At 36.7% G+C, this 124392-nt stretch overlaps 9 protein-coding genes and 3 long non-coding RNA genes across 16 annotated transcripts; 5 read left to right on the forward strand and 7 right to left on the reverse strand.

The window, feature by feature from the left end:
* Positions 1-6878: 6878 nt before the first annotated feature.
* Positions 6879-9455, forward strand: LOC126594568 (serine/threonine-protein kinase-like protein CCR1). Its single transcript, XM_050260929.1, has one exon. It carries the CDS (start codon positions 7090-7092, stop codon positions 9415-9417), a length of 2328 nt encoding a protein of 775 aa, XP_050116886.1. The 5' UTR covers positions 6879-7089; the 3' UTR covers positions 9418-9455.
* Positions 9456-11271: 1816 nt separating this feature from the next.
* Positions 11272-14444, reverse strand: LOC126594570 (putative serine/threonine-protein kinase). Its single transcript, XM_050260931.1, has 6 exons — positions 13452-14444; positions 13248-13363; positions 12531-12747; positions 12178-12415; positions 11929-12079; positions 11272-11734 (listed from the first exon to the last, which is right to left on the reverse strand). Exons 1-6 carry the CDS (start codon positions 13522-13524, stop codon positions 11393-11395), a joined length of 1137 nt encoding a protein of 378 aa, XP_050116888.1. The 5' UTR covers positions 13525-14444; the 3' UTR covers positions 11272-11392.
* Positions 14445-22379: 7935 nt separating this feature from the next.
* LOC126594576 (uncharacterized) lies at positions 22380-23030 on the forward strand. Its single transcript, XR_007613332.1, has 2 exons — positions 22380-22667; positions 22828-23030. It is a non-coding gene; the product is annotated as an uncharacterized LOC126594576 (long non-coding RNA).
* Positions 23031-38666: 15636 nt separating this feature from the next.
* Positions 38667-41771, forward strand: LOC126594571 (probable E3 ubiquitin-protein ligase LOG2). The gene is made up of 3 exons (XM_050260932.1): positions 38667-39335; positions 40403-40898; positions 41286-41771. The coding sequence occupies exons 1-3, from the start codon at positions 38836-38838 to the stop codon at positions 41400-41402; spliced, it is 1113 nt and encodes a 370-aa protein (XP_050116889.1). The 5' UTR covers positions 38667-38835; the 3' UTR covers positions 41403-41771.
* Positions 41772-43103: 1332 nt separating this feature from the next.
* Positions 43104-45370, reverse strand: LOC126594569 (uncharacterized). The gene has a single exon (XM_050260930.1). The coding sequence runs from the start codon at positions 44784-44786 to the stop codon at positions 43311-43313; it is 1476 nt and encodes a 491-aa protein (XP_050116887.1). The 5' UTR covers positions 44787-45370; the 3' UTR covers positions 43104-43310.
* A 955-nt stretch (positions 45371-46325) lies between these two features.
* Positions 46326-47200, reverse strand: LOC126594577 (uncharacterized). The gene is made up of 2 exons (XR_007613333.1): positions 46881-47200; positions 46326-46809 (listed from the first exon to the last, which is right to left on the reverse strand). It is a non-coding gene; the product is annotated as an uncharacterized LOC126594577 (long non-coding RNA).
* Positions 47201-56961: 9761 nt separating this feature from the next.
* LOC126593376 (uncharacterized) lies at positions 56962-61029 on the forward strand. Of its 2 annotated transcripts, none has more exons than XM_050259425.1 (8): positions 56962-57294; positions 57970-58458; positions 59166-59331; positions 59504-59801; positions 59949-60021; positions 60088-60182; positions 60291-60370; positions 60572-60790. In XM_050259425.1, the coding sequence occupies exons 1-8, from the start codon at positions 57217-57219 to the stop codon at positions 60655-60657; spliced, it is 1365 nt and encodes a 454-aa protein (XP_050115382.1). In that variant the 5' UTR covers positions 56962-57216; the 3' UTR covers positions 60658-60790. The 2 variants fall into 2 exon arrangements, with proteins under 2 accessions (XP_050115382.1, XP_050115381.1); XM_050259424.1 differs by having other exon boundaries at positions 56964-57294; positions 60092-60182; positions 60572-61029.
* Positions 61030-61031: 2 nt separating this feature from the next.
* On the reverse strand, positions 61032-66020 carry LOC126593375 (uncharacterized). Of its 2 annotated transcripts, none has more exons than XM_050259423.1 (11): positions 65618-66014; positions 64917-65231; positions 64739-64847; positions 64550-64643; positions 63697-63784; positions 63510-63593; positions 62565-62661; positions 62360-62447; positions 62092-62197; positions 61915-62007; positions 61032-61743 (listed from the first exon to the last, which is right to left on the reverse strand). In XM_050259423.1, the coding sequence occupies exons 1-11, from the start codon at positions 65783-65785 to the stop codon at positions 61414-61416; spliced, it is 1572 nt and encodes a 523-aa protein (XP_050115380.1). In that variant the 5' UTR covers positions 65786-66014; the 3' UTR covers positions 61032-61413. The 2 variants fall into 2 exon arrangements, 1 of the variants encoding a protein (XP_050115380.1); XR_007612931.1 differs by having other exon boundaries at positions 61595-61743; positions 61915-62002; positions 65618-66020.
* Positions 66021-70157: 4137 nt separating this feature from the next.
* On the forward strand, positions 70158-71148 carry LOC126593766 (fasciclin-like arabinogalactan protein 11). Its single transcript, XM_050259883.1, has one exon. It carries the CDS (start codon positions 70283-70285, stop codon positions 71021-71023), a length of 741 nt encoding a protein of 246 aa, XP_050115840.1. The 5' UTR covers positions 70158-70282; the 3' UTR covers positions 71024-71148.
* Positions 71149-71494: 346 nt separating this feature from the next.
* LOC126593765 (dnaJ protein P58IPK homolog) lies at positions 71495-75950 on the reverse strand. Its single transcript, XM_050259881.1, has 9 exons — positions 75705-75950; positions 74711-74876; positions 73741-73942; positions 73408-73565; positions 73230-73323; positions 72816-73028; positions 72579-72659; positions 72242-72460; positions 71495-72102 (listed from the first exon to the last, which is right to left on the reverse strand). Exons 1-9 carry the CDS (start codon positions 75829-75831, stop codon positions 71917-71919), a joined length of 1446 nt encoding a protein of 481 aa, XP_050115838.1. The 5' UTR covers positions 75832-75950; the 3' UTR covers positions 71495-71916.
* Positions 75951-81447: 5497 nt separating this feature from the next.
* On the reverse strand, positions 81448-88224 carry LOC126594384 (uncharacterized). Of its 2 annotated transcripts, none has more exons than XR_007613258.1 (2): positions 87896-88224; positions 81448-81816 (listed from the first exon to the last, which is right to left on the reverse strand). It is a non-coding gene; the product is annotated as an uncharacterized LOC126594384 (long non-coding RNA). The 2 variants fall into 2 exon arrangements; XR_007613259.1 differs by lacking the exon at positions 87896-88224 and adding an exon at positions 82282-82528.
* Positions 88225-88585: 361 nt separating this feature from the next.
* LOC126594383 (zinc finger protein BALDIBIS-like) lies at positions 88586-91467 on the reverse strand. Of its 2 annotated transcripts, XR_007613257.1 has the most exons (4): positions 90878-91467; positions 90285-90681; positions 88925-90052; positions 88586-88809 (listed from the first exon to the last, which is right to left on the reverse strand). XR_007613257.1 is itself a non-coding variant. In XM_050260686.1 (3 exons), exons 1-3 carry the CDS (start codon positions 91026-91028, stop codon positions 89014-89016), a joined length of 1587 nt encoding a protein of 528 aa, XP_050116643.1. In that variant the 5' UTR covers positions 91029-91466; the 3' UTR covers positions 88811-89013. The 2 variants fall into 2 exon arrangements, 1 of the variants encoding a protein (XP_050116643.1); XM_050260686.1 differs by lacking the exon at positions 88586-88809 and having other exon boundaries at positions 88811-90052; positions 90878-91466.
* Between the last annotated feature and the right edge of the window lie 32925 nt (positions 91468-124392).

Below are 124392 nucleotides of genomic sequence, written 5' to 3' on the forward strand. Positions count from 1 at the left end.
AAGGTCCAATTTAACATGCAATAATCCATTAAGCTCTTTGAAAATGATAAATATACACACCATAAAAGTCCAGGTCTAACTTATATACATATGCAAATGCAATAATTAAATCATTGTGCTTCTATGTAACGCAAGATGGTAACTCAACACAAACACAATTGTATAAACGGAATAATGGTAGCTAAGCATCAAACCATAAATAATCAACGATAAAATTACGTTTAGAGATTCAAGAACACAAATATGAAAATTGCATCAAGTTCTCATTGAAATTGAGAAACTAAATCAAGTGTTTCATCCTAACCTTAGGATGATAGGCTTAGCTAGACATGAAATAAAATGCAAAGGAAATTTGTTCAACAACATAAGCAAAACACTAAGTAATACAAGCACAGGCATGAGATGGTGATATATAGGACACGATAAAAAGTGATGTTGGTGTAGAAGGAGATAGGGTTGATGATTGATGAAGAACTAAGGTCTTGACAAAGTTGAATGAAATAAAGGGCAGCCTTTTGCAAGATTATGGAATCGCAGAAGTCCCCTCAGTTCACCATCTGACTCTTTTAATTCACTTTGGACTCCTAAGTCCTCATTGCACAAGAAAACCCCAATAAAGTAATAATCTCTCCCAAGCCCACATGGTCAACATATGTGTAATATATATCTGGAAACATCGACCCGCAACTCGAAAGTACAGCAATCTTACAAATCAGCCACGTCGCGTATAAATTCTCAGACTTAGTAGTCATTAAAAATCCGATAATTTATTCTTCAGATTTTAGAATCTTAAACCGTAAAATTCTTCCAAAGCTAGACATCCGTGACTTTCCATCCATATATGGCTCACCATCTTGTTAAAGATAAACAAAATGTAATACTTATTCTATAGAAACTTAAACTCAATTGACAATCGAGGAGTAATCTCGGCCCCTCGTAATTATGATTTACCTTTTGGCTTTGTGAATGAAAAAAAAAAAGGTAATACTTCGTAATTCTAATATTCTATGGAACCTCAAGAACATCGCACATCAAAAAACACATTAGGCCGTCAGACTAGCCCATGAGCAACATTTTATATCATGAAGCACGTGTGGTCATTAGGTTTTCCCACATATCATAATATAAGTTAAAAGTCTACTCTAAAACCAATTGGTAATAAATGAGTAACCAAATTTCTTACAAAAACATTCCACATCCTCACAATAAGCTAATACAATTGAGCTAGTTTTTATTTTTTTTTCTTGAACTATGCTCTACTAGTATTCATTTTCAGTGGTAAATGAGAAGTTTTATATTTGATTTTCACCAAAAGAATTTAAACTACATTATTACTAGTTATTATGAAGCTTAGCCTACTTTATCATCCTCTTGGTGTGGATAATACCGCTTATTAAAAAACAAACAATTGAGCTAGTTAAGCTGATTTGTTTGATTTTAAGAGCGAATCAATTGTCCTCCCAATTGTCTCTTCCCTTTTAGAAAGAGGATGACCCTTTATCGAGACAATCAATGGTCTGACTAGATTTATGGGGCTTCCTTCAGAGAGAGGCAGATTGTCTGTCTTCTTGTTTGTGTGTCATTTTCATCTTCTTTTATTTGTACTGTCACGGTTAAATTATATTAACATTTTATATTTTAATTATTTTTTATCTTATTATCTCTATAAAACAATGAATATAAAATATTAACGTGACTTAACCGTGACTGCACAAAATAGCAGAAGATGAGAAGGGCATCCAAATAGAAGGGTAGACAATCTGCCTTCCCTTCAGAGGGAGAGAGGAAGTGACCAGGTGCTGGGAATACAGCTACACCTTTCTCTCTCTTATTTAGTTATTGTGCTACATTAAGAAGCAAATAACATTTTATTGTCAATTTAATTTAATTTCTAATTGAAATCTTGGCATTAAGTTAAAATACAAACTTAAACCTTAATAAAGACCGCGACCAAACAAAATTTTCAATAAAGAATAAGGCATGGCGATCACATACAGAAATACAATATTTTTATTTTTATATAAGCGATATTATTATTCTAAATTATATTAAAAAGAAGTTTAATTTTACATTTATTTTGTGTGTGGCTTTCTCAGTGGCCTATATCATTAATTGACATTGGTTAAGTTTATGACAATATAGTTAATAAGGATTAAGTTTATAGACACATGTACACAAAAAAGTTAGTACAAAAGATTTGAACTCGCTAAAGAAAGAGGAAGAATTTAATTCTATATGAACTAGTGAGTTCAAAAAGAAGATATAACGAAGTTTTAGAAAGACGGACAAAATGTTATAATGCAGGTGTTGTTCCCAACTAAGTCATATGCCCACGAAGTTGTATCCTAACTGACATCGATAAAATTATAAATAGAACCATATAATTATAAGTTGTAAATTATTTCTGTCAAGCTCTCGATGTATGTAGATAACGTTTTACCGCAATAGCGGAAAGTAATCATCCATATGCACTCTAATGAGGGTTTAATCCTTACCAATTTTTTTCTCACTAACAACTAATAATTTAACTCAATAACTTTATTGTTTTACTAAAAAAAAATCTAGATGTGCGATTCTCAACAAGCCCCTATCAAACAGGGCTCATGAGAAATACAATCTCAACAACACTGCAAAATGCTAGCAAAGAAAATCGAGCGATCCTCTTTGTGAAGATCTCTGAATCACATTCATTCATTATACATCGTACAGTCATAAATCATTGTAAAATTTTTTATTTAAAATTAAATATAAATAGTACCTGACGTACAGTTAGAAATCATTGAAATAAAATTTATTTAAAATTAAATATAAGCAGTACCTGACAAAAACTGAATGCACGATATATAATAAACATATATGATTAGAGGATCTTCAAAATCCTCGTAAAGTTGATCCGGCGAGGATCCTCTCTCAAGAAAATCTAAGATGAGGTTGTTGACTTGGTGCGCAGCATCTTCCCACGGCAGACCACGTGGAAAGGATGGGTGCTAAAGAAGCAAGTGGTCCCATTCATGTTCACCAAGCAAGCTGAGCTCCATCCCACTTTGATTTCTAGTATTTTATTCGATGGATCTTGTTGCCTCACTCATAGACTGTAACAAAAATGTGAGAAATTTTTTAGTATGACCGTCATACGAGGTAGTACATTATGTATTTTTATATAAATTATGGAATATATGTGTTAAAATGTTAACAATTTAAAAATTAAAATTTTTCATTACTTACATAAAAACACGTGTTACATCATCTATATTTCCATCACAACTAAAAAAAATTTCAAAAATGAGTCTTGCCGACTCTTGACTCTGGATGGCCTAAAAATTAGGGGATACAGACAATGCATGGTTTGCATGATTGCATCACAGGCTTTGTGTTGAACAGTAATGTAGGACCCTAAAGCTTCGACCATGTGGAGGGAACGGGATCCCCTCCTGATCATAGGATGGGGATCCTCTTGATCGGACCATATAAACTATTGAAATTTGATCCAATGATTACAAACAGAGAACTTTCTAAAAATTATAATTATTGTAGCCGTTTGATTAAATTTCAATGATCTAAATGGTCCGATCAGGAGGATCCCCACCCTATGCTCAGGAGGGGATCCGGTTCCCATGTGGAGAAATAGTAAATTTTTTTGAGAAATGATAAATATGTTAATTTTATATTTTACATATTTATGTTGAATTATATTTATTATTTTCGTTTGATTTGTGTATTTTGATATACAAAAATAAAGATGTGTTTGAGAAGTTAAGTGAAAATATGTTGCCATCTTTTGTTTTTTTTATCATGTGATTGTATCACTGTCATGATTTTGTGTCATTAATTAACGCGTTATAAGACATGTTTGTATTTTAGGGAGTGATATCAATTGCACGATTACTTTCTAACATCAATGTTTCGTTATAATTTTTTTATGAAAGATTATGTTAATGAGGGTTTAATTTTTTTATTTTCTCACATGGTTTAATTTTTTTATTATCCTGATCAATCACTTAATTAAATAGCTATGAAAAACAAGAAAGTGTTGAGGTATAACAAGAAGTACAAAAATGATTCTCCAATTAAAAATATACTTCTAATTAAATATGAATGAAATAATAATACTATGCCATGATTTTTTTTTTTGAGAACTTTAACGAAAACCACCCGGTATTGTTCACTTTAACGAAAAACCATATTTTTACACTAAAAAGTCAATCCTGGTACTATTCACTTTACCATTTATTTTGTCCTTATCATTAAAACTCAAAATTTTCAAACCCTTTTCATTAGTTTTTTTTTTTTTTTTTAAACCAAAGGCCGAAAACTTTATTTTGAAATCATAACATACATTGGATTGGACAGAATTTTTGGATTGACCAAAACATCGTTCCAAAGTCCCCATCTTAGTGCTCAATCTATATACCAACAGTATGTGATTTTGTAGGATATGAGACAGCCCCATAGGGTTTGTTTTGACAGAAAAGGGAAATGGTTTTGACCAGAGCCATTCCCAATAGAGGCCAGACAAATGTGACCTAGCAACCACGTGATATCATAAGATCACAGTTGAGAATTTCTAGGGCTTGATCTTTGGCAGCAAATGCTTTAATATATATTGAGATTTTGATCTAAATAAAATCTAAAGTTTGATTAAAATATTGAATTCATTGCTAGTAGAAATAATTAAATCAATTGTGGTTATCTTGTTTGTTTGTTTGCTTGTCAAGTGGGACACCTTCAGAAATAATGTCCATTACAAGTTTTCCCATCATGTCTGTTATGATTTTAGCCCTATACCTTAATATATTCACTCATGTGTAATGTTTATCATATATTCACTCATGTTAACGATGCATATTATTCGTCCTATACCTTAATATATGAGTTCATTGCCTGTATTCTTTATTAAAACCAATATTCTTAAGCTCAAAAAGTTGGAAGAAAACGCGGTGAAAGTTCTTTGTTCATGGTTTTTCGATACTAATTTTTACGGAACCAAAAGAATCCTTAAGTAGAATGGGATCGATTCCAACTCAACACTTTTTTTTGTTAAGATTTTGAGCTATCAAGAGAGCACAACGTAATGAGACCTTGTAGCCTGAATTTGGGGAGAATGTTATTGTTGTTAGAACAAAAATTAGTTAGTAGTTAAAGAAACGGTTGTTTAAATGGCGATGGATCAGTCCTTCAAATTCACTTAGCACCAACTCATTCCATAACAATATGTAAACAAGAGCAGATGTACATTGGGACCAATTTTTTTGATATCACTCATCAGATTGATTACGCATATGTTGTATCTATTGACATGTGCACAACATCGTTTGACTAACGACAACAAACCCACTTAGTGTTCGATCAAATACTTTAGTGAATAAACTGAAGTTTTTTCCGCGCTTCATACTGTATTTCTATCCAAAAAAAACTTATACTTTAACCTTGAGAACCCCTAAAGTTTGACCCGCCACTATATGTTAATCAGTAACACCATATATCAGTGATAAATGCAGAACGACTTGCTCAAGATTTCCTAGTTATAAAGAATTCTACTTGGTGGGGTTTTTTTCCTTCTTTCAGTTGGTACTAGTTATGATGTTTAATATGTAGCAACTTTTCAACATGGTCTCATTTACTATATATCAAATGCAAACCAACACGATTTGCTCATGCGCATTAGATCCTCCATTTTCATTTGGATCCACCAAATAGTTTCTGCATCGGTCCATTTTTTACACCAATATCTTCTGTCGCAGGTGTGATTTTACGTAACAAAAAATATTCATAAATAATGCTATCTTAGACGAGTGGACAATGCTAATGATATATTTTTATAAGAAATGAGTGAAATATATTTAACACATGAAATGAAATAGGAATTAACTTTCGGTTTAGCTATCTGATAGTCTGAATAATTAGTCAACTTGTGTATATCATATTAAATGGCTCACTATGACGAACTGGATCTGGTTTGAATGTTGGTGGCTGATTATTTTATCAGAGTGATATGTTATGTTTATAGAATATATTAGAACCATGGATGTTGGCTAAGAAAGTGATATATGTGGGAGGAAGGTGAATTGGTTGAAAAATGAACAAGCGAAAATTGTAATTTTTCCTCATGGTTAGGATTTTTTTTTCTTTTTAAAAAAAAAAAAAAAGAATATAACATGTATTTGAAACGAACATGAAATTTCTTCAAGTATTTTTCAATATGAACATGACAAGTTTGATTCAGTGTCGACGACAGGTGTTAGACTCAAACATGACACTTTTATAAAGTGTTACTGTATCCAGTATGAAGAGGACAATTAGAAAGAAGTGCTTATGACACATATTTGACTTGAACATGATACTTTCGTAAAGTGTTAACGACATGTATTTGACTCAACCATGACAGTTTTGAAGAAGTGTTGACGATACATATTTCACACAAACATGAACCTGCTATGAAACTATGAAGAATCAATATCATACACCTAGATGAAATTATATCTCATACAAACTTGAGAGTTCTAAAAATGTACTCATAACACGTATCAAATTACGAACATGACAACTCTGAAAATGTGATAATGACACTCGTTTGACACAAACCAGACAGATCTAGAAGCATTAATCCATCATAGATCACCACGTAAACAGCTAAACAATTCATATAAAGAACTCAAACGATCACAAATTAATTGAACACTAAAATTATATGGTAAAGAACTCAAAGTGATGCGGTAGTCAAACCCCCCAACTCTCCCCTCTTGTTTAAGCATGTACCCGACATAGTGGCGATCCGTAATCCATGTCTGACGGTACACACAGTAACTACATACGGCGCAGTAAACGAAAAGAAATCCAACCAATTATTAGCATTAAAATATCTTAAAATATAGTTAAACTCAGTAACTAGTTCTAGTACTTTGACGTTCCTTCCAACGGTCCACCAAAACACTGTAAAAATGGCTGCCACACCCACGTTCTTTCATCGTCACCATCCTCACACTCACAGCTCTAATTTCAGCAACCCAACAACAACATCACAGACATGCAAGCTCACCATCGAACCACTCCATGCTGCATCACTGATCTAACTCTAAACCCAGCAAAACCATGCAAACCCAGCAAGCCCTTTCTGGGTTATCTCGGTCCGTACCTCCTCTGCTTCTCCTCCTGCTCTTATGCTCCACCTCCGCATCTGGGTTCGGATCAATGGGACCCATCTCGGCCTCTTTCGGCAAAGATGGCTTCTTTTGCGCCATAGACGCTAGCGGGAAGCAGGGCGTGGTTTGTTGGGGGTTCAACAGCTCTCCATCGACGTCGTCTTCGGCGTCATCCTCGTCCTCCGCCTCTTTCAGCAACATTCCGTCGATGGCTGCTCTCTCCGGTGGTGAAAATTTTCTTTGTGGTATTTTAGCGAACACCTCGCAGGCGTATTGTTGGATCACCGTTTCCCCAGGTATAGATCTTGTTCCTCTACCATTCAAGTCCACCGGTTACTCTCATATTGCTGCTGGGAAGAGCCATGTGTGTGCTATTAGAGGGTCGTATTACTCTGACCATGAATATGGAACTGTAGATTGCTGGGAAATTTTTGAAACTTCGAATAGAAGTTTGAGTTCGAAACAGAGCACTCTGTTTTCTGACCAGGCAATTGCTAACCTTGTCTTCAAAGGGGTTGTTTCTGGTGAAGGGTTTAGCTGTGGAGCTGTTAGAGATGGAGGGCTGATTTGTTGGGGGCCAAATTCTTCGAATTTAGGTGTTTCGGGTCCGGTACTACAGAATTTCACAGCTTTAGCTTCAGGGAGGGCCTCAGTCTGTGGAATTTCAGATTTTGGTGAGTTGAATTGTTGGGGTGATGCTGATTTGTTGGATGGTCATCCAAATGGAACTCAGTATGTGTCTTTGGCTGCTGGTGATCATCATTATTGCGGGATTCGACAAGATAATCACAGAGTGGAGTGTTGGGGGATGTTTAACTCCTCTTTGATTCCAAAGGCTTCCGGATTTATGGCGATTGCCTCGTCGGATTATACCACTTGTGGGATCAGGGAAGATGATTTGGTGATTGATTGTTGGGCTGCCAATGCAACTGCCTCCCCAACCGATTATGATCCTCCATTGCAATTGTGCAGTCCAGGTCTTTGCACTCCTGGTTCTTGTGGGCAAGGTGAGTTTGCTTTCAATGCTAGCACACTCAATGAGGTTGATTTGACAAGCTTGTGTGTTCGAAAAGATCTTACGATTTGTTCCTCGTGCGGGTCAAATTGCTCCGAAGGATTCTTCTTGTCTAGTTCATGTACTCAACATGCTGATAGAGTGTGCACAGCTTGCTCTCTTTGCCAGAACAGCTCTTGTTGGGATATTTGTGGGCTTCAAACACCTCCAGAAATGAGGAAAAAGCTCTGGAATCATGTGCGTAGGTTGGTGATCATATTCGGGTCTTCTGCTTTGGGTTTTTTGTTGATATTAATTTGTTGGTGCCTTCTTCCCCGTTTAACTTCTCGAAAAAAAGAAGGGAGCAAAAAGCAGTTTAAATCTTGCATTGGGAAAGCAGAGTTGGAAGCTGACAATAATGAGGATCCAAACCCTCCTCCATCCGTGATTCCCTGTCCTGGGATTGCTCAAGTGTTCCGTCTCTCAGAACTAAAAGACGCCACCAACGGATTCAAGGAGTTTAACGAGCTTGGCAGGGGAAGTTTTGGCTTTGTTTACAAAGCTGTGCTAGCAGATGGACAGCAAGTTGCAGTCAAGAGAGCAAATGCTGCCACTATAATTCACACAAACAGTCGAGACTTTGAAATGGAATTAGAGGTCCTTAGCAAAATCCGCCACTGTAACATTGTAAACTTATTGGGTTACTGCTCAGAGATGGGGGAAAGACTGCTTGTATACGAGTATATGGCCCACGGGACGCTTTATGATCATCTCCATGGTGGGCTTTCAGCCCTGAATTGGAGCCTTCGGTTGAAAATTGCAATGCAGGCTGCTAAGGGGCTTGAGTACCTTCACAAGGAATTTGTGCCTCCCATTGTTCATCGCAATGTCAAGACCTCGAACATTCTTTTAGACGCTGAATGGAGTGCGCGGATTGCAGATTTCGGACTCCTTACATCTAATGACAGGGATCTCAATGGAGATTTAGCAAGTGATGTTTACAACTTTGGAGTAGTACTGCTAGAGATTCTCAGTGGAAGGAAAGCTTATGACAGAGATTACACTCCGCCAAGTGTAGTCGAATGGGCACTGCCTTTAATCAAACAGAACAAGGCAGCTGCCATAATCGACCGTTATATAGCTCTCCCGAGAAATGTTGAGCCTTTGCTCAAGCTTGCTGATATAGCAGGACTGGCGATAAAGGAAAATCCAACCGAGCGTCCTACAATGTCGGATATTGCATCTTGGTTGGAGCACATTGTGAAAGATGGTTTGACCTTGTAGTTTCTGAACCAGGTCGCCGGCTATTCATCAAAGATTAATTGAACAAATATTTGTTACAACTGTTTCAGTAAGTACTGCTCTAATCTTCCTCAACTGTACATCTATTTATGAGCTGCTTGTAAATGAAGTGATTAATCTGCTTGTCTCGGATAATTTCCCTTAATCCTCACAAAGCGAAGGGAACATGATTTTTGTACCATTCCACACTAGTTTTCCACTTGATACTCATCCAATAATTTCCCTTCTCATGTAAAGCATTGGAGAGCCATCCCTACTTGAATTTGGGAGCCACTATTTTAGATTTAATGCATGATTATGCCCTGAACATTTCATTTTATACGATGGTTTCGAGCATATGATTCATTATCAATTTAACAAATTCTTTACTTACTACCACATTTTCTGTGGTTGCGTTTTGTATTAGCAGAATCTTCCATTTCTTTCGTGTATTTAGTCATGACGGTAACAATTTAAATTTCTGAACCATCATCATCATACTTCGATGATTTTGTTCATATTATTCATTGACTAGTTCTACTTATGATTTGAGGAGTATTGAATCATTCACTGCATTAGATATAGTCTCTTTGAACCGCGATTTTTCGGTCATTTGATATAGAACTCATTATAGAACTCAGAAGTGTGAAAACTACAGCAGCATCTTGTGAACTGAATCAACGGAGAAATGGAAATCCAACTCATCCAAGCACTCTTACGACGAGTCGGTTTTGGAAGAGGGAAATAACCTTATCTCTGTGACTTTTGCATTGCAGCTTCTCTCATAGCCCCACAGTGGCCGTGCATACCATAACCAAGTTGAAGACAAAAACTAGAAAAGGTAAGTGGCCTTTCAGTGCTTTGTTGATTGGTTGAGCTTGTTTTGTGCAATTTGACAACTCAAAAGCTTGTCAATTGATTGGTTTCTGAGGTGATTCGAGTAAATAGTGGGCAAAAAGTTGAGGGACATATATGTGGCATATAGTCCCTTTCGCCAAAAGGCCCCTCCACTACCAGTCAAGTAGTTCTTCACATTTCTCGCACTCAAAAGGTACATGTCCTAGTGACTTGAGGCACTGTCTTGGCTTGGAAATTGGGTGGTCGACAAGTGAGGCTTGGAAGTTAGAGCCGGGTTGGACCGCCTGTCGCCCGCTTCATTTTTGGTCGACCAGCATTATAACATTGACTAAATTGTAGCAATGGTCTCTCAACTTTAATCAAATTGAAGTAATGATCTCTCAACTAAAAATCCATTACCATTGGTCCCTCAACTTATCAAAATGTGTAGCTAGTCTTTTTCATCAATTTCATCAAAATTTTGTCAAAATAAGTTACGTTGGAATAACCATTCATATAATTAGGGTCCCTCAACTCGTGTATTTATGATCATTTTCGTCAACTACGTCAAATTTTTTGTCAAAACGAGTTATGTTGTAATGACCATTGCTACAATTGAGTTAAAGTTAAGGGATCATTTCTCCAGTTGAATTAAAGTTGAGGGACCAATGGTAATGGATTTTTAGTTGAGGGACCATAGCTGGACATTTTGATGAGTTGAGGGACCAATGATAATGGATTTTTAGTTAAGGGATCATTACTCCAATTGAGTTAAAGTTAAGGGACCATAGCTACAATTTACTCTTATAACATTTGTGATTTTCTGTTTTTCGTTTAGATTTATATTAAATCTCGTACATTAACATTCGGATAAGAGAATTTTGCATGTAGCATACGTATAATGCATGTCTGGTTCTTGTTAGAACTGGTTTGGATGTCATAACCATTCGGTCTGCAATGTAATTTTTGCCTTTTACTTCTTGTTTATGAACTTTTGGCACAGTAATTAACAGAAACAGGTCGAGAAAAGCTCATCATACATGCTGGTTTTCGCATTAATTTACTGGGAGCTCACTTTGTACACATGTACTTTGCAAAAGTGCTATCAACAAGTTGAGAAAAAATAAGCCTTGCAGAATGGTTACAAGGACAACACATAATCCTCAGATTTATACTGATTTTGTGTGCTGCTAGATGTAGAGGCCTTGGAGAAAGTGCTATGATCATATGAGTTCTCTTGCCTCGTTTTGATATCCATGAAATCCGAAACAAGTCCGGGTTGCGAAATATGAGAGTCCTTGATGTCTTCCTTGTCGGACAACATCTCAACCACCCTTGACATTCGCGGCCGGTGGTTGGCCCTTTCTTGCACACAAAGTAGGCCTACCTTCAAGAATCTGATGGCTTCGTCCGAAGGAAAGTTCATCTGAAGCGTAGGATCAACTAGTTGTACATGGGTTCCGGCCATGTGTGCTTCCCATACCTGCAAGTTCACAAACAACATTGCTTCAGTTCAAAAGTTACAATCGAAAGTGTGTTCAAGGCCACTTTGCTTCAGTCTAATATTGACTGTTATTTGAGGAGCTAATCTCGCCAAATCCTCTTATGTTTATACCAAAAATGCATCCAAAGGCACTATGCAAGTAGTAATTAGATGCTCTAATTTAATTTGTTTACCTTCTGAACCAGGTACTGCTCCCCAAGTTGCATGTCAAAATCCACAACTGCTTGGCCGCTGACAATTTCCAACAACAGCACTCCGAAGCTATAGACATCTGATTTTCGCGTCAAACGCCCGCTAATTGCATATTCTGGAGCAAGATAACCTCTTTTGGTTATTGTGAGACACCCCATTAGCAACGCAGTAGCATTTCAAAGAGTAATCCAATCACAACGCAAGAAGATTTACTGATTCAAACAACTTACATTGTCCCGGCTACACGAGTGCTAACGTGAGAATGGTTGTCCCTTAACAACTTCGATAACCCAAAATCGCCTACTTTCGGTATGAAATTCTTATCAAGAAGAATGTTGCTGGATTTAATGTCTCTATGCAGAATGTGAGGATCAACTTCCTCGTGTAGATAGGCGAGTCCTCGAGCTACTCCTATCGAAATACCCCGTCTTGCCTCCCAACTAAACCTCATCCTGTTTTTCTCTCCACCTATTGATCAATATCAAATCGTTAATTCCTTCACAATTTGCCTAATAAAACCAGTTAAAATGTGGATTATTCAGGTAGAAAATGAGAATTTAGAAGCGGATGAATGATTATTTACCAAGTAAAGTGTGTGTGAGGCTATTGTTTTCCATGTAATCGTAGACCAGATATCTTGCAGCTCCATCAACACAACACCCTTGAAGCCTAACAAGATTCTCATGTCTGATTACAGACAGAGCAGCCAATTCTGCTATGAACTCCCTCTCTCCTCTCATCGATTCCAGTTCAACGGAAAGAACTTTCACAGCCACAAGGCTCCCATTTCTAAGCTGACCCTTTATAACTCAATCAAAATCAACCCCATATCAGCAAACATAATCTATATTACATACATATATAGGGTAAACTGCAGGTTTGACCCCCTAAACTATTACTCCAATTGAAATTAACCACCCAAACTATTCTTTTGCTAAATTAACCCCTTGAACTATTTGAAATAAGCCAATTCAACCTTTACCGTCAGATTGAATGAACTTTCATTCATTTTGCAGTCAAATACTGCCATGACTTTACCCCCTCAAGAATGAGGTGGTCAAGTACCAGTATTGGACGGCAAAGTGAAAGAAATTTCATCGAATTTGACAGTAAGGGATTATTTCGCTAATTTCAAATAATTCAAGGATTAATTTACAAGAAAAAAAAATTTCAGGATCAATTTGTAATAGTTTGGCGGTCACACAGCAGTTTACTTTTATGTATATAAACACACACATAAATCATAAATGTAACTGGTTTCAATATATGCAGAATTTGATGTTGCAGGTGAGAGAAAAACCTTATAAACAGAGCCAAATCCGCCTTCTCCAAGCTTGTTAGAGGAATGGAAGCCATTGGTGGCAGACTTCAACTCCTTGCAAGAGAAAATTCTGAAGTTTTCTGGATTTTGACCATCTGGGTTGTATAAAAAAAAGTACCATAAAGCAATTAAGACCACAGTAAACTGCGGCAAAAACCAAGAACAACCAAACCCTAATAATACCTTGCATACTTCTTTCAATGGCCTTTTTAGGTGAGGAGGAGAAGCAATCTGTGCAAGGAAGTGGGAACTTCATGTTCCAGCAGCTGGATGCACTTTTTTTGTTGGGTTTTTGCTGCTGAATCTTGGGTTTGCTTGAATAGTGAAATCTTGAAGTTTGGGACTAATTAAAATTGGATTAAGGAGAGCAACCCAAGAAACAGGAACGGAAAGAACAGAAATGGAGACTCAGCAATATAATATTGCCCGCGGGTTTTGACCTCAATTCTGCAAAATTCCCTAGTTTGAGTTTCGACTTAAATTTTCTCCATTTGAATATTCTAAATTATCGACCAAAAAAAAATTATTCTAAATTAGAATTCGACTTGTTAACTATAGTGTCGGAATATTACACACGTCAACAAATTACGAATATAATTACTTAATAATATCAAATGTACCTTATGACATTGACCTCAAAATAAATTAGGCCAAACACATAGATAACAGATATGAAAAAAAAAAAAAAAACAAAAGTCATACTAAAAAATAAATACGTTACAAATTTAAAATTATTATTTACAAAGTAAACAAATACATATTTCACAAAGATAACGTGTTAGTGTTGTGTTTTGTGAACAAGCACATTAGTAATCATGACAAACCATTATAAACCCGTCCAAACATGGCTCGAATCTAACGCTTAAATATTCATACGTGTTCGTATCATATTATTTTGTATACTTTTGTCGAGTCTAGCATTTATGGTGGCTTAGAAAATAAAAAGCATAATTAGTTTGATCAAACAAAAATTTCCTTTTCATTCAATTTAAAATAATATCATATGGATGCAGTTTCAAATGTATGTGGTTATGTAGGTGCAAAAGTAAACACGTTATAACTAAATAAGTTAGCAAAAGTGCCTAACTAGCAATTTAACGATTCAACACGTCTAAAAGAAGCAAAAAGGCAATCATCAAAGACTCAAATGTGCAAAGAATGAGACATGAGCACCACATCCCCCTATGACTGCTTGGAGACCAGTTGAATATTACAGAGTTTTCTTTGGAAGGTCTTTGGAGAAAAGGCTTTTATTGGCCATAGCCTTTGACCCTTTCTGCCTACTAGCAATTGACCATTCTTTCCACAGAATATTCCTCCGTCTTGTTGACGCGTATGCGCAAGTTTTTCGTTTTTAGGTATGTTTTAACGATTTGTATATGTTCATGTGTCAATTGAAACTTACATTGCAGATAAAGAAGAATGTTCGTCACAATTAAGGAGCCAAGCCATGTTCATACATGAACGTGCTATGTTTAGATGATACGGCCTGGGCCGCTTGGCGATCAATACTCACAACAAATAATCAACCGTTAATTAACAGTTCAACTTTCACTTCATGTGAGTTTGTGATTAGTTAAGAAAATTAAAAAATAGGTTGCACTCATGCGTAGAATTGGCTTATTGCCACGTCAATGGAAGGTCATGGTGCCATGTGGTGATTCTATCAATCCAATCCAACGTGACAAAAACACCCTTGTTGGTTTGTTCAGACATTTGAATGGATCAAAGTTTGAACGCGAGGATTGGAGTTTGGGGGATGCGCATAGTCAGCAAGCACTCATGAGCAGTCTAACAGATGGTTCCTTCCTTCTGTATCCAGAAGATTTATGTCTGGGACTTGTGACCAGTCTTGTAGTCTAGTCTATGGTGTTTACCACATCCTATATATATTCTAACGTACGTGTATGGTGTCCTGGTGTAGACAAAACCCTAATTCCTGTGTATAATACACGGTGGATTAATTGGATTTTAATCTCATGGAATTCTGTTTTAATATTAGTTCAACTGTTAGTGTGGATGCAAATTTCTTTCTCCTTGATCTTGAACAAAATTGCACCTACAAAACAATTAACACCTTAGGGTCAAGGCCAAGAGCCTCACGCGCCCACGATGAATGGGGGGGGCTTTGGCCGAAGAACCTCCAATGTCGAAGTTAGAATTTAGAGAGAAAAATGTTTGGAGAGTATTGAGAATTTTGCAAGTGTGTTGGAATTGACTTTTTGGTGAGAATGGGAGTATATTTATAGGGATAGGAGGTGGCCGGCCTAGCTAGGGTTTTTTGGGTTTAATTTAGGTTTAATTAGGAGTTACAAAATAATTAGCCAATAACTCCCTAATTAACTTGGCTAATTATTTGTCATACAAAGGAAAAAAGGTAGAAGGAAAGGCTGATTTCTTTTGGGGATGAAAGATGGCTGGCCTTTTTGTGGGAGTTAGGGTAAAGTGAATGGTCTAAATGCTAATTAAGGGAATAATTAGCTAATTAACCCATTAATTAGCTATTTATCATTATTTTAGAAGGAATGTTTTAGGAATTATGGAATAAGTATAGTATTTAGCTAATTGATTAGCTAAATAATGAAATAGGAAATATATGAATAAATTAGGTTTTAAGTTGATACCTATTTTGGGCACTTTTGACTTGGTTGAGAGATAATTGTCTGCTGCTTGCACGTAGGAATCTCAGTATGCCCCAAGGGTAGTTTTGTCTTCTTTTGTCAAAAATCCACGTGTCGCCTTATGAATATTTTTGGCTCCACAAATGCTCCCACACCTGTTGGGCTGCTCGCAAAAAATGGCAGTAGATGTAAAGATATTCTTGCTTTAGGAAACTTAAGACTGATTCCTATTTTGATGTAGATTCTCTCTTTAATAGGAAATTAGATCCTTCTAGCAAAGGGAAATAAATTTCTCTCAAAGCCTATTTAAGTCCACCTTAAGTGGGTTATTAAATCAACTTTGGAGAGCGATTTATTCTACCCTACAAGAGAGGGATAGCTTAGAGGCTATTTGGTCCCCTTCCTCTAGCAATCTTCTACATCTCGCCCATGCAAATGATCGTCTTTCATTGCTTTCTTCGTCTTCTTCGTGCCGCACTGAGGTAAGAAAAAATTAATTTTCCTTGTCTTCTTCTTGGATGGTGCTACCGCAGGCCAACCGTCGGGGTGGTGCGGCACGTCGGCTGGCATGGGCCAGGAGTCGGCTTGGCATGGGCCGATAAGGTATTGTGGCAGGGACCACTACTTTAAGCTACTCAACTTGGCTAGAACCAAGGGCAGCTTGTGTGGCTGGGGCCGCGAATTGTGGCACTGGGGCGCAGTACTAAGCGAGTCACATGGCTCATGTCCTTTTAGGCTTTTGGACATAATGCGAGCTAGGCCGGTGATTGAGAGAAATGAAGAGGTTGCGAGCCTCATGAGCTACTGGAATGTTGGGTTGAACTCCCCTGCTAGGTACCACGAATGGCGTTGGCTACTTTAACTCTCTTCATCAAGAGAAAAGTGGGCTGCTCCCAAAAGATGAGGTGAATAGGATCAAGGCGAATGCATTGGCTCGTCCAATCACTATTGTGGATCCTGCTGCAAGTGAAAGTGGGAAAAGGGATCTTCCCTGCCTGCTCAAGAGATGCCGGTTGAGAAAAAACCAAATACTTCTTTCGCTGCTCGCGCGGGTTCGCCGACTGCCTCCAGGCTTGTGATTGACTTGACTTTTTCCAAGGGGACGAAAAATGAGGCTGCTAGATCTGAGCATGTGGCACCTGCCATGTCAAGAATGGCTAGTACGATTGCTGATAGGATTGTTCGGCATAAAGGTCCTATCATGCCCCTAGTGCCGAATTTTGTACCAAGACGTCTGTTGGGAGCTAAGTCCGGTTCACCTTTGAACAGGCTTGCTATTATGAAGAGCGATAATGTGGACTCTGCTGGTAAAGTGGCGTCAAGGCTCATTCCTTATGCTGCTGAGACTGATTCGCCTGCTGGGAATGAGGAAACTGCTCGCGTAAGCAGCTGTGAGAAATCCACTAAGCCTGCTTCTGGGGAGGCTGCTGAGATCTATGTGCTTTTGAAACCAGATCTCTTGAAAACATGAATGCTTATGCCAAGTTTGTAATGGCGTCAGAAAGGTGTTTGCCCAAGCTTGTTTGCGAAGCATACGACCCAATATAGAATGACTGTTCTGCTTGCTATGATGCAGATATAGCAAGGCTGCTAAGGAGATGGCAAATACTATGGCAGATTCTGAGCTCGTTGCTTTGAAAGGGTCTAATATTTCTGCCCCCACTTCTTTGCAACTTGAGACCGCTCGCCAAGAGATCATTAACTTGAAGACTAGGCTTAACGCAATCCAAGTTAAGCATGAAAGTGCAAAAAATGAGATCGGATGTCACATACCTTAGATTCAAGATCTTAAGCATGTCGTTTCTGAGCTTTGTTCTGCTGCAAATGATGAAGAGTGGATTGCTGCTTATAACCAAGTGATCCACTTCAAGAGAATCATCGATATGCTTGAACCCCAAGTGTTGGAACTTCAAGGTGTACTGAAGATCAACAAAAGTCTGAAGAAGGAAGTGGATGAGCTGCAGAGCATCCATGTTGGTCTACTCGGGGAAGATGAGCACCTGAAAGGTGAAAATGTTAGGCTCGAGGTTTCGAACCTTCTCTATTTATCCTGAAGACTTGCTTGATTTTACTTTTGAGGCTTCCATTAGTGAAGTAGTTGGAGAAGTTAGTGCCCAGGCTGGGGCAGCCGGGGGTGAAGCGCCGGATGATACCGCTGCTAAGAGCGTCGCGGCTGCTGAAGGTGTGGCGACTGAGTAGTCGTGGGATATCCAAGCTGCTATAGTCTTCTAGGTAGCCTTTAGGATTTTATTTGTTTTTCCTTGTAGCTCTTGTTTTGCTTGAACTCCTTCGGCTTTTGCTAGTTGTTTATAAACATGTTTTCCTTCTCTTTTCTTCATCTTCACTTCTTTTGTTCATGCCCTAACCTTTAGACTTGATAGACCAGTGGCAAGCATGCTACTTTTTTTATAAGCAGACAAGTCCGCGTAGCCTATGCAGCCGTAGGTGTTGGTGTAGAACTTTGCAAAGTTGTTAGCCATAGGGTTGGCAGCCGGATGCCTTACTTACCGAAGCAGACAAGTCCGCATAACCACTAGGTTGTTAACTTGACTTTCTCCAATTCTGTAGGTTGCGTAGCAAGTATCACAACACTTTAGGACTTGGTGTAGGTTGTTCCACGATTGGCAGAGGTGAAGCTTATCGACTATGTAGCATGTCGGCAGTGGATAAAACTTCATATATGCATGCTAGCTTGTTTAACCTTTCACAAGAATGTGCGGTTGTATAAGTCTAATGCGGTTTTACTGCTCAAAGGGCAAGCCGTAGGTAGTCTTCCAGAATCTGTACCTTAGTGCAATCGGTAGTAGCTTTAGGATTCCAGGGCAGTCGTCCATCGGATGTACTGCGTAATGTGCCCCCTCCGTCTCTAGGGCCCGGTTCCCCACGGATTAGGCCAAGAGACCCAAAATCCTTCAGTTAGCTAAGCCTTGAAAAAGATCATTGTGGCTACTTCTAGGAATCTTGGCGCAAACCATTGTGCATCTAATTATACTAGAGCAACCAGGCTCATCCACGTCTGGATATTCGAAGTGTAAAGTTTATCCTCCCGTCTTGGAGAGCTGACCCATGTGGGTGTCGGGGAATTGGTTTACCATCTCGCATTAGAGAGCAATTAGTTTACCCTCTCGCACTGGAGAGCATGGTTGGTCTCTCGGAGGGCGCAATTCCTGCGATGAGTCTCTAAGAATAGTACGGTCTTCTTCTGAAGTGCAGGAGTGATCAATTGTTGTAAGCATGCAGCTGATCCAAGTTGTGATTACTTCTGAATTCCTCATTGAAAAACGAGTGAAACGAACGAGAACTTAGCTATAAGGTAGGAACTGCATAACAACTAGCTAGTTCTTGGCTTGTCAGGTGTTGCTTGTCGAGCTGTTCGAGTCTTCAAACTTTGATGTAACGGGAGGTCACACATTGTTGTTCCTCAGATTGTAGGCGTTCCACTGTTTTTCAATCCTTTTGTCGTTTCATGTTGGCGAATGTATAATTACTCTTGTCGCCTACTCTGCTGATCTTGTACGAACCTTCCCGGATAAGATCCATCTTTTTGGAGCCTTCTCTGCAGGCAATGATGAAGGCTTTTCTTAGGACTAAATCTCCGGGCTTGAACTGCCTGATCTTGGCCCTTTTGTTGTAACTGGTGAGGAGCTGATGTTAGTAAGCTGCAATGCAGGTGATGGTCTGCTGGCGCTTATTCTCTGCCAAATCTAAGCTTGTTGCCATCTTCTTACTGTTATGCTTAATGCTTAGTAGTACAGCGATGATACTTGGCTTGATGACATTGGGATGAGTGATTGCTTCTTAGCCAAATGCCAAAGAGAAAAAAATCTCACCGATTGCTCGTCTTTTAGTGGTACGATATAGCCATAGACATTTGGGAAGTTCGTCTGGCCATTTTCCCTTCTTGTTGGTTAGGGATTTCTTGAGGCAGTCGAGCATCGTCTTGTTGGATGCTTCGGCCTGCCCATTTCTTTGAGGATATCTCGGCATGGACATGTGCTCCTTGATGCTGTACTTTTGGAAGAACTTCGCCAAATCATTGCCCATAAATTACGGGTCGTTGCCGGTGACAATGGATTAAGGGATGCCAAATCAGTAAATGATGTTCCTTCATATGAAGCGCTCTATGTCCTTTTGAGTCGTGATCATCATAGGCTCTACTTCTACTCATTTGGTGAAGTAATCGGTTGCCACGATCATCATGCCTATTTCCCTAGTAGTGGGAGGCATTAGCCCTACCAGGTCAATCGCTCACTGCATGAATGGCCTAGGACTTGTCTGCGGATGTAGTTTGCTAGCAGGCAGCGCTGGTACCGGCTTGTAACGTTGGCAGCGATCACACTTTAATATTAACTCCTTAGTATTTGGGTGCATGGTAGGTCAGTAGTAGCCTACGTTAAGAGTCTTCTGTGCTGAGGATTAGCCTCCGGAGTAATTCCCACAAATGCCTTTATGGATTGAGCTTAGAACCTTCAAGATATCGGTAGGCGCTAGGCAGGGGAGATGCGGCCCGGTGTAGGATCCTCGGATAAGAATGTCCAAACGAAGTTGATTTAATCCCCTACTAGTAAGGCCTCGTACTTTGCTTCGTTGTTGGATGCTTTGAAGCTTAAAGTGATCGCCTGCTCAAGCATTGAGCCGTTTAAGGTGACAAGAATCATGCCTGATCGTGAGCCTTTGTAGTTGGATGCGCCGTCGACATGCAAATGTTGGAAGTTTCCATCAGGTGGAGTAGGCGCGGCTAGAGTGTGCTTGGCTACTTCTGAGGCATCGTTGGGCCACTCTGTTGCGTCACCTAGGCTCGGCGTGAAGGCGTAGTAAGGAGCTATGGAGATGGGGCCATGTCGCACGCAACAGGAAATGCTCCACTGCCGGTATTGGGCCACTCTAGAGTTGAATCATTGAGCAAAGGTCGGCTAGGGCCGTGTGGTGCGCAGCAGGAAGTGGTACTCAACTACCAGTACATGTTGCTCCTATGTAGAATCTTTTAGGGTGACGAGGACAAACTTGCTTCCGAATGTGTCCTTCCAGTGTTCGTCTACCCTTGGCGTGTTTTTTGGGCCGAGTTGTTGCATTCGTCAGAAAACTTTACATCCGCCAGGGTCTACGCCTTTATTGTCGCGCATCTAGATTGGGCAGAATAGTACGTCATGAGGATGACTGCATGCATTTGAAAGTACAACTTGTGTTTCCGGGTTGCAACAACTATCGCCAAAGTTAGTTTTTGAATTTCTGATAACATCAATAAGAGCTTTTAAAATGTGGAATACAACTGATAGCATCGATGAGAGCTTTTAAACTGTGGAATATAGGTAGTCGGGCCCCCAGCTTTTCTCGTATGATGGTAGAGCTTATTTCTGCTTCAGATGCGACTACTCGTCCAATCAGACTTTGAATCTCCTTCAGAGTAGTAGGGAACTTCATATTCAAGATCACTTGGATTTGCCTTAAATGGGCATCAGTGAACTTCGTCCCAAAGTGCATGCTTTTCTGCCAGAGTGAAAGAGTCTGCTAGAGTTAGATATTCTTTCATTATCAGTTTTCTGAACAATGGGTGGTCTGCTGGAAGTCCTTTTTGGAAGGCTGCTCTAGCTATCAAGTCGTTGCATCCAACTATTTTTGCCTTCTCTGCTTTGAACCTCCTCACATAATCGCGAAGCGACTCCTTTGGGTTCTTCTTGACGTCGAACAAATGGTTAGACTTCTTTTTGATTAAGCGATAGGATGAATATTCTTTGGTGAAAACCAAAGAAAGGTCGTCAAAATTTCGGATGGATTGTGGAGGCAGGGTGTAGAACCAATCTTGCGCCTCGCCTTGTAGAGTGGTGGCGAATATCTTGCTCATAAGATCATTGTTGTTTCGATAGAGGATCATTGCACTTCAGTAGTGCTTTAAGTGTCTCTCCGGGTCTTCATCCCTTTTAAAAGATGTGAAATGTGGCATGCTGAACTCGCGTGGAGGCTCTGCCTGCTCGATCTTGTCCGTAAAGGGTGACCTGCTTATATTGGTCATGTTCCATCATAGTGCCTTATCGGTGACCTCATTGCGTTGGAAATTGCGCAATCGTTTAGTCAATAGTCTCTCTACTTCTTCCTGAATTTGCCTTTGTTGGGGTAGCGGAGCTCTCAGCTACTTTCAGCCGTGACTTGCTGGTCTAGGCTGCTCTTCCATGTGTTTGGCTCGTCTATACCGTGGATATAATGCGTGTGGTGTGTTCCTAGCAGGCGAGCGAGTTCTTCGGAGGCTGCCTGTTGAACTTGAGCCTGATTGAGTGACTTCTTCTCTCCGTCCGTCGTGCTGCCTACTCCGATGTGAGGTGGAGGATGCTCCTCGCGGGCTTAGCCGCAAATAAACACTTCGCTTGGAAGGTTGCTCAAGTTGACTATCGGAGTGTGACTCTAACCATGAATGTATGCTCACCTATGGGCCTAATCGAGAGTGCACGCTTCTCCGCGCTTTAAGACCGGAGTATATAGTATAGATGATGGATGACTTTATACTATGAAGTTGTTTTTCAATATTGATATATTCAATGGTTTTATACTTACCTAGTGGTCCTTTCCGCTACGGGACGTAAGGATAGATTCCGGTCCGTCCCGGGCGATGGTTTGGTGTTGGCATAGGGCCTGGAGGGTGTTTCCTCTGGCATTTAAGACCAGGGATGGGGAGCCGGCAAGGGGACTATATTGTATTTTCCTCTGACTATCTGCTCAGAGATGGGGAGCCGACATGGGGCCTGGGGGTTATCGGACAATTCACTAGTGTTTATTACTTATACAAGTTATGAATTTGAGATACTGCACATCATGCTAGGTTTCGGAAAACCTATGTTTTACATTATATATATGTTTTCATAAACCTAGGGGTTAGTATGTTGATAACTGTTTTATTATATTTATATCAAATTGATTCACTCATATTTGTTTTGTGCCCCCTTCAGGACTTAGAATCAAGGCATACAATCTCGGCATCTAGGCACTTCTGCATCGGCATCTTCGAGTCCTCTCGGTGTAGGACCCACTTCTTTATTCATTTAATTTTATATTATTTCTTTTAGTGTTCTAGTTAGTAGTATGCTCTGAACACGTTCCTTAAATGCATATTCATTATTCTTTTATATTTTTAAGTCTTATATATCCCTTATTTTCAGCATTTGCACTCAATAAATGGTTTTCGTCACCCTCGGGTGTCGGCCAGCACATGCCTATCCTGGTATTCGAGGAATATCGGGATCGGGGCGTGTCAAAAATAGTCACTTACTATTGTTGGTCATGCTCCTAGCAAGGATTTCCTAACATTAGGCAGCTTTTTTTTTTTTTACGTAGAGGGCAATAGACCAAAAACACACTAACATCAAATTACAGTCCTCAGCTGAGGTAGAGATAAACATGCAGTAAAATTTTGATTTGCAAACGTGCCAACTAACACGAATCCTTCGAGTTTTACTCTAAAACTAAACTCCTTTAATTTACTGATCCACTTGACGAAGACGTCAACCGTAGAAGAATATGTGTATGGCTTGTTGTGGCAGGTCAAAGCAATTAACAAAGTATCTTACTCTCAAACTTGTTAAATTTAGTGGGGCAAAAGTCGAGCAAGCAATTTAATAAAATTGGGTTTGGGGCCAGTTGCAAGCTAAATATATCATAAGCAAGTTTACCGTGTCAAGACTCCAACTATTCCCATATAAAAATACGAAGGAAAGTTTTTTAAGAAATTATATGTCGATACATAAAAGGATATTGGACGTGGATATATATCCCTTTTAATATATTTAAAGTTACATTATGTGTTTTTAGGTGAATTAGGTGCGTATATCTAACATGTTGGCTCGGAGTTGGACTGGATTCTTAATTATATGATTTATCTTCTTCTTTTTTCTTTTCTTTTTTTGCATTAGAGTATTATACAAGTTAAACTAACACTAAAAAGTATGGGTAGTTTGGTGAAATGGTGATCCTGATCATGTCTTGTTCATATATTTGGCTTAGTCTTGTTTTTCGGTAAACATTTTTTTTAAAAAGCGTTTTCAATCATTTTAAAAGAAAACGAATTATCATGCACGATATAGATTGTGTATGAATAGAGCAATTCCTTATTTTGACCCAAAAAAAATACAAAATCTTCAATCATGGTCACAGGATTATATATAGAAGACACAAATCAGCATTTGGATTATTAGTTTGTCTGGCTTTGTATTAATTTGCCATTTTTTCTGTTACATTGTCCTTATCCTTGACATTGGCTACTAATGAATAATCAATAAAGGTGTGAGAGCTTGCCGAATAAAACAACACGATAAAACAACATGTTGAATCATTCGAAGAACCTTCATGCACGGTCTTAATAGACAAAGGAGGCACTAACTAATGAATAATCAATAAAGTTGTGAGAGCTTGCCAAATTAAAAAAACACGATAAAACAACATGTTTAATCATTCAAATGACCTTCATGGTCTTAATAGACGAAGGAGGTACTAACTAATGAATAATCAATAAAGTTGTGACAACTTGCCAAATTAAAGAACACGATAAAACAATATGTTTAATCATTTGAAGAACCTTCACGGTCTTAATAGACGAATGAGATACTAACTAATGAATAATCAATAAAGTTGTGAGAGCTTGCCGAATTAAATAACACGATAAAATTACTTAATTTTCAAAATCAAAATTACTTAATTCATCGTACACATAGCAGTTGGTTTTTAGGACCCTCAATTTTCATCACAGTAAAAACATAACCCCTTTTGAAGTTTCAATTGCACTTCATGCTACGTGTGCCCAGTCGTACCTTTCGGACAATTGGTTGATTTGGACAAAAGAGAAAAAAAAAGAAAAAAAAACTCCAATATTATTTCTACCGTGATGCCTGTTAAGGATAAAGAAGGTCCACCAGTTAAATCCTATCTTAGCTATTAAGATAAGATTGTTAGGATAGTCAGTTAGTTGTTATGGTGACTCAGCAAATATTAAAATGTATTTATACATGTGTACCCATCCATTGAATGATATGAAAATACAACTTTAATTACTCTCTCTCTCTCTCTCTCTCTCTCTCTCTCTCTCTCTCTCTCTCTCTCTCTCTCTCTCTCTCTCAGATTCATGAGTTTCTACATGGTATCAGAGCCTTTGTCCACCGACTTCGATCCTTTGCTTCCACCGACCTAAAATTTTCTCCCATTTTCCCTCGTCCCAAACAGGTCATATCTCCCTTAATTTCTTCGATCTCCTCTCTAATTTCACCAATCTTCTGTTCAAATCTCCTAAATTTCTATGGCTACTGCTACAAATTCTGCAAATTCTTCTCCAGGTGCTTCCTCTAATTCTCCTGGAGATGTCTCTCACTCATCAATCGCTTCAATTACTTCAATCACATTTCAGAATATAACAGGCATGGTATCAACAAAGCTCAATCTTCATAATTACATTACTTGGCGTAGTTGTTCATCCCTGTTCTGAAGCGATTCAAGCTTTTAGAGCTTGTTAATGGCACTGATCTATGTCCGCCTCAGCTTGTATGCAATTCGTCTGGTTCTCGAGCTCTTAATCCGGCTTTTGATCTTTGCTGTGAAAGAGATCAAATCTTGATGATTTGGATTAACTCGACGCTTTCTGAAGATCTCCTTCCTCTCACGGTTAGTATGGATGATTCCCGATCTCTCTGGCAATCACTTGAACGCCGTTTTGCTAGTGATTCTCGCACTCATGTTCATAGCTTGTGTTCAAAGATTCAGACCATTTAAAAAGGAGACTCCTCTATGTCTGATTATCTCAATTCTCTCAAAGAAATTTCTAATAAGCTAGCTGCTGCTGGTGAACCAATTTTCGAGTCCGATCTGGTTGCCTATACTCTTTCTGGTCTCTCTGATGATTATGAGTCTTTCATCTATTCGATTGAAATGAGGACTGAATCCGTGAATACTGATGAATTGCATGGAATGCTTCTCAGTAAGGAAATTTCTCTTCAAAAACGCAAGACACGAGCATCATTATCCATTACACCTTTTCATGTCTTTGCTGCTCAGCGAGGTTCTAATTACTACAAAGGTAATTCTCGTGGTAGATTTCAGAATCGAAATCGATTCCCTCATAATTGCAATTCTGGTGCCAATCAGTTTCGCAATTTTGGTGCCAATCAGAATCGTAACCACAACAACTCAAGGAGCATTCTAGGACCTGGACCTGGTGCAACCAACAATGTTCACAACTTTGGACAATCTGGTGCCAATACCATTAATTACAGTTCTAGTCAATCCTCTCTTCTATCTGGCTGACATCTTCAATGTCAATTATGCCTTCAATTTGGTCATGAAGCTCTCACTTGTAATAGGCTTCCTCAAATTGTCTCTCAGCGATCTCAACATGGATCTCATATCGGCATAACTGCTACCATTTCTTCTCATCCGAGTTATTGGCTTGCTGACAGTGGTGCGTTTCATCATGTCACTCCCAATCCAGCCTTTCTTAACTCTGTTATTCCCTACACTGGCAGTGATCAACTTATTGTTGGAGATGGTAAAGGTTTGTACATCTCCCACACCTGCTCTACTTTACTTAGCACACCCAATGCTATCCTTAAACTTAATGATGTTTTGTTAGTTCCTCAAGCATCTCATAACTTGTTGTCAATCTACAAATTTGTGAATGATAAATGGTGTTCTCTGACCTTTGATCCATTTGGATTTTATATCAAGGATCTAAGCACTGGGAGGATGCTTTTCCAGGGCCCCTGTTAAGGTGGCTTATACCCTTTCTACTGGAAAGCATCCAATGGCATTTCTGGTATTGCTATCTATCCTCAAGCCTTGATGGTTGCTAAAGCTGATGTTCACACATGGCATAAAAGACTCGGACATCCTTCTAGTCTTATTTTACATACTATTGTCAATAAGAATCAGTTAGCTGTTATTGGTTCTGATCGTAACCTATCTATATGTTTTAATTGTTAATTGGGGAAGGCCTCTAGATTTCCATTTTCATCTTTGCCTTATACTTCCACTAGGCCATTTCATTTACTACGTGCGGATGTATGGGGTCCTTCTCCCACCCCTTCATGTACTAGATATAGATTCTACCTTATTTTGGTAGATGGCTATACGAAATACAGTTGGCTTTATCATATGGTCTATAAATCTGATGTATACTCTGTGTTCAAGATTTTTGTTTCCAAAGTCCAAACTTTGTTTGAATGCAAGATTCAATGTCTCAAATCCAATTCAATAGGTGAATTCTTAAGTAAACAATTTCAACTTTTTCTTAATGATTAAGGTATCATTCATCAACTGAGTTGACCTCATACCCCTGAGCAGAATGGGTGCGCAGAGAAGAAACATAGACACGTTGTTGAGATGGGCAGAACTTTACTTTCTCAAAGTGGTTTACCTTCCAAATTCTAGATAGAGGCTTTTCAAACTTCAATTTATCTTATCAATCAGTTGCCACCACAGAATTCAACCATTAGTCCTTGGGAACTGCTTTTCCATGTCACTCCCAGGTATCATACTCTGAAGGCTTTTGGATGTGCATGTTATCGCTGGTTACAACCTTATTCCTCCATCAAACTGGATGTTAAAAGCAAACAATGTGTTTTCTTGGGCTACAGTTTTAATCACAGAGGTTATAGGTGCCTTGATCATGTGACTAACAAGGTCTATATTTCACGACATGTAAATTTTGATGAGCAGTTATTCCCATTCAAGACTGGTTTCTTTTCAGTTTCTAATTCATCTACAAAGCATTCATCCACAAGTCCTTCTTCTACAAGTGTTCCAATTCCACTTAATATTCTAGTTACTTCATCACCCATTGTTCCACATACTTCAACAACAAATATTTCAGCTCCTTCATCAGTAAGTCTCTCATTGGCAATCTCTAATCATTAGCAAGTTCCTTGTCATATAGAGATTCCTTCCTCTAACTCTGATCATCAGCAATGCTCTATTCCGGTCAATGTTCATCTTATGATTACAAGAGCAAAAGTAGGAAGTCACAAACCTACGTTTTTACTGCAACAAAACATCAACTTCTAGCTACTGTTGATTCTCTCACAAGCATTCCTCATACTCTAACTACTTTTTTGCAAGCTTCTAAGAATCCTAAATGGATGGCAGCCATGAAGGATGAGTTTCAAGCCCTACAAACTACCAAGACTTGGGATCTTGTTCCTTTCAATCCCAGTTACAACTTAATCGACTGCAAGTGGGTTTTTAAGATCAAGCACAAACCTGATGGTTCAATTGAAAGATATAAGGCCAGACTCGTAGCTAAGGGATTCCATCAACAAGAAGGTATTGACTTCTCTGAGGTTTTTAGCCCAGTTGCAAAACTTACCACTATACGGATTCTATTATCCATTGCTATCAATTATGACTGGTTAATTCATCAACTTGATGCGAGCAACATATTCCTGCATTGTACATTGAAAGAGGCAGTCTATATGGTTCAGCCCCCTAGCTTTGTGGATTCTGCTCGGCCAACTCATTTTTGTAAACTTAAGAGGTCTCTTTATGGCCATAAGCAAGCACCTCGGGCCTAGTATGATGCTTTCTATTATGTCATCTTATCATTGGGTTTCTTTTCATCCTTTTCTCGGACACTAACATGTTCATCAAGAGAGATTCCTCCATTACTTTCATCTTGGCGTATGTCGATGACATCATAATAACTGGCAACTCTAGTTCAATTTGTCAATCTCTTATTTCTCAACTGCATATGATGTTTCCTATCAAAGACTTAGGTGACATTCATTATTTTTTTTGGCATCGAAGTTCATAGATCTGCCAAGGGATTATTTCTGAACCAATCTAAGTATACATTGGATCTTCTTTCCAAAACTGATATGATTGGGGTTAAACCATGTTCTACACCTGTCAGTTCTGCAAAACTTTATCACTTTGGCACCTTGCTCTCTGATCCTACCTTCTACACTTCAATATTTGACATGGACACGACCAGATTTAGCATTTGCTGTTAATTAAGTCTGTCAATACATGCATGCACCACGGACAATTCATTTATAGGCAGTTAAACGAATCCTTCGATACTTAAAGGGCTTCATTGATTCAGGCTTATGGTTTACTAAGGGACCTTAGTACTTAACTGCTTGGTTCGATGCCGATTGGGAAAGATGCCCTATTGATAGAAGGTCCACCAGTGGATATTGTGTTTTTCTTGGTCCAAATCTTATATCTTGAAATGCAAAGAAACAAAACATAGTTGCTAGGTCATCTATAGAGGTTGAATATAGATCCATAGCCAACACATCTGCTAAGCTTACTTAGGTGTGTAGAATTCTACAAGATATCTCTTTTCCTTTTGTTGAAAACTCCAGCTATCTTCTGTGATAATCAGAGTGCTATTGCCTTAGCATTCAATCCAGTTTTTCATGCTAGAACTAAACATGTAGAGATTGATTATCATTACATTCGAGAAATGATTCTCTCTGGGCATGTCATTGTGCATCATGTTGCTTCTCTACACCAACTTGCAGATATCTTCACCAAATCTTTGCATGCTGATCATTTTGCGGATTTGACTTACAAGCTTGCAATTAGATCACCTCCATTTAGCTTGAGGGGGTGTGTTAAGGATAAAGAAGGTCCACCAGGTTAAATCCTAGCTTAGCTATTAAGATAAGATTGTTAAGATAGTCAATTAGTTTTTATGGTGACTCAGCAAATATTACAATGTATTTATACATGTGTACCCATCAATTGAATGATATGAAAATACAACTTTAATTACTTTCTCTCTCTACAATCTCTCTCTCTCTCTCTCTCTTTCTCTCTCTTTCTCTCTCTCTTTCTCTCTCTCTCTCTCTCTCTCTCTATCTTCAATTTCTCTTAGATTCATGAGTTTCTACAATGCCAAGGGGTTAGTACCTTTTGGGTGACTGGATCGTGTTTTGTCTAGTTAAACCAACATCTTTTCATAGATTTTTTTGTTGTGCCTTTACGAGCATGTAAATTAGCTCTCAAAATATCTATCTATCCTTGTAGAGTGACCTCCTTTCATCCTCTAGCCTCTATCCCATCTCCATCACATACTGCCTTACTGCCTTGCCTGTATAGGGATTGCTCCATCTCAACTTTGCTAATTGGTGAAAATGCTAAACTTTGAGTTCTTTCCCACACAAATGCTAGTTTAGTTCATCTGGTTCATGGTAGGAGTCAAATATGAGATTGATCATGTCTTAGTTGTTGGTTTTGTTCTATATGCTAACTGAACATTTAGGTTTTGGTCATGCCCATGCTTTCTTAATTGATTTAGTCATTTGGAATAACGAAAGTGAAATTTCTTCATCTCTCTTTATTGATTCATTTTAGATGACAAGTTCTTTAGTTTTGCATATACTGTATACACACATGTTGACTTAGTTCATCTAGATTCGTAAAAGATCGAGTTGTTCTTGACAAATGTAGCTTTTTTTATTTGTTAAACCTTGATCATCTCATACATTCTGTATTTGTGAATTAGCCAAGAAGGAAGGAGGTCATCACTTCATGTGAAATTTGTGCCTTATGAGCATCATGAAGATTGATACCACTTCAAGAAGATAAGAGGAATAAGTTTGCTTGAAGATTAATGAAAAGTTGCACATGGTTAGGTTATTCCGATTTGATATCTTGTGAAAGTGTGTTCTTGTTGTAAGTGTGCTTTTTTGCCTTCATTTATGGCTAAAGCTTGCTGGCATGTACTTGAATTTTTTACGAGACTTGAATATTGTTTGTGGGGTATGCATGGCATGCAGCAAGGTTAGCATTCTTGTGTCCGCAGTTTGGACTTGCTTCTCGAGTGAGATGTAGGCAAATTGGTGGATATTTTGCTTTACTGACAGCATGGATCAACGAGCATTTTCATAATGTTATTACTTTCCATATAAATGTTAAGATCAAACATGTGTGCATCGGTTGACCACGCGAAAAGGATTCAGGGTTATCACTAGAGCAAAAGACTTTGCGACTCACGAATCAATGCGACGAATCAATCTTATAGCAAAAGACTTTGCTGCCAATGCCACGAATCAATCTTAGCAAAAGACTCTGTGATTCACACAAACAATACTCATTTTGTGGCATCAAACCCGTGAAATGGGGGGCCAAGCTACTAGGCATGTTGATGTTCTAATATGACAAACATCATGTATTCGTTTGATGAATGATATACAAGGTTGTCTAGGATCCATATCTTAATTAGAGAATGCATCATGATATCCTTTACCAAAAGTGACAAGCTAGTTGCTCTCAAGTGTTTGGACATTGTGTAGCCCCTATTATGCTGATAGAGTTCTATTACAGTTTACCCTTGTTCATACAATTTCCCAAGAGTCATATACTCCTTCTCGAGTTTGACTGAGCACTTACACAAACATATAACATTATGCATACCTACTTTGATGTGTTATAGCTCACTCTCTAGCAAGATATCGTCCTAACATGATCTTCTGGGGTTGTGACAGTGGTAGGGGAAACAATGGTGGCGTGGTGGTGCTATGATGGAGGAGTGGGGGAATGGGGGCAGGGTGGTGGTAATGGGAAAGGTAAGACCTTGGTAAAAGTGGCAGTTGTGGTGATGGTGGTGTCAATGGTCACCACGGTGGGGGTGGCGGCGATTAGGTGGTCGTACAAGGTTGTAGAGGCGATAGTGATAATCGTGATAAGTTGGTTGTAGTAGAGTTAGCGTTAATGGTGGTGACGGCGATCGTAGTAATGGGCAATATTGTAAGATGGGGGTGGTGTTAGTTATGGTGGTGGTGACAGCGACAACATAAAGGTGATCGTATGACATTGTGGTACGGTGGTGGTAAAAGAGGTGGTGATGGGTCATGGTGATGGTCATGGCAAGTTACAGTAGTTGAGGTGGTGTGGTGGCAATGGTAGCAATGGAGTGGTGGTGATGGTCATGGAAATTTTGGTGGTGGCGATGGTGGTAGCAGTGGCCATTGGAGTAATGGTAATGATCATGATAAGATGGTGGTGGCAACGTGGTGAAAGTGGTGTTAGCGATAATTATCACATAAAATGTGGTGGAGTATATCATCAAAAGTGGAAAAAAATGAAATCCATCAAAATCTTCAAAGGGAAACCCTTGCCACCTTCCAATGCTTCTCATCGGAGTATGGGTAAAAACTCAATACCATATCCACTAGAATATTGAACCACATGCATATAAACACATTTATATGTAACATTGAAATAACAAGATTAAGGTTTAGATGTAACCTTTGGATCTTATTTTGAATCCAATGAGAGAGACTTCTTGTAGGTTTGATTTTCTTTGAACCTTGCTAACTGCTCATCCAACTTATGGTACTGTGTGAGATCTCAAAGTAGACATCGCATAAGTTTCGACACCTCCAAGAGCTTGAGTTTGTGGTGGTGTGAGAGAGTTTGAGAGGCTAGCACAAACATACACACACACACACACACACTCTCTCTCTCTCTCTCTCTCTCTCTCTCTCTCTCTCTCTCTCTCTCTCTCTCTCTCTCTCTCAGGGAAGGGACGACAAGGAAGAGGAGGAAGAGATGGTGATTTTAGTATTCACAATCGCAATTAGCAAATCATTATTTTCAACTCCTGAAAATCATTTGCTTCTCTCTCTCTTTCTTTTTCTCTCTTTCTCTCTAGGACACTGAGTGTTCTTGGTTTCTAGGTTCTCAAAAATCGTGTGAAAACCAACCCTTTGTAAGCGAAAGATGGAGTGTGTTTAAAGGATAATGCTAGAGGTATCAAAATTTTAAATCAAATTATGTGTCATCAATAAGAAATAGGCACGTTAATCAATATTTAAGTAATAATCCAATCAACAACCATATTATTTGATTTATAAAATTTAGTTTAAAAATTTATTCTTCCTAATATTACTTGTGCTTAAGTAGACAAAGTTTGTTTATTAAAACAATCCAAGCCTCCGCCCACTTGAAAGAGAATCGGGCATGGAGCCATTGGGCTCATTTTTTGGGCCTTGTCACGTATTTGATCCTTGTGTTAAGCGAAAAAGTCCAATGTGGACCCGGTCCAAAACCAAAACATTCCCGAAACATTTTCAAGTCCCTTCTTCGAATTATTGTCATTTTTTAATACACAACTCTTTTAATTATTTTATGAGTAGTGTTAAACTTACTATTCATTCATTTTGTACCATCTCTAATTGGCTTAGAGTCCACCAACACTTATTGATTACATCTCTATTAAAAAAATAATACAAATAGATGGTAAGAATAATATTTTTGTTATTATTAATATATTTCAACACAACATGTTGTCTCAAACTCACAGGATTGAGTGTGCGGTCCATTAGGTTTTATCTGACAAGGTAATGAGATTAATTAAACTTCAATGATAATTAGTACATTATCACTTATGGTAGCCCCTAAGACCATCTCCAACCCTTGGGCTAAAAGCCAAATTTTTTAGCCCGGAAAATTTAGCTTTTAGCCCAGAAACATCTTTTCTGCTCCAACCCTTCTACCCTAAAATTTTAGCCCGGAATTATTAAAGAATGAAATTAGCCTAAATTTTTTTCTTAAATCAATTTTTTTTTAAATAAATATGTAGATTATTGTAAATTAATTTTATGAACATTTTAATCTAAAAAAATTTAAATTACGATAAACATTTCGCATTTAGCCCGGGGGGAAAGCTGGGGGGGGTATTTGGCCCAGAAATAGCATTTGGCATTTAACCTAAAATTTTAGCATGGGTTGGAGAGTGTTTGGGGGGGTAATTTGGCTTTTAGTCCAGAGTTGGAGATGGTCTAAGCCAATATAGGATTGGTATGATTATCAGAGTTGAGATATTAATGTCAAACTCTTAATGACATAACTTTACCCAACGATCCAAACTTAAGTCCTTAATAAAGTACTTAGCACTCCAGCCGAAGAATTCTAGATCTTGGTAACAAAGTATTCGAACCTTTGCAGTCGAAAGTTAAAGATTTCTTATTGTCACTATGTATCACCACGATTACGTACATGACCCAATCGATACACTCGATAACCTGCTTGGAGGTGTAGTGCAAAATTACAATAGTCATGGCCTTTTCCACGTGACAGACAATAGTGATTCAGATCTGATGATTAATTTGCATTATTGCAACTGTAAAAGAACTCAAAGTTCATCAAAATTCAAGACTTTTTAAAATTTTAAAAAATCCATGAAATTTTGAATACATGGAAATTTATGTGGACTTTTAAAAGGCCATAATCGAATACCATAAAAAAATTTATACTCTTTAGAGCCATGGTAAGTCTTCAATCAGTACAAGGTGGCTTTTATTACTCTTTAGAAGTCTATAATACACATGAATTTGACAGTCAAGTTAAAATGTACAAAAGTCCATCAAACTTCATATGCAACACACTCCTTAGAGTCCAAACAAAGTACGTCCCTTGAATCATCTCCAAATGAGACACCAAAAGGTATAAATCAGCATTAAGGGGCAAAATCGAGCAACAATGTTTTCGAACCGAAACATCAATTCTGATGTGGTATGACATCGATTGATAGTCATCACCTTTACTACCAAAGTTGACATTAACTTCTAATTGTTTTTTATTGATTATTAGATGCTTTTAATTTGACAAATGGGGTAGAGAGCAAATCTTTTAAAAATATGAAAATATTATATAGGTTGTCAATTTTTTTTTTTTTTTAATTTAGACATATGCTCTTAAGAACCAATTGATACGCAAGACGAATGGTTAGTTAAGTAAATGGCATGATAGTTTTTTTTTTTTTTTTGAATGCCACTTCAAACAACTGCAATTTTGCTGGTTTTTTCTTCTTTTTTTTGGATAAAGAATTGGTACATAGTACCCAATTTAATGGTTAAATGCTTCTTCTTGACTGTGAGTTTAGGACTGTAAAGATGGCGATGGAGATTTGTTTGACTCTGAGTCTGCAGACGGTAGGGTTACTTAATGATGGTAAAAAGATGGTGAAGGAGGAGCTTAATGGATGGACATTCTTCTGGACTAGGCCCGGCCCTGAGGGTAACCCAAGTAGGCGCCCGCCTAGAGCCCCAAAAAAATTTTATATCCTATAATTAACATATAAATACAAAAAAAAAAGTAAGAAATATCATAATTCATTTGTTAGTGTAGTAGAAATGTTGGTTTCATTTTTCTTTGGGGTGTAAAGTTCGAAACACGAAGCTGCCACCTTTTAGTCACTAGATTTTCTTGTTTTTCAAATTTACTGCCGATCCATCTATCCAACTCTCAATCCATCTATTCAAATGCATATAAAGTTATAAACTCAAGTCTCTTTGCAATCTTTTTTCTTTCAACTTCTCATTCTCTCCATTTCTATCGAAAGTTTAAACCAACTTCTCATTCTCTCCATTTCTATTGAATGTTTAAACCAAGTATCATATGGGCTTAAAGATTGTATTTTAAGGTAATCAAAACTTTGAATTTTATATTTTTCTTTTTAATAACTTTTTATTCAATGGATTATTTTAATATTCAATTCGTTAGTGTGATGTTGATTTTAGAAGAAAAAAAACACAAGAAAAACAATTGGCGTTGAATTTATTATACTCGTCAATCAAGTTTTATTGTTATTTACTCTCTTGACCATCAATTTTTATTGTTCTTCATTCTCAATCTTAAACTCTTGACTGCAAACATTTAGTACATTTGTATCTAAAAAGGTGAATCGTGTAATGTTTAAATAATGTTTGTATATTTATCTTCTCTTGATATTAATTTTAATGATATTTGATGTGAAAATAGAAATTTTTATATATTTAACGAATTTGTTTTATACAAAGAACCGTAGATTAGAGAATTTTAAGGCCCCACTTCCAAGGCTCGCCTAGAGCCCCCAAATTCTCAAGGCCGGCCCTGTTCTGGATAATGATGTTCTACTAAAAAACTTCGACCTCTCTCTCTCTCTCTCTCTCTCTCTCTCTCTCTCTCTCTCTCTCTCTACCACTACATATATTTTTGATTAATTGTAACTTGCAAAGATCGATTTTAATATGATCTCTATGAGATTAAAACTTCAACTTGGCAGGCTGACAATGATATCCATTTGGACTGAACTTTATTTAATTAGAGTGTTGAAATATGTTAATAAATTATTAAACTTGAACGGATGACAGAAAAAGAACATCACACAAAGATTATGTATGCATATACAACTGGATCATGTATGTATGAGTCACGCTAATATTGGGAACACACTTGGACTGCCCAGTTGCTTGTAAAGTGGGAATTACACTTCATTTGCCCAAAAAATACCTCAAATTCTACTAATTTACTACAATATGCTTCATGCCTGGAGGTTTTTTTTTCTTTTCTCTTACACAAAGAAAGCATGATGATAATGAAATATCTGTAATTTTCCATTTGCTGTCTTTAGTAATCTCTGAGTTTTAATATAGTTCACGACCATGTGGTATTATGAGGTCACTTTAAACACGTTTTAAATTATTTGGGTTAATAAGGTGTCTCACCCACTATGAGTGGATAGCAAACAAACACACATTTGGAATATAGATTGGAGTCATCCACATAGACATAAACAATTATTCCTCGTTTGCTTTAGCAATAAATTATTATTACATGGGTTTTAAACAATTTCAACAATAAAAAAACAAACACAATAATCGAAATTTTTTAATATGCTATGAAATTTTTATTTGATGCTAAATATTCTTGGTCAAAGATATGTTGGTAAAGATTTAACGGTAAAATACTCCAATGTATACAAATGACAATAAAACAGTAGAATTTTTACAATATTACCACTTGAGTTTCCCTTTTTAATTTATGTTTCATTTTCCTTTGGCTACTTGCCCTAGCCTCATTGTTCAAGAGATCCTTACCTCATTGTTCTCTCTTTTTATTGAGGTTTGCGGAACGATTGGGTCTGGAGATTACCCCCATAGTTTGCATGACACGACAATGTGTGAGGCTCTCTCACTTCTTACTTCATCATATTCCTCATCCTCTTGCTCTTCCATTTCGAACAACTCATTTTCTTCCTCCTTGAGATTGAACAATTATTTCTCTGGCTCATCAATTTCTAACAACATCCTTGAAGAAGACATTGTAAGAACTCAAGATTTATAAACTATGAAGAATGATTATTAGACATTTTGATTTTGGTGTGTGACTTTAAGATGGATGTAGGGTTTATATGGAGAAAAAAATAGGGATGAGGTTGTAGATATTGTCACATGGCACGCCGTAATTGTTTAAAAAAATTATTGAAATTTATCCACAAGGATTCTAAATAGATAGTGACATATGGCGCGACAAAATTGGATAAAAATCTTATCGGAAATCTATCCACAAAATTCCTATAAAATCAAAACACGTGACGTTATGAAATTGGTTAAAAATCTACTTGAAAATCTATTCGCAAAAATTGCATCCGAATGGCGTGACATAATTGGTTAAAAATTCTATTTGAAATTAAATATAAAATTAACTTTTATTATTTAAAAAAATAATATTTTAGTACTAATAGACTAAGCAATTCAGTTTAGAGGTAGAGAGATAGAGTTGGTCTTACTTCTTAGTAAGGCTTATCTCCAATGCTAACAAAATGACATCATCATTCACTACTTCCTATAAACAGCAACTTGGCAAGCAAAATAAGGCATATCATCAAGCCCCAAGCCAACTTTATTATTCATTGAGATTTCTTCGTTAAGATTTGAACTCAGACATTGACACATTAATGATTGAGCAGCGCAAGACTAAATGTATGACATCTCAAATAAATTGAAACTGAATGACATTAGATCAAATGGTGACGACATTAGCATAAGTAGTAGCATAGTGGACTGTTAGGAGGCTGAAAGGACATCCTTTTGACGGGCATGAATCCATGATCATATCATTTTTCTTGGTCTAATTCGTGCGAATAATACAATCTAATAATGTTGATACGTACACGTTAGAAACAAAAACAAAAACAAATAATAAAAAAGGAAAAAAAGGTGTTAGCTTTAGCTGTCGAGCATAAGCACTTCTTTCTAGTCGCAATTTTCATCATGTCATGGGGTATATGGAATATGAATGGTGCCTTTGGGTGGTGCTTTACGCAATCCCATTACCCACCCACTCTTCCCAACCCAACCATTCCAAAATCCAATAACAAAGCGAATCAAGATTCCCCTCTCTCTCTCTCTCTCTCTCTCTCTCTCTCTCTCTCTCTCTCATCAAATTTTCGCTCAAGAGCTCATTATTTCATTTAAATTATAATATATACATTTAGTAAATGAAAAATGCTAAAGAAATTCTTTAGAAATATAAAAATTTATGAATTTAAATCCAATAACAAAGCGAATCAAGATTCCTCTTTCTCTCTCTCATCAATTTTTCGCTAAGAGCTCATTATTTCATTTAAATTATAATATATAAATTTAGTAAATGAAAAATGCTAAAGAAATTCTTTAAAAATATAAAAATTTATGAATTTTTTATCACTTTACAGTTTAATGTCAATTCATATTTCAATGTAATAAAACATTTTGTAAAATTTTGAGGGGACAAAAAATCCATTAAAAATCCCATTTTTAACATGTTATTACTACTTCACTCAAATTTGTTATTTTATCTAGGAAGGTTACGTATCAATATTTTTGTACATCTATTTTATATCACATGACTTGTATTCTGGAAACTATTTTTCTCCTCTTTCTCTTTTATTTATTTATTTTATATTATTATTATTTCTTGTTACAGTCTTATCCTATATTATTTTTTATTAATTAATTAAAATAAGTATTTTATTATTTTATAACTTCTATGTTACCATCCAAAGTTCCCTTTCACTTCACAACGCACAGAAGAACCCAAAACCAAGAGAATACAGTATCAAAGTTCCAATCTTTCACATCTTCTCAACCTGTCTGACGACAGCTCTTGATTTTCCAGCCCCAATCTGTTTGTTTCCCAAGAAAATTCCCAAGAAAATTTAACCCAACATGGGAAACAGCGGGAGCAGAAACAACGGCGGCCGCCGGAGACACGCCTCCCGCCAAAACCACCCTGTTCCGCCTCCTCCGGCCCCACCTCAGCCCGAAATCTCTCAAAACCGCTACGTATTCGCAGCGGCGACTCCGTACCCGTCTCAGTACCCCAACCCCAACCCGCCCCAGTACCCCAACCCCAACCCGTCCCAGTACTACCAGTACCCGGGTTACTACCCGCCGCCGCCCATGCCCGTGCCTCTGCCGGCTCCGTACGATCACCACCACCGCGTTCCCCATCCCCAAGTGGACACGGTGCATCCAAATTGGGCTGGCGGGCGGTACCGGTGCGGCCCGGTAATGCAGGCTCCGGCGCCGTACGTGGAGCACCAGAAGGCGGTTACTATAAGGAACGATGTGAATCTGAAGAAGGAGACTCTGAAGGTCGAGCCCGATGAGGAAAACCCTGGAAGCTTCCTCGTGTCTTTTATTTTCGATGCCACGGTTGCAGGGAGGTAAAATTCAAGCTTAAAGCTTTTGTGTTGAACGTGAAGTTTAACTTTTTTACTAACTTCTGATTTGTTTTTAAAGCTTTTGTATTAAGTTCCTAATTGTGATTATTATTTGCTTTTATGTGGGATTAGCTTAAATGGAATTGGAGTGTTTGAAAAAGAAACCGTTTTGTGCTAAATTGGTAATCAATTGGATGGTGGGTTGTTAGATACCGAAAGATTGAGAAACAATTTACGGGAGTCGAAGTTTTATTGAAAAGTATTCTGAGGTACTTGCCATTCTGAAGTGACTGCCATTAGAGTTGATCCGGTTATAATGATGACGGGTAATGGCGTCGAAGGATGGAATTGTGGGACTGCAATAGGTTAACATGATCGATTGATGAACTATGGTTTATGATTGATAACTTTGTTTTTTTTTTCATGGAGAATTGTTAAATCCGAGAAACTTGACCCATTAGGATGTTGCCAAATGTTTGTTCTAAAATATGATTTCGTTGACATTGTTTGTGGTATGTACCGTTTGATACAAAATCATTCATGTGGTACAAGGATTTTCTTACCGCTAGAGAGGATTCTAATGGATGAAAGTAGAAGCTGCTTGGGGAACCTCACAAAAGCAATCTGTTTGATTTTTTTCACCTTAAATTATTGTTTAGCTGCAAGGATTTACTCAACTTTTTTCTAACTAGTGAACATTGATCAATGAAGAGGTGTATCCCAAAAATGATAATTTAGGAAATATAAGATGATCCGAGGACCGTAGGTTCTCTTTGGTATCAGTATATTTATTTGTTCATTCAGATTGTTATATTCTTTTGGTAGTTCAATTCTGCAGTATAAAGTCTTTCCCTCGGCTGCAACGCAATTGATTGATCTTTTTGCATTATATATCATACGCAAACACCATGCTGTGATGTCATTTTTCATGTAGAATTGTAGTGGTTGTATCTTTTTCTTGGCCAAGGTATAAAGAATTCATATAATTTACATGAATAACTGTTGGAGGGCATGGCTGTATATGATCATCAGATTATTTTTAAATTTTAATTTATGGCTTTGTGAAACAGCATCACCATTATCTTCTTTGCGAAAGAAGGCGAGGATTGTAACCTGACACCAATGAAGTTTAACCTTCATCCACCTGTGACGGTACATTTTGAACAAGGTCTGGGCCAGAAGTTCAGGCAGCCTTCCGGAACTGGAATTAACTTTTCAATGTTTGAGGATGCTGAGTTACTGAAAGTAGCTGACTTGGATATCTATCCTATAGCTGTGAAGGCCGAGGCATCCCCTCCTGCCCATGATGGATCAGAGGGAAGCCCCGCATCTGTAACAACAAACTCCCAGATAACTCAGGCTATATTTGAGAGGGAGAAAGGTGAATTCCAAGTTAGGGTTGTCAAACAGATTCTCTGGGTGAATGGGATGAGGTATGAACTACAGGAGATATATGGCATTGGTAATTCTGTTGAAGGTGAAGTGGACGGGAATGACCCAGGAAAAGAATGTGTAATTTGCCTGTCTGAACCACGGGACACAACTGTTCTTCCATGCAGACACATGGTAATTATACATTGCACTTTTTCTTTTCAAGTTTGTCGTAGTTGCTAGTGGAGAAAGCTGAGCTTAATATTGAGAGAAGTTTGTGATTGGTGAGAGCTAGTTTGTTGCCAAAAGAAAGATGGTAACTGAAAGCGAATTTAGCATTGACATCATTGGGCTTAAATTTCGTAATTGACAAAAGGAAAAAGCAAATTTTTTTTAAAGAGAAGTGATTTATTTGGGTTCAAAATTCCTTTTGACTCATTTGTAGATTCTATAGGATTGCATTAACTAGTGTCCATCTAGTTATCATACTTGCATACTAATGTGCTTGAATTAAGCCAAGTGTAATTTATGTTGGATTTTCGTTGTGACTGACTTTTGGTTGGATTTCTTTTCTTCCTGCAGTGCATGTGCAGTGGGTGTGCCAAGGTCTTGAGATTCCAAACAAACCGATGCCCAATTTGCCGGCAACCAGTTGAGAGGCTTTTGGAGATAAAGGTCAACAATGGCCCTGAGGAATGAGAGGATGTGTTCTGCCACTAGCATTCTGTAAGTTAATGGCACCTCACCCCACCCCGCCCGGCCCTGCCTCTTTTCTCCACTTTCCTTCTGCACTTGCTTTTCCGTCCCTCACTTCGGTTTTCAATGAATTGAAGAGGCAAATTATATGCTGTACGATGTGCTATGTTGCACCAGTGGTATGTAACGATGCTCTTTACACGCCTACTGAGTGTTCAGTGGTAATTCTTAACTATACATCTTCTGCATTTGAATTGGTTGTACCGTTGTAGGTCATCTACAAGTTGCTTCTACCTGTTGTAATTATTTGTTTCAAGAAAGAATAATGTAGATAATCAGGTATTTTTCCATGAATGTTCCGGTTCTGATGAATTTTAGGTATTTGGGCAGAGAGATTGAAGTACGTAAATACTCTTCCTTTTAGAAGAATATTGGAGCAATATTCCCTGAACTAAAATTCATGCGCATTGGACCCTATACTTGTCACTATGTGGGGGCAAAACCCATTTGTGTAATATTGTGACACAAAAAGATCAGTGGATTGTGACACCTTCGTGGACCAAGATTCACAAATATTTAATTCATAGACTAAAGTCTAGAGAGACCAATGCCTATTTTCTCTTCTCGAGAGATGGATGGCAATGCTCAATTGTTTTTTTTTTTTTTTTTTTGACAAACGATATTATCTATATTAATGAAGAGATTGGATGGATTTAATCTCATAATGGGTCTGCAATAATATGGTTCAAATTTGTCTTTAGTGATAGTTGAACTTAAGACTTCCTATTTAAATGGACTTGTTTGCCACAAGTGAAGAGATAGCTGAAACACCTTGGATGGTTGGATGTTCAATTTATCTAGAATATTATTCAATTAGAGAAAGCTCCAATAAAGTTTAGCAGTTAACCATTTTTGTGGAGCAAGGCTAAATAATTGCAAGTAATAAAACAATGTAGTGCGGTAGATCCCCCATCACTTTCATTATTTTATTCAATCACAAAACATGGTACTTCTCTTTTTTTAAACCAAAGGCGTCGACCTTTTCTCAAGGTAGCCTCAAAGTGCGCATCTCAACTTGTCTGTGATTGGCTTCCAAAAGCTTCAAGCCTGAATCATCCGGTTGTCTGCATCCCACCTCTTTTTTATGACACGCGGAGTACTCGCTTGAATACTGAGCACTTTAAAATACTTCTCATCCAGTAAGTGTGAGATGAAAATAAACATATAGGTGCCGTTTGGTTCGCAAGAAAATGAACTTAGAGAACGAGAAATCATTTCCTTTCCGATGATTTAGATGTTCCATCCCTTTCTCATGCTAAAGACCCTTTCGAGGCATAAGAGAAAGAAGCCCATCCTGAATAGATATAACACGGATATTTAACATACTATAGTTTAAAATATAAACTCGTCATTCACGAAAACTTGGACGGAATAATAACATCACCTGGCGGTGTAATAGACAAAAACTTCTCATGTCAAACGGGACTCGTACCCACCCAGCGAACCTCCACCAAACCTCTAATGTGAGGAAACAATGAACTCTTCATTCATTCGTGGGGTTAAAAGGATGCTGCACAAGAAATCGACGTGTAAAGCAGGGTCATCAATCTTCCGTAATCAAATTTAATAAAGATTAAGGTCCCATGGACCACTCTAACAACTTAATTAACGAGAGTCGAAGAAAAGGAACTGAAAGCAAACAGATAAACACAAATCAAACATAAGATTAATAAGTTACAAAGCTGGAAAGCTCAGGTGTCCAACCAGCCATAATACAACTTGGATGTTTATCATCATCCTACATAACATAAACACACCACGCAAGATAATTATGGTTGTTTTATTTAGCCTAAGTGCCCAACCATAAAAGCAACATCATAGAAACCAGATGATCACGATATCATATCGTGATCAACCGACAGATAGGAGAACATCACCGGGGTTGCCGTCCCCCCACCACTGATGGACAAACACACCACTGCTACGGAGGCTTCCAAAGATGTCCATGCAGTCCACCGGCATTTCACCTCCAGCATCTACTTGGCCTGAGCAGTGAAGAAACAGCTCGTCCACAAAGCATATGGCTCCACTTTCAAACAGTTCCGTGAGGAACTTCAGTTCTACATTGCCTGCATTCATCTTGAGCACCACGAAATCGGCAAACCCCACAGTTTCTTTGAACCAAACGAGGAAATCAAACCCTTCATCTCCGACATACGGATCTGTGATCCCATCAATTGGAACATTGACTTGCGGCTTGATTCCGGCCAGCCCTGGATGATAAACAAAGGTGATTCCGGGCTTTTTGACGTAGGATAACAGAACAGAAGTGTTATGGTCAACAAAATAAACATTGAAATCTTTGCGTTCGATGGGATAAGAAGGCAGGAACCAATTTGTAACATTTGCGTTCAGATGCGCTGCTGCCCCAATATCAATATAGACCAACCGCCTCTTTGAGGAAACATCAACAAAATTAGGTAAGTATGCAAACCTCTTTCCATACTCCACTGGTTTTTCCTTCACCAGACGCTCCATTTTCCCAATGAAAGGTCGATTGCTTGTGAGGGATGGGCAGTCAGCCGGAAGGTGATACTGCTCAAAGAGCCCGGCATTGTCATAATTTTTCTTGAACACAACCAGTGTGAAGTTATTGACGTAATTAACGTGCACAACACTGGAACTTTTCAGCAGTGAAGAAATTGGGGTAGCAGACCTAATCAAGCTATTCGGGGAGGAAACACTGCTACCCACAAGCATAGCCCCAATTCCACCGGGGCTAAGAACACGCTCGATCTCAAGCACAAGAAGCGCAGGGACAGAAACCTTATCGAGATCCCTGGAAAGCACAAAATCAAAGGACTTGTCCTCGTAGTCAATTTCATACACAAACTGTTTGTGCTTGAGCGAGAAGAACCGGTGTTTGTAAACACCACGAGCATCGGGAAATCCCAAATCTTGCAATGCCAGCCCGGCCGAGGCAGACCCTTCTCCGACACAGAGAGCTCTTGTACCGTATTTCAATAGCTTCTGACCCATGAGCTCTCTGACCACACTGACAGTCAAATTCACATCCCGCTTGCACTGCTCCGAACCATTAGATCTCCAGAAGGGCACGAAGAACGGACTCTGGAAATTAAACTTCCCCGCGGTCACTTCGATAGGGGCGACGTGGCCCAATTCGGCGGCGCAGTCGCCGGGGTTCACAAAAGTGAACATTGTCATGTAGGTCCCGGACAAAATGTGGATCAACGGTATGATCGACATAGCCGTGGCGATAAAGAATGCCCGGAAAAACACACGCCGGGCCAAAGGCCCATGAAGGATCTGCATTCTCACGCCCTTCAAATCCATGATTCTCTTCGTGATGACTCGGGCCCGAATCATATCGCGTTCAAGCAATTGGGTTTTCTCGTTTCCGATCAAATACGAGTTGTTTAATAAAAAAAATAAAAAAAGTTGCGAACTTTGTAAAATCGATTACAGATTTCGAGAGAGGGAAAAAGCCAAAGGGAGAAGGAAAGAGTAGATTAGCGACTGCAAAACCTGGAGGAGGTGTGATTCCCACCCACGAGGAGTACTATCGATTTTTTGATTACTAGCAACACCCTCTTCCAAATTCTCGCCGGCTTCGCTTCGAACCAGACGACCCGACCCATATTTACCCTCCGATTGCGAATCTACATTACATGGCGCACGGGAGCAGCACCAATCTTGATTCGTTCCGGGCGGACCGCTGAACACAAACCCTAATTTGGAAATCGGGGATTAGGGATTTTCAGAGCTTTTTCTGAGAGAAGTGATGCTGCAGGCGGTGGGTGTGTACTGCAGATCTGGTTTTAGTAATAATATAAAACACTCCTAGGCTCCTACTGCTAGTATCTGTGGGCTATGATTTGATAAGGTCACCGACGGTGTAGGTACCACGTGTCGACACCAGAAGCTTCTCAGCTTGAACTCAGTTTTACCGCGAGCCCAACTGTACAAAACGCCAATGATTGGTAATTGTGCGGAAGGCCAGTGACGCAGGGGGAGAGATGGACGATATTTAACCGTTGGTTTGTGTGGGACCACCAGGTGGATCGACGGCTCGATTTCCATCGATTGGGAATCTAATAAGTAGGGAAGGATGATGAGTTGGCGTTACCATGGATCTGACAAAGCAAAGCGTGTGGTCCCGCACAGGTATTTGTTGGTTTCGAGAGATTTTTCAATATAATCGGAACACCACGTGTCATTATATAAATAATGAAATATGTGTATTAAAAAGTTAATAACTTAAAAAATACAATTTCTCACAATTTATATAAAGACACGTAATATACCATCCGTGTTCGAATCATAATAAAAAATTTGTCGACAGTTTCATACAAATGAATTAATGGTCTTGGGACTAACAAGATGTGGTTTTGATGATGTTTATACAAGAATAGAATTATCTCCTCTCCTATTACCACCTATTTCCATCATTTCCTCTCATATTTTTTTTTTTTTTTTTATTCTCTATATAAAAAACTTAAAATAAGATGTAAAATTGGGGTAATTACAACTTTTTAAATAAGAAGAGATGAAATAAAAGAGAAATTAAAAGGTGAGAGAATTTTCACAGCCGTTAGGTGGGACCGAACTGTTGGTATCACGCAGTTCTATCAATTGGGATTTTAGATGAAGATGATGGGATTCAGCTCGAGTGGGTCCGGGAGTAGTCCTTAGGTAGCAGGCCCTATGATGATTTTTGTGACTTTGACGTGGATGCTACAGGCTTCTCCTTTTCCATTAATAAAGGTTGAGGCTTTTACCATCATTTGGCAAAGTTACTTATGCACGAGTCTCCATTTATTAATTTGTAACTGTATCGAGTGGAATCAAATTAAAAAATAATTGAATTCAGTAGGAATTAGAATAGAGTGAAGTAGAGCAGGGCAATTAAAAAAAATAATGATAAAGGTTTTAATATTTTGAGTTTTAACAAAAAAAAAATCATGTAAATTTAATGGTTAAGATAAAATTCAATATCAAAACAGACCAATAAAATTGGTCCAAACAAAATAATTTATTGAGCTTCCGATTTTACTCCTAACGTCAAACCCTTGCTATTGCTTCTGCCTCGTCTCCTCAAACTGCTTCAGCTCCGTTGCTTTTCAACTCCATTGCTTTTTTCAACTCCATGGCATTTTTCTCCTCACAGCAAGAAAACCATCAAAACCTTGCTTTTCAACTCCGTGGCTTTTTCTTGCATCTCAAATTCTTTTTTTTTTTTGCTTGATTTGTCTAATGGAGATGATGAATGCAAGATGGCTCTAACTTGGGTTTCTCCTCCAAAGCTTCATAAAACTCCTCAACATCACAATTTTTTTCGAAATTGCTCGAAATCAATCGGTAGCACCGCCACATCACCATCATCCTTAATCTGCACCAAATGACATTCCAATTACAAATTACGAAATTTAGCCTCAAATCCAATGTTTCATAAATTAATACCTGGTCAGCTCGAACGTCGTTGACCACCCCGTCATTCAAAAGTTGAGGGACACGTCATCTGGCAAGGTTGTGGTGGCTTGTGAGGTGGTGTTGTTTGAGCACTTGTGGATGCTTAAGAATGCAGAGACTCAGTTGGGGTTCATGGACGAGCTTGTTGAGTTCTACACTTGCTGAGTTTTTACATTAAGCTTGCTAATTAAATTTGTAAATTGAGATAATGGTAGGAATTAATATTTGTTTTTGTAGTTTTTTTTGTGTGTGTGTGTGTGGACTGACTGCTACTATGTGTGTACCTACGTATGTATGTCCATTTGAGACAGTGAGATTACAGCGAAATTTTCATACTATAATTTATAACATTTTTAAATTACACTAAAGAAGAAATGAAAGATCTGAACCAACAACTTAGTGAGTCAAAGAGAAATTGTCTTATTCATTTTTTTTTTGTCAAAGAGAAATTGTCTTATTTATTAGGGTAATCTACTACTTACAATTTATTATTTGATTTAAGTTTCACATTTTACATAATTCTTTTGTGTTATGCACACAATGTAACCAATGCATTACGGTGTGTAATGGCTTTGGTTTTTTACTTTTTATTCAAATTCAAACTCAGGCATTGTTGAGAGAATAGTTAATTAGTTAATTTTGTTGCCGCTACATTTATAATATTTCATTTTCCGTAATGTGAGAAGGTTTAGATCTATCATATTCAACGATGCCCTTTAACTTCATGTAAATTGTTGTCGAGATTCTCATTATAATTTTTTCACCAAAAAAAAAAACGGTAAGAAGTATTTAAAAAATAGTTATAGTATCTGTGTTCAGTTCTAGAAATAATTAGTGTTCAATTTAAGAAATAGTGACAGTATTCCGGTTTAAGAGATAGAGATAGTACCCTTCTTCAGTTTAAGAAATAGTGAGAGTACTCGTGTCAGCTTAAGAAATAGTCAGTTTTATGTTTAAGAAATAGTGGTAGTACTAGTGTTCAATTTAAGAAATAGTAATAGTACTCGTGTCAGTTTAAGAAATAGTCAGTGTTAAGTTTAAGAAATTGTGGTAGTACTAGTGTTCAGTTTAAGAAATAGTGATAATACCCGTGTTCAATTTAAGAAATAGTGATAATACCCGTGTTATAATTGGTATTCAGTTTAAAAAATAGTTATATTACCCATGTCACTTTAAGAAATAGTGGTAGTACCAGTGTTCAGTTTAAGAAACAGTGATAGTATCCGTGTTCAGTTTAAGAAATAGTCAGGATTCAATTTAAGAAATAATGATAATATCCGTGTTCAATTTAAGAAATAGTCATTATTAAGTTTAAGAAATCGATAGTACCAGTGTTCATTTCAAGATATAGTGATAATACCCGTGTTCAGTTTAAGAAATAATGATAGTACCAGTGTTCAGTTTAAAAAATAATTAGTGTTCATTTTAAGAAATAATGATAATACCCGCGTTCAGTTTAAAAATTAATTAGTGCTTAATTCTATCAATATCTTGTAAAATAATTAGATATCTAAGTTTATGATGTAGCCTTCTGGAATTGTTGGATGTTGGGAACCTATAAGATTGATTTGGCAGACAAGGAGGAAAAGAATGAAGAGTCTATTGCTGCCTTCATTGAAGAAGGCCACTTAGCCATTGATTGGCAGACATTGAGGAGAAAAACACGATAAATCTGCATATATAAATTCAAAGAGTAGCTTTCATATATAATTTACACTACTACAATATTAGCTTTAGGTGGCGGATGATGGTGGCGAATATTAGAAAATCATGTCGAATAAATTATATCCGACACATCATTTAATTACTGGCGGATATTAGAAAAATTATGTCGGTTATATCCGACATAAATTCCTGACGGATATTTATTGGCGGATATCAAGAAAATACTGGCGGAAATTTACTGGCGGTATTTTTGAATCTTTATTTTTTAATATTTTTTTACATATTCTGGCGGTTTTTAAGTTAATGGTGGCGGTTATAACCGACAGAAATTGACTATTTTATTATTTTACTTTACAGCGGTTATTATTATTAGTATTCTGGCAGTTATAACCGACATAAATGAAAATTTTATTATTTTAAAATGTTATATTGATTAAAAATAAATAAATAAACACATTTAAAAAATATAAAAAAAATTCACTCATGACCCTAAAGTCTAATGAACCCAATTCCCACAAGCCATAAATTTTCTGAGAGAATAATAATAACAGACTACAATCTAAAGCTCTAACATCTAGATGTGACCTTTGATTGTGTGGGTTTTAATAAAACCATGTCAACGGTGAATGCGGGGATATGGAAAATGCAGAAAGTGATTTATAATTTTTTTTATTATTAATATCATTCTTGTTAGTTTTATCCGACAGGAAATGTTTTTATTTATTCAGTATTAATTTGTTACTGTCGGTTTTAGCCGACATTAAATGGTTTTATTTATTCATTATTAATTCATTTCTGTCGGATGGTTTAAGCATTTTTTGCCGGTTATATCCGACACAATTTCTGTCGGTTTTAGAGTATTTTCTGTCGGAAAATTAATTTCCTGACGCAGGTAATTCTGCCGCTTATTATATCCGCCACTGCATCCATTTTTTGTCGAATTTTGCTTAAAATTCGACAGTAATATATGTTTTTTGTCGGTTTTCAAAACGCCACTAATGACTGGTTTCCTAGTAGTGTCAGTACATTGAATTACAAAAATTACAAAAATTAAAGACCCCTTGAAGGCTAATTTTGGTAACTAGTGGGATTTTGGTGAGGGGCATGAGCATATTTTTGTGCAGGATTTTAAGCTGCGTTTTACTGCTCAGTCTTGCCCCAACTCCACTAACATGTCCAAGTTTGTTGATATTATTGAACCTTGCATCTGTGATATACAAAATGATAATATCATCAGTCCTATTGAGGATGAGAAAATTTGGAAAGCTGTCTGCAGCATTGCTGCCCATGGGCCCCCCCGGGTCCTCATGGTATCATGCTTCCTTCTATCAAAATTGATGGGATACCGTAGGTCCTTCCATTAGAGATCTAGCAAGAGATTTATTGGGAAATTGTTCAAGCTTAAGGATGATTAATCGTACTAATATTGCTTTAATCCCCTAAGTAAAATTCCCTAAAGTGGTGGATGACTTTAGAGCTATTAGCCTTGCAATGTAACTTACAAAATTATAGCTAAAATCATTGTTAATATGCTAAAACCTCTACTTGAAAGTTGTATTTCTAGGAACCAAGGTGCTTTTGCTCCTGGAAGATCACTCAATGATAATATTCTTATTGCTCATGAAATATTTTCCTCTTTTAAAACAAAAAAAAAAGGTAGAACTAGGGTAATGGCATTTAAATTAGACCTCGAAAAAGCTTATGGTCTTATTAGTTGGGATTATATTAAACTTGTCTTGCAGAAATTTGAATTTCATGAATTTGGATCCTCTCTGAGGCAACTGGTCGAGATCCTCCTGACTAGTGTTCGTGGACCGTTGGATAACGGCTACAATTATTATTACTTTTAGAGGGTCCTCCTGTTTGTAGCCGTTTGATAAAAATCCAACGGTCCACGAATACTAGTCAAGATGATCCCTACCAGTTGCCTCGGAGATGATCCAAATCCTGGCTTCATAGTCACTGGATAAGGTTAGTTTTGGAATGCGTTACTTCCACTTCTTTTTCTATTCTCATAAATGTTAAAGCACATGGTTACTTTACCCTACTAGAGGAATCAGATAAGGAGATCCTTTGTCTCCTTATATTTTCATTCTTTGTGTGGAACCACTAATCAAGATAAATGTGGGTCTACTTCTCCTAGAGGGTTTAAAATCTCAAATTTAGCAGTGGTGGAGTCAGGATTTTATGTGAGGAGGGGCCTCACATAAATGTAAAAAATATAAAACAAATGGATAGTATTGATAAGAGAGTAGAATAAATGCTTGAATTGTCAACTAATTAAATTTTTTGAGACGCTAAATGTTTTTTTCATGTTGAAATTAGATAGATTTATAAACCTTAATATTGTTGTGGGTTGGAATTTGGAGGACAAATATATGAAATTTCATGAAGGAGAGGAGGAAAACTCAAACTAAATCAGATTTTACATTTTAATTTTAAGAGTTGATTTGTTTATAAAATAAGATGTTAAATTTAGTTTTAAGATGAGTGCAATTGGAATTGAAAAGAAAAAGAGACCTCTTATTTTAATTATTGGTGAATAGAATTTAAGAATTTTGTGTAAACTAAAAAAAAATACTACATTTGCCAAAAAATTAAAATTATAATACAAGTTATTTAGAAAGGATGAAAAACTAAGGGTAGGCCTATGCCTATCCTAGGCTTATGGTGCCTCCCCCATTGAAATCTAGTGTTTGCAGATGACTGCCTTATCCCCAACTCCAGCATCACTCAACCCACCACAACTCCAGCATCACTCAACCCACCACAACCATGAAATCATAAAATAAAAAAATATAAAAACTTAACCCCAACTCCAGCATCACTCAACCCACCACAACCACCATTATCTACACTTTTACTACAATAATTTGAAGAACAATGGATGAGTATTGTACATTTCTGTTGTCTTTGCTTGTTTTTGAACTTGATTTTCTTTATCTTAGTAAAGGTATCCATAAACGATAGGAGTAATATGAAGGGTATTGGGGTGGCATGTGCAGATGAAGGGTATTGGGGCTGTAGGGCTGGGGTGATGGTGAGGGTGTAGCTGAAACACGGGGCTACTGGTTTTTCTTATTTTTCATTTCAAATTTATTTTTAGTAACACTAAATCCATGTGGCTCTAAATATTTGGCTTTGTCAGTCCCACATGTTGCCACATCAGCAAACTAACAGAGTTTCTAATGGAGTTGGACGATAAGAACGAGATTGATGAGCAACTTAATAGATAAATGATGAAATTGATGAGTTTGAAACATAAGGAACCAAACTGATGACTTGTCAAAGCATAAAGGACTATTTGTGTTAAAAGTTCATTTTCAAATAAAGGCCTAAATTCAAATAAAGAACGCAAATTCCTACATATTTAAACTAGAAAAACGAGAAGCGAAAAAGAATGAGAAATGACTAAAAGAGGAATACCAAACGAGAGCAAATTTAACCGTGAATGATCAATGGGAGTTGAAAACAAAAAACCCTAAATGATCAAATCGACTCTGATACCAAGTTGAAAATCGGTGTACGCATAATGAACTAACGAACGAATAGACGAATGAATAGACTACACAATCATGAATAATACTTAATTAATTGAAAAGAAAGAGAACACTATAAATTCTCTAAGATAACTTCATAACCCAAAAAACTACATTATAATTAACTTATTCAACTAAATTACAGACCATCTTCTGAATTAACCATAATCCCTAATAGGCAAAGAATCCAAATACTTAACCTACAAGAAAACCTTATTATTTAAAATACCAAAAAACCTCAAACAATAAAATAAGGAAAGTGTATTTGGCACTCCACAAATCAGATTTTTGGAGTTCTAATAACAATTCCCTAAAATAAACCTAAAATATTAATATTTTCCGACACTATCATGTAAGCCTATAAACAGAGCTTCTCATGCTTAGTTATCCGTTAATCTAAGTAAACAGTTGGATTATGATTACGGAGCACTCATGGTGTTGATCAATTATATGAGAATGAGACCACAAGTAGGGTCACAATAATTCAACTTTATATTTTCTTTGGGGGTAATGTTAGGAAGATCAAATTTGTAAACCAAATGATGTGAAAGTTGGTGATTGAATTATTACTTAAGTGTTGATTAATGTGCTTATTTCCAATAGGTGACACATATTTGATTTGCAAAATTGATTTAAAATTTTGGTATCCCCAGTATTATCCTTTGGAGAAATTTGTTTTTTGGGTGAGAGGTAGTATTTTAATTCCTAGAGAACCAACTCACATGAATCCATTTTCTACCCATTATATGCTCTCTATTTCTATTTTCCAAGCTCGTCCATTAACTATTATACATATTAACTTATTTAGAGCAATGACATTTTAGGTCAAATTTATTTTTAGTTTATGTTAGGTGAATTACTGAACAACTTATATAAAATTATGAAGATTCATATTTAATTCCAGATATTTTAGTAAATAACTTCAATTAAAATATGAATTACGAATCTTCCCAATCAAATTCCTCTCCATTTTAAGTCACCTCCACTTCAATCAGCCTCACCCGATTACAAATAGTACCATGCCATTTTTGTTTTGTTGAACAAACCCCTATGGGGTCGAGGTAGGGTGGGGAGGGCAAGACTGGACTTAACCTTACAATAGGCTAACAATAATGTGATTCAAATTTACTTTTGGTTAGAATCAAACCTAAAACCTCTCACATACAAGTGAAGAGGAATACCTAGACCGTAGTACCAAGTCGTAAATGAAAGTTGTATGATCTTTATATACCATTGCCCATTGGTGGGAAAACCATTTTCCCCTTTTTAAACCAGAAATGGACTCAAGTTGGTACCATAAGATGAGCCATTGGGCCTTTCACTAGATAGATTTCATAAGCTTAGTAGGCTTGGACTCAAGAACAGTTTTTATAAACGTGTTTCCTTAGCCCAATCACAAAACCCATTAATATTAATTGGGAATAATATTAGTAGGATATAGATTAGGAAGTTGATCCTGCACTCTGAAAACCTATATATCTGCCACTTAGTACTACGTTTTAGTTGTATTCTTCTTTACTTGTAAGTGAGAGGTCTTAGATTTGATTCTCGCCAAAGACGAATTTGAACCACATTATTACTAAGCCATTGTGAGGCTAAACCCCACCACCTTCCCTTTAGTATAGTAATACGTTTGTTCAAAAAAAAAAAAAAAAACCTATACATCATTCCTTTTAATCGTTAAATTTGAGAATTTTTTTTTTTGTGTACCAAGTATTGTTCACAATAACATTAACCACAAAAGCGTACTTGATTGCTAGAAATTAAGAGCATATACGGATCTATAATAGCTTTATTTGTGAAATCTCTTGGCATTAGCTCGTTAGGAAATTATCATATCTAATGAGGGATTTGGAGTGAATCGGGTTTTCACCATAATTTTTGTGAGAACTTAACAACCTAAATTGAAAAGCCTAGCCTTCAAGGTGGTGATGTTAAACTCAAATGGGGAGTGTTAGGAAGTAGGAAACAAATTTCCACGTCCATGTTTGTGAATACCGTCGATGCATGTAGATTTCACAATATAATATATTAGCAGTGGACAATCGCTCACCCAGTCGTGGATGACCAACCTAGAGTTATCCAACCTTTTTACACATACCTTCCATCCTAGAGTTATCCAAACTTTTTACACATACCTACCTAGTTGATGTTGCCAGTCAGTCATCATTTGGCACTCACAAAGTGGCAGGTAAGCAGGTCACAGCCACTAAATAAAATACGGGACCAAACCAACCCAAACTAAACCAAGAGCAAGTTGCACTCAGCTAGCACGCACAAAAAACAAACTTGTCAATTATTATCATAACATTTTGACAAGGTTCTCCATATATTGCATTTCTCAAAGTGCAATATAGCGACTACTGGATTCCGATGACTAAGTAACCTAATTGGGTGGTGTGTGGTCACATGCATTAAGATTTCCAAGTTCTTTTCAAGCCAGATCGAACACTTCTAGCAGAAGCAACAAGTTCTAATATTTTCTTTGACTAAAAGAGAGGTGGAAACTAAGCTTTCATTACATTCTGGCTGGATATATGCGTGAGGATGGGGGCCATGTCTTTTAACACACAATTTCTTAGTGCCTAACTTGATAATGTATTCCAACGATATTACGGTTTTTTCAAGTTTAGCTCTACAAAAAATTATCAAAATTTGAAACCATATATGATTGTTAGATTTAATAGTAGTCATTTAGCAAAATGTATGTCTTGATTTTCTTCATTATAACTAAATGTCTTAATCATTTTGAATTGTCTCCTTTTTTTTTGGAATAATTTTTGATTGATAGGTTAAAAGATAGACGAGATTCTTCAAAAATTAAAATCACAAAAAACGTATTAAAAAATATGTGAAAAGCTAGTCATAATCCTCTAGCCCCTTATACATATGTATGTATTATAATGTATGTAAGTGCCATATTAAAAAATTGGAGGATAAACCTGAACTAGTACTTGAAAGAATCATTTTGTACTTTGACTTTAACAAAGACAAAAAATAAAAAGGAAAACTAATGAAAAGGATTTGAAAACTTTGAATTTTAATGATAAGGACAAAATAAAGGGTAAAGTGAATAGTACCAAGATTGACTTTTTAGTGTAAAAATGTGGTTTTTCGTTAAAGTGAACAGTACCGGGTGCTTTTCGTTAAAGTTCCCAAAATAAAAGGAGTATCTAATCCTATGGCAAATTGCAACTGAGTTTTCAAATATATATATGTGCGTGCCGGTTTGATACTTAATAGTAGTCAAATCCCAATTAGTACAATGTAAGGGGGTTGAAATATACTGGCATAAAGATGAAGGGCCAGCTTCTTGATTGCTTTATGCATGCGCTACCATATAATTAAGTGGAATAATATGTGGCATATAATTAAGTGGAATAATATGTGGCAGTATTTTTGTGAAATTTGAACTTGTATAACCTTGTTCTACACTTAATTTCAACTTTAAATATAAATTATCTTTTTTTATTCTATTGCACAATTACTATCAAGTACAAGATGAAATTAATAGTAAAACTAAAATTTATCAATAAACCTATACCAATAATCAAACTCTACAATCACGCAATTTTTATCATATGTTCGTTCTGACTAAAACTCTAAGATGCTTCCAAAAAGAAAAACAAACTCTCTTTGACCGATAGATTGTGATATTGAATCCTCTAACTAAGGTATGAATCGATTCATGTAAGTTCCCTTTGATTTCAATTTTTTAGGATTTAGGAACAAGAATTTGGTGATTTTGGAGTTTCTTATATTTGTGTACCCTCTTTCTACTTGATGTTTGAATAAAATATTTTAAGTTCACAAGGCCTTAACGAACTTGAAGGTTGTAAGTTTTATTAGTTCAGATAGCTAACAAAGCCGAAAACATCAAAGTTTAGGTAGTAAATTTTGATTTAAAGAGATAGTGATCGTTTAATTAATCATAATATGGGTACAGAGAATAAGTTTTGTATTAAAAAACGTTAAATAGTTCAAATAAAACTTCCTACCATAACAACATTTTGGCCAAATGATTAAACATTTGGATAATTCTCATTTTGCTTTGATGCATAAGCTGAGAGTCTCTCCTCAGACTTTCGGATAATACTTGCATCCCCATTAAAACAAGACATATATTCTATTTTTTGTAAATAACGTATTTTTACGATATAAATTCCATAATAAGGTTATTTAATTTCTTAATCTCTATTCGACAATCATCTCTATAAGCAATAATTTAAATAAGAAATCATTTAAGTCATATTATCCAAATTTGTCGCCGCAAGCTTGCAAAGCCCAACATATATGCCAAAAAGCCAAAACCCTTTATTACTTCTAGTGAGTAATGTTAAGTGATCAATTTTCAAACCAAATTTATTATTTAAATGTTGATTAACGTTTTTATTTTTTATTTGTGACATATCATATGATTGATAAATTTGGTTTTAAAAGTTGATCTATCTAGCATTGCTCTTTGTCGCCGATGCCGAACTATCTAGCAACAAGTGGTTGGATATAATGACAACAATCAAGCCTTATCTCACTAAGTGGATCTGCTGTATGAATTCTAGAAGACCATTGTGTTCAATTTTTGCGACTATCTTCCATTAGCTACAAGTACTACATATCTCTTTAAAGCCTCTTTTCAAGTATTCCTAAGCTTTACTTTATCCCTTTTGCTCTGAGCTTCCGTCTCATAGTTGCTTCTTCTAGCCCGAGAATCTGTAAGTCTTCGATTCACGTGTCCAAACTATCTTAATCAACTTTTTTCTCATTTTATATTCAATTGTAATCATTCCTACTTTACCTTGGACATTCTTGTTCTTAGTACAAGTAAATGAATAGTTGAAATTTTTTTTTTTGACCACTTGTATTATGACTTGATGTACTAGGCATCTTACCGGCATGCTAAACAATTTCTTCGCTCCCATGCTCCATTGCAGTAACTGGGGGCCCTTGAATTGCTTGAGACTCAGTCTGAGAAGAGAGACTCTCAGCTGCCTCCTCTTTCTCTCTCTCAGCTGCCACTTCAACAGTCCACATACACACACCCCTCTGTTTTTCCAGCTCCTCTACCTTTTCACTCTACTGGGTTTTAGTGGTTTTGCAGAATCTGTAGCAGTGGCCTTTGAGCTATGGCGACTGAAGATGGAACCTTTGCTAAAAACGGTGGCGGCATTTTCACAAACGAAGCTGAGCCTTCAACCTACATGGTATCCCATTTTTTGTTGAAAATTCGTTCATGGGTTGTCCTTATATATTCGTTTTCCTGCTTTCCATTTTCCTCACTTGTTGATTCAATTCATTTGATGATTTTGTCAGATGTTTGTTTGTGAATTATGAAATTTTGACTTCGTATTAGTTTTTTTTCCTTTAATTTCTTCTTCTTTTTTACCTAAACTGGGTTAATGCATGCTTAAACTGCCATTAATCATATTTTCAATCCTAAGTTGGTATCTGTATAACTATGAAATTCAAGTTGAAGCATCCAATTCCTCTTCGAACTAGTCAGGGTTTATGCTGTTATTGTTTTCGTGTTATATTTCTTAATTTTTTGGTAAAAAAGAACTTACCTTTCAGGTTGTTTTCGAAATTCTGTGTTTTCGTGATGTTCTTAACATGGGACAATTCATATCATATGCTCTTTTGTAAATTTGGTTCGATATATATGTCTCCTTTGGTTCCTTATGCCGGTTTTGTCCTCAATGTCGCATATTTATGCAAGTGAAATGAAACCGACTCGTCCTAGTTCCTCAATTTTCACATCTTATGTTGTTGTGCATGATACATGTTCTTGTCTTATATTGGTGTATAAGTAGTAGTTGATCATGTTTGTAGAATGCTTTCTTGTGTTTTGCTGATCCTGGATGATCATTCTTTTTCCACAGGATGGAGTTTCCACTGAGATAATTGAAGAAGCACCTCCTGGCCATCTGTGGAGACGACAGAACCTCGTCTTACAGATACCTTCAAGAACTCTTGAGGATGCCAAAGAGAATTTTGTGAGAATAAACATGCCCCCAACGCCGAGCCCCACTCCCAAAAGAGTAAATTTCTCCCCATTACCCAGCCCTAGTTTAGCCAAAATCAATGCGTCCCCAGGTCCCTCGTCGTCAAAAACTAAATCGACCACAAAAAGAAGCCTCCTTCCAAGACTAAGTTTCAAAAATTGGAACACTACTTCGGATATTGAGAAGGCTGCCACTCGAGCACTAGGAGGCTTACCTGCAGGGACACATGAGAAGCCTTCAACTCCAAGGGCCTGGTCCTTTGCAACACTTTTAACTCCCAGGACGAAAACCTCATCATCCTTGCCTGCAACTCCAATTGCTCACTCAAATCTAGAGTCTATGCATGGCAGGAACACAATTGATCTGGTGAGTATATATCACTTGTTAGTTTGACAATAACTGTTTTGTTGAGAAGAATTCAAGTTGACCATAGTTTACGGAAATCTTATAATAACAAAATCTTAAATACAATTTGAAGTCTTGTGCTTTTAGTGTGTATAAGTTTATTGTATATGTTTACAGTCATTTGGTTTCCTCAATGTTGCGTGGTCTGGTGGTAGTGCACTGTCTTTGTGATGGGTTCCCTGACTTTCCCCCTTAACTTCTTGTACTGCTTCTACTGAAAATATCAATTAGACCAGAAAGACAACCTTTTCGCCTTGGTTCTTGATGACTTAGAGAATAAATGAAGCGGGTGTTAATAACAGTTGATACAATATAATATTTAGTTTTATAGACTGATTAGCAGCATAAGTTGTCCTTCGGTGCAACACATTTTTTAAGCGGAGGCTAAACATTTCGTCCTATCTCTCCTCTATCAGTTTGAATCCTACAGTGGGTTGTACTGCCCTTTCATTTTATGATGTTTGAGACGTTTGTTACTTTTAAAATTACTTCCATGAGGTACTTCTCTTAGAACTATTACTTTAAGCCTTGAGCTCTGCATCCAGAGATGGCACGTTTACTTGTTGAACGTATTTTGTAAGGAATGAGTTTCTAGCATAGTTTTTTTTGTCTCAAGTAACCTCACAGATATCTTTGTCTGCTGTTCCACGTGATTCTTTTCATTGTAGAAAGCAGAGGCCCAACGACCTATTTGCCGCTCACGTTCAGTTCCTGCGATTAAGAAAGATGGAAGTATATATGCAGGCAGTGTCATTCGTGTAATTCCAACCACGCCACGAGTGGCTGAGAGGACTGTCACGACTACGTCAAGCACATCCCCAATAAATGTCACTAGTAAGTTCTGCTTCTAATTGTCTGGTGTCCATATCCTCTTCTATTCCTTTGCGAATGCACCTGAGTACCATGTTATGCTAATTGTCTGTATTTTCAGATTCTAGCTACCTTTGACCCTAGTTTTGTAACTTGTGATAACCAACCTATGCCTTATCTTAGTTTCGTGGTTCAGATGGAAGTGATGATGGTGGTGAAGATATTGCTGAAGAAGAAGCTGTTTGTCGAATTTGCTTAGTTGAGCTGGGTGAAGATGCCGACACCCTCAAGATGGAATGCAGCTGTAAAGGCGACCTTGCTCTTGCCCACCAAAAATGTGCTGTAAAATGGTTCAGCATTAAGGGTAATAAAACATGCGATGTGTGCGGAGAAGATGTTCAGAACCTGCCAGTCACACTTTTTCGAATTCAAAATTCTCAGGCTGTTAATTTTCGAGCAAGTAGAGCACAGCAGGCTGAGGTTAATCAATATAGGCAAGTCGAAAATTTTCAACTGATATAATGCTCAGGAAGCGGAAATTTCTGCACTTGCTGTGTCTTTATTGTGCGGGTTTATTTTCTTATTGTGTTCGGTACCACCTCATAGTATGGTATAACTAATAGTTTATGCAAATTTGTCAGGGTTTGGCAGGATGTTCCGATCCTTGCCATAGTTAGCATGCTTGCTTACTTCTGTTTTCTTGAGCAGCTTCTGGTACGTTATGGAACTTCGTTATGCTTTTCTTTTGTAGCCTTTCAAATTCTTAATCAAATCACATAGACAGGTGGGGAAAATGGGATCGCACGCAATCACTCTCTCTCTTCCTTTTTCCTGCATCTTGGGTCTACTGGCATCCATGACATCGTCCACAATGGGTAAGATAACTTTGAAATTCTTTGTTCATGCAAATATTTGCGATTTTCCTTTCACTAAAACCAAGAGAACGATCTTTCTGTTATACTGACGTAGAAATTCGTGCACAGTGAGAAGAAGATATGTCTGGAGTTATGCAACTACACAGTTTGCACTGGTCGTCATTGCAGCACATCTACTTTATTCATTGGTAAGAGTTGCTCTAGTAATCAAGTAGTGGTAGGATTTGGCAGGTGAACCTGAGAATGTGATGACCCTACTTAATTTGAGAAAGTTTTCGAAATTTTGGTTACAAATGCTTAAGAAAGAAGAACCACTGATCAAAACACCGATGGTCGTGTGAATGCACTTGTTGAATATTCGTGTTTGTATGTTCTTGTCCGGTCCACAGATTCACATGCAGGCAGTTCTGGCTCTTCTCCTCGCCACCTTTTCAGGGTTCGGAATTACAATGTGTGGAAGCTCTATCATTGTTGAGGCTTTGAGATGGAGGGGAAGATGGCGTTCTCGGCAGTCAAATCAACAGCATGGTTCTCAGGAGGTGACACGACCGAATCAATCACCACAGAATACACAACAAACACAAACGAATCCCCGACAGCGGGAAAATGAACCTCAAGGTGCAGAACTTACTCATGGCTCTACTTCTGTATGCACGAATACCACCGCTGCATGCTAAGGGAAAGTCTGGCTGTAAACTGCCCCAAAATATAGCACATGTTAAGCGTTGTACATAAACTGTTTTGTATACATAGTTTGGCTTGAGAGCCACATTGTTTGGCTCGTCCTTCGTTTATGGTTTCGTGATCAAAATTTTCGTGAAAAAATACCAAAACGTATTCCTCTGTTCGTCGCATCAAACATCATATTATTGCTGTAGGTCAGTAAATATATTCTAGCAAAAAGCCGTTTCGTAATTACAAATGGGGGCTTCTCCCTCCCAACCTCTTACTGCCTTCAATGACATTTTTGTCTATACAATAGAATCAGTTGGTTGCATGGCAATGCCAATCAGATTACGCTCACAAAAGTGCTTTTTCTGGAAAAACCCAACTGGACAACAAGAGAAAAATGCTACACAGGCAAATAGCTAGAACTGTAACCCGATGGAGAAAAAATCGAAAGAAAAAAAGAGAAGATTGTTTAGCTTCGTCTGATGACAGTCTGGTCATTGCTTGCAACTCCAGCTGCCAACCCTAACAGAGGACAAAGGCTTCTCCTTTGAGCTGGTACTTAATTCAGCTGAGTTGTTTGATGGGTTTCTGAAACACCGGGTCTCCCCCAAACTTTTATATGCCCCTCTCTGCAGACAGTAAGAACGGATTCTTGGGTAAACATTACGCCAGAGAGGGGTTCAGTGTGTACCCGGTGAGCAACCAGCGGTGAGATTTTTGGAACATCTCGCATGCTTGGAGCAGGCTGCAGGGCACCCACTGGAAGTGCATTGTCCCAGTGAGATGACTGGCTTCCAACACTATATGTGGGGGAGCCACCAGGAGGGCATCGTCGCAATGGCACCACAATCTCATCCATCTCCAGGTCCCACAGAAGCAACTGTGTGTCCTGCAGTCAAACGGAAAGTATAAACAAAAACACTAACAGAGTTTTATAGAGAAAATATCATCATCAATCTTACATATTCATTTACAACCAATTGTATTACGGCATTCTTATACATGAGATATCTGATTATGAATGTAAATACATAATTTTTGACATTATAGTTTCTGATACCTGACCGACTGAACCAAACCGGTACATGACAGTTTCCCCCATGCCATCTGAATTTGGTGATGAACAATATGAATCAAAAGCCACTCCACTGACCTGCCAACGTCATCCGGTAAGAACTAAGTAAACCAGCCACAATCAGGTAATTATAATACGCACAATGCTATTTAAGAAACTAACCCAAGAGTTGTGACCCTCTCCCCAAGCTACAACTTTCCGATCTTCCATGCTCCAAACTTGAACTAAATCATCTTCGCCTCCTGTGAGTATGTATTTTCCATCCATGCTGTTGCATTGTAATCAGTCATACTATCATCCTAAAAGTATAAAAATATATTGATGCAGAAAGAGCCAAATACAAAAGAAGTTTAAAATTTATAGGTAATTTACAAGATCAGATTAAAAAACCAGCAATGAGCTTCAATAGAAAACCACTAATGGTGCACACCTCCAAGCGCAACATAAGAGAGCACCATAGTAACTTTTTCCACCGCATATAAGTTGCTCTTTTGAGAAGTCAAAAACACGTAGATAACCTGCATTCAGTAATTAAATTTAGCTTGTATCTAACATTAGGAATAAAAGGATCCTTGAAGAACCAGGACAACAAAGACCAATTGCACAACGCAAACAATATCGTATTGACATTATACCATCTCTTCCAACAGTTGCTAAATAGGCCCCATCAGTCGAGAAAGCGATACTATTAACATAACCTTGGCCGATATGCCATCTGACAAATGGGTTACTCTGCATACGCATAACAGGAAGTTAATGAAAAAATGGTAGTTGGTGACGGAAACAGAAAAAGAAATTCAGATATACATCTCTTCCTTGTAACTATCTGACATATGTTGATGCAAATGCAGTATTCAGTTACCATAGTGATATTCCAGTATACTGCACATAAGCCTGTAAGATCTCAACTGGCAAACATATAGGGATTTACTAGAGGCTAGACCCCTAAATAGGCTTTGAAGAAATAAATAATACACGATGGACCACCAATTTTATCCTGCTTGGTGTTGCACAAGGGAAATAGGTCTCTTCGACAGACAATAATGAGAACAGAAGCATATTTTCAGCCAATGACCCGATGTATGAATAGAACTTGCATGTGCAGGCAAACTCCTGTCAACCCACCCAATGTATGAACTTCAGTAGCTACTGCTAATATATGGTACAAATACCCCATCTGAACATACTAGAGTTGTTACGTAAATACACATGTGATTGTATAGACACCAAACAGAACTTAAATAATCTGATAGGTTGCGCACGGACAACTTTACATTTGAGAACATTGTAGGTTAAAACAGCCTAGCATATTGAAGGCCAAGTTTCACGAGTCTCAAACAATGCCCATATTAGAATAGGAATCTACACTATCGATTATTAACCAAAACACAGCACCCAAAAAGATTTACACCTAGAATATGATACAAACTGTGATATCGAAAGATAAACAGTCTATTAACTGTCAGAAGTCTTAAATCACCATGGTGACAGAACAGCTGCATGTCATGCCTTATTTAAATTATAGAAAAACTTGCAGAGCCATGTTCAAAAGAAATAACATGGGGAACATAACTCAATACCTTATTGTAACGTGCATGGGAAACTGAAAATTGAGCTGGATCTTTAATAATAGGGAATGAAGAATCACCAGCCCCATCTTTGCTCTAGAAAGAAATAAAGATAAATAAAAATACACTCAAATTACCTAAACACATGGAACATAAAAGCAAAGTTAGGGAAAAGTATTTTCCAATAATAGAGGCTTGCCTTTTCATATACATATAGATTCCCATCGGCATGAGCAACAACAAAAGCACCGTCACCACCAGGAACCCATGCAATACTAGTACAACGGCTGTTGAAAACAGCTATTAATCAAGCTACTCCACGAAAGTCAGAGTCACAATGCTCTCAAATGATGCCCATCGAGGAAATGACACACAAGCTAAAAATCAGTACAAATGCACAATACTCTAAGTTACAGGGATTCATCAGTTCAGTTAGACCCCAGATCATAGGATACAGGGATGTAAGCTACTGTTTTATAAACAAAAGATCGAAAATGTACAATAAGGCATCAAAAGGGCCTCAGCCAAGCATCTACTAGAACATTCTTGAAACCAAAAGATCCAGAATCCACATTGGACTTCTGAAATTAGCCGAAGTGAGAGTAAGAAATCAGTCCTTGCAAGAGTGATGAAACAAGAGAGTACCCACCAACTTGCATGTAGAGAGAAAATTATACTGGTCAATGTGAAGCCTACCAAACCAGAAATAGGCTAAGATCCACAGCCACTTATATGCTCTATTTTCCTTTTTGGATAGTTAAGCAACCTTCTAATCTCTACAGAAGCCAACTTAAAAATTCAAATATATCAACCTGCACTGTATCAATGAACAAATTGTAGGTAGCTCTGCAGCTTATTCTAAACAATTCGACAATACAAAAACAACCATTACGTTCAAACCTTCTATAAAGAATGTATTTAATCTACTTCTAGTTTCATGCAGTTTTTGAAATATATAATCCTTTTAAAGTAGATAAGCTAAAAATGGGTAAAACTTTTACAGTTGTATTAATATTCATCAAATCATTAAAATATGAGAGAGTTAATCTTACCTGTTACTAACAGAGCCATCTTTATTATAATGCTGAGCACCTACAAGCTTCTTTCCAACATCCTGCAATTGCTGTCTCAGTGACACTGAGTAGACTACAAAGATAAACATACAACCATTCAAGATATTTGAACTTCATACCAAATAAAATAAAAAGAGTGTGATTTCAAATGCAAGCAAACATTTGTACCATCACCGGAACTCAACCCAATAATCAAATCATGACCATCCTTTGCGTCTTGATCAAATGCGTGGCAGACAGGGTTTGAATTACTGAAATGTATAGACTTTATTGGATCCTGCATGCACAAGAAACCTATCATAAACCAATACCAGTGCCTAAACCTACAAAATCATTCCTAAAATACCTTGTCTTGAGAATTTAAATCACTGATGAAGATCGCATCCCCCACATTGAAGATCAAGTAAGTCCCCTTCCCATCAAAGTTCGAAGTAGATGTTGAAGTATTCGAACTGGAAGCCACCAAAGACCCAACTCTACTACTCGCACTGACACTCTTACTCCCTCCATTCCCTCCAACAAAACTAAGCGCCCGGCTCCCATTAGCACCACCCAAAAACCGTGCTGCAGCCGAACGTACGCCACTTCCAGTGCTGAAGCTCGAAGATGGCGCAGTCGGGGTTGATGGAGCAGGCTTGTCCTTAAGTTGTGCTAGTATTGCCTGATAATCAACAACCCAGAAGGCTTTTAATTTATATACCGTAATATGGAAATGACGAAAACATTTGAAGATTAAATGTTGAAGTAGGATAAATGATTTCGAATACTGGCTCTTGAAGCACCTCACATATCCAGCATTCAACATTTCTTTGAACAATTAACTTCAAAAATTACACACTACAAACAAAACCCAGAAAATTAAATTCCAATCTTCAATGTTCTGCCACATGCTTCTTTAACCACTGGCAAAAACCCTAAACAATCTCCATTACCAAAAACAGAAAAGCTCACAGCTTTCCGAAAAAAACCCCAAAAAATGGCTACCCAAAAAAGCAAGATTCCCAAAAAGGGGAACGAAGGAAATTAATGGCGGAAAATCCAGTGCACCTGAGTGACGGTTTTGCCATGGGCGAAGTGAAGGAGGCCCGAAGGGTGCGTCTTCTCGTAGTGAAGCTTGTACTTCCCCTCAGGGGTTTTGAAATAGGTCTTGAGGCCCGGCGACTGAGCGTTGCTAGACGAAGTCGTTTGCATCATACCGTTGGCCGTGTTGATCATGGTCTCGTCGTCCGCGATTAGAGTACCCCTGGGAGCATACGATCATGACCCCTCCTAGGGTTTGAAATGCTCTAACCTTTTGGTTGTTCTTGGTTCGAAATTGATAGGAGAAACGTGGGTTTTGCTCTGTTTTTGCGTTATCGTGCTCTCGCGGGGGCTTCAATGGCTTCCGGATCAAATGGCTTGGACTGTCTGGTTTGTGGCTTATGGGAGAAGTGTCTGTTGGTAAATTTTTGAGGGTGAAGATTTGATTTGTGCTACCAGTCAATGGAGTGAATGGCTAGGATCCTAGTAACTTTATTTTGGAGGGCATGTAACTTTGCATAGTGAGAGTTTTTTTTTTTCTTTTTTTTTTTAACCGGTGTTATCTACTCTAAAGTCATCTCCGATGAGAAGAGCTAAATGTTTAAAAATAAACAAAAATAGCCTGATTTGTGGTATCACGCTGGCCAAGTGTAGCCCCCTCTTATGTTTTTTTGTTTTTTAGCCGAGCTCCTTAGTTTCAGTAATTTATTCAAATTCAATAACTAGATTTGAAAATATCCAAATTAGTTTGATTAAATTAACTAATAAATTTAAAGCACAAACCTAAAACCAATAAATTATTGAAAGGGCTATGTTTAGTCTGTCGGTTGGAAATGGTGTATAAGTATGGTCTGACACTGTTCATTTAAAAATATTTTTTTGTATGGATATAATTTTGGACGAGATTATAAATTAACCATTTCAGTTCGAGATTGTCTAAGGGGGAGAGAGTGGGCTTAACCTCATAATGGGCTAACAATAATATGGTTCAAATTCTTTTTTGACGAGATTCAAACATAAGATCTCTCACTCACAAATGAAGAGAAATATTATTAGACTGTAGTACTGGATAATGAGAGTTTGATGAAGCAGCAAATACAGGAGGAGATTGGATTTGATGATTCAATTGGGGAAAGAGGTTGGCTTTGTCCACTTTGGGGCTTTCCTTGGTGAAAAGAAAAAAAACAAAAAAACAAAAAAACAAAATTGGGACTTCAAACAATCTATGGAACAGATTTCTAAGTCAGCTAAGGGCAATTTCCTTTTCACTTGAGACCCCAGAGTTCAAATCCTCGTTCTCTGTTATCGCTTGTATAAAGTCAATTAATTTAACTCGTGCCATACATACTAAAATTATAGTTTTGAGATATTTATTGACATCTTAGTATTTGAGTTTTATATTTTATTATAAAAAAAAATTGTCGTTCACAATGTGAGGTTTGTAAATTTTTTATGGCATTCATACAAAAAAAAAAAAAAAAAACTCTTTTTCTGTATAGAAATACACCAATAAATTTGGTTACAATACTATATCAACATTAAGTTGTATATTAACTGCAACTTAACGTTTTTTATTGTTATCTTAGTATTCGAGTGTCATACTTTATTAAAGGTTTGTAATTAGTTCTAAATTTATCTTTAATTTAATCAATACAATGGAAAAACCAACTAGTTCTCTTTTCAATCTTGAAAGAAGTCACAACTTCGAATTTCCGACTTCTTCATAAAGAATTCAATGAGAAGAGGGAATTATTGACAAAAAATGAAAAGAGGTAAAAAAAAAACAATTCCTTTTTAATAAGTAAGGATATCAAACGTGAAATGCAAGTGTCACATTGTTTGAAGAGAGTGTAATATTTTTCATTCTATTTTAAAATATATTTTAGGTTTACGTCACTTGCCTCTATTTTTTGGAAACTATGGATGATTTTTTTTCGATAATTCTAGTATTATTGTATGATTAAAATTTTGGAAAATATTAAGTCTAGAATTTTTGTCAGAAGAAATGGATGTATTAAGGACCACTGCAGAAGTGGATGCAAGTGCACCTGCATCATGCTTGGATGGTATGTCTCTCTTGGGTTTGGGAAATAAATAAAGATCAAAGTTGAGGTTCACATGTGTGGATCTGATGTCATTTTTATGTCTTCTTTATGTTTTTGTAATTTTTTGACACGCGTCTCTTAGTTTTTAGTTTTTTTTTTGTTGATCTTGTTAGATTAGTAACTGGTGCGGTTCAAACTCAAACCGTCATGTAAGAGCTCAACTCCTTTCCATCCGAGTTAGGGTTTCTAGATTTTTTCTCTCTATAAATATTGCTTATGGTTTAGTATGAAGAACAAGTCATTCATAATGTATTCTCTTGAGTTATGTAGCCGTTATGACAATCTTCTTTCAGTTAATGTTTTATTAGTTTGTTATTCTTCGTACGTTCGATTATCTGATATTCAACTATTGGATGGCTGTTTGATGCTTGTTTTCCTTTAACTTTAATTTTTTTATTAATTTTATATAACGTTTAACACTGTTAAATATAGAGTTAAGTTGAGAGACACATGTCAATAACTAGAAAAGAGACACAAATATGGGGACGTCAGCAGTGGCGGAGCCAGAATTCTGAATGAGGAGGGGCCTTTCACACATACACACACACACACACACACATATATATGAGTATATATATATATACATATATATATATATATATATAAGTGTGTGTAAAAAGTTGAATTCATAACATCTTGACATATGCAATTTGTGTAAGTCTCACAAAACTGAAAAAATTCTCTTAAATTCAATGCTAAGAAGAAAAAAATGTAAAAAACCAGACAACCAAGTAAGAGGTAGGTTGTGGAAGGCTAAAGAAAATACAAAGAAGTAGAAAAAGAAGGAAAAGGGGGGAGAGGTCTGCAAATAAAGAAGGTGGGTTGCTTTAGAAAATTATAGGGTGTATATTACTGTTAGGTGAGAGAATCGAACCAGAATTGGGATTGCTTTTTCCATTCAAAATTGCACATCTTTTAAAACTCCCTGCCAAACTTATCATTTCATTAGACAGCCGAAAAGATTTAAAATCAATACATCTTAACGACGTTATTTGCTTCATCTTTTTCCATGAGGTTCACACCTCAGATGACGTCAGGATGGGCAAGGGACTAGTCCCTTGGTGGCTCCGCCCCTGGACGTCAGATTTGCTACCATCTCCAAGTAGAGAGATTTTAGTGTACAATAATCAGATCAAGTGGATTGTCTAATTCACTCACAAAAGTAAGAGTACTTGTATGAGACTAATGTGGCATCTAAATACAAAGACTTGGCGCTTTGTGACTGTGATAAGTTAAACAGCCAATGCGATCCGAATGTTGCACACAAGAATTTTTCCTCGAAATAGAATTAGTCTACTTTTTAACAAAAGACTTCACATGGATCTTGGGGTCTATCTGGGTCAATTTCCAAAAGAAACAAGAAGCTTAACAAGAGAGGGGGAGAGAGAGAGAGAGAGAGAGAGAGAGCAAGTTTTCATTACCTAAAAACAACAAAGAGAAGATTGATAGGCTTTTCGGATTGATAATATTGGGCATTGCCTTGATATATCAAGCTCACGTGAAAGATTAATAGGGTTGGCCCAATTTGTTCTAAAATTTGAAGAAGGTTGGATTTCTAGCCCACTTGTGGATACCTCTTCAAAAAAAAAAAAACACAACGTTGCATTTGGATTTGAGAATTTTTTTATTTTATAAAATTAATGGACCCATTGGTGGTTATTGGATCTGTAATTTGGAATTAAAAAGATGTATATCATTATAAATGGTTGAAATTGCCTGCTCAACTGCTTTTCATTTGTTTGCTTAATGAAGAACACTCAATTTTCCAAAGGGCCATGTTAAACATGAAAAGTAGTAATTATAATGATGTGCTAAGACTAATCTCAAAAAGGCATAGTTGGAGTTCCAAATTCTAGATTTGCACTTTTTTAGTTTGTTAATTAAAGTTTCACATGTAATGCTACCATGAAAATTTCATAATCAAATGCTAGATTTCAGGGGTTGTTATCGACACTTCAAAATAGTCATCAAATACATTTTTTCTCAATAAAAAAGAAAAAGAAAATGGCTGTTGACTATTTTAAAGCGTTAATAATAGTTTCCGAGGGTTACTGTTAGTCTTAGCATTGATTTGTTTGTGGTAGTGACACTTCCCCTTCCTTCTTTGAATGCCATATCAATTTCAAGGGTGACCAAGAATCAAAGAATGCCAGAAATTGGTCCCATCCTAACTGCTTGTAATGAAAATACTTTAACTGCAAGCTTTCTTCTTTGAAGTTGGACCAAAACAGAAGCAAAAAAACCCCATCATTCCCCCTCACTTATACGTAACCCCACTCCCTTCATTCACATTTCCAGCTATTTTTCCTCCCCTGCCAAGCAAAATCTCTCTCTCTCTCTCTCTCTCTCTCTCTCTCTCTCTCTCTCCATATTTCACTATTCCTCTTATTTGCCAAGAAAAAGATGCACATTCTGTTCAGATGGCATTGTCAAACCACCTCCTTTCACCTAATTCTCCACTCTCATTTGATCACACCCTCAAAATATATACCCTCTTATCTCCCTAACTTATACACCAAAACCAAGTCACAACATATATAAAAAAAAAAAAATCACCAAGGAAAAAAAAAACAGAGGAAGAAAAAAGATGGCACCCCAATCTTTCTTCATTTTGCTAGTCTTGTTTCTCCATTCGTTCTCATCCACTATTTCAGCTCAGTCTCCGGCAGCAGCCCCCGCGCCATCAGCCACCAACGTGACTGCCGTCCTCGAGAAGGCAGGCCAATTCACCACCTTGATCAAGCTCCTCAAATCCACCAAGATGGCTGACCAAATCAACACCCAGCTCAGCACCTCAAACCAAGGCATGACCCTCTTTGCACCAACTGACAACGCCTTCTCCAGCCTCAAGGCCGGCACGCTAAACTCCATCTCCGAGCAGCAAAAGCTGCAGCTTGTGCAGTTCCATGTGCTACCATCTTTCTATTCTGCTGCGCAATTCCAAACCGTGTCCAACCCTCTGCATACGCAGGCCGGGAACACCGATGATGGGCAGTTCCCGTTAAATGTGACCACATCTGGGAACCAAGTGAACATAACAACAGGGGTGGTGAATGCAGCCGTGGCTAATACCATTTTTACTGATAGTCAGTTGGCGGTGTATCAGGTCGACCAGGTGCTCCTTCCTTTGAGCATTTTTGGCACTCCAGCACCCGCTCCTGCTCCATCGAAGCCCGAAACAAAAATTAAAGGTGCTGATTCGCCTTCGGGATCCTCGGATAGCGGCAGCACTGCTGAAGCATCATCTGCAATGGGGGTAGAACAACATGGGATCGCAGCAGCTGCATCAGTGGGGGTGGTAGCAATTCTTGCAGCATTCTTTTTGTGATTTTCGAGTTGAACTGCTGTGATCATCGGTACCTTTTGTTTTGTTTTTGTTTTATGCCTTCTGTGCCAAGAAATTTTGTAATTTGTTATGATTTGAAATTAATTGGACAATGTTCTTTGGAATAACCTCTTCCTCTCAACACTGGTATAACTTATGCAGTAAAACTGTTTTAACTAGAAGGCTTATTTACGGTAACACTTCTTAAAACTTAAACTCAGTCTCGGTTAACGCGTAAAACTGAAATATATGCCACTTAATTCCCAAAAATTGCTCTGATAATTTTCACGTCACCATCAAATAGTCACGTGCGTCATCATTCACTCATTTTTATTGTAATTTATCCATGCCACATCAATCCATATGGCGCCAATTACACTAAGAATTTGTCTTACCGTAGGAGCTAATTTTCACACACGCAACAATACAAGTGCTAAAATTGATACAGTAAAATGATTTGCAATCGACCAAAAATAAAAGAATAATTAAAAAAATTTACTAATCATATCTGATAATACAGTTTAATGAACGAACATATTTCTGTTGTTATTAAAAAAAAAATCACTAAAAGGATTCACCTCCTAAAAAGAACCATGCAGAGTCTGATGAGAAACCATTATCGAAAGGGTACATGGCAAAATATACAGAAATGGTCTCATCAAATTTCGTTTCATCAACTAATATAAGTTCTAAACTCCTGATGTTTCGGAGTAGCAACGCTCAATGGACGAAAAATCCATGTAAAACCTATCAAACCTTTTGGGGTGGCCGTAAAATATCTCACTGAAAAGCTGTCAGCGATTAGTAAAACTGCTCTGGGGGCTCCTTTGGAGTGGCACAGCCGTTTATCTCTTGTGCAAGCATGAGAAGAGAAGGAGCGCGTTTTTGAGGGGCAATCAAAACTGGAAGTCAAATCCACCACCGCCACCGCCAGGAAAGCCCCCTTCGAAAGTGAATGTAAATTGCTGTCCACCACCACCACCACCAAAAGGGTTAAAACCGCTGCCACCACCACCCATTCCCATTTCTTCAATATCTTCACCTCTATCATATCTCGTACGTTTGTCTTCATCACCAAGAACCTGAAAAAGGATATATACAAGAGTCAGATGGGTACGAGTAGTCCAACATTTTGGATTATTATTATTATTATTTTTTTTTTTACAGCACAGAGTCAATAGAAAGGGAAGGTTAAAATGAGCTTCAGTGGGATCTACAGACCTCGTATGCAGCAGCAATTTCTCTGAACTTGTCCTCTGCTTCTTGTCTGTTCTCGACATTTTTATCCGGATGCCACTGCAAAGCGAGCTTCTTGTAGGCACGTTTAATCTCAGATATAGATGCGGTCTTTGAAACTCCCAAAATCTTGTACCAGTCTTTGCGTTTGCTCATCTTTAAGGCTTTCTCGGCTCTCATCAATGCTTCTCGAATATTCATATCCTGCATAATAAGCAAGCAATTAATCCAAGAAATTACTCATTAAAACAGTAGCTACAACAGTGTGAGAGGGGCATGTTACATAAATTTCATATTATAGACGTAAAACATAATGGCTAACCTGAGGCGATTGTTGAGCTGCTGATTTGAGATCTTCCACAGCTCCCTCCCAATCCTCTGTCAGAAGTTTAGCTTCCCCCCTCTGTAAACACAAAATAGTAAACAAACTTGAGCACAGTCATACTCAATACATCACAGTTCACAAAATACTAAACAAACGAGTAATTTTTAAACAATACAGTAACAATAAATACTATGGAACTGAGGAAAACAAAGGACAATAGAAGCACTAGCTAACCTGAACCAAAGCTTCTAGAAGTTCTTCATCAATTATAAGTGCTTCATTGCAACTGCTTAAAGCATCCTTTCCCCTGCCAAGCTTGACCAAAACTTTACACAAGCCAAGATGAAGATGTACATTATGTGCAAGATGATTAGGGTCCAACGCTAGGGCTGCCTTAAAGTCCTCTACTGCAACACGCAGCTTGCCCTTATTTACATTATCTTCGGCCTGCATAAAGAAAAATTGTCTGAGAGAGAATACCACACAATGCATCATATGGTGATGGTTCACATAAACTCTAAAAAGAGGTTGAGTAAGAAAATAGATTCGCTACTATTGCTGAACTTCTCACCATTCCACACCCCTCAGGGAAGAGGAAGAAGAAAGTTAGCACAAACAATCATTCAGACGAAGTTCGTTAGGACTTACACTTTTAGTCTTCTTGAGTAAGTTTTTCAGTCCAAAATACGCTTTCTTCAGTTCACCATGCTCTGGATCTAGACGGAGACCCTTTTGGTAATGCCTAAAAAAAATATTATATATTTGTTTATACAACTGTAGCCAAATTATAAAGACATTACTCAAAATAAAAAGGTGCCAATCAAACCTTTGGGCAACATCATGATCAGCCAAATAGTAGTAGGCACGGCCGCGAAGTAAAAATGCATCCAGATTATCCTCATCTTTCAGAATGTAACCAGCCTCAGAAATGACACTAGAATAATCTTTAGTTGCTAGCAACAATCTCACCTTCAATAATTTGGCCTGCAACAAACAATGCACTCAGAATTATGAGGTCACAAGAATACTGAATTTATAAAATCCTCAATCCTAACTCTCTAAGATCAACCAAAGAGCTGTTTGGTTATATGACAATAAATACATGAAATTGCAATTAAATAATTAACAACCAATATCGAAAAGAAATGGATGTGATTACCTTTGGGCATGCTGGAGAGAAAACCAATACAACTTTTTCAACATATTCCAAAGATTTTGCATAGTCGCCTGTTTCAAAGAGAGTCATAGCCGTATCTAGAGCGTTCTGAGCCTGAATCAATTGAGAAAGCTCCTTTTCTACAACTGAATCTTGTGGTTTTAGCTCCAAAAACTTTTTGTAGCTCTTCTCAGATTCCTCATATCTACATCAGCCAAAAAGCGCCTGAATCATATAAGTTTCCAATCATTAATTGGAAAGACAAGGGAGATGGGGATTTCTAGAGACCTTTAGAAAACTTAAGAATACAAGCTATATAAGTTATGATAAGTTCTCTTTTATCACAATGTCTGTCTCAACATACACCTACTGAAAGAATAAGGGGGTACTTATTGAATAAACCACCGAGTAAAGGCCAAACAACAATTTTGGTCTAATCAGCAGTATCATAGCGGCTGACTAGTGGTAGGCTTGGTAGCCCAGTTGGATAGTGCATGAATGGATATCGACAATAACCCATGGTTCAGTTGCTTTTGGCTTTTGAGCACACACAGACACAGCTGATGTGCTGCATTCTAGAAGCTTTGAGACAACGGACCTTGGGACAACTAATTACGCAAAGTAGATCACAAAATGATAGCTGCTAGAGTGTGTGATCACAGCAACCATCAAAGAAAAGGGGTTTCCGTAATAAGAAGGAATAATAGCAGTTAGGGAAAAGGTGGAGGATTTGTTATGAACAAACTAGTACCACAAATAGTAATTGACAATGCCAAGAAGGGAGGTCCGAAAGGAACACATAGTAGGGGAACCAAAAATATTCATGCATCAATGTATTTGACACAGTCAAAAGATAGCTGCTCAGTAACGTTCTAATTTTCTCTAAAACTTTAAATAGAAAATGACACATGCTGAAACAGTCTTCAACTAAACCAAAATTATTCTGTTAGAATGGTGATTATATAAAAAGTACCTGCATATCTGACGAAGAATGGATGCCCGATGATAATATGCTTCTGAAAGTGCTGGGTCCGCCTCTATAGCAGCATTAAGATCATTAAGTGCCTCGCTATAACGCTTCACCTTTATACTCTGTGAAACCCTCTCAAACAACTCAGCTGCATTACCCGGTTTTCCATCTGTACATTCAAGGTTCATGTTCTGTAAGCCATTATTAACACACCTCAACAAGCCACGGGTAGAACTCAACAAATTCACAACACAGCAGGCTAACAGGCATAACATCTCTGTCACTACAGTAAATCCAAACTACCATGCCAACTCCATACGACTCGACATTGTGTATGTATAAAGACAAGAGTTTACTCTAGAATCTCCATCTCCCAGTTTCATACTAAAACTACAGAGCATTCAGTCAACTTTCCCGTTATACAAGAGTCGAATGGATGTAAAATTCATGTTAGAATCGTAAAGTTATTGCCTTTTTCCACCAATAGGATTATAATCTTCAAAATGCCAAAAAGAATTCATCTAAAACCTAAACATTCCTAATGTTGAACATGTAGAATGTTGAACATGTAGCTGTATCACTCGTTCAAGTTTCAACCTTTATACACTTAATTAATGCAAATAGTACAAGGTTAGGTCCCATCCCATGTATTAAGATGATTCTTTGATTGACATAGTCCTATGAGTGCTGCAATCTAATTAAAGCCCAGAATACAACATTGTCAAACACAAAGCCGCCTCGCACTTTTCCTAGTACAATGGAAAGTGACAACCGACAGAGCCGTTGAAGAATCCAAACACAATAAATACAGCAGAATAGTTTGATGTCCGCTAAAGCCCAGAACACCAATAACTTAAAAACAGCCCAAAAGCAAGAATCTTTCAAATTTGGCGCAAAAATTAAGACAACCCAACTGAGAAGAAAAACATGAAATTCAACAAAAATCAATAGATCAACGCACGAAGAAATAGATCAAAGAGTGAGAGAAACAACATACCCAGAGCTGAAACCAGAGGTTGAAGAAGGAGGAGCTGGCAGACGAACACGAAATGCAGTAAGAACCCAGCATATATCAGCCCTCTCCAAGCCACTATATCCATGGCGGATGAGCAACTCCAAACCATCACCCTCTCTCTCTCCCCTCCCTTTCTCTCACTAAAATTTCTATCGCTCAATTCTCGAGCAGAGTTTTGAGCGTAAATGTCTGCTAAGCGTATTTTTTGTGAAAAAAATGCTTAATACAAAAACATAGAAATTGCAGAACTTTGCGTTTAATAGGAAGCTAGAGGAAGACGGGTGTATTCGTTCCACGTTACAATGACCTATCAGATAGCTCCACGTGTATTTGAACAGACGTTGGCCTAGAGTTTTGTTGGCACCAATACCTGACTGCCAAGTCATAAGCGTAAATAGGGCTACTAAATTTATAGCTCTAGGGAAAAATTTCATTCCTAATAGGCCAGAAAGTGATGCTATATAGCAAATTCATTTCTTGATAGCAAAAAATTAGACCATATTTAGTCCAAAAAAACAGTAGAATCCATGCCAAATTAAGGCCCAAGCTTGTTTTTTGTTTTTCTTTTCCTTTCCGTTTTTTAGTTTAAAAATGAGTGGGCCTCATTTCTAATTCCAAAGCATAATACTAAGGGTTTCTTTTTCAAGCGTTGATTATTTTAAGGATTTATTTTTCAGCCGTTTGTTTGATTAAGAAAACATAAACAAACAACGGTTATCTTTTGTGTATTAATGATTAAGAAAAAAAATTGTTATCTTTTGTGTGTTATGATTAAGAAAAAAATGTTGTACTTTGTTTAAATTTTTAGATTGAAAAGTTCATAAAAAAATGTGATGAAATTTAACATAGGTAGTCTAGAGACCTAAAACGAAAACATAAGCAAAAAACATACCTAATTGTAGGGGCATTACAATTTTGTTATTTGAAAGCTTACAAGCAAATGAACCTCAATTATAAAATCATTACTATGTAGTTACTTAAATACTACAAACATAAGACTTAGCTTCTCCGTGCATGAGATTGAGGTAAGAGAACCTAATCCAACGATTCATAAGTGATAACTTTGTCAGAATTCAAATTTTTTTAAGTTTAAAAATTCATAAGAAAAATTTAAGATAACACATCTAAAAATCAACTTAAGGAAAGTTAAGACAAAAATAAATCTACCGTGTAATCAAATTACCACATAAATAAATATATAGCCCTACATAGAGCCCAAAAGGTATATAGCCCATCATTGTGAGTGATTTTTTTTAGAGCTCCAAAGATTCCTCAGAGCTCTAAACTAGGCTATATCCACTGCCCTATATAGAGCCCTTCATTGGGAATGCTCTAAAGAATTGCAAGCCCGATCCACATACAAAATGACTGCAAAAGATTTGAACTCTTCTTCCAATGGAAAAAACTTTGAATTTGAACAGAATCCACCTTTGACTATTTGCAATGGTTGGGTTAAATTGAGTTTTAAAACCCTCTCAAAGTTTTTTCAATCATTGGGCTAAAAAAATATACCATATCGTATTAAGAACTTGGCCCACCATTGCGCTTGCATGCGCTGGGAAAAAAATCAAGTCAACACACTAGCGCGCCTCACATTCATGCACGTGACAATATTGCAGCAGGTTGGAACCAAAGCTAATAGTTTTGTTGGCCACCAAACTAAGCCCAATGACTAGTTTTTCATCCGACGGCCCACATGATTGGATTGTTGGTTGATCTAAAGGTCCATATTCAAACTTATTTTTTAAATTTTAATTTAAAAATACATTAAATCCAACAATTGGGCTTGAATAAGATCAAATCTAACGATAAAAAAAGAAATCTAACGACCCAAAATTAAATCCAACGGCTAAAAATTCAAAAAACTATTTAGATTAAAATTCACTCAAAAACTCATAATACATATGTATTTATTCAAACATCTACACAAATACATAGGTGTATGAGGAAAACTCATCCCCTCAAATTCACATATCTGTAAATTTTGGAATAGCTGTCATCCCCCCAATTTTCTAACCATGAATTCTTTAATACCCAATAATCCTCATGAAAACTCATCTATCCCATAGCCAACCACTTAAGTAGTATGCTGGTCCTTATATATTGGCTTATCAAACTCACAACCACCTCTAATTATGCCATCCTTGTAATCATTGATGATCCATTGCCAATTGAAAGAACAAATACGATGGGGTTTTGGGCCACAACCATGGTCATACACATTTCATTGTGAGGCAACTACTTCTAGCCAGTTATCCATCCAAGACATTGCCTATCGAACCACTTTTGCACCTAGTAGGATTTTTGCTGTAGTCTAAAACTTGTTGCTCGGACAGGTTGTAGTGGAAGTTTGTTCGACTACTATGAAACGCTTTTATTGCGTCCACAACAGCAAATGCCCAAGAATTGTTAGTATTTGTTAACTAAATTGAACTGTATTACTCTGTGTTTTGTGCAAATTAAATGAAAGAAAATTGAGTTTGCTATCTGTGCTTGAGGAAGAAGAAGATGGAGTTTATAGCTCATATTCTATTCGTTCACAACTCTAAGCATTCATACTGAGATCTGAAACAAAAGAAAAGGAATAACATGACCGTTGGAGCTACACAGGCTCCACATGAGTCAAGCATCCAAAGTGATCTCATGTGCACATCACACTTTCACTTAAACACACACAGTTAATATGACAACTGAAAAAAATACAAGCCATTATCTTAGTCTTACAATGCAATTAGAACTAAATCTTTAAAACAAAAAAGAAAGAAAAGAAAATGAAGAGCACATTGCAGAAACTTGAGCTTGGTTAATCTGAAACAAGCTTACATTTCAACACTCCATTCTAAGTTTGCTATAGATCCCCCCCCCCCCCCACAATAAGCTTCTCAAGTAACAAAAATTATCTTTAGGCAACAAACCTTGGTAAAAATATCAACTAATTGCTCATCTGATTTGTAGTAAATCAACTCAATTATGGTCTCATGCAATGCATTTTTGATGTAGTGATATATGTGGTTGATATGTTTTGATCTTTAGTGAAAGACTAGATTTCTTGTCATCGTGATTGCAGAGATTTTATCATGCATCAATTTGTATTTGAATAAAATCTTCAAGCACAAATCTAAGCTAAACTACCAAACTTGTAGCCTTTGAAGCATTGACATACTCAGCTTCATCAATTGACAATGCAACAATGTGTTGCTTCATTGATGCCCATGAAAAGATGTCACTGTCACGTCATTTTAATCACCTCCCAATCACTATCATAATAGCCAACTAAAAAAATTGTAGATTTTCCATTCACATACTCAATTTCAAAATCAAGAGTTCATTGGATGTATCTGAGTACTCTCTTTGTAGTTTCAAAGTGCTTCTTGATTGGATTGTGCATGAATCTTGATAATAACCTGGTAACAAATATAATATCATGCCTTGCTGTTGTCAAATATAGTCAGTTTCCCACAATTTGGCTATAAATAACTTCATATGCAGGCTCACTACCATCATCATTCTTTAGCTTGTCATTCACCACAAGAGGAATGCTCACATGCTCACAATCTTTCAAGTCAAACTTCTCTAATAGAGCTGGAGCATATTTCTTCTGATTAATGAAAATCTTATTCTTATATTATAGTATCCAAGTCCCATAAAGTAGATATAGAAGTCCAAGGTCTATTATTTCATATTTCACCATCATGTCATCTTTAAATTCAATGATCAACTTCATACTGCTACCAGTGTACACCATGTCATCAACATAAACGAAGACAATAAGTAATTATCCTCCTTATTTGTTCTTGATATACAAAGTATCTTCACAATGACTTCTCTGAAAGCCACATTCAAGTAGATAAGAGTTAATTTCCTCATACCAAACTCTTGGAGCTTGTTTCAGTACATAAAGACCCTTATGAGCTTATATACTTTGCTCCACATATGCTTTTTTATTTAGCACTCTATTCAAGAAATCTGATTTTACATCAAGTTGATATAATTTCCAACTTTTCTGGGCTATAAGTGCAATGAGAGTCTTTATAGTGTCCAGTCTTGCAACTAGAGCAAATGTCTCATTGTAGTCTACTTCAGGCTTCTGAGGATATTCATTAGCAACCAATTTAGTTGTGTGATTTTGTATAGTGCCATCTAAGCTCAATTTTGTCTTCAACACCCATTTGACCCCAACAATTGGTTTACCTGTTGGTCTATCAACAAACTCCCACATCTGATTGTTCTCAATCATTTCAATTTCTGCATTCATGACTTTTTTCCAAGCTTCGTCAGCAGTAACTTTTTCATATCTCTGAGATGCTGAGATGCATTCAGCGTACACATCACTCTGTGATTTTAATTCACAAGAATGGCACTTGCAGAACTTGATTCTCCAATCTCAGTCATAGAAACTTGAAACATTATTCTCTAAAAGTTACTATCTTCTAACTGTGCAGATCCTGCAATCACATTCACCTTAATATTTTCAAATTCATTGAAATTCTCATTTAACTGTAAGTTCCCTTGACACCTCATTCTCAGCTATCCAGCTTCATATTGCATTTTCATCAAATAATACACTTCTAGAAAGTATAATCTTCTTTGTTCCAGGAATGAACACCCTATAGCCCTTTTTTGTCTTTCCATATCCAATAAAAATCCCCTTGATTGAAGCTTCATCTAACTTGTATCTCAATTGTCCAAAAATAGAAATGTGACTGTAACACATATATCCAAAGACTTTGGGACTTTATGCTTCATTCCATTGAATGCTTCAAACTGAGTTTTATCTTTCATTACCTTTGCAGAACATTTATTAAGCAAACAAATTGTTGTGTTGACAACTTTACCCCAAAGGTAGAAAGGCAACTTCTACTCATGTTACATGTTATTTGTCATCTCAACCATAGTTATGTTGTTCCTCTCTGCAACCCCATTTTGATGTAGAGAGTAGACAATAGTACAAGACTAGTGTTTTCACAGAAAGTGAGAAATTTAGTTGAAGTGTACTCTCTTTCTCTATCACTTCTCACTTTCTTGATTGGATAACCAGACTGTCATTCTACCATACTTTTGAACCTCTTGAATACTCCAAACAATTTTGACTTAAAGGTTAAGAACCAACTTATTCTAGTATAATCATCTGTGAATGCGAGAAAATATCTATTGCCTCCATTATAGTCACATGCATTGGTCCACACACATCAAAGTATATCAATTCCATTGGTTATGAAACCCTTCATACTTGCACTACTACAAAATTATCTATAACTGTCGGTTCAAAAATCGACAAAAAAATGTATATTACTGTCAGATTTTAAGCACAATCCGACAGAAAATGGACGCAGTGATGGATATAATAAGCGACAGAATTACATGCGTCAAAAAATGAATTTTCCGATAGAAAATACTCTAAAACCGACAGAAATACTGTCGGTTATATCCGACAGGATATATATTTATAATAAATAAATAAGAGAATTTCTGTCGGATAAACCCGACATAAAATACTCAAACCGCCGGGATTTCTGTCGGTTATAGCCGACAGATAATTTATTATAAAAATAAATAAAATCATTCTTGTCGGATAAAACCGAAATCAAATATAATAATAATAATAATAAAAATTTCTGCATTTTCCATATCCTATTGTCTCCTGGGGAGATTTCTTGCTTTGGGCAGTTATATATGAAACCTGCTGACTTGCAGTGGATATGACAATGCTCCAGAAGCGTCGTGCTATTGCCAAAAATAAAGTCCACACTTCCTTCAACATAATAATCTTTGAGATATTGTTTTCCATAATGAAGTCCACACTTTTTTTAGTTACCTAAATTTTCTATTGCATATTTGGGTATTCAACAACAATTACAAATTTACTGAACGGAGGCACTGTAGAATAGAAGTACAATGCAGATGGACTAAATATGTATACCTGTATTCATAAAAGCAAGCAGTTCGTTCATTCTCTGTTTTACCCCAATTATTCCATCCTACATGTCTGATGCATCCATCCATAAATGTATATGCAAAAACGACTCTTCCAAAAGGTCCCCACGGTCGTCCTAGATATGCATATGAAGTCCCTCCATTTCTAGTGATTACACATCTGCAACAATTCAAGAAAACAGGATTGGTTTTTTAATTAAAAGAAAACAATTCACCAATTGATCATCAATGAAGTACACGAAAACAAAACCAAGTGACTTCTAGAAAATTAATCAATGGAAAGGCAAAACCTAGACAAACTCCTCTAATCATTCACAATCATCCTATCCTGAGTCAACTAGATAAGTTATAAAATGTTGTCTTAGAAAGTATGGAATTCTAACTTGTATTAGAAAGACACAGGGAAACCGGAAAGTCTAAAGAGTCAAGAGAGTATCACCGCAAGAGTTCATTCAAATATTATAGCATAAGTATCATTATTCTTTCATTTCCTCGCTGTTTTCGTTTTATGAGATAGTTACTTCTCCAAGCAAAGATATAACAAACCATAGTTACGAATCAATTGCTTGTGTAAACCACAAGCAACTTCAACCAAGATGGGCGAAAGGTTAGCGAACTAACATACCTTAAGAATACATATCTTGTTGTCTCCTGGAAAGATTTCCTGCTTTGGGCAGTTATGAAACCTGCTTTGGTGGCGGTGTTGTTCCAGGTGAGCACAATGAGCTCCAAAGCCATACCCGCGAGCGTGATGAGGTTCTTCGTCTTGGGCACGTACACCGACTGCCCCGTATTTGAGGTAAATGGGGAGAGAAGAGAAGGAGAAGGAAATGAGGAGAGAAGAGAAGGAGAAGGAAATGAAAAGAGGAGAAAAGGGGGAAGGGAGAAGCACCGGCGCAAGGAAGAGATGGAGGGTTGATATTGTGGAAATGTTTTATTACTGTCGGTTAAAACCGATAGAAATATTTTTTAAAAATAAAAACCGACAGAAACTTCTCATTAATGTCGGTTATAACCGACAGAAACAAAATGGCGGCAAAAATCCCCCCAAAATTCCCTCTGAAAATTTTAAACTTTCCCCCAAATTTTATAATCCCCCCCCCCCCAAATTTTGTTATGATTTAAAAAAATAAAATAATAATTGTTTGGTTTAATAAATAATATGTATTTAAATAGAATATGTTTTTAAAAATTAAATAAATAATTGTATGGTTTAATAGATAACTGTATGGTCTAAAAAAAAAAAAATAATTGTATGGTTTAATAGATAATTTTTACATTTTTGGTTTAATAGATAATAATTCATGTAAAATATGCGATAAAGAAACAAAAAGAGAATTGTACAATGAAAATGTCGTCACACAAACTAAATATTGTCTAATCAATACTTGAAAAACATAAATAAAAATTTAGCACAAATTACTTTTCCCACTTCAAAATTTTGGCAAATTTATGCATTCTATGAAACTGTTTTAAAATATTTACATTAGTGGATACTACAAAATCTTATTTTATACTTAATAGAAGTATAATATTAATTCTAAGTGTTTGTTTAATATACTGTTTTGACGCAATATGCATTCTACGAAACTTTTTTCAACGATCCAACCGTCAAACTTATTTGTACACACTCCGAGATTGCATACGTAAAAAATAATAAAAAACAAACATTCAGAGATTAGGTAATGAAACAAAAGTTTTCGACGGTTATAAAAGAAAAATCACAATTTAACGGTTATTTTAGATCCGATTTTGATGATTTTTTACAGCTACACTCCTCAACCCTATAAGAATGTAATGAATAAATTTGATCTTCAATTTAAAATATTTACACTAGTGAAGCATAATATTAACTCAAGTGTTTGTTTAATCTACCGTTTTGACGCAACATGCATTCTACGAAACTTTTTTCAACGATCCAACCGTCAAAATTATTTGTACACACTCTGAGATTGCGTATGTAAAAAATCGTAAAACATAAACATTTAGATATTACGTAACGGAACACAAGTTTTCGACGATTATAAACGAAAAATCACAATTTAACGGTTATTTTAGCTCCGATTTTGATGATTTTTTACAGTTACACTCCTCGACCCTATAAGAATGTAATGAATAAATTGAATCTTTAATTTAAAATATTTACACTAGTGGATACCACAAAATCTTATTTTATACTTAATAGAAGTATAATATTAACTCTTAAGTGTTTGTTTAATTTACCATTTTGACACAATATGCATTCTACGAAACTTTTTTCAACGATCCAACCGTCAAAATTATTTGTACACACTCCGAGATTGCATACGTAAAAAATCATAAAAAACAAACATTCAGAGATTAGGTAACGGAACAAAAGTTTTCGACAGTTATAAAAGAAAAATCACAATTTAACGGTTATTTCAACTCCGATTTTGATGATTTTTTACAGCTATACTCCTCAACCCTATAAGAATGTAATGAATAAATTTGATATTCAATTTAAAATATTTACACAAATTTTATTTTATACTTAATTGAAGCATAATATTAACTCAAGTGTTTGTTTAATCTACCGTTTTGACGCAACATGCATTTTACGAAACTTTTTTTAATGATCCAACCATCAAAATTATTTGTATACACTCTGAGATTGCATACGTAAAAAATTGTAAAAAATAAACATTTAGATATTACGTAATGGAACAAAAGTTTTCGACGATTATAAACGAAAAATCACAATTTAACGGTTATTTTAGCTCCGATTTTGATGATTTTTTACAGCTACACTCCTCGACCCTATAAGAATGTAATGAATAAATTCGATCTTTAATTTAAAATATTTACATTAGTGGATACCACAAAATCTGATTTTATACTTAATAGAAATATAATATTAACTCTTTAAGTGTTTGTTTAATCTACCGTTTTGACGCAATATGCATTCTACGAAACGTTTTTCAACGATCCAACCGTCAAAATTATTTGTACACACTTCGAGATTGAATACGTAAAAGATCGTAAAAACAAACATTTAGAGATTAGGTAACGAAACAAAAGTTTTCGATGGTTATAAAAGAAAAATCACAATTTAACGTTATTTCAGCTCCGATTTTGATGATTTTTTACAGCTACATTCCTCAACCCTATAAGAATGTAATGAATAAATTTGATCTTCAATTGAAAATATTTACACTAGTGGATACCACAAAATCTTATTTTATACTTAATAGAAGTATAATATTAACTCTAAGTGTTTGTTTAATCTATAGTTTTGATGCAATATGCATTCTATTAAATGTTTTTCAACAATCTAACCGTCAAACTTATTTTTACACACTCCGAGATTGCATACGTAAAAAATCGTAAAAAACAAACATTCAGAGATTAGATAACGAAACAAAATTTTTCGATGGTTATAAACAAAAAATCACAATTTTACGGTTATTTTAGCTCCAATTTTGATGATTTTTTACAGCTACACTCCTCGACCCTATACGAATGCATTGAATGAATTCGATGTTCAATTTAAAATATTTACACTAGTGGATAATTTTTTATACTTAATGGAAGTATAACATTAACTCTTAAGTGTTTGTTAAATCTATCAATTTGATAGGATATGCATTCTATGAAACTAGTTTCAACGATTCAACCGTCAAATATGTTTGTATATACTCCGAGATAGCATGTGTAAAAAATGGCAAAAAAAAAAAAACATTCAGAGATTAGGTAACAGGACCGTGAGTGAAAAAAAAATTAAACCATTTGTTTATTTATTTATAATCATTGTAACATTTTAAAATAATAAAATAGTCAATTTATGTCGGTTATAACCGCCACCATTAACTTAGAAACCGCTAGAATATGTTAAAAATATTAAAAAAAAAGAATTAAAAAATACTGAGGGTTATAATAATTTTATGGCGGTTAAATCCGCCAGGAATTTATGTCGAATATATTTGAGAGAATGTAACTTTAATCCGACAGTAAATAAATTATGTGTCGGATATCTTTTATTCGTCAGAATAACTTATTAACCGTCAGGATCGTCTGACACCTAAAGCTAGTATTGTAGTAGTGTTGTTCTTTACTGAAAGCCTCTCTGTGCCATTTTCCTGCAGCATATCCTGCACACACTCCACCATTTCCTTTTAGTCTTGGTAGCCTATTCACTATTTCTTTCTCTTTAAGTAGTTGCAGATGTTGAAATTTCAAATGTCCCATTTGCATGTGCCAATCCCATACATTTTATTCTATCACATCTTTTCTAACCACTGAATTCATGTCTTCCATGAGTAAAAGAAAACATCTATTCTCTATCATTTGCATAGTTGTCACTGATATTCAAATTGCCTATCTTCAAAGATTGCCACCATCTTATCTCCAAACAACAATAAATATCTGTATAGGATCATTTGACCCACACTAAGTAAATTTTCATATAAATTAGGAACCAACATCACTTCCTTTATGTATCTTTTTCCATTCTTAGTCTTAATCAGTAAAGTACATTTCCATGTGGCTTGTACAATCTGACCATTACCCATTTTGATCAAAGTATTCATAGTTATGTTCACATTTATGAGTAATGACTAACGTGAAATCAAGTGGTTACTACAGCCACTATCAATGAAACATACATGCTCATTCTTAACCATGGTTGCAGAATTGCATGCAAAGAACATTGAAGTTTCCACCTCAACTTGCTTGGCATAATGAACTTGTTGAACCATTTTACGTCTGCAATCTGTGGCAATGTGACCAAATTTGTCTCACTGGTGGCACTTTTGTTTTCCGTTGAACCAGCATTCATCATAGTTTAAGTTTCCACAAGTTTTACAACATTCCTTTGTATTTCCTTGTTGCCATTACATTTCAAAATTGTCCCAAATTTCTCTTATGCTTTCAAAACTTCTTATTCTTGAAATTACTAACCTGTGAACTATTTCTAGGCTGCATACTACTTTCTCAGTCACATCTTCATCCTCAACATGCCTAATAAGCTTTTTGTTCACATCCCTTGAGTGTAGCAACCACCTAATTGGACTAATCTCACTTAACTTCTTAGTTCCCTCAATCACATATAAGATGCAATCGTATGTTGGAGTAAGACTAATCAATAATTTCTAAATTCTCTTGTTTGGAAAATTTTCACTGTACATTTTTATTTGATTAATCAATCCAAATAATCTAAAAGTCAAGTGATCAAACCATGCTTCACAATTTCTCATTCTAGCATATTCAAATTCATGATGAATACCTTGAAGTTTCACTGCCATAACTTGTAAGTCACCCTTATACTATTGCTTCAAGACACCCCAAGCTACTTTGGTCGTCTCTTAATTTGTAATATGAGGGAAGATCTTGTCGGAAACTGCCTCCAAATCCCTTGCATTGCGAGCAATCAGATCCTAAGTAACGATTTGTTGCTTCTCAAAGAGTTCATCCTCTAAATTTGATGGAAGTTCATAACCTTAATCCATGAACTTTTAGAAGTTTTGAGACTTGAAAATCGCCCTCATTCTAATACACCAGAAGTCGTAGTTAACTCCGTTGAAGATCGGAGCTCGAAGCTCAGCTCCAGATCCAGCCATCTCGTTCTTTGATTCAATTGAGTTCTTCGTTGAAAACCCAAAGGATTTATTCACAGTTCACACCCCTTGATTCAAATCGAACCAAGCTTTGAGGCCATGTTAGTGTTTGTTAACTAAATTGAATTGTATCTCTATGTTTTGTGCAAATTAAATGAAAGAAAATTGAAGTTGCTATTTGTGCTTAAGGAAGAAGTAGATGGAGTTCGTAGCTCCTATTTATTCATTCACACACTTTAAGCATTCACACTGAGATCCAAAACAAAAGGAAAGGAATAACATAACCATTGGAGCTACACATGCCCCACACGAGTCAAGCATCCGAAGTGATCTCACATGCACAACACGCTTTCACTTAAACACACACATCTAATATGACAACTGGCATAATGCAAGCCATTGAGATTTTCTAATCCTAGCCGTATATCGCAACTAGAACTAAACCTTTAAAAATAAAAAAAGAAGAAAATGAAGAACAGATTGCAGAAGCTTGAGCTTGGTTTGAAACAAGCTTACTTCTCAACAAGAAGAACCTATGTGTGTGTGTGTGTGTGTGTGTGTTGTTTATTAAACGCAAGGACCAACCATGTATAAAAGCCAAAATAAAAAGATACAAGTACAAATTAAAGAATAAATTTGAACTAACTAAAAGTAAATAAATCTTACCTTAAAGACTTTAATCTCTCACTGGAGTGATAATCCATCAAGCCTCCAGTCAATGTTGTCAGGAACATGCACAACAAGATACTCCCAAGGCATAGAATTTCCTAGTGATGACGAGGTAGAGACTGAAGGTGCGTAAGTCTAACCTTCAAAATACATTGCAGAGAATTCTCTGCCTGTCATATCAGAAAACTTGTTTATGCCTCAACGAGTTTCTCCCTTCTTCCTGACTGTTGAAATTATCGACGGCCTCATATTTCTTCTTAAAGATGCCAAAGCGCCTCTCACTTTCAGTATTATTGGGTATGTGCAACACTAACCCCGCATTTTAAATGACTATTCACGAAAATTCAAGTTTTTGTAACTAAATAATTAACACTCAATTAACGAAAATAAAATAAAAAATGAAATTGTCTAAATACGAAATGCGTAATTAATAATTAAATCCGGGGACGGGATTTCACAAAGTATGCCTATTTCTCAAGAATGGAGAATCACTATTTAGTTGTTCTTCCTTTGATGCTGGTTGTTAGGTTGGGTTGTTGCCGCTGTTTACAGGCTTCCTGCATTTTTTGTTTTTATCTCGGTCTTTGTTGCTGTTATTGTGCTGTAATTTGTTGCTTCTGTTGGTTCTCTTTTAATATGTTCATTCATTTACCAAAAAAAAAAAAAAAAAAAAAAACGCACACGGGATAAAACAACCGAAACAGCAACGAAAAGATGCAAATATACATAACTCTATAGCTAAGCTAGTTGTGACCACATTTGCCTGCTGCATCCAGAGACAGAGCCACAGAGACATTCTCCCCCCCTCTCCCTCTCCCTCTCTATCTCCCTCTCTCTCTCTTTGATTGATCCTTCAGCAAGTACGCGGTCCCCAGCTGTTTGAATTCGTCAACTCGGTATCCTGACTCAGACTGAGTTTAAATATATGTCAACATTAACCTCGAGTTTTCGAGAATGACTTACTTACTACATGGCGTATCCAGTATTCCAAACTAATAACAGTACGAAATATGGAGAAAGACTTACATACAACATTATATTATTCGTCACGGGAACTACTGTGTTGTCTAGGAGTTGTATATGTTAGTCCTTCCCCGAGTGTTCTGATTAGGGCTCTAGTGATTGCTAGTGAATTGGCTCATTGAAGATGCAAACTTGGCTAGATCTTGTGGAAAAAACATTTGCCTATTGTTATGGGATAACTGATCAGCATGATCTCCTGCTCCTCCTCCCATGCCCAAAAAGTCTCTAGTTGGACTGTTTTGACGATCGATAGTTCCGATATTCTTTGAACCCCTTTGAATAGTATTCATCAGCTGCTCAAGTGTAGTAGAACTGGTACGTGATGATGAACTTGTTAATGAACTCAAATTTGCACTATCACCACCTAATTGATGTGCATTTTGAACAAATTGATGAAGCTCGTTCGATCGATCCTGGTTCAAATTCGAGAAGCCCATCAAAGTGTTGGAAAAAGATGACGAGGACATTACATTTACACCCAAGCTGCTGCCTTGATTGTTGCTGCTTCTAGTCGAACCCGATTGAGCTGCTTTTTGTAAAAGTGCTGTGGCGGACATTGGGGCTGCCGGTGGCTTAGAAACGCTGCTGCCCACCAGATTACTATTGTTTCCGATGAGTTTCTTAGTCCCGCTTTCTTGAACTGGTGACAATGACAGATTCTCACCCCTTGTTGAAGCTCCAAAAGTTGACATGGAATCAGATGAGCCAAAAAGATTGACATTGTTGGAAGATGATGGCATTTGCACCATTTCAGGAAAAGTATTAGAGCTTGATGATGTTACATAAAGCGGATGATTAGGATTTGCTTGCATATCATCCATCAGATTAATCTGATTAGAATTACTATTTGCCTGCTGATTCAACCAAAGTGACAATCTTGACTTCTCATGTTGATGAAGCTGATCTAAGACGTTAAAATCTTGCCTCATCAAACCTTGCTCATACTGCATGGAAATTTGAGACACATCTTGAACTACTGCTTGACTATTGTTCATCATTGGATTGTTTAACATTGCATCATTTCCAAAATTGAGATTTGTAGGAGCTCCAGCAACTGATGAAGTAGCGAGCCTAGCGCTCTCTTCAGTTAGGGCGTCACAAAATGCTCTATGTGTTATGAAGCTATCTTTCCTGTAATTAAGGGAAATTTCATGTAAAAAAACAAAACAATAAGTAAAAAATGAAACCCCATTTATTACCTAATCATATATATATATATATATGGTTGCATTAATTTAAAAACCCTAAAACTCATCAAACTCTATACACATTATGAGCATTCAATTCTTCTTCAAGTAAGCAAACATTAAAATTACTCAAAAATAGAAGAAAAAAAACCTCTGTATTTATGAAGATATGTTACCTGGAAAAAAGGGTTCCACAGTCACACTTATACTCTCTAGTCCCACAGGTCTTGGAGTGAGCTTTCCAATCCGATTGGACTGCGTATTTCTTCGAACACTTTTCGCACTTCCACTTCTTCTCTCCATGTTTTCTGCTGAAATGCTTCTTTATCCCGGTGAGGTCTCCGAGAGCTCTCGATGGGTCGTGGTGGACGCAGGTCTTCTCGGGGCAAATATAAACCTTCTTCTTCACCTCTTTGTTCAGTCTCGACTTGAGCTTCCAAGGAAGGTTGTGACCCCTTCGGTGAAGTTGCAAATTCTGATCTCTCTGGAAACCCTTGTTGCATATTTCGCAGACGAAACGGTTTTTTGCCATTAGGGTCGTCGGAGATAGGGCCAGAACCTCAGCATCTGGATCTGTTGAGCCAAAGTATGAAACAACAAATAGAGAACAAACCCACCAAAATATGTACTAGTAAATTGAATATATGTATTGTATGTTCGAGAAGATTCAGAGAAGATTAGCGTGGCTTCTGTGCCCGCCTGAGAATGAAAAGCATAAGTTGGAAATTAAAGTATAATATTATAAATGAAGTAGCGGTAGGTTGCTTGCCTGGTGTTCCTGGGAGATTTCTCTTCTTCTTCGCGACGGGGTTAGGAGGATTGGGTTTAAGGACGCTAGGGTTTGCATTTAGTTGATGCTCTTGAGCAAACCCATCAATGGCGGATGGCATATTAATGGAAAACCCATCACCGGACATCATTTGTATCTCTCTCCTTGTAGTTTAGTCGCTCACAAAAAGATAAAAGAAAAACAGACTAGTTTTGGAAAGGCTTTAAGGAGACTAAAAGAAGAAAAAAAAAAACAAGTGTTTTGTGTTTAGACTTGCACTCCAATCGATTCTGCCAAAACCCAAGTCAAGTGTTGTTTCATTGAGTAGTACTTTAAATTACAAAAACCCTTTCACAAAAATATAGGACGCTAGAGGTTGATGATGATCTGGGTTTCGCCTCTGTCTGTTTGATTTTCTAAGAGAAAAAACCAAAAACCATGACGCCTAAAAGAGAATATATCATCTTGTATATTTTTCTGGCTAAGCTCTCTCTCTTTCTCTATTTTTCTTCTCTGCAGTCATATAGTCTCACGCGTTTAAGTCTCTCTCTCCTTTATCCTCAAAGTCGGTCAGCCGTATATTTTGATGGACCACCACCCTCGCTATCTCCTCAGACAGTAGAGTCACACACATGAGAGCAAATTATATGAAATGACTTCGCTATTATTATATTGTTTTAGTTTGATAATATTTTGTTGTAAACTGAAAAACTTAACAATGTATTATTATCCTAGAATGTGATAACGATAAACTCAGCCAGTCCTTCTCTACACACACGTACGCAAAAGTGGAAGTGTGTGAGAGGCAGAGTCATGAGCTAGCTTTAGCTAGGGGCTGCAAGCGAAAGCAGAATGTGTAGGGTAGTGTGCATTTTGTTGTTTTCTGAGCTCAAACCCCAATTATGTTTACATATATATAATTAGTTAAAAGGTTAAAGGTTTTTGAAGCTAGCGATCGAATCAAAAAGGTAATTCTCAGAATGTTACTTGCCTTTTTACCAGCCTTTCGAATTTGATCGGCTTAAAATGATTATTGCCATAATTAAAGTTGGGCTCAAATAAATTAATACTTAAGCACAGATATATCAGACATGAGTGTGTAAATTTGTGCGTGAATATGCATGTGGTTCCCGAGGCGTTTGAAAGGACCGTCCGTGATATCTCTGTGTCTCTCTCGATGAGTTTTCTCTGTGGGAAAAAGAGGGGACTCAGAAAGCTGAGGACTGTGATGCATGATCGATGCATGCATGCTGCACTGTCCATCATGATCATGATCATGATCATGATCATGATGGTGATCGTGATATTTCTTACACATATACGATCGTATAAGCTGTCATGCTGATATTACTGATCATCTTCCAGACTTACTGTATTTTTAGGTATGGTACCAGGTCACTACTGGAGAGTGCAGGCCATCTATTTAAATGAATTAGAAAATCTTGGGAAATGCTGGGATCATCCCACGAGCATGTGGGTGTGGCCGCGATTAATCCTACTGCTTCTCCAAATTCTTCTCTTAATATCTTATGATTATAACTCACTAACTAAATATTTGTCTATTTTTAAATTAAATTCTTTTGATATATCTAATTGATTATGGACACAAATAGTAATGAACTCACTAAATTACTTTCCTCACATAAATTAGTTTCCTCACATGCTTGGTAAATAATCTAATACTTAAGCTATTAGATAGTAATGTTATATATGATATATGATTCCCACCTAATGTTCAATAAATAGAAGGTTTCTTTCATATATATAGAGATCGGGAGAGAGGATCAATGAATTACAATTGGTCTTAACTTGAACACACCAGACACTCCTTCATTAATGTAGTTTTTAAATTTCAAAATGTTAAATAAATAATAAGAGTATTACTACACTTACCACATATTGTACAATCTCTTTACTAGAGGTAAGACTTACCAACACATGTGAGTCCAGTTTCTATAAGAGAAATGATACAAATATGTGGTAAGAGTATCAATTTTAAAATAATAATTTTTGAAAGATGCATGAGTGAAAAAATAAACCATTCGAATCACAAGATCAGATCGGAACCGCATAGCGGGTGAGACATGATAATGCAGTCATTGTCAATTTAATTTAGCTCTTGAGGTTCTGATTAATGTAATTAAATCTTAGTATTTGTACGAAATATAGCAACTGTAGTCCAATATTATGTACCTTCTTAATGATCCAATCATTTCACGTGTATATTCAGAACACTCAAGGGCTAACTAGTTAATTAGTCACCTAAAATGGTGTTAGCCACTCGTTTGAGACTTTGAGTACATTTCACAAATTTCTAATAATTTTAGCCGATCATTTTCTACGTTATCACAAATTTCTAAAATTCACTGAAATCAAAAGTTATTTGTAGTTTTTGAACTATGGTTTGACAAATAGATGAACATAGTGTATAATCAATATGAAATGCTCACAATTATGAGATAATCTATGAGTGGTGACCTAAACAATACTATTCACATCATGAAATTACTTTGTAGGATATCTCTAGGTAAGTAATTAGCATTGTATTAAGTTAATAATTAGTTAACACTTGACGATCCTTTGTGTGTGTGTGTGTAATTAAGGAGTTAATTAATTAGATTGCATGCAACCCTCTAGGACCATGTTAGTAGTATCACTCAAATTTTGAGATAGGCCTACTTAATTACACGATCAAGTTTCCTTTAAGCCGCCCAAGTTACACCCTAATTAGTGGGCAAAGTTGACTTCAACAGTTTGCAGAGAACTCCAATTTCTTTGACTACAAAGCTTTGATACTCTAGATCCATGCTTTATGGTATGACTTTTCAATTGTCACCTATGATAATATATACAGTTATTTAGTTATAGCTTTAGAGTACCACGAATTTCTTGCTCTATAGTACATAAACCGACCAGCTGGGTCTTGAGAAAATTTCTACATAACCTAAATAGTAGTTTGGAACATCACAAAACAAGCAAATACATCCTGAATGCGTCAGAGGAGCTAAACAAGTTTATGTTGACGTCGTCTGAACTGACTTTGAGCAGAGCAACAGTTTGTTAAAGTTTGATTTAGAGTATGCTGATTCAAGAGAAGAAAGGAAATCACAGAAAATGGAGATGAATATGAGTGCTTCTCTCTCTGCAAAATCATAGAGAATGTTCTTCTTTCTATATTCTCATGTTTACTTGCATTGCACTGCATAACGGTTAGTTATGCATCTGGAATCTCACCATTACATCAAGAAATGATCTCAACCACACATCTAGCTAAGTTCAAGAATCCTTCCACATGTCACTTAGACAAAATTACAATATGAGCCCTACACTTAGGCCTGACAATTCCTGACACGACTCGATAACCCGACACGACATGACACGAAATTAACAGGTGTTTGGGTCGACACAATAACGAATCGGGTTGTTATCGGGTAACCTGATAAGCACCTGTTAAGATAATGGGTTGATTCGGGTATACATTTGGGTAACACGATACACGATAAGCAAAATATTAATTTTATAATTTTATAACCCTAAAAAAAACTATAATAATTATATATATTAATTTAACAAAAACTATAATAATTATATATATATATATATTAAATTAAATATTAAAAATTGGTGACCATTGGATTGGCTTAAATATACATACCATTCAATTTCTCAAGTGTTATACATACAAAATAAATAAATTTAAATATACTTAATAAATATATATATATATACACACACCATTGAACTTGATGAGATACGAATTCTACGAAACTAATTTCAACAATCCAACCATCAAACTTGTTTGTATACGCTTCAAGATCGCTTTAGCAAAAAATTGTAAAAAAAAACATTCAGAGATTAAGTAATGGGACAAAACTTTTCAACGGTTATCAACGAAAAATCACAATTTAACGGTAATTTTAACTCCGATTTTGATGATTTTTTACAGTTACACTCCTTGACCCTATATGAATACAATGAATAAACTCGATCTTCAATTTAAAATATTTAAACTAGTGGATACCACAAAATCTTATATTATACTTAATGAAAATATGAATAAACTCTTAAGTGTTAGTAAATCTATTGTTTTGATGGGATATGCATTCTATGAAACTAGTTTCAACGATCCAACCGTCAAACATGTTTGTATATACTTCAAGATCGCATAAGCCAAAAATTGCAAAAAACAAACATTCAGATATCAAGTAACGGGACAAAACATTTTTACGGTTATCAACGAAAAATCATGATTTAACGGTTATTTTAACTTCGATTTTAATGATTTCTTACAGCTACACTCCTTGACCCTATATGAATACAATGAATGACTCGATCTTCAATTTAAAATATTTACACTAGTGGATACTACAAAATCTTATGTTATACTTGATGAAAGTATGAATAAACTCTTAAGTGTTAGTGAATATATTGTTTTGATGCAATACGCATTTTACAAAACTAGTTTCAATGATCAAACCATCAAACATGTTTGTATATACTTCAAGATCGCTTACGCCAAAAATTGCAGAAAACAAACATTCAGAGATCAAGTAACATGACAAAAATTTTCGATGGTTATAAACGAAAAATCATGATTTAACGGTTATTTTAACTCCGATTTTGATGATTTTTTATAGCTACACTCCTTGACCCTATATGAATATAATGAATGAACTCGATCTTCAATTTAAAATATTTACACTACTGGATACCACAAAATATTATGTTATACTTAATAAAAGTATGAATAAACTCGTAAGTGTTAGTGAATATATTATTTTAATGCGATACGCATTCTACGAAACTAGTTTCAATGATTCAACCGTCAAACATATTTGTATATACTTCAAGATCGCATACGCCAAATATTGCAAAAAACAAACATTCAGAGATCAAGTAATGAGACAAAACATTTCGATGGTTATAAACAAAAAATTATGATTTAACGGTTATTTTAACTTCGATTTTGATGATTTTTTATAACTACGCTCCTTGACCCTATATGAATAGAATGAATGAACTTGATTTTCAATTTAAAATATTTACATTAGTGGATACCACAAACTCTTATGTTATTACTAATGAAAGTATGAATAAACTCTTAAGTGTTAATGAATCTATCGTTTTGATGGGATACACATTCTACGAAGCTAACTTCAACGATCCAACTGTCAAACTTGTTTGTATATGCTTCGAGATCACATATGCTAAAAATCGCAAAAATCAAAAGTTTAGAGATCAAGTAATGGGACAAAACTTTTCGACGGTTATCAACGAAAAATCACGATTTAACAGTTATTTTAACTTCGATTTTGATGATTTTTTACAGCTACACTCATTGACCCTATATGAATACAATCAATGAACTTGATCTTCAATTTAAAATATTTACACTAGTGGATACCACAAAATCTTATGTTATACTTGATAAAAGTATGAATATACTCTTAAGTGTTAGTGAATCTATTGTTTTGATATGATACGCATTCTACGAAACTAGTTTCAATGATCCAACCGTCAAACATGTTTGCATATGCTTCGAGATTGCATACACCAAAAATTGTAAAAAACAAATATTCAGAGATTAAGTAACGAGACAAAACTTTTTGACGGTTATCAACGAAAAATCACGATTTAACGGTTATTTTAACTCCGATTTTGATGATTTTTTTATAGCTATTTTTTGACCCTATATGAATACAATGAATGAATTCTATCTTCAATTTAAAATATTTATACTAGTGGATACCATAAAATCTTATGTTATACTTAATGAAAGTATAAATAAACTTTGTTAGTGAATCTATCGTTTTGATGTGATACTCATTCTACGAAACTAATTTCAGTGATCCAACCATCAAACTTGTTTGTATATGCTTCAAGATCGCATAGGCCAAAAATTGCAGAAAACAAACATTTAGAGATCAAGTAAGAAGACAAAATTTTTTTACGGTTATAAACGAAAAATCACAATTTAACAGTTATTTTAACTCTGATTTTGATGATTTTTTACAGATATACTCTTTGACCCTATATGAATACAATGAATGAATTCGATTTTCAATTTAAAATATTTACACTAGTGGATACCACAAAATCTTATGTTATACTTAATGAAAGTATGAATAAACTCTTAAGTGTTAGTAAATCCATTGTTTTGATGCGATACGCATTCTAAGAAACTAGTTTCAACGATCCAATCGTCAAACATATTTGTATATACTTCAAGATCGCATATGCCAAAAATTGCAAAAAACAAACATTCAGAGATCAAGTAACGGGACAAAACGTTTCGACAGTTATCAACGAAAAATCATGATTTAACGGCTATTTTAACTTCGATTTTGATGATTTTTTACAGTTACACTCCTTGACCCTATATGAATACAATGAATGAATTCGATCTTCAATTTAAATTATTTACACTAGTGGATACCACAAAATCTTATGTTATGATGATCGATGAAAATTGAGGATTTTGTAAAAGGAATAACATTCAAGCTTTGCATTCCATTGGCAAGGTTTAAACTTTTGAGAAAGGCTTCACAACCTTCAAAACGAAAAACTCCTTCATTTTGCATATCCTTACACATTTAATATTTTGTGATAGACTAGTAGTGTATGGATGTTTGTTTATTAGGCTTTTATTTTCGAGTGTACATGTAGTACTTAAACGACAAATGTGTTTTAATATTTTGAAGTAATATTTATGTGGCAATGTTTGGTATGTGCAAATTTAAGAAAAAATATATATTTTTCTTAACGGGTCATAATGGGTCATAACGGGTCGGGTCACTTTACCTGTTAAGGACCCGTTAAGATAACGGGTGTGACACGACACGACCCGTTAAGATAACAGGTGTTACAAAAAAAGACACGAACACGACAGACACGACCCGTTTGCCAGACCTACCTACACTTGGTGAAAATAACCAAAGTGGATACACAATTAAATACAGGGCTTATTTTACTAAACTCAGATTAGATCAATGCTTAAACACTAACACTTCCCTTTAAGTTTTGAGCTGATATGACTCCAAGTTTATCTCTGAGATAGTTGAACCTTCCCTTGGTAAGCTTTGGTAAAAATGTTTGCTACTTGCTCTTTGGTAGGACAATAAACTAAATCGATAATTCCTTGCTGCAAGGCATCTTTGATAAAGTGATACCTTTTGTCAATGTGTTTTGTTCGTTGATGAAACACTAGATTCTTAGTTATTGAAATTGCAGATGTGTTGTCACATTGCGAAAGAGTTTCTTTAGTTTGTAGCTCCCCAAAATCCTCCAGAACAAATCTGAGCCATATAGCATGAGCTGTGTCTTCTGATGCACTGATATACTCTGCCTCTGCAGTTGAGAGTGCAACAAAATTTTTCTTAACAAATGCCCATGAAAAGACTCCACTTCCAAAAGAGAATGCATAGCCTGATGTGCTTTTACTGTCATCAATGGAACCTCCTTAGTCACTGTCACAATATCCAATTAGCATTGCATTCCTTCCTTTTTCATACTTCAGTCCATAATCCAGTGTCCCTTTGACATTTCTGAGAACTCCCTTGGCTGTCACATAGTGCTTATTTGAGATAATGCATATATCTAGCTAATAAGCTAGCTGCATACATCACATCTGGCCTTGTAGTAGTGAGATATAACAAACTTCCCACAATCGTCCTATATTGCTCTTCATTTGATGCACCATTTCCATCATCCTTGCTTAATTTTTTAGTAGCAACAAGTGGGATAGAGACAAATTTGCACTCACTTAAGCCAAATTTATTCAACAAAGAAGAAGCATACTTCATTTGATGAATGAAAATGCTCGAATCAATTTGAGTTACTCCCATTCCCAGGAAATGATGGAGAAGTCCTAAATCTGTCATTTCATATTTCACCTTCATGTCTTCTTTGAATTCATCCGACATCTCTTCATTGCTTCATGTATATACTATGTCATCCACATAGATAGACACAATTAATATATCTTTCTCTCCCCTTGTCTTAGTATAGAGAGTTGCTTCACTTAAGCTTTTCTCAAATCCACACTGAGCAAAATAGTTGTCAATCTCCCCATACTAGGCTCTAGGTGCTTATTTTAATCCATAAAGAGCCTTGTGCAATCTATATACCTTGTTTTCATTAATCACTACTACAATATTAGCTTTAGGTGTCGCATGATCCTGTCGGTTAATAAGTCATTCTGACGGATAAAAAATATCTGACACATAATTTATTTACTGTCGGATTAAAGTTACTTTCTGTCAGATATATATGACAGAAATTCTTGGCGGAGTTTTCCTGGCGGATTTAACCCTCAGTATTTTTGAATTCTTTTTTTTAAAAATATTTTTAACGTATTCTGGCGGTTTTTTAAGTTAATAGTAGCGGTTATAACCGACAGAAATTGACTATTTTATTATTTTAGTTTCTGGCGGTTATTATTTTATTATTCTGACAGTTATAACCGACATAAATTGACTATTTTATTATTTAAAATGTTATATTGATTAAAAATAAATAAATAAACAAACAAATGGTTTTAATATTTTTTTTTAACTCACGGTCCCGTTCACTAATCTCTGAATGTTTTTTTTTGGAGACTTTTTACACATGCTATCTCGGAGTATATATACAAATATATTTGACTGTTAGATCGTTGAAACTAGTTTCGTAGAATGCATATCCTATCAAATTGATAGATTTAACAAACACTTAAGAGTTAATGTTATACTTCCATTAAGTATAAAAAATTATCCACTAGTGTAAATATTTTAAATTGAAGATCGAATTTATTCAATACATTCTTATAGGGTCGAGGAGTGTAGCTGTAAAAAATTATCAAAATTAGAGAAAAAATAACCGTTAAATTATGATTTTTTGTTTATAACCGTCGAAAACCTTTGTTCTGTTACCTAATCTCTGAATGTTTGTTTTTTGTGATTTTTTAGGTATGCGATCTCGGAGTATATACAAACATATTTGACGGTTGGATCGTTCAAACTAGTTTCGTAGAATGCATATCCTATCAAATTGATAGATTTAACAAACACTTAATATGATGTTATACTTCCATTAAGTGTAAAAAATTATCCACTAGTGTAAATATTTTAAATTGAAGATCGAATTTGTTCAATACATTCTTATAGGGTCGAGGAGCCGATCGGCGGACCGGCTTGTGACCGTTCCACATCTGACCGGGGCGCATCGCCAGCCCACATCTGCTTCCCTCCCGAAAATTTCAAGCACTATTTGACTCTCTTTTCAAAGTCCTTTTTATCTTTCCTTCGCGGTACTTGTTTGCTATCGGTCTCTCGCCCGTATTTAGCCTTGGACGGAATTTACGGCCCGATTGGGGCTGCATTCCCAAACAACCCGACTCGCCGACAGCGCCTCGTGGTGCGACAGGGTCCGGGCACAACGAGGCTCTCACCCTCTCTGGCGCCACCTTCCAGTGGACTTGGGCCCGGTCCGCCGCTGAGGACGCTTCTCCAGACTACAATTCGAACGCCGACGGCGCCCGATTCTCAAGCTGGGCTGTTCCCGGTTCGCTCGCCGTTACTAGGGGAATCCTCGTAAGTTTCTTTTCCTCCGCTTATTGATATGCTTAAATTCAGCGGGTAACCCTGCCTGACCTGGGGTCGCGTTGAAAGCTCAGCCGAAGCGGAGTGTCGAGCGTCGCGGGCCGCTCGGAGCGCGACGAAGGCGCACAACTGGCAACCGCGGTTCGACGACCACCGATTGTCGTGGCGTTCGTCGCCGAGGACCCGGCATTTGTGCCAACCGCGCGGGGTGACGCACGGGAGGCCATCGTCCGCCCCCCCCACGCTTGTAGCTGTAAAAAATCATCAAAATTGGAGCAAAAATAACCGTTAAATTATGACTTTTCGTTTATAACCGTCGAAAACTTTTGTTCTGCTACCTAATCTCTGAATGTTTGTTTTTTGTGATTTTTTAGGTATGTAATCTCGGAGTATATACAAACATATTTGACGGTTGGATCGTTCAAACTAGTTTCGTAGAATGCATATCCTATCAAATTTATAGATTTAACAAACACTAAGAGTTAATGTTATACTGTAAATATTTTAAATTGAAGATCAAATTTGTTCAATGCATTCTTATAGGGTCAAGGAGTGTAGTTGTAAAAAATAATCAAAATCGGAGCTAAAATAACCGTTAAATTATGACTTTTCGTTTATAACCGTCGAAAACTTTTGTTCTGTTACCTAATCTCTGAATGTTTGTTTTTTGTGATTTTTTAGGTATGCGATCTTGGAGTATATACAAACATATTTGACGGTTGGATTGTTCAAACTAGTTTCTTAGAATGCATATCCTATCAAATTGATAGATTTAACAAACACTAAAGATAATGTTATACTTCCATTAAGTATAAAAAAATCATCCATTAGTGTAAATATTTTAAATTGAAGATCGAATTTGTTCAATGCATTCTTATAGGGTCGAGGAGTGTACCTGTAAAAAATTATCAAAATTGGAGCAAAAATAACCGTTAAATTATGATATTTTGTTTATAACCGTCGAAAACTTTTGTTCTGCTACCTAATCTCTGAATGTTTGTTTTTTGTGATTTTTTAGGTATGCGATCTCAGAGTATATACAAACATATTTAACGGTTGGATTGTTCAAACTAGTTTCGTAGAATGCATATCCTATCAAATTGATAGATTTAACAAACACTTAAGATGATGTTATACTTCCATTAAGTATAAAAAATTATCCATTAGTGTAAATATTTTAAATTGAAGATCGAGGAGTGTAGCTGTAAAAAATTATCAAAATTGGAGCAAAAATAACCGTTAAATTATGATTTTTTGTTTATAACTGTTGAAAACTTTTGTTCTGTTACCTAATCTCTGAATGTTTTTTTTTTTGTGATTTTTTGGGTATGCGATCTCGGAGTATATACAAACATATTTGATGGTTGGATCGTTCAAACTAGTTTCGTAGAATGCATATCCTATCAAATTGATAGATTTAACAAACACTTAGAGTTAATGTTATACTTCCATTAAGTATAAAAAAAATTATCTACTAGTGTAAATATTTTAAATTGAAGATCGAATTTGTTCAATACATTCTTATAGGGTCGAGGAGTGTAACTGTAAGAAAAGAAATGGTGGGAAGTTAAAAATGGTGTTTCAATTAGTACTACGATTTAGTGGTATTCATCTTCCTTAGTACTACTAAGTATAAAAATTTAGTGTAAATATTTTAAATTAAAGATCAAATTTATTTATTTATTTATTTATTTTAAAACGTATTCTATTTAAATACATATGATTTATTTAGGGATACTTTGGATGCAGTTCGTAATCCTTAACATTCTTTGATTAAAACCTTAAAAGTATTCAAAGTTTGATCAAGCTCCATTGACTTTGTACACCTCATCATATTACTATTAATATTAATATTTATATTGTTTTGACATTAAATGTTTGATATTTTAGGAGATTTATAATACTATAAATTTAAAATCCCTCGTTAAATATTTATATAATTAATGATGTTATTAATACCTAAGAACCTTGATCAAAAATTGAAAATAGGATTTTAATCAATGGAGTAGCAAAAAGAAGAACGTGAACCTAATTTTTTCATTTATTTATTTATTAAACCAAACAATTATTATTTTATTTTTTAAAATTGTAACAAAGTTTTGAGGGGGGGAATTTAAAATTTTGGGAGGGAATTTAAAATTTTGGAAGGGAATTTTGGGAGCAATTTGGCGGCCATATTTGTTTTCTGTCGGTTATAATCGACAGTAGGTGAAAATTTTCTGTCAGTATGTATTTTTTTTAAAAATCACTATCGGTTAAAACCGACATTAATGAGCATTTTCCAAAATAAAACCTATGAAGTAGCTGAAAAAAGAAATGGAAGCTGAACCATCTAGAAGAAGACTGAGAGCCCCAAACCCTCTCTCCAATTGCACCAACACCATTTCCTCCACCACCACCCTAGCCAATGCCGCCTTTTTGCAGTCCTCATCCTCCTCCACCGTCAAGCTCAAACGCCAGAATCCCATGCTCGCAACTTCAATCACTTTGTAAACAGCACATGATTCTTGCAAATTTGAAGAACATTGAAATGGCCAGTAGGCTCACTTTGCTTCTCAAGGTAATCCCATCTTAAAGAGAAAAATTCCATCTTTATTATATACATATCGTACGTTTTCGTCGTTCTGATTATTTTCTTCAGTCTTCTTTTGTGTTTGGATGCCGAGAAAATTATTGAGAAGAAAATTCTGGGTTTCAAGTTCTGGGTTTCTTGTTATATTTTCAAGAAGTGCTCGGCTCAATTGGGGAAAATGCGTGCGTGTGTGTATGGGGGTAACGAAGAACCCATTGAGCCAGTCTGTAAAGATATAGAAGAAAATGAAGGGGAAATTGATTCTGACCTTCTTCAGTCTGCTTGTCGACATAGAGAAGGACGGCCACCGGATTTCTTTCAACAACACTTTCAAAGAGGTAATTTTTCACACTGGGTTTTCTTGGTTTTGGTGGATTGCTATGAATTTTTTTATTGGTAAGCTCATAAAGTGATGAACTTTCAAGAGAAGTTGGAATTTTCAATCTAGGTTTTGTTGCTTTTGGAGAAGTTAATTAGCTTTTGGTATAGCCTTTTACTTTGATGGGAATTATTTGCAGAAGTTGATAACTTTCATGGGTTAATTAGTTTAGTGACACTGCATAATTTGATTGCACATAAAAAATTGGGTGTTACTTGGGATGTTGATTTATTTGGCGAATTGCTCAAGTTTGCAGGTGGAAAAGAAAGGCAATTACAATCCAAAGAAGAAACATCCGCGGAAGAGGAAGACAATGGCTGTCAAGCATGTCAGAGAAGAATAAGCATGTTGAGGTTTTCGAAGATTATGAAGGACTTGAATTATCGGTTGATATAAATATTTTTTTTATTATTAAAATATTTTCTGTCAGTTTTATCCGACAAGAATGATTTTATTTATTTATATTAATAAATTCTCTGTCTGATTTAACCGACAGAAGTCTTGGCGGATTTGGTGTTTTATGTCGGATAAAACCGACAGAAATCCTGGCGGATATAATATTCTCTGTCGGTTATATCCGACACAATTTCTGTCGGTTTTAGAGTATTTCCTATCGGAAAATTTATTTCCTGACGCTAGCAATTCTGTCGCTTAGTGTATCCGTCACTGCATCCATTTTCTGTCGGATTTTGTTTAAAATCCGACAATAATATATGTTTTTTGAGGGTTTTTGGACCGTCAGTTATAGGTAATTTTGTAGTAGTGAATCACAAATCCCTCAGGTTGGTCAACATACACCTCTTCCTGCAATTTTCCATTCAAAAAGGCAGATTTAACATCTAGTTGGTACAACTTCCAGGTTCTTTGTGCAACAAGGGCAATTAAGGTTCTAATTGTATCTAGTCTAGCAATTGGAGAAATGTCTCGTTATAATCGATTCTTGGTTTCTGCACATACCCCTTAGCAGCCAATATTGCCTTGTTCTTTTGCACTGAACCATCCAAATTCAGCTTGGTTGTGAACACCCATTTAACTCTAATGACTTGTTTATCAATTAGTCTATCTACAAGCTTCCAAGTCCCATTCTTCCCAAGTTCCATTGCTTTTATCTAGGACTTATCTTGTGCAGCTTCTTCATATTTCTCAGGCTTCACAATGCAGAGATTGCACTGAGCTAGTATATCACTTATATTTCTCCACTTCACTAGGGTATGATCATAGGGTTGAGCAATCTTTTCAGATTCATGAGTGACCCTTTCTTGTTCCTCAATGCTTAGAAGGATACTAGAACTAGAGGCACTCTCTTCAACCTCACTCAGTCTATGTGAACTCACACCAATCATATTCTCATGTTGATTTTGAATATAAGTCACAGCAACAGAATTCTCTGAGTTTTCCTTCCAATTCTAGGACATAGTTTCATAAAAAACTACATCTTTTGACAAAATCAACTTTTTAGTATATGGATCAAATACCCTGTACCCTTTCTCACATGTTGCATATCCCACAAATAGACCTTTGACACTCTTTACATCAAGCTTTTGTCTTATCTCAGTTGGTACATGCACATAACAGAGCGATCCAAACACTTTTAGATGACCAATACCTGGTTTTTTGCCATTGTAGGCCTTAAATGGAGTTAGATTGCCAAGAGCTTTTGTAGGTGACTTGTTTAGAATGTAAATAGCTATATGTACAGCTTCTGCCTATAAGAAATATGGCATGCTTTTATCATGAAGCATTGCCTTAGCCATCTATATAATTGTTCTATTTTTCCTCTCCACTACTCCATTTTGCTGTGGAGTATATGCCATAGATAGCTACCTTTGAATTCCTTCATTCTCTAAGAACCCGTCGAACTCAGTTGACACAAACTCACCTGCTCTGTCACTCCTTAGACACTTCACTTTGAAACTACATTGTAATTCCACCATTGCTTTGAACTTTCTGAAGCAAGTTAGGGCCTCAGATTTGTGTCTTAGGAAATAAACCCATGACATCCCTGTGTGATCATTAATAAGAAGCATAAAGTATTTGTTCCTAGCAATTGATTCATTTTGCATGGGACCACACAAGTTAGTGTGAATTAGCTCCAGTAGACTACTTGCTCTCCAAGCTTGCTTTTTTGGGAACCAATCTTGATGTTGTTTTCCGAAGACATCCTTCATATACACCATCAATATCTTCTAGATGTGGAAGACCATGCACCATATCATTTTCCCTAAGCTGCTTGAGACTCTAGAGATTAAGATGACCTAGCCTCTTATGCCAAGTCCAGGTACAAGGAATGATACTTGTCTTTAACACAATATGATCATTGTGCATCAAGGACAGAGGGTAGCATCTGTTCTCTTTCATTCTTACTTTTATAACCAAACTATCAAGTGATGGTCCATAAAAAACAATGCAGATTTTCCCCCCAAATAGCAAGTAATATCCATGCTCATTCATCTGGCCAACACTTAGCCAGTTCTCTTTCAACCCTGGTAAATATATCACTTTTATGATATATTTCCTTTCTTTGGTTGTATCAATCACAAGAGATCCCATTCCTGCCACATTAACTAGGTCACCAGTTGGCGTTTGCACTTTTCCTGCCACATTGGTTTTTACATCAACAAGAAGATTGACATTTCCTATCATGTGGTTGCTACATCCACTATTAATATACCAATTTCCATTCATCTTTGCTTTAGTAGTTGCATAGTTAGCATTGAATAGATTACCAAACACCTCTATTTGATTTGCATAGTTAGCCTTTTGAATAGCCATACCTACAATGCACTCCCTAGCCCAATGTCCAAATTTATCACAGTTGTGACATTTGGATTTTTCCTTATTTCTGCACTCACCAAAGTGAAACTTCGAGCATACTTTGCACTGAGGTTTTGTCACTTCTTGATTCATGGAGGATGAAGAATTTGCCTTCTGTGCAGGACCTATAAATGACTTTTGCTAAAACTTAGTCTTTCAGTCTCACTTCTTGCCGTTTGCATTCTAGTTCTTCTGAGACTTAAATCCACTGGATTGAGAGTTACCCCTATTCTATTGCCCTTTTGAAATCACAGAGAAAGAGCAAATGCCTTTTCAATAGCATCAACATTGTGCATATCAAAACGTTGTTCCTGGCTTTTTAGAATTTCAAGAACCTCATGCAATTCAACAGTCTTTATACATTTTGTGTTCTCAATCACAAGACAAATGGGATTATAGGGTTTGCTAAGACTGATTAAAACCTTTTGCACAAGTCTTTCATTCGATAACATTTCACCAAACGTCTTCTTTTGGTTAATCAGTTCATTCAAATGTGTAAGATACCCATATACTGATTCATCATCACACATTCTAGTATACTCAAATTCACATTGAAGATTTTGGAGTTTAACCGACTGTACCTGATCACCACCATGGTATTCTCCATGTAGCAGATCCCATGCCATTTTTGCTGAATTGGCATTGGCAATTCGAGGAAATATTTGATTAGAGATTGCACTCTGTATAATACCCAAAGCTTTTGCATCTTGCATATACACAACCACTGTTTTCTCATCGTCTTCATCTTCTGAGCTCTCTTCAACCTTTTTCCTCTTCTTTGAATCTGAGGTCGTGACCCTTTTTTCAACTAATTTCCATAACCTATGAGATTTGAAGATCGTCACCATCGTGATTCTCTAGAACTCGTAGTTCTCACCGGAGAAGATCAGAGTTCTCACCTCAGAACTTTTAGATCTAGCCATCTCTTAGCTTAGATGATACGAAAACAAATTGAATTCGGTTTCTATGAAGTTCCGGCAACTTCACCTGAACCAGAGCGAGCTTGAATGGAGCTCGATTGCTTCAACGTCGCTAACGTCAACTTCACAGTTCACGTCAAAATCTCAATTGATCGAACCTGGCTCTAAGGCCATGTTAAAGTTTGATCTACAGTATGCTGATTTAAGAGAAGAAATGAAATCACAGAAAATATAGATGAATATGAGTTCTTCTCTCTCTGCAAAATCACAGAGAGTGTTCTTCTTTCTATATTCTCATTTTTACTTGCATTGCACTGCATAACGGTTAGTTATGCATCTAGAATCTCACCATTACATCAGGAAATGATCTCAGCCACACATATAGCTAAGTTCAAGGATCCTTCCACATGTCACTTAGACAAAATTACAATATGAGCCCTACACTTGGTGAAAATAATCAAAGTGGATACATGACTAAATACAAGGCTTATTTTACTGAACTCATATTAGCTCAATGCTTAACACGGTTTTTTCTTGATTAATTAAACTAATTTGCACATGAAACTAAAGGTAAATATAGTTATAGGAAATCACAAAAATAGATAAGAAATAAACAAATACACAACTGCTTTTGGCTCCAAGCATTTGGAGCTTCCTCCCAGACATTTGATGCTATCTCATGATTCATCCCCATTCGGTACCCAATGTTTTAATTTTCTCGATCTCTTTCAAATACTGCATGCACACGCATATAAATAAACAAATACGCAAAACCCAATGTGTTATTTCTAACAGATCAATACCCTAAATTTCCGGAGGGAGAGATAGGAATTATTTTAAGGGAGGATGAACTGTGGTAGATGAGGCGACGAAGAGGACGAGGTTATCACAAATTATTTTAAGCAAGACTGAATAATTAGTTGTTTACTTTTCCTTCCAAGTCAATTTAAACAAATTAATCCAACATCAAGATGTGTGTTATTTGCTAATTCCCATTCCTCTGAACCAAAAAGTGAGACAATTAATGTGTATTTGCTTACTACCCATGGCAAAACATCTCATCGAAGACAACCCTCCCTTCTTTGGGAGTAGCCAGCAACACATGGGGTTGTCTCTAGAAAACAGAAGATAATATTTCAATTATTTTTTAGGGCTAAGTAATAATCATGCAGTACACTTCGGTTTATATATTTTTTTAACAAACAATATATATTATCTACATTAAGGGGAAGGAGCAAACGTAGCCTCACAATGAACTAACAATAATATGGTTCAAACTCACATTTGGCGAGAATCGAATATAAGACCTCTTACTTGCAAAGGAAGAAGAATATCACTAGACCATAATACTAAGTGGTCCATTAGGTCTATATTGAAATAAAAAGGTTCAGGTTGTAGAGCGAAATTAATAACTCTTGAAAATAGATATGTTCTAGACCTAAAATTTGGAGAGATAAAGTGGGGAGGGAAATCGAGAGAGAAGGAGAAGGGCTTGAAAAATTATGATATTTATAAGGGTAATTTTATTTACACTCAGTAATTCTCTTTTCACACCTAATTTGAAAATTTTGTCCCTCAAACTTACCTTTTTACCCTCAAATACAAAATTGACAAACTTAAAAAAAAAAAAAGAACACAAACACGTAAACCCATCCAACTAGTACAAAAAATACTTTGCGCGACGTAGGACCGTCGTCGCGCAAAGTCAAAAATACGTCGCCCAAAACTTAGCCAAACGAACCTTCGTCGCGCAAGAACCGTCGCGCGAAGGCAGTGAAGGAAGGGTTTGCGCGACGTAGGTAGGCACTGCGTCGCGCAAAGCTACTTTGCGCGACGTAGGTCCTACGTCGCCCAAGATACTTTGCGCGACGCAGTGCCTAGCTACGTCGCGCGAAGCTACTTTGCGCGACGTAGGTCCTGCGTCGCACAAAGTTTTATTTTTTATTTTTATTTTTTGTCATTTATAATTTATAATTTAATTTTTAATAAATATTATAATTAAACTCTAAAAAATAATTAATAAACCAAGAAAGAGTAAATAATTATAGAATATATGAAAATGTACGTTTGTCCGAACAAAAAAATAAAAAACTACAAGTCTTCTAAGTTTAATACATCATGCTACTCGGTATCGTCTGGGCAAAATGGCTGGGAAGTCGAAGGTGGAGCAACATTAGGTGCTGGCATCGTCGGGATTTGGAGGCCGGACATCGCTAAGGCCTGAACAATCATATTCATCCTCTCGTCCTGGGCCCTAATGTGGTCGCCCTGGGCCGCAACCTGACCTCTTAGGGTTGTCACTTCCTCCTTCAAGGAATTGACCTCTCCTATGGACAATCTAGAAGAAGAGGCACCCGTTTCACGAACCCCCGCCTTCCCCGTACACCGAACAACCTTACCATGACGACGACCGAACTTCTGATCCAAGACCTCAGTCACGATCTGAACATCTGCATCCTTGGGTACAATGACAAGTGATCAACTGCGACATCTATACACTTTATACACTTTGTGAGCAAAAATGATAGATTTTTTCACTGATTTGTTCCACCTCATGAAAGGTTTAGAATAAACTTTACATGGGATATGTGGGTTATAATGCAACTGCTCAAAAGTATAGTATTTAAATGGTCGGGTCCTGCACTGCTTAAGTCTTTTCAAGTAAAATTCTCATCTAAGGTAATACCGTAATAGCTCGAGACAGTGGGTTAAGCAGTCAGGCATATCATATATAAGTAAGTGCATATGCAAGGCTCATTCTTCAGAACAAGAATACAGGTTTTTCACAACAACTATCTAAAAGAACAAGATTTTCCAGAATACATCTAACATGCATGAATACTATATGTAAGTCAATGCCAATTAAATAAGCAAAAGGAAAATTTCTGTTAAGCAGAATAAAAATTAACAACCTAAAATAAGATATAATAAGGAAATCTTTTACGAGAATAAAATGTTACAAGTTCTTACGTTCTGCAATAAACTAGCCGAAGAACAAAGTGCGATATTATGTCCTTGTTGACGACCTCAGATGCCTGAGGATGCCTCATATTTGTCTTCCATAGTTCTATTGCCTGTAAAATGCCAAAATGTTAATTTTCTAAAAGGGTGCACTAACGGAAATGAAAAGAATTTCAACCTGGAACTACGGTTTTACCAAACTAACAATTATATGAATCAAACTAACTATTAAGGATAATATTGTAAATACACTATCAAGGGATAATACTTAGAGGTTAAGGAAAGTTGTTATTTGTTATGAGTTAGTTAGTCTACACAAGTATATATATACTTTTAGATTGTAATCTTATTTGATTTGAGTAAATGAAAATATGTTTCTCAATATGGTATCACTCGCCCTTGTCTACCGACTTCTCTCTTCGATCCCAAATCTTCCCACTTCTCTGCTACTTCGATCTTGATCTCAGATCTTGTTGAGCTTGATCTCCGATCTTGTTGTTCTTGATTTTCTTCGCTTGCTTTTCTTCTCTGCATCTCTGCTCATGGCTCCTGCCGTCTCTTCCTCTACGGCATCGGATTCTCCAATTCTTCCCCCGTCGGAAGCTTCAAACCCTAATTCCTTGAATTCTACCTCAATTACCATACAGAACATTGGATCTATGGTTCCGATCAAGCTTACCACTACCAATTACCTGACATGGAGTGCTCTCTTTGCTCCAATTTTTCGTCGCTACAACCTCACCGGTTTGATTGATGGTTCTTCGCCGGCGCCGCCTCAATTTCTCATCGACTCCTCCGGCAATCGCAGTCTTAATCCGGCGTATGTTGCTTGGTTTGAGAATGATCAGAATATTCTCATCTGGCTCAATTCGACTCTCTCGGAATCCCTAATTCCTTATACTGTTGGCGTTTCCTCGGCTCGAGAACTATGGGCCAAATTGGAGTCTCGTCTTGCTGCTGCCTCGCATTCTCACATCCACGAACTTCGATCTCGCCTTCGCAGTCTCACCAAAGGCGATCTCACAGCCGCTCAATATCTTTAACGCACTGAGGAGATTGCTGATGCTCTTGCTAGTGCTGGTGCTCCAGTTGAAGATTCAGAGCTGATTTCTGTCATTTTACATGGTTTACCTCCTGAATTTGACTCGTTTGTGGATGCCATTCAATTTCGTCTTGGTTCAACTACCATGGATGAACTCCATGGTTTGCTTCTTAGCAAAGAGATCCAATTGACAAATCGCAAGCAAAGTCCACCGGTGCCTTCATTTCAAGCCTACAACACCTCCACTGGTATTCTTCCTCTGCCTGTTCCTTCTATCTCTCACGGCTATGTTGCTCAACAGTCGTTCTCCTCTCCTAATCAAAACCGTGGACTGGATCGCAACTTTACTCGAGGCAATCATCAATCTCGTGGCAATTTCAGGCAGAATAACAATCCGCGATTCTCCAATTTCACTCGAGGCAACAATCAGCGTTTCAATCGAGGCACTCGGTCCAATTTTTCATCCAACAGGAAGCTTTCTTGTCAAATATGTCGTCAATTTGACCATGAGGCTTGTGACTGTCCTCATCGCATGGACCCTCACTATACTGGCAAGTCATCCCAAACTGCGTTGGTTGCCAACACCTCCACCTCCTCCTCTCCATGGATTGTCGACTCTGGCGCTACCTCTCATATGACCAATAACTATGCCACTCTCCAGAATCCTGAAGTCTACACAGGGCCTGAACAAGTGTATATCGATGATGGCAAAGGTTTGCCTATCACTCACACTGGCTCTTCTTCCATTACCACTTCACATAGTAATTTTGCACTCAAAAATGTTTTATTTGTGCCTGATCTGAAGCATAATCTCCTCTCTGCAAATCAATTTCTTATTGATAATCAATGCTATATGCATCTTTATCCCTCTCACTTTACTGTGAAGGATCTTTCTTCGGGGAGGATGCGTTTTAAAAGTCCTGTTCAGCATGGCTTCTATCCGTTTTATCCTTCATCTCACACTGGTGTCAAGCATTCCGCTCTTACTGCTACTCCAAAAGCTTCCCGGACTCTGTGGCATGGACGGTTGGGCCATCCTTCAGTCAAGATTTTAAATAAGCTTGCCTCTAAGTCTTGTATCTCTGTGTTCCAACAAAAGACCTATTCTTTTTGCTCAGCCTGTGCATTAGGAAAATGTTCTAGGTTGCCATTTGTATCCACTACATGTACTACCACGAAACCGTTAGAACTCATTCATACCGATGTTTGGGGACCTTCACCTATAGCTTCTCAGGATGGTTTCCGGTATTATGTCATTTTTGTGGACGATTTTACTCGATACTGTTGGTTCTTCCCTCTGAGATACAAATCTGATGTACTTTCAGTCTTCATGAAATATAAATCTTTGGTTGAAAATACTCTGTGCACCAAAATTATTACCTTGCGATCTGATTCTGGTGGTGAATACATGAGTACTCTTTTCTCTAATTTTTTGGCACACCATGGCATCCAGCATCAGTTATCTTGTCCTCACACACCCGAGCAAAATGGATGTGCTGAACGCAAACACAGGCATATTGTGGAAACTGCCCGGACTCTTTTTGCAGCATCTAAAGTTCCTCACTTATATTGGGTTGATGTTTTTGCAGCTGCAATCTATCTCATCAACAGGTTACCTACTCTCTCTCGGCCCTCACCGTGGGAGTCTCTTTTCAAGACATTCCCTTGTTATGGTACCCTCAGAGTTTTTGGTTGCCTCTGCTTTCCGTGGTTAAAGCCGTATGTTTCTTCTAAGTTGGATGCTAAGAGCAAGCCCTGTGTTTTCTTGGGCTACAGTCTTAATCATAAGGGGTACAAATGCCTTGATCCATCAACAGGACGCATTTATATCTCCCGGCATGTTCTCTTTGATGAAAGTAAGTTTCCATTTTCTAAACTTTCTTCTTCCTCTTCTCTTTCCCCATTCCAACCTGCAAGTTCTTCCTCTGCTATTCCATCTTCCTTAACCTTTACTTCTCTTCCTCCTTCCTCCTCCCCATCTTCTTTCTCTGGCTCATCATCCTTCCCTTCTCCCCCTGCACCACCGCCATCCTCATCACCCTCTGGACCATCCTCCTCCTCTCATTCCCCTGCACCACCACCACTACCATCTTCCTCCCTCAATACTCACCCTATGCAAACTCGTTCTAAGTCAGGCATTTATAAACCTAAAGCCTTTACTGCCACAAATCATCCTCTTCCCTCTCATTTGTCTCTGGATTATATTCCTACCACCTATCTCCAGGCATCTAAACACCCTCATTGGCGCCAAGCAATGCAGGAGGAATTCAATGCTCTGCTTCATACTCAAACCTGGTCCCTGGTTCCATATCACTCTTCCCAGAATATAGTAGGCTGCAAATGGGTGTTTCGTATCAAACGAAAACCCGATGGCTCCATCGATCGCTACAAGGCTCGGTTGGTTGCTAAGGGCTTTCACCAACAGGAAGGTCTTGATTACACTGAAACGTTTAGCCCTGTGGCTAAACCTGTGACAATTCGCCTCTTACTCACCCTTGCTGCTCAATTTGATTGGTTTCTGCACCAACTTGATGTCAGTAATGCCTTCTTACATGGCACTCTTTTTGAATCTGTGTTTATGCAACAACCACCCGGCTTTGCAGACTCTACCAAGCCCCATCATGTGTGCCAGCTTCATAAATCGCTATATGGTCTGAAACAAGCTCCCCGAGCTTGGTATGATAAACTCCATGCTGCCCTTGCTTCTCTTGGTTTTGTTGGTTCTCAAAGTGACCACTCTCTGTTTGTCAAAAAGGACAAAGCCTTGGTCTTTGTTCTTGTGTATGTGGACGACATTCTGGTTACAGGGCCCTCTTCTGTTGCTTGTCAACATGTGATCACTCAGCTCAGCAGTTTGTTTCCTATTAAGGATCTTGGTCCTTTACACTATTTTCTCGGTCTTGAGGTCAAGCGCTCTTCTACTGGCATTTTTCTATCCCAAACTAAATATATTCTGGATTTGCTTCACAAAGCCAACATGGTTGGTGCAAAACCCTGCAACACACCACTGAGCACCTCTAAGATTGATCATGCTTCTCCTCTTCTTGATAATGCTTCTGCGTACAGGTCATTGGTTGGTGCTCTTCAGTACCTAACCTGGACAAGGCCGGATCTTAGTTTCGCTGTCAACCTTGTTTGCCAATTCATGCACACTCCCAAAGTCTCTCACTTCCAAGCTGTCAAGCGTATCCTCCGGTATCTTAAGGGCACCATTGATCACGGTCTCTGGTTCTCGAAGTGCTCCTCTGTTCCCTCCCTCAAGGCCTTTTCCGATGCTGACTGGGCTGGTTGTGAGTTAGATAGGAGATCCACTGGTGGTTACTGCATTTTTCTAGGTAATTCTCTCATTAGTTGGAGTGCTAAAAAGCAACCCACTGTTGCTCGTTCCTCTACCGAGGCAGAGTATCGCTCCCTTGCCAACACTGCCTCTGAGATCACTTGGATTTGTCAATTACTTGCTGACATTGGCTATTGTTTGCCTTGTTCTCCTCAGCTTTGGTGTGATAACGTCTCTGCTATTTCCCTTGCCAAGAATCCTGTTTTTCATGCTCGGACCAAGCATGTTGAGCTTGATTATCATTACATCCGTGAAAAAGTAGTTGCCAAGCACATCTCCCTTCATTACATCTGCTCCCACGACCAAGTGGCAGATATCTGTACAAAATCTTTAGCTGCAGCACGGTTTTTGTTTCTCCGGGACAAACTGCAACTTCGGGTTCCCAAGTTTCGTTTGAGGGGGGATATTAAGGATAATATTGTAAATACACTATCAAGGGATAATACTTAGAGGTTAAGGAAAGTTGTTATTTGTTATGAGTTAGTTAGTCTACACAAGTATATATATACTTTTAGATTGTAATCTTATTTGATTTGAGTAAATGAAAATATGTTTCTCAATACTAACAATTATATATACTTCCCAATATACCATTTCGAATAGCAAACTCCCCAGAGCAATCATTTTCATAGACTAAAAAGCCAAAACCCATTTCGAATACCAAACTCCCCAGAGCAATCAAACTAACAATTATTTGCATCAGACCAACTAAATTCAGTAAATTAATTAAATCAATTCATCCTTAATTTTGCATCAGACCAACTAAATTCAGTAAGCAGACCAACATTTGCATCAGAAACCCTTACCTTGATTTTGGGAGTTGATTCCCGTCGGTTTCGATCGTGTGGCTGCCCGTCGTTTAGAACGAGAGGGAAGAGATAGGTATACGGGAAAGAGAGAGGGAAGACAGGTCTGGGTTCAAGATTTGGGGATCAAGGTTGCGAAGAGGAGAGATAGAGGAGATGAGGACTATGGGAAGGGGAGATACGGGAAAGATAGAGGAGATGAAGTCAACAGGGTTCCCAAACGGGAAAGATGGAGCCAGAGGGAAAGATAGAGGAGATGAGGACTATGGGAAGAGGATATGCGTCTACTGGAAGAGAGATGAATACGGTAAAGATGGAAGGGTTCAAGGTTTTCAACTGGAAAGAAAGAGGTGAACGGGTTCAAGGTTCCCAAAATTTGAAAATTGAAAAAAAAAGCGCCTAACTTTCACTATTTACCTCCAAAATTTTCAACTGGCGCGACGTGGGTATACAATTTGACGTCGCGCAAAGTGGTTTTACGCGACGATTACATTAAAGCGTCGCGCAAAGTAATTTGTTTTTTTTTTAAAATTATTAAAAAATTTATCGCACACGCCAAGTCCATCACTCTTCAGCATCCAACCGTCAAACTTGTTTGTATATGCTTCGAGATCGCATACGCCAAAAATGGAAAAAAACAAATACGCAAAGATCAAGTAACGGGACAAAAAATTTCGACGATTATAAAGGAAAAATCACGATTTAACGGTAGTTTTAACTCCGATTTTGATGATTTTTTACAGCTACACTCCTGGATCCTATATGAATACAATGAACTAATTCGATCATCAATTTAAAGTATTAATACAAGTGGATACCACAAAATCTTATGTTATACTTAATGAAAGTATAAATAAACTCTAAGTGTTAGTGAATCTATCGTTTTGATGGGAAACGCATTGTACGAAACTAATTTGAACGATCAAACCGTCAAACTTGTTTGTATATGCTTCGATACGCCAAAAATGGCAAAAAACAAGCATGCAAAGATCAAGTAACTGGACAAAAAATTTCGACGGTTATAAAGGAAAAATCACGATTTAACGGTAGTTTTAACTCCGATTTTGATGATTTTTTACAGCTACACTCCTGGATCCTATATGAATACAATGAACTAATTTGATCATCAATTTAAAGTATTAATACAAGTGGATACCACAAAATCTTATGTTATACTTAATGAAAGTATAAATAAACTCTAAGTGTTAGTGAATCTATCGTTTTGATGGGAAACGCATTGTACGAAACTAATTTGAACGATCAAACCGTCAAACTTGTTTGTATATGCTTCGATACGCCAAAAATGGCAAAAAACAAGCATGCAGAGATCAAGTAACTGGACAAAAAATTTCGACGGTTATAAAGGAAAAATCACGATTTAACGGTAGTTTTAACTCCGATTTTGATGATTTTTTACAGCTACACTCCTGGATCCTATATGAATACAATGAACTAATTTGATCATCAATTTAAAGTATTAATACAAGTGGATACCACAAAATCTTATGTTATACTTAATGAAAGTATAAATAAACTCTAAGTGTTAGTGAATCTATCGTTTTGATGGGAAACGCATTGTACGAAACTAATTTGAACGATCAAACCGTCAAACTTGTTTGTATATGCTTCGAGATCGCATACGCCAAAAATGGCAAAAAACAAGCATGCAGAGATCAAGTAACTGGACAAAAAATTTCGACGGTTATAAAGGAAAAATCACGATTTAACGGTAGTTTTAACTCCGATTTTGATGATTTTTTACAGCTACACTCCTGGATCCTATATGAATACAATGAACTAATTTGATCATCAATTTAAAGTATTAATACAAGTGGATACCACAAAATCTTATGTTATACTTAATGAAAGTATAAATAAACTCTAAGTGTTAGTGAATCTATCGTTTTGATGGGAAACGCATTGTACGAAACTAATTTGAACGATCAAACCGTCAAACTTGTTTGTATATGCTTCTAGATCGCATACGCCAAAAATGGCAAAAACCAAGCATGCAGAGATCAAGTAACGGGACAAAAAATTTCGACGGTTATAAAGGAAAAATCACGATTTAACGGTAGTTTTAACTCCGATTTTGATGATTTTTTACAGCTACACTCATGGATCCTATATGAATACAATGAACTAATTCGATCATCAATTTAAAGTATTAATACAAGTGGATACCACAAAATCTTATGTTATACAAAATAATAACACTGTTTCTAACGATTACAAATTTAGGCATTATGGTTATTCCTAGTAATTCAAACTTCAAACTTGATCTGGTAGACGGTTTTGAAGAGAGAGATGGGCGATGGAGGTAGCTGTTGTAATTGGGTATGTAGTTTATGCCTCCCAAACAGATCAAATGAAAAGAAAAAAAAGTTGGTGACTTTGCGCGACGCATGCCCACCTACGTCGCGCAAAACAACTTTGCGCGACGTAGGTGGGCATGCGTCGCGTAAAGTCACCAAAAAGCGGTAAATTCTTAGGGTTTGGCGCCAAAATTTTGAGCGACGAAGGACTACGTCGCGCAAAACGGCTTTGCGCGACGTAATTTTATGCGTCGCGCAAACATGTTTTTGTACTAGTGCAACCACCTACTATGGCAGTAATCGGACTTGATTCTGATTGTCATTACAAAAATTGTCGTCACCGACCTACTCTTTATCTCGTCATTGTTCAATTCTTCGTGCTCATCTCTATGGGGCTAGATTTTGGTCCAACTACTATTTCCTTAAAACAGTTTTTTTTTTAATTTTAAAAAGGAGGAGAACGAGTGGCAAGTCACGGTTGTTCACCTTTTCTGGGGGTCGGGAAGACTCATAAAGGCATTTCAGCCCCCCTTAACCACAAGTCTGGCTTCCACACCAGCAGCAGGTTTCAAACCCGAGACCTCCACACATTTTTTGTAGTTTCCTTAAAACTTAATGAACCAATTAAAAAATAAATAAAAAACTAGCAAATTGCAGCTCAAAAGATCGGTGTGATCTTGAAATTTGTGGAACAAGGATGCAATCCCAAAAGTGGACAAGTTAAAAAGCTATGTATGCTTTCCAAGATGAAAAAGCTGGTAGTCATTTGAAATTGCATGAAGAGGGAATTGATGAGAGACCCAAATTTGAGAGAGAGAGAGAGAGAGAGATTGATATCAACATCATAAGCCCTATATTTCTCTAACGTACCAAACTTAGCTCAGGCAACACAATCTCCCAATTTCATTGAAGGCCACAACCCTCATCCACTATCATTTTACCGTTCTTCTCCACCTTCCGTTAATCCCTCTTTTCAATTTCCGGCAACCCACCCAAACACTAACTGGGGCTTTCAGGGCCACATCGACCCACCCATTCGCTAGTTGATAATATCTTTCTACACACCCATTTTTCATTAGGGCATAATTGGAATATAAAATTTTAAAAAAATGAGTGTAAAGATAAGTTAACTGGGTCCATATAAAATTTCTCTATTTATAATGTCTAGTGTTTATATTTGTAGTAAACATAGACAAGAGAAAATTTTGGTTCCCAAGAATATAGAGTTTGATGAGAAAGATCTTTTACACTATGTTTGGATGAAGAAATTTAATATTACAAAGAAATTTTAAAATGACGGAACTTTATTTTCTAGAATTTGTGATTTTTATTGTTTGGTTAACCTAAAAGAACAATGAAATTTGAATACAAAATTTTTTATTTTTAAGCTTTCACTCATAAAAATTTGGAAGTGACACATATTTACATAGAATTTAAACTTGGGAATTGGAGGCCCCAAATTCCAAGTTTTTTTTCCTGATGGAAATTCTAAATTTCTATGTTTATAAATCAAAACAAAGGAATTAGTGCAAGTCAATTTATAAATTCTAACTTTTGTCAAAATTCTAAGTTTATTTCTCTCATCCAAACATAGTGTTAAGATGTGATATGTGTGTATTGTTTCGATTTACTACTAAGAATGGTCAGTTCAAGATATTAAATTCACTACTTCATTAGGTCAATCTGATATGTAATCACTAAAGAAGGTTCAAGTCTAAAAGACACCTATCTCGATGCATATCATCTCTAGGTTCTCTGGAAAGACGTTACTAATTTAGTTAGTATCTTATTTTCTATTCAAATGTGGGGTATTACTCGAGTTTGAATAGAAAATGTAGGGTATTGTTGGAACTTGTGACTGTAAAGGGACTTTTCAAGTCCCACATCGCCCATACTTTTTTGACATGTCCACTTTATAAGTGTGTTCCCACACTTCTGGTTTAAAACAAATTGGGCCAAAGCTATGGACCTTGGGCCTTACTAATGGAGGTTTGGGTGCATATATTTAATGTCAAAGATTGGCCTTGGGCCTTAGGGCTCTTGGGCTTGGATTGACGAAATACACAAGTTACGTTTTTGAATTTTTTGATTCAGTTTTTTCCGAAGGGATGAGACTGATTAAAACAGTTACATCCGTTTACAATGATAAGGATGAACAGTTACGTATGTTTTAAAAAACGCCATTATAAATATGGCAGTAGAAACAAGAAACAATTCCATCACTTCTATTTTTTTTCATATTTTCACAGAGAAACATCACAACCAATTCGCCAAGAATCCAAGTTCGTGTGCAAGAACTTGGATTAGATAGTTGTATCCTGCAAGATAGACGTCCACTGAACTACTGCACTGGTGTAGGGGCGAATTACTGTCTTAGGAGATTGTTTCTGCAAGCCTCTATCCTCAACGAACAAGTCAGTGATTTGTAATTCTATAAGCAAGTGATTATACTTTGATATATTGTATTTGTTGTTTAATTTTTTCATTTGAAAAATAAACTGTGCAAATTATTATATATTATATGCTAGACATTTGATTGGTTTCTAACAGGAGTTGGTGATGGTGGTGACTGGTGTTAGAATTTTACCCGCATTCCTTCTTCTAACAAAAATATCTTGGAAAAAAAAACAGAGAGAGGAAAAGTAGCTCTCAAAATTGAAAATTCTAATGGAAATGTTAATTTTAGGCTTAAATCCTAACGGAACTTCACCATGAGGGTTTAAATCTGAATTTTTTCACCACAAGGTTATCTTCCTACTAATCTATCATCACGGGACCATTAATCCAATTTAGCCTTGACAATTTTTAGAACATAGTGACTAACCCTTTAAAAATTTGAATTGTAACTTTGAGTCATTATAATTTGCACTTCTGTGGTTCAGGACATCTGATAACATTTATGTCTCAATTATATGAAAAGTGGTAAAACAACCCTTAAATATCTACAAACTGTTACACAATTGAACCATGTGTCCATTAAACCGACAAGTAAACTGCTATTCTATTAATTTGTTGTTGAATCTCATAAGTTTGTAAGAAAACCAGTATTTACGTCGTTACTGGGGCGGATAAAAAATTCATGTCGATGTCAATGCCAAAGCAAAATTCCAACGTCAATTTCAATACCAATTCCAATTCAAATTCCAATAAGCCAATGCTAATATCAATGTCGAAATTTATCCTAGATCAAGCATAAGGGGTCAATGTTTGTTCTAAATAAGCACCATCTATTGTCCAAAAAAAAAATAAGCACCATCTTCAGTTACACCAACAACACCCATCAAAGACCAAGCATGCGCTACCAATATTTGTCTAGACCAATATTATTTGAAAAAAATACTGGGGAGACTATCTTTTTATTCTATATTCTATGGTCTGGTTTGGTATTGAGGTGATTCTGAAAAAAAATTGGGAGCTTTTTTGTGTTTGGTAAACATTCTGCTTCAGTTTTTTTTCACAGTTTTGGGTGAAAAAAAACCAAAAACAAAAAGCTGCAAAACCTAGCTTTGAAAAACCGGTTTTTTTTTTCACATCTGTTTTACATAAAAGTTTACCAAACACTATAATACTGTTTTTTTTTTCAAAAGCATTTTTACAAAACAGTTTACCAAACACTCTACAGCTTTATTTCACAACCGCTTATTCTCACAACACAGCAGAAACAACTTTTTTTCAAAGCACAACAATACCAAACCAGCCCTATAACGCACATGATGTGGTGGTTGAATGTTGATAGTTGGATATTCAATTTTTAATGATTTAAAGAAGAAATTCAATCATAAACTCATGTTGCCCATAAAATATGGTCTAAAATAATGATCTCTCTAGCATCAACCTATTATTTTTCTTTTCTTCTTTTACAGCAAGAGCTTGAGAACTCCATCGAAACATGTAACTATGAAGCCAATCGAGAAAAGAAGAATCCATAACTTGAACCTAAGCAAAAACTACCGATGAGAACTCCAAATCTTTTCTCTTCTACCCAAAAAAAAAAAAAAAAACAGCATATATATCAGACAACAAGAAAAGAAATAGGAGAGTAAGGTCGACATGCCAAACAAGAATAATGAATGGAAGCCATAGTTTAATCTCTGTACAGGAACCATCATCCGAACCCTGTGAAAACGATTCTAGTAAGTCAAGTTCACACCTTGATCATCATTTAATATAGTTATCTGAATCTCTTAACAAGAGAACAAACCATAGTTTAAGATGTATATGCGTTCTCAATCTCTCTCAATCTACCTTCTCAATTAAAGTGACCTGCTTTCAAGATGTGACTCTAATATGCTTAGTGACAGTAAATTAATTAACTTAATATATATTTGTTGCACACATGGATTGAATGGAGTGACAGTTGAGTGCAAGAAGGTCAAAGTAATTGAGATCTTTGTTGATATGTCTCACATCGATCGTATTAATGAGAAAATAACAGTTTAAATATCTTAACTCTACTCCAACTATTACCGAGGCATTTTGTAATAAAACCTCACACATGACGGATTGTGCAGGTGGTAATTACTAAGTTGGGGACAATATCGGTGTTGTTGGAAGTGAGCTGTATGACCCGTTTCTCTGATAATTCTACATGTTATCAGAGCCAGGGAGCGGGCCTGTATTGTACTGCCACGTGATGAGCCGGTCCCCTTGGCCCCGCACGATGATGGTGGGTCCCTTAGCCCTGCGTGTGGAGTGAGTCCCCTTGGCTCTACGTGGTTGTGATTGTTGATATGTGGATCTCTCACGTGTGACCCACTAATTAGGTCTCACATGAGGAGGCGTGTTGATATGTCCCACATCGACCATATCAATGAGAAAATAAGAGTTTAAATATCATAACCCCACTCCAACTATTACTGAGGCATTTTGTAATAAAACCTCACACCTGACGGATTGTGCAGGTGGTAATTACTAAGTTGGGGACAATATCGATGTTGTTGGAAGTGGGTCATATGGCTCATCTCTTTGATAATTCTACAATCTTTATCCTCTGAGAGTGATGTTGGCCATGTTTTTCTCCATTAATTATTTTTGGAAATATTTGGCCAGCAGGAATGGTTTGAAGCCTGAAAACCAATAAGCACCTCAAAGTTAACGTTCTGAAAGCCGATCAAAATAAACGACGAACTAGAAACCTCGGTTCAGTAATTAGACTGATAATTTGAAAAGAAGGTTAATTTCTTGACCTTCAATTGCGCAAGTACTTTAAATTGTTATGGATGTACATATGATTAGTTTTGGACTAGGGGTTAGGGTTTGTGTTGTAATGTAGTACAGGTACGGCTATATGTAGGTTAATTTAATGAGAAGGTAGTCTCATTATTCAATTGCATGAAAATTCAATGGAGAAATAATTGCGCATGCAATCTCTGAAATTTCAAAGAAAAATAAAAGACAGGATGAGAAGTATTGAAAGAGACTCCAAAATGTGGACAGAGAAAAATGGTGACTAAGTGATTCCAAAGAGGAAAAGACATGCAATCGAATCTTGGAGATCAAGTTGGCCTTATTCTGTCTCTACTTTTTTTCTATAATTGTGTTCTATTTCTTGGAGTTTTGTCATGAAACTTCAGTTTCTGGTGTAAATATGAGTGTATACCTTGACTCTATGTACAATTAAGTCACCTCCATTGAGGGGGGGTTTTGGCGATTAATGTATCACTATGAAACAAAAATCACAATTGATAACTTTATTATAGTCTACATGTACACATAAAAGAAGTCTCAACACAAGACTTAAAACAGAGATATTGCGAAGTTAAGTATATGTGGTTGATCTATATTTTCCTTAGCTTTTTTTTTTTTGGTCGAAGCCTTATTTTTCTTAATTGAATGTCACACTCCTCATTCTCATTTGCATAATATATCAAATCTTAATTAAGAATCTAACAATATATAGGTCCATTTGATAACTATTTTGTTTTAGTTTATAGTTTTTATTTGTTGTACTTGAAATATGAGAAAAACATATGGAGAAAGGAGGGATGAAGAAGGGTGATGGAAGAGAAGGAAAGAGATAAAGAATAATAAATGAAAACCAAATCTTCAAAAGAAAACAACTAAAATAGTTCTTTTTGTTGTAGGCATAATTATAGAGGCCATAGAGAGAGGGAGAAAGTGCGGCATAGAGAGAGAAGAAGAGACATGTGTGATTGTGGGTGTGTGTTATTCCACCCCATTGTGCCTTTATTTAGTAGTAGGATAGGTAAAAACCTTTCACTTTAGGATTACAACATTTAATAGGTAATCAACTCCTAATAGGAAAATAAAAGATATTCGAAGATATACTAGGATTTACACAATCACATTCCTAATCTAATACGACTGCAACACTCCCCCTTGAGTGTGTAAATACTTAAGTAAATGGCGCATCATGTCTTCAATGATGAAGCAAGTATAGTTGATGAAGTCGTCGGCACAATGAGTGAATGCGAGTCTCAAATCAATGGAAGAATGCATAAAAAGTAAAACTCACAAAACTTCACTATGGTAAAACCCAAGGCGAGAGAAAAACCCATAGACTAAGGAGAAAAGTGAGAAGTTCCATTAAGTCAAAATATACGTCTTTTGGACGCAAGTAGAATAGCTCACAAGGATATGATCAGCCCAGGGTGGGTGCTTCGTTAAAACCTAGTTAGGTAGCAAAAACCCAGTGGGAAAAATGCTCCTAATCATAAGGGAAAAAGAGTAGATTAAGATCAAGTGAGTATACTTCTGGATACTCCCCCTGAGTTTGACATAACTTCCAAATGAGAACTACAAGCATTGCATATGAATAGTTAGGCATACCA

Source organism: Malus sylvestris, chromosome 12, assembly GCF_916048215.2.
Source record: "Malus sylvestris chromosome 12, drMalSylv7.2, whole genome shotgun sequence".
Classification (NCBI taxonomy): Eukaryota; Viridiplantae; Streptophyta; class Magnoliopsida; order Rosales; family Rosaceae; genus Malus; species Malus sylvestris.

Bases quoted from the DNA above. Each gene is read 5' to 3' on its own strand.
- LOC126593376 (XM_050259424.1), top strand. From the start codon at position 57,217: ATGGCGACTGAAGATGGAACCTTTGCTAAAAACGGTGGCGGCATTTTC. The intron at 57,295-57,969 runs GTATCCCATTTT...CTTTTTCCACAG, and splicing joins CTGAGCCTTCAACCTACATG to GATGGAGTTTCCACTGAGAT. The intron at 59,802-59,948 runs GCAAGTCGAAAA...CAAATTTGTCAG, and splicing joins GCTGAGGTTAATCAATATAG to GGTTTGGCAGGATGTTCCGA.
- LOC126593375 (XM_050259423.1), bottom strand. From the start codon at position 65,785: ATGATCAACACGGCCAACGGTATGATGCAAACGACTTCGTCTAGCAAC. The intron at 65,232-65,617 runs GTGCACTGGATT...GTTGATTATCAG, and splicing joins ATGGCAAAACCGTCACTCAG to GCAATACTAGCACAACTTAA. The intron at 63,594-63,696 runs GCAAGCCTCTAT...ATTTCTTTCTAG, and splicing joins ATCTATATGTATATGAAAAG to AGCAAAGATGGGGCTGGTGA.
- LOC126594570 (XM_050260931.1), bottom strand. From the start codon at position 13,524: ATGAAGTTCCCACTTCCTTGCACAGATTGCTTCTCCTCCTCACCTAAA. The intron at 12,416-12,530 runs GTAAATAATCAT...ATTGATCAATAG, and splicing joins CCTCACACACACTTTACTTG to GTGGAGAGAAAAACAGGATG. The intron at 11,735-11,928 runs GTAAACAAATTA...GTGAACTTGCAG, and splicing joins AGCAGTACCTGGTTCAGAAG to GTATGGGAAGCACACATGGC.
- LOC126594571 (XM_050260932.1), top strand. From the start codon at position 38,836: ATGGGAAACAGCGGGAGCAGAAACAACGGCGGCCGCCGGAGACACGCC. The intron at 39,336-40,402 runs GTAAAATTCAAG...TTTGTGAAACAG, and splicing joins GATGCCACGGTTGCAGGGAG to CATCACCATTATCTTCTTTG. The intron at 40,899-41,285 runs GTAATTATACAT...TTCTTCCTGCAG, and splicing joins TTCTTCCATGCAGACACATG to TGCATGTGCAGTGGGTGTGC.
- LOC126593766 (XM_050259883.1), top strand. From the start codon at position 70,283: ATGGCACCCCAATCTTTCTTCATTTTGCTAGTCTTGTTTCTCCATTCG.
- LOC126594383 (XM_050260686.1), bottom strand. From the start codon at position 91,028: ATGATGTCCGGTGATGGGTTTTCCATTAATATGCCATCCGCCATTGAT. The intron at 90,682-90,877 runs GCAAGCAACCTA...TTGGCTCAACAG, and splicing joins AAATCTCCCAGGAACACCAG to ATCCAGATGCTGAGGTTCTG. The intron at 90,053-90,284 runs GTAACATATCTT...CCTTAATTACAG, and splicing joins TGTGGAACCCTTTTTTCCAG to GAAAGATAGCTTCATAACAC.
- LOC126594568 (XM_050260929.1), top strand. From the start codon at position 7,090: ATGCAAACCCAGCAAGCCCTTTCTGGGTTATCTCGGTCCGTACCTCCT.
- LOC126593765 (XM_050259881.1), bottom strand. From the start codon at position 75,831: ATGGTTTGGAGTTGCTCATCCGCCATGGATATAGTGGCTTGGAGAGGG. The intron at 73,943-74,710 runs GTACTTTTTATA...TGGCTGATGTAG, and splicing joins ATTCTTCGTCAGATATGCAG to ATATGAGGAATCTGAGAAGA. The intron at 72,660-72,815 runs GTTAGCTAGTGC...TTGTGTTTACAG, and splicing joins TTCTAGAAGCTTTGGTTCAG to AGGGGGGAAGCTAAACTTCT.
- LOC126594569 (XM_050260930.1), bottom strand. From the start codon at position 44,786: ATGATTCGGGCCCGAGTCATCACGAAGAGAATCATGGATTTGAAGGGC.